Source organism: Bubalus kerabau, chromosome 1, assembly GCF_029407905.1.
Source record: "Bubalus kerabau isolate K-KA32 ecotype Philippines breed swamp buffalo chromosome 1, PCC_UOA_SB_1v2, whole genome shotgun sequence".
NCBI classification, from domain to species: domain Eukaryota; kingdom Metazoa; phylum Chordata; class Mammalia; order Artiodactyla; family Bovidae; genus Bubalus; species Bubalus kerabau.
The window spans coordinates 149,261,424-149,394,499 of record NC_073624.1 but is presented as its reverse complement, the minus strand read 5'-3'; the positions used below and the strand labels follow the sequence as shown (position 1 = coordinate 149,394,499).

The 133,076-nt window shown below is 51.8% G+C and overlaps 1 protein-coding gene across 1 annotated transcript; it reads right to left on the bottom strand.

The window, feature by feature from the left end:
- Nucleotides 1-11,768: 11,768 nt before the first annotated feature.
- On the bottom strand, nt 11,769-87,173 carry COL13A1 (collagen type XIII alpha 1 chain). The gene is made up of 32 exons (XM_055534900.1): nt 87,127-87,173; nt 79,870-79,905; nt 79,051-79,077; nt 78,414-78,440; nt 74,874-74,900; nt 74,068-74,094; nt 72,187-72,243; nt 67,126-67,233; nt 64,252-64,278; nt 63,510-63,545; nt 54,201-54,245; nt 52,670-52,696; nt 49,528-49,581; nt 48,452-48,538; nt 47,606-47,659; nt 46,450-46,494; nt 46,007-46,075; nt 44,435-44,458; nt 42,904-42,966; nt 41,782-41,826; nt 41,177-41,329; nt 40,540-40,638; nt 39,179-39,223; nt 35,343-35,384; nt 34,347-34,373; nt 33,343-33,423; nt 27,212-27,265; nt 25,853-25,906; nt 23,641-23,676; nt 17,878-17,964; nt 13,864-13,902; nt 11,769-12,170 (listed from the first exon to the last, which is right to left on the bottom strand). Exons 1-32 carry the CDS (start codon nt 87,154-87,156, stop codon nt 12,168-12,170), a joined length of 1,635 nt encoding a protein of 544 aa, XP_055390875.1. The 5' UTR covers nt 87,157-87,173; the 3' UTR covers nt 11,769-12,167.
- Between the last annotated feature and the right edge of the window lie 45,903 nt (nt 87,174-133,076).

Below are 133,076 nucleotides of genomic sequence, written 5' to 3'. Positions count from 1 at the left end.
AGAAAAAAAATTCAAAATTAAGAATGATAAAAGAATAATAGTGCTAGTGATCACAATTAAAAAAAAAGAGGCAATGCTTAAAATACCAAGATATACCAGAAGATATTTACATGTATAACGTTAGCAGCAGCACAAAATGTATCAATGGGTGTGTACAATGAAACACAAACTGAAGATTGTGAGAAGCAAAAGAAACTGTTCCATTATCAAGCTCATCATGGAAATAAGACATTGTGCATTTAAACATTGTACTCCAAATGCACCAAATAACAAGAAAAAAGCTTAAATGAAAGTGTAAAATTAACAAATGCATAAAATCCAATTGCTTCAATAAACAGGCTGGAAAGATCGGCCTGGGATTACAGTGGAAGTTTGCAAAGTCCAGCTGGGCAGAAAGCAAATGCTGGGAATAAGGGAATCAGGCATTTTGCCCTTTTTGCTTTTTTTCCTGGTAAAATGGCATTTTTTTTTGGCTGAATCGCTAGAATATAATAGGAGATTCTATACCGTTTCTTTCAAAGAAAATTATCAAAATAGATTAATTAAAATTCTTTGAAGGCCGTTTTTAGAATATGATTGGAAGAGGTCATGGTGCTTAGTGGAGTCTGGCTATTGAAGCAAAGTAGGGTCTGAGGCACAGGGATTCTGCCCTGAAGCGGTCTCTGTGGCCAGTAGAGAGAAGCGGAGGTTGAAGGTAGGGCCTTGGGCCGACATGCTCTGGAGTTCCCACCATCTGGTGAGTGTCTCTGTGTGGTTGGTAGCAGAGTCCACGAGGCCCCAGGTCTCCAGGGCCCCAGGAAGGCATCTTGTTCTGTGGTCAGCAGACTGGGGTAGACCAGCTGGGAAATGTGGGCACTGATGTTCAGAACTGGACTTGCTCTGAAGAGCCCGGTGTGAATGCCTCAGGACTAGATGAGGGACGTCCTCACCAATGGCTACTTCAGAAATGAAAACTTTAACTGGAGAAACCAGGCTTCTTTCAGGGTCTCCTTCCGAGTGGGAACCTGCTTGGTTTATGATTAGGTTAACATTTGGACTGGAGGACTGTGTCCCAGCAAAGAACCAGCCAGTTTCTCCAAGTCTGTGTGCCTGGGAAGTGTGTTTCTTGGCCAGTTGGTATCATTAAACGTTGCTCTCTCCTGCCCCTACTCCTTCTGGGCAGGGGCTTAGAAGACTGTCCACGCACTATCCTTTTCCCAGGGACATCACTTTGTCCTGCATGAACTTGCAGTAATGCCTTCTGATAGCACATAAAACACTGTTAATTTTCTCTTGGACACAGTTATACACCCTTTTGGCCACAGGACAGCAACAGAACTACTTAGAGATTGACTTTCTCACATTGATCATTCAGGAGCACACACTGCACTTTAATGGCCTGGTGGCAGGGACCCTGCAGACCCTTGCTCATTCATGGGAAATACTGAGGGTCTTTTGTGGCGGGTCTTGGATGGCCATGGAATTGACTTGTTTCATTTTGGCTAAGCTATAAACCAAAGATTCAGTTTTAAAGAAAATGATCAGCTATGTTTTTAGCCACAAATACTTGGCACTGGGTTTCTCTGAATGTCTTATCGTGTGTTAGAGACTATCCTGGATTCCAGCAATTCATGCATGGAAGGAAACCAAGTGAGTTCCCAAAGAAAAAGGAAAGAACCAGCAAGGGAGTTGTTGGTTCATTCAGGTTTCTCTGAATGTCTTATCGTGTGTTAGAGACTTTATCCCAGATTCCAGCAATTCATGCATGGAAGGAAACCAAGTGAGTTCCCAAAGAAAAAGGAAAGAACCAGCAAGGGAGTTGTTGGTTCATTCAGGTTTCTCTGAATGTCTTATCGTGTGTTAGAGACTTTATCCCAGATTCCAGCAATTCATGCATGGAAGGAAACCAAGTGAGTTCCCAAAGAAAAAGGAAAGAACCAGCAAGGGAGTTGTTGCCCCTCCTTGTCCAAAGCAGCTTTCTACCCAGGTTCGGTGGGGAGGGGGTGTTTCTCAACGCAGGCTTGAGCCAGACTCCCTCTTTAAACTAGAAAACATAGACATCTGGTTGAAAACCAAACCAAACAGATCCCTGATAGGCATAAGGAAAAACGCATTTGACCCACTGAAATCAGCAAAAAAGCTACTGAATTATAGAAGCACAAAATATTAAATCTAGTCTCAACCTTTTACTTTAAGGATGAGGAAAAGGAAACTCTCCGCACCATAGCCTCTAGGCTTCCTCTGGAGACAGAGCAAGTCACAGGTCTAGACGAAGAAATTTGCTGTGACTTATTGAACTTAAAACCAGTAAGAAAAAAAAACCCTGGAGACTTTACTTATGACCCTGAAGCCAGAAAACAAAGTATTTCTTCACTGGTAGGTCCTAATAACAATGTTTTATCAGATTCAGAATAGAAACCCCAAATAAAATCAAATAAAACAAAGGTGTGGATTTCTCTTCTTATGAGGAACATAACAGGATAAATGTTACATCTGTCAACAACTCTATGTAATTGAACGGCAGCAGGAGTGTTTGGTAGGAAAACAAAGCTGTCACACATGTTGACCAGATTGCAGATCTTTCTCCGCAGGGGTCTTGTTTTGCAGAGGTGGGCTACAATGATGCTCAGAGGGCTGAGCTGAGAGAAGTGTGGGGGACCTGAGGGGTGGGTGGGTGGGGGCTGAGGGTAGGGAGAGAGGCAAAAGGAGGTGAGGAGAGAGAGATGAGGGAGCCAAGTGGTCTGAGGGTGAGAGAGTGGAGGTGGTGGGTGGTCTGAGGGTGGTGTGAATGGAGAGAGAACTGAAAAAAATGAAGAAAATGGGTCAGGGGTGGAGGCAAGATAAGGAGGTGAGATCCTCAGGGGGAACCAAAAGGAAAGGCTGAGAAGACCATTCAGGCTGAAGGGCTGGGGCTTACCCCTTGCAGGGTCAGAGATTGGTAAGAGGCTTTGGGAACCATCTGGGAAAGTGACAAAGGCAGTAGGAAGGTAGAAACCTTCCAGGCTCCCGTCATCTGCTTGACAAGCGGAGGAGATGCAAGCCCAGGACACTGAGGGACGTGGTGAAGGGGTACCATGGAGACCAGTGACTGACCTGGAGCTACGAGAGGTCCTGCTCATTGAAAATTGATCTCTTTTTGGAAAAAAGCACTAGGATGTGACAGGGGTTCCTGCAGTGGTCAGGATAGGAGAGCCTGTTGTTGTTCAGTAGCTCAGTCGTGTCCAACTCTTTGTGATCCCATGGACTGCAGCATGCCAGGCTCCCATGTCCTTCACCATCTCCCGGAGCTTGTTCAAACTCATGTCCCTTGAGTTGATGATGCCATCCAACCATCTCATCCTCTGTCATCCCCTTCTCCTACTGACTTCAATCTTTTCCATCGTCAGGTTTTTTTTTTTTTTTTTCCCAATGAGTTGGCATCAAGTGGCCAAAGTATTGGAGCTTCAGCTTTAACATCAGTCCTTCCAATGAATATTCAGGACTGATTTCCTTTAGGATTGACTGGTTGGATCTCCTTGCATTCCAAGGGACACTCAAGAGTCTTCTCCAACACCACAGTTTGAAAGCATCAATTCTTTGGTGGTCCAAATCTCACATCTGTACATGACTACTGGAAAAACCATAGCTTTGACTAGACAGAACTTTGTTGGCAAAGTAATGTCTCTGCTTTTTAATACGCTGTCTAGGTTTGTCATAGTTATTCTTCCAAGGACCAAGTGTATTTTAATTTCATGGCTGCAGTCACCATCTGCAGTGATTTTGGAGCCCAGAAAAATAAAGCCTGTCGTTGGGGGCACCTAAGGTGGGGAATCTAGTATAGAATGCCTCACTCCAGGAAGTTAGCACCAGGTTGCCTTCACGGGAGGCGCTTTTGACCCAAAGGAGAGCTTGGAGGAAATAACTTTTTAAAAGTCATAGGAAAAATACAATTATTAAAAATAAAAAGAAGACATCTCACCTTAACATCAAAACAGAAATGCTAGAGAAACTTAAATCATCAGCAAACTCTATGCAGGTAAATTTTTTTTCTTCCATACAAGAGACCCACTGCCTGCAGTATGGATAGGTCCTTACAAAAATAATTACACAAGGAAAAAAAATGTAATTCACCAGTGCTTTTATCATCAAGGAATTACTCTTGAAAATCTTTTATTTTTCCTTACTCTCTAATCTATATAATCAGTCAGATAAGCTGTTGATCTTCATTATGCAATTCGGAAAATTAGGTTCTGACTCATTTAAAAAATACACCAAATGTTCAATTAACTGCACTGAAGTTTCCTGCAAGACGCAATGCAAGAGAAGTTTTTCTATTGAAATACCGAGGAAATGATTGTTAAACTTAAGACGACAGATTGATTGCATGGGGAATGTTGGCTTCAATGTCCAAGAGGCCACAGGCAGGGAGCAGAAGTGGGGAGTTGCTGCTGGGGAGATGGTAAAAGGCCTAGAATAAATAACACATCTTATTTTTGTTGTTGTTTTGTCTTTAGGACACACCACGAGGCTTGTGGGATCTTAGTTCCCTGACCAGGGATTGAACCCATGCCCTCAGCAGTGAAAGTGTGGAGTCCTAACCACTAGACCGCCAGGGAATTCCCAATAACACATCTTATATTGGAGCCAACAAAAGGGAAAAAAGTCCTCATTCAACTAGGAATATGGGTAACTGGAATTTTAAAGAAAGATTTTAAAAATGTGCTGATTTTTCTCTTTTTAGAGAAAATAAAATAAAAAGTATGAACATTTAGGACATTTAGTTTTAAAAAGCAACTTCCCTGGGGTGGGGAAGTCAGTTCACATCTATCCTGTCCCACATCAGGTTGGCCACCATTTCCACATCTCCATTTTTCAGTGTCCACGATGTCTGTCAAGCAGGTCCTCTGTGTGGACACAAGGGGGCCTGCTCTGAGCCGAATTTCTCCAGAAATCTTAATGAACAATTTCTCAAGTGACTCCAGTTAATGGAGGTTTGATTACAAAAAGCAAGGTTTTTCCCTGAACTGAATACTAACCATCTCCTTGTCTAACCTTTATACAGCTCTCTCCCATGTTCCACGTCCTTTCATGGAGATAGTCCTCCCATGGCCTGTGAGGCAGGGAGAACCTTCCCCAGGTTACAGAGGAGGCTTAGAGCACGGCAGGCACTTGTCCAAGGTGGCCCAGCCGGCACTGCGCAATCAGGCCCAGCTCACAGACCTCCTTCTTCCCAGGCCAGAGTGCCTCCCACTGGTGGGGGGAGTTGCAGGCTGGCTTATTTTGGCAGACTTTTGCAATAAAACACTTTGTCTTTGGAATGAGCAGAGTGCAAGAAAAATGTCTCATAGCAGGCGATTTCCCTGTATTTTTTTTTTTTTTAACAGTAAAATGAACCCAGGCGCCGGCAGTTTCCTCCTTAAAAGGTGGCCATGATGGATGTGTCTTCCTCCAGTGTTGTAGGTTCAGAGCTGGTGGTTTGCCAGCACGTGACACAGACCATTTTACTACTGATACATGCGCATGTCCAGGATCCTGTGAGTCAGTGAAAGTCCTCAAATCCCTTCACTCATCTGTTAATACCGTGTTCTAGAGGGTTGTATTCTATTTCTCCCGTGGGCCCAGGGATGGAAGGAGCATTGGATGGCTGGTTAATTTGGCTGTAAAAACCCAGTGGCACCCACTGAGCCTCTGCGTATGGTGACCAAGGAAGAAGAAAGGCAGTGGTGGGTACATCCCAGGCACTGTCCCTTCAACCTAAAGGAAGAAGGCTTATTCCAGATGCTCTTGGAAGCAGGTAGCTTGCTGCCTATCTCCATCATCCCAGGACTGTACACGAGAGACGTGAGGCCCTCGGCTCTGAGGGCCAGCCCAGATGTCCAAGCTCATCGCCCAGTCGTGCTCATGGGCTTCTCTCCTCTACGACACTGTTGTGCCATTCTCTTGAAGACACACGCGCTTTGCTTTTGCAGCTTGCTTGGTATGTTGATCAGCTTACAACATTTGAAAGAGCCCAGGAAGTTAAAAGGTTAATGGTGGCAGCACCAAAGGAAGTTAAAGGAAATCTGTTGAGAAGGAGCCGGGAAAGGTGACCAGTCTCTGGCCACAGCCTCCTGGGGAGGCTTTTAAGGTCAGAGGGTGACCATGCCGGCAGCCACTTTGCAGAGAGGTCCGCTCAAAGATCCACAGTTCTTCACCGCCTAAATGGCATCCCAGCGCCCTTGCAGCGCGGCAACGTCAGAGGGCGCTAGCTGCCAGCAGAGGGCGCTAGCTGCAGGGCCGCGGCAGAAAGCCCAGCAAAGAGCTGGAGAAGACAGGCAGGGTGAGGACAGGTGTCTCTCGGTCTCCTGCGGTCACCCTCTGATCACCCTCAAGCCAGACTCCCGGGAAGGGTTCGGCCCGCGACCCTCTGTCCAGAGGCAGCTCCCGTCTTCTCCCTCCTCCAGGGTAAAACGCTTTTCCCAAGGCTTGGGCTGCCTGGCCTCACTTCTTGGCGACTAACCATGGACTCTGGCCCTTGAGGAGGCAGAGAGAGGCGCGTGTTTGAGGAGGAGCCCCGCTGCTGATGGGCACGTAGGGATGCCTCCCTGAACCAGGGGTCCCACCGACCTGTGAACTTGGAAAGGGCCCTCCCAGTTTGGACCCACCCTCTTTATATTCCCTTCCTTCCCCCACAATCCTGTTTGCCCTCCTGTAATTCCAGAAGCTAGCATGACCCAGGATCCCGCTCACTGGAAGATTCTGTGAGGAGGACGAGACGGGGAAGGGGCCCCCGTCTGCAGTGGCCAGCTCCTTTTCGCTGCTGTTAATTCCTTCCTGGCCCCCGGGTCCTCTCTTCATTCTTGCCCCTTGGCACCATAGCATCCTCAGAAGTACCCTCACTTAGCTCTCGGCACAGTCCTTGCACAGCCTGGCACCGTATCAGCTCCCGGAGGGCAGGCTTACGGTCCTTAGTGGCCCCTCTTCCCTCCCACTGCCTGCACACAGTAGGTGCTTAATAAAGTATATTGAGAAGTCAGCAGTTCAGGGATGTTTATGAGTCCCAGCCATGGCAGGGAGAGACCTGAGCTAGGTCCCTGAGGAGCCCAGTGAAAGAGAAAGTCCTTTTCCTCTAAGAGCTCACTGTCTAGTATGGGAGACCTAATTTCCTCCTCTAATAGAAGGTGGAGGGGAAAAAAACCAAGACACAGTTCTTGGTCGTTTCGGAGAGGGAGACTCATCCAACAGAAGAACCCAGAAAGGCCTTCCTAGGGCCCTGGGGTTTGAGCTGGACCTTAGAAGGAGGTGGAATTTTGACAGGTGAGAAAGCAGGCATTCCAAGCCGAGGGCTCCCCACAGGCCAGGTGTGTGTGTGTGTGTGTGTGTGTGTGTGTGTGTGTGGAGGGGGAAGCAGAGGGTGTGTGCAGGAGCCGGTGAACAGACCTGGAAAAGGAGGCCCCATGGTGTGAGGCTTGCATCCCTGGCTCAGCCCTGCGTCCATCTATGTTTTCCTTCAACAGACACCCAGCTGCTTCTTGGAAGCAGGGCTGTCCCAGGAACTGAGGATCTCTGCGTGTGGAATTCTGCCTAGGTCTGTCAAATCCAGCTCCCTTCCCTGTGTCCTCCTCCCTGGCCCTCCTCCACTACTAATTCAAGGAAACTTCCCCCTTGAAAACTCCCCTCCTTGGAGCAATGAGCTGCTGGTTTTTCCCTGTCCCTTCCTTCCTTCTCTGCCCTCCGTCTCTGTGTGGATCTCCTCCTCTTTTCTGGACCCTCTTTCGGTGGTGTGGATGGGGTCTTAGGTGCTTGACATCTCAAGTTGCCTGAGAGTGTGTCCAGGTGCGGGGCTGGGGCTGGGGTCAGGCTGTAGGTGTGTGGGTGGGGCCCCGGGAAGGGCACAAGAGCCTGGAGTTAGAAAGGCAGCCATGTCTCTGTACATTCGTGGGGCTTTGGGACTTCAGCTGCATGCCGGGTGGTTAAAGGTGTGCTGTTGAGTCCCTGAAGAATGTGGCAACTTGGACACCATTGGGAGAGACCAGGTCTGCAGTCACCGCTGCCCCAGGAAAGCTGACCCCGCTCACCCACTCCCCAGGGCATGCCAGGAGTCTGGTCACTCAGGGTTACAAAGCACATGCATGCAGCACATGGACTTGCAATGCCAGCTCCATGCACAAAACTGTCACAGCTGAAAACGACTCTAGGTTGAGGGGCACGCCATGCTCCAGTGTCCCAGTCCTCCCAGGAGCCGACCAGTCAGTGGAATCTGGGTTTCAAGATGTCAGAGGTCACCTGTCATTGATACCTGGGGAAACTGACTGGTGGAGGAAGGGCTGGTAGCTGAGGCTCCTGACTCTTGGCCAGAGCCGGCCCCCTTCTCGGGCTGACGCTGACCCTCCCCACGTCTGTGGCTCTCCATTCTGCCAGGTGAAGCTGGGATTCTGGGAAGGGAGACCAGGTGGGGAGGAAGCACCAAGGGAGGCTGTGATGGGGTCATGGGGCGTGTGGGAGGCGGTGATGGGGCCATGGGGCGTGTGGGAGGCGGTGATGGGGCCACGGGGGGTGTGGGAGGCGGTGATGGGGCCACGGGGGGTGTGGGAGGCGGTGATGGGGCCACGGGGCGTGTGGGAGGCGGTGATGGGGCCACGGGGCGTGTGGGAGGCGGTGATGGGGCCACGGGGCGTGTGGGAGGCGGTGATGGGGCCACGGGGGGTGTGGGAGGCGGTGATGGGGCCACGGGGCGTGTGGGAGGCGGTGATGGGGCCACGGGGGGTGTGGGAGGCGGTGATGGGGCCACGGGGCGTGTGGGAGGCGGTGATGGGGCCACGGGGCGTGTGGGAGGCGGTGATGGGGCCACGGGGGGTGTGGGAGGCGGTGATGGGGCCACGGGGCGTGTGGGAGGCGGTGATGGGGCCACGGGGCGTGTGGGAGGCGGTGATGGGGCCACGGGGCGTGTGGGAGGCGGTGATGGGGCCATGGTGGGTGTGGGAGGCGGTGATGGGGCCATGGGGCGTGCGGGAGGTGGTGATGGGGCCATGGGGCGTGTGGGAGGCGGTGATGGGGCTGTGCGGCGTGTGGGAGGGGCTGTCTCCTTCTGAGGGAGATGCACAGGTACAAGTGGCCGACCTTGGTGAGACTCCTTCCTTGGACCTAGAGGACCTGTTATACCATCACTCAGGAGGGGGCTGACTCAGTCTTTCGTCTAGCTGGGTGTTTGCAAGTCTCCAGGCAGACAGTGCTTGCTACCAGGTGCATTTGGTGCCAGAGCAAATGGTACCAAATGAAACCAGGCTGATGATTTTTTTCCTCTTACCAACAAGCCCCTGGAGGTGAAACTAGAGAGGTTCTTCCCCACCTCTCCCGGGCTCTCCTGCCCCCGCCTCTGACTTGTTTTCCTTGACTCTGCCTTACAAACTTTTCTTTACACATCTCTCTATTTTATTATCTATATTCTTGCCAGTGACTCTGAATCCTTTGTGATATCAGCTGAGGAGTAAGAAGTAAATGAGGGCTTCCCTGGTGGCTCAGTCAGTAAAGAAACCACCTGCAAAGCAGGAGACCTGGGTTTGATCCCTGGGTTGGGAAGACCCCCTGGAGAAGGGCATGACAAACCACTCCAGTCTTCTTGCATGGAGAATTCCATGAACAGAGGGGCCTGGCAGGCTACAGACTATGGGGTTGCAAAGAGTCGCACACGACTGGGAGACTAAGCACAGCACCGCACAGCAAGAAGTAAATGAACAAAAGATGAGGATGGAAACAAAGTAAGGTTTGGGTTTGCCCAGAGTTTTTCAGGGTGTTCAGCTAACACAGTATTTCAACTTCTGGAACTTTCCAGGGCATGTTTGACCCTATTTCAAAATCACTAGTGGGTTCTGATTGCTCCAGTGAGACCCTGAAGTGGAATGAGGCAGTGAGTCTGGAAAAGCCAGGTTACACTCTGATTCCTTAGGACCTCGGGTGAGGGGTGAGGAAGCAAAAGAAACGGTGAAGAGGGTGGCATTTCAGGAAGCACAAGTCAGGAGAGCCAGGACAAGAGCATGTCTCCAGAAGGAGAGGATGGACAGACCTGTGCTGTGACTTACAGGCACCTTTGACTGTGCAGACGCTTTCCTTCAGAAAAATACAAAAAATGATCAAGGTGCTACTGCACAGCATAGGGACCTCTGCTCAGTGTTACATGGCAGCCCAGATGGGAGGGGAGTTTGGAGGAGAATGGATGCATGTGTATGTACGGCTGAGTCCCCTTGCTGTCTACCTGAAACTATCACAGCATTGTTAATTGGCTGTACTCCAAAACAAAACAAAATTTTTTTAAAATTACATTTTATGACTGCTCTGGTAGAAAGATAAATATAATCCTGGCTGGATGCATGGTTATATATTCAGTTTTTTTCTTTTGGATTTAAAAGAAATGAAAATATTAAGATATTGTCTTATCCTCTGAAAGCCCCCCAAAGGCCCAGGCTTGTGTTCACTGCGCCTGGTGGGGCAGCTGGCTCTGGGTGGGGTCTGGGGAGTGGGCTTAGGCATTATCAGAGAAGTGCGGCATCCTGGGATCCCCTCAGTAGGAAAAGTAACTTGTGCCAGCTGGCAGCTGGGGCCTGGGTCCTTCCTGCTTCTGCCACCTGGTGAGGGGACAGATGACCACAGAGAGCAGCTCTAATTCAACTGCTTCACTTTGCAAACAAGGAAGCCAAGACTCAGGGGAGGAAGGTGTCTGACGTCCAAATTATCTGAGTGGACATTTGGTAAGAACACCAGTAAGGTCCCTGGGGTTTGGGCAGCATGTGGACCCATGCAGACAAGAGTCTGTGAGTGCAACCTCACCCCACAACGCGGCAGGGGCCCCGCGAATGTGAAGCTCACTAACTTAGACTTCGTGTGACTACATGTGGACAGGGGCTGTGCTTCAGTGTGCTTTTGTGCTGTCTATGATGAAAGGATATATGTATATAAAGACAAAGTATGAACAAAACGGGGAAGGGTATTTAAATTAATCAAGTACTTTGGTATGTTCAAGCCCTTCAGAAGCACCAATTATGCTGTAATACCTAACAGTAAACCTGTGTGCTACCCCATAGGTAATATTCGCCTAGTCATTAAAACAGGTTTGTTTTACTTATGAGCAGTGAGACCTTTATAAACAGTGTGCTAAGAACAGTACAGAAAGCAGTAAAATTCTATTTCTTCAAAAAAAAACCCAGAATGCCAATATCTTAACCAGATTTGCTTCTGAATGTCCTTTGTTGGAGCGAAAAGACGGTTGGGGCAAACTTTTCAGCGGCTAGTTGCGAGTGGACCTTGCAAATCTATAGCAAATGAATGGCCATCATCAACATAGCTGCTGTTAATGATTGCAGCTCAAAAGGAAGGAAAACAAACCAAAAATCAAAAGTACTAGCACCTAGCCCTTTATAACCATGGGGGTTTGAAGGGTTTCAGCACAACTGAACCTTACCCGTGTACATGGAGCTGTCATGAACGTGGGGTGCATTACAAAAGACGTCGCCTAATACAGTCCTGGCCCTTCTCTGTTGGACTTAAAATGGTTCAAACCATTATATTTCTTTCTTTCTTTTTTTTTGGCCACACTGCAAGACATGTAGAACTTTTTGGACCAGGGATCAAACCCTTGTGCCCTGCAGTGGAAGTGCCGAGTCTCAACCCCTGGACCACCAGGGAAGTCCTCAAACCATTATATTTGTGAGGACCCCTGCTTCTGGGACTTCCTGATTTAACAAGACAAGAATGTAATTAATTTAGTGATGAATCAGGATCGAGAATTTCCATGTTTCACTTTTTTTAATAGTGAAAATCCATAAGCGTTTAAAATATTCTGAGACACACCTAGCTTAGCGAACACCATGGACCTTCTTGTATCTGTGACGTCACACACAAACCAGCCAGCACCTGAGTGCTGGTTGGCCCCCTTTGGCACTGGAACACAATAATTTATTAAGCTTCAATACTTAATAAGTGTGCACAAATATCATGCAAACGTACAGCCGTACTCACAAGTGAAAAGTGTATTAGAGTCTTAGACGTATGCAAAACATCTTGTAAACAAAAGGGAAGAGGTTGGTATTTTCTGTACAAAATATGCAGGTTTTCCTTTTTTAAAAAATAATCTGTAAGATGCATCATACTTCGGGCATTTTCAAAAAGTGAAAACTGTATAAAAATAAATATTCTATGTACAAACACACACACAGGCCAATCCCAGGTTAGAGGCATCACTGCAAAACAAAAACAAACACAGAACAACACGGGGTTAGTGTCTGATTGTTTATTTCCCTTGTGGAAAGTGAGGTAGATCTCGTTCTGGGTTGGATAGGAGAGCTTTGGGTAGGGGACCTGGGGGAGCCGGGAACCCCCTCCTCCAAGACCCTGGTGCTGACTGTCAGCATCCAGTGGGAAACTATTTAACACTTTTTCTTTCCAGTCATTCCCCTCATTGGTCACTAGAGGGCACTTTCTCTCTATGCAGCCTTTGGAGGCCTGGTTGTTGAATTACCGAATCTTCCCAGAATGAATTTATGATGTGAATCAATAGACATCAGGCTCTCTAGCTGCTTCTTGCTTCTCCAGCTGCTTCTTGCTTCTCCCAGACATTGTACCTCTTGAGAGTAGCTTTTCTTCCCCTGCTAAGCTCAATCATTTCTATCTCCTAACCATCCACAGCAACCCTGAAGAAGAAAATCTTTTTCTTAGGGGACACACCTCTTTCCTGCTTCTTGGAGCTTTAACTAGGTCTAGGGGAATTAACCAAGAGGATGAAGTGACAGACAGATTCCCGGGGAGGCATCTCCCTTGAAAGCAGAGCTTTTCCTCTCTCTGGCTAGGGGGTGTTTTAGGTACCTGGGTGAGTAGATGCTCAACCTACAGCTTGATGTCTTGGTGGTTTCACCGCTTTTACCGAATCTTGTGAGCTAATGAGATGGTGGACACCTAGCCAGAGGAGTAGATTCATCTCACTGTAAGTGAGTGCTGTCACTGGGCAGGACTGGATTAGTTAAGCACAAACTCTTGGGCAGGTAAGGATCTCCAGCTCTTTAATGAGAATGAACCAAGACCTTGAGACAGTGGTGGTGGAGGGCTGGTGAAAAGTCTCTGAACAGGAGGAAGGTGAAGGGAAGCCATAGGTGGGACTGCATGGCAGGTGCTGCCTTTTCCAAGACCAAGTTGGGTTTCTGGATTAGGAAACCAATGGCCCTGGTCATGCCAGGGAGCCTTGCACATTGGGGGCCCTGGATGAGTCAGGTGACTATGTTGAGGGCACAGCCCTTTGGTGTCAGGTGGCTTTAATGATGACAAATGCCAAAGGCAAGTGTGAACAAATGAAACCTCCCTGTTGGTAGGAACTGTGGAACTCCAAGAGAGGGTGGGCAGGTCTCAATGTGCAGAAGCATGAAACTCTGACTATTTAAGTTCAAGAGGAAGGGTTGAATGACGAGCTGGCAGGTCTCTGTGAGGAGGTATAGAATCCATATGACTTTATACTTAAAGCAACTGAGATTTCCTACATCTGGATAAACGTCATCATCTGGCTTAAATGGCCTCTTATGAACACTATGAGACTAGCTAATGATAACTGATTTTGAAACATGGTTTAGAATTCCTTGTAGAAGAAGTATGGTATAAATTAACCTCACGAAGCATAAAGATGTCATCTGTCCAGGAACATGGAAATTCCATACACTGGGTTTGCTGATGCCCTAAAAACCATTTTTAAATGTTCTCAAATGCATGCAGTGAGTGGAATGTTTAATGGGCACCCTGATTTTGGGACTGTTCCTTTTTGGACCCATGTCTTGCTGCCTCATCTGCAGGAAGGCCTGGAAGGGAAATCGTGCATGCTTTATCCCACGGCAGAAAATGGAGCCCACGTACAACTCTGCCCTGAGGCCCTGGAACCCCGGGAAAGCTTACCTTGTTCCAGCAGCCCTGGACTGGCAAGCCATCTTCACCCTGCAGTGAGGAAGAAAGGCAGACAGCTCAGACTCACCGAGATGGCCCAGCAAGCAGCAGGATAAGGGGAACAAGGGCCACAAATACCGTGTCAGCTGATCAGGGTGCGGCCCACCTGATATTGTTTGTTTCTCTTCTCTACCCTAGGGCCTCGGAAGGAGGCAGGAAGCAAGCCCGCCTGTCCGCTTGCAGCCCAAGCTCACATGTAGTGACAGTTCAAAGCTGAGATGGGCTGTCCTATCGCCTGTGGGCCCGTGAGCAGAGGCGACCTGAGCGTGGTGGAGAGGACAGTCCGGAGGCCTGCTGGTCTCCTCTCTGGCTGTACTGGGTGTGAGGTGCCCGTGGGCAAGCCACTCAGCACCTGGAGGCTTCAGTTTCCTCCTCCATAAAACCTGGGGAAGGTGCGGCTCTATGGAACGAACACACCCCACTCTCTCATTCTCTGATTTCTCTCTCTTCCTTAGCAGCTGGGGGCGGACATCCAGGCAGCTCCCATCTGTTGATCAATAAGGAGGAGGAGGGTTGATTTCGCAGGCTTTCACCGTGGGGCTGAGGTACCTTCAGCAAGGAGGCGGGGCTCCCGGCACAGCCTTTGCTGTCTCTGGGGACTGGGGGGGGGGAGGGGGGGGGATGTGCAGTGGTAGGATGAGAATCCACCAGGTGCCACTTGTCCCCTCTGCTGGTGCACCTGCTGAGCACCTGAAGCCTCAGGACATCCTGAGTCTCCTCCGCCCGGCTGTCCCGGCTGCTCTGGTGCACCCTGGGGGAAACTAGAAACCCCTGAGGAGCAGGCAGGGAGGGTGAGGCTGGACCAGGGCAGCGATCTGGTTCTCAGTCTGAGTCTATTAGAACTGCAGCCCAGGTTCTAGAACTCCAGGTTCCAGGGCAGAGAAGGAGATGCACACAGGGTTTCAGGAGACCCGAGGGGCTGGAATGGGAGCCCCCTATGCCTGAACCTACTCATCCACCCACGACAGGCGTGGAAATCACTCACCTGCAGCCCAGCAGACAGCTGGCCCTGCACGGGTGCTGAAGAAGTCTAGTTACCTTGTACTAAAAATCCTGATCAATAGCGCCGCTTCTCCTCCACCCCCGCCCCTGCCGCCCACTGCCCCACGCCTACAGAAACACAACGCAGGAGACAGCAAACAGCAACAACGCCAAACAAGAAAGGGAAGGTATGTAAACTTCCACAGCAAAATTAAAAGACAAATGATACATTATTGGAGAAAATGCCAGTTTGCATTAAAGGTCAAATCAAGGTGACTTTCACCGTCCCTTCTGGGTTGGGGAGGTTCTGCAGGGGAAGGTGGTGCATCCCAGGGTTCCATGAAGACCTGGGTCCCGTTTCCCAGCCCGCCACAGTGCAACACTTCCCATGGACTCTGGGAGGGACAGGCGCCTCCGCGGGCCACAGCGGCTTCCCATTGGCACGTGGACGGTGGCAGGGGGGACAGAGGAGGGCTGGGCAGGCAGGGAGGGGGTGCAGCGGCAGTGTGTGGGTGAAGAGCAGGGTGAGGAGCCAGGGCTGCAGCCGGCAGAACTCAGATTTCGGGATCCTGGAAAAGGCTGTGGTAGAAGGGATGACTGGTTGATGATCAGTGGAGGTGCTGTGGAGGGCGTGGGAGATTCCATGGCTGAGAAAGGTGCCTGTGAGGTGCATGCTGCATGCTGAGGATTCAGGAGACCGGGTGGGGGACAGGAAGCAGCCACTCTGTCAGCTTAATCTGCCTCTCCTGGTCCCTGAAAGTCCCTTCAAGGGGCTCTGTGGTCAATTGTCAGGGTCACATAGCATCTTTTCTTATAGCTTTTTCTCCTCTGTCCCAAGATAATTCCCATGTGACCCTGGAGTGGGGATGTGAGGCTGGGAAATTCTCATCTGACAATTACTGGTATGAAAATAGCTCCACGAGCTCCAAACCTCCTCGGGAAATTTATGGAGGGCAGGAAGCTTGTGAGCAAACTGCCGTGGAGTGAAGGGCCATCTTCTGCTTCCCCCATAGTGCGCTGAAAGGATTGCTGTAGAAGCCTAGAAGGTCCCTGCCTGGAGAGGGACTGGGCCTTGGGGAACCAGAACTGTAGCCACTTAAGCAGGTCTTATGCTTGGGAGTGGGTCCCCGATGTCTCCCTTCCTCCCTGTCTCCTCCCTTCCCTTCCTTAACCACATTCTCAACCTTTCCATGTTCTTTTAGACTTTTTGGTGGCAAACCACTGAAAGATGGGGAAAAAAAGAGGAAACCAAGGGAGGGTCTTGCAGCATCTTCTGGGATTCAAGCAAAAAAGGATGAACCCTCTAGGATCTAGAATCCTGATTTTGGACCATCCTTTGATACGGGGGTGTCACCTGGACAGTGATCCCAGATCTGTGCTGGAAGGTCAGGCAGAGTACCCCCTCCTCTAACTTTGGTTCTAGAACTCCTCATTCTGCCCTGTGTTTATAAGGGTGTCCATCTGTCCTCTGCTAAATAGTGAGATGTTGGTGTGGAGAGGGACATGGGGCCAACTTGGGCATCTTATTCAAATGTTCATCCAACTAACTGCAGTGTGTGAAGGCGGAGAAGTCACAGTCCTGAGAGCTAATGCAGAGACTCTACTTCCCTGGCTTCCTTTCTGGTGGCAGTTTTGTCTAGAAGCTGTTCTGAAAGGAGGGTCTGATGCAGCTAAAGCTGGCATTGGGTGGGCAGGACCAGCTCACATTAAGGTGATGGGCTTTTGAAGCGGCTGCAAGAGGAAGAAAAAGAAGCCTCCTGGCAGACTTTGCATGCAAGAGGGGGCCGTGCAGGAGCCCCTGAGGGCCAGCCAAGGCAGGGTGACCCTTGGTGTCCACAGAGTGAAGAGGTGGGAAGCGGAGGCCAGATGGAGGGAGCAGGAGTGTGTAGGGCAGTTGGAGAGGCACACAGGCACAAACCGCACACGTGGAGAAGGCCATACTGGCCATGCAGGCAAGGGAGGGTGATGCCATACCAATGGGCACGGGGCATCCAGTCCGTCCAGCCCTGGTAACCCCGGCTCCCCTTTCTCTCCTTTAAAACCTCGGTGTCCCTGTTCACAAAACCAACCACGATGATTATTTAGGTCAAGGCTGGCCAGCTCCGCCTGTGGCGTGGAGAGGCCCAGTCTTATCCTGGCCAGGATGCAGGACCATTAGGGCATCTACAGGTAAACCTCAAACCCCAGTTGATTCCCGCCTTCCCAATTCAACCTTTGTGCTCTCTCTGGCTCCAGGAACGCTGAGCTTGGCGACGTGTCCATCCAGCCCCCTCTCTATTTGGAGATGCACTTGGCGTCAACACACACGAGCTAATGCATCATAATTTCAGGACCTTCCAATGGGTTGAGGGACATTTGAGAAGCCCAGCAGATGTGCCATGAATCATTCCTCATCGGCTGTTTTGGGAAGGCTTCCTGGGGGTGTCTGTCTACTGACCTCGGTCTGCAGTTTTGCAGGTTTTGGCTGGATGGCTGGTGGGCATTGAGAGGCTGTATATAAAAGCCCCTCTCTGGCCTCATTCTGCCCCATTTGGGGCAAAGATGACCCTCAGGCGATGCTAGCCCTGGCGTCCTGCATCCTGACCAAGTGGGAATTCAGATGACTTGAACTGCTGGCCACAGAGGTGGCCCCAAAACAAAGAAGGCAAATGGGGGTGGTTCACAAATGCTACCCTGGCTTCCAAAGCCATCCCGGAGCTAAGAGCCGAGGCCTGCTCCCAAATCCCTTTCCATGTGGTGTCTGCATTTCCACACATCAATTGTTCAGCATCTTCAAAGGGAAGGGATTTAGTGGGAATTGCTTGCAGCTGTGGTTTTAAGGCAACACCAACAGCAGGCAGAATTTCACCGGCCACGTGAACAGACCGGTTTTGGTGGTGTCGATGGAGTCATTCGGTTTTCATCTTAGTTTATTTGCCTTCTTTGTTTCCAGCTTGCAAACCTCCAGGAAAAACCAGAAAAACCAAGTGATAGATAGAAACATACCAATGGACAGGGGGCATCTAATCCAGGCGCTCCTTGGTCTCCCTTATCCCCCTTAGGCCCTCTAGAGCCTTTCTTCCCCCTTTCCCCCTGTAAATAATGGTTTAGTCCAAGAAAAAAAAAACATCAAAACTTTAGGATCATTCATGTGTTAAGGTTAGAGACAGAAAAAAAAAAAAAGAGGGGAAAATAGATTCTCTCAATTAGGATAGTCTCCTCAACAGGATTAGGGATCAGTGTCCACCCCACCCCACAAAGAACCTGAGTATTTGGCTAAGGCAGGTGTGTGTATGGGTCAGTAGGGCTGAGAGCCAGAGGTGGGAGGAAGTGCAGATGGATGATACTAATTCTGAGCCCGGAATGCATCTATATAATGGACAGGGGGACCCATTTCCTTCTCTTTGAGGGTTCATTTTTTTAAGGGGTCTGGAACTTCCCTGGAGGTCGAGTGGTTAAGACTCCCATCTTCCAATGCGAGGGGTGTGGGTTCGATTCCTGGTTGGGGAACTAAGATCCAATGTGCCACACAGCCAAAAATAAATAAAGATCATCATAGATCACTCATATTAGAGAAAAAGGGTCTGCCCTGACAGCTTTTGTCCCAGTTGGGTCCATCCCTTTGACATTCTCTTAGGAGGCAGGGTGATTTTGTTCAGAGCCCTGGTGTGTGTGTGTGTGTGTGTGTGTGAACCTGGCATGCAGGCATGTGCGGCACACATGGTTGTACATGAGCTTGTGTGTGTGTACATAGTGTGTGCATGCACGTGTGTGTACAAGTGCATGTGTGTATGTTGTGTGTCTAGGTTCTCAGCTGGGTCCTCCTATTCTCTGGCCCATCCTGGTCTGAGGTCATGGGCAGCTACTTGTATATGGATATGTTATTGACTCAGGAATTCATTTGTTTCTGAAAAGCTTCAGCAAACATCATCTTTCTAAACTGAACCCTATTTTACATGTGTCAAGGTCACTCTCCATTTAAAGAAGGGCTGTGGGAAATTCTGTGTAATGAATTTGAGTTGGGGTTTTTATATGTGGGATTTCCTTATGAGGGACGGAGCATGCCCCTGGGAAGTCTCCCTGGAGCTCTCCTCTATTGAAGGCCAGGTGTCTCAGGCTTGGGGGCTTCCACTGTTTCTTGGGGTGGGTATCCTAATGGTCAGAGAGAAGGCTTGCAGCTGAACAGGATTTGCCTCCTATCAGCCGCTTTGGGAGCTTACTTAACCTCTCTGAGCCTCAGTTTCTTCATCTGTAAAGTGTGGATAATAGCACCTCCCTCAGAACATTGTTGCGAGGTCTTTGTGCACATTTAGTGCTTAATACTGGCATATAGGGATAAAGGGCTTACCTCATAGCTCAGTTGGTAAAGAATCTGCCTGCGATGCAGGAGACCCAGGTTCAATCCCTGTGTTGGGACGTTTCCCTGGAGGAGGAAATGGCAACCCACTCCAGTAGTCTTGCCTAGTGAATCCCATAGACAGAGGAGCCTAGCAGGCTACAGTCAATGGGGTCGCAAGAATCCAAGAGTTGGACACGACTTAGTGACTAAACCACCATAGTGATAAAGAACTCGCCTGCCAATGCAGGAGACGTAAGAGACTCAGGCTCAATCCCTGGGTCGGGAAGTTCCCCTCGAGGAGGAAATGGCAACCCGCTCCAGTATTCTTGCCTGGAGAATCCCATGGACAGAGGAGCATGGCAGACTACAGTCCATGGGGTTGCGAAGAGTTGGACACGACTGAGGCGACTTAGCACACACGCATGCACTGGCCTATGGTATGTGCTCAGTCATGACAGCAGCTTCATAATAAGAGCAGGAACAGTCGTCACTTCTCGTCAGCCGCTGTAGGAGCCAAGGCTGCCGTCAGAGGCTGGGCCTCCTGTCTACTGCGTTCCAGCAGTGGAAGGCTACAGGGTTCCTCAGAGGGAGGCAATGGATAAGAATACTTAAGACGTTTCTCCAGGCCTTTGAAAATTACCCACATTTCTTGATTTCAGAGGTTACCTGCAATTGCCAACACATCCTTCTAAGTGAGTTTTCTAAAATGCAAATGCCTACTTAGTGTGTTTAAGAAGAAACGTGTCTATGCATCTTAGGTGTCATGGCATTGGCTCTAAGATATGCCCACCAATGAGGAAATCATGGGACAGTTAACCTGCAGACAGTGGACAAGCGAAACCACTGGCTATTTGGATGAAGAAGCTCTGTGGGAAACTTTCTCAGGAAGGTGCCCCTTATACTCTGGGTGAGGCCAGCACAAAAGTGAGCACAGTTCCTTAAGTTCAGAGGGTGAGCACAGCTCCAGGGAGTGGGGCTCTGCAGGTCCTGATGATGGGCCTGTGGGGGGCAGAGGGTTAGCCGAGGTCCCTTCAGGATGGGAAACTTGCATTCTGGGCTGTCAGGTTCTAAGGGCACAGGAAGTGGCCTTGTTGGGTCATCAGAGTTGTAACTTCACCTACATCCTCGCTGCTCCCTTTCCCCAAAGAGGACCCCTCTGCCTTGGTGCAGAGGGGTGTCAAATTGGTATGGGAGGGGGGCAGGCAGAATCAAGTGGCAGGGCGTTCTTAAAAAATGAACAACACTGCTTTTAGAGGAAATAAACTGAAGCTGGAGGACTGGAAGGGAAAGGATGAGGCTATGGGATTATTATAATGGGTGAACCTGTCTAGAGGGAGAAATATTCAGGGAGTAAAGGGAGGAAGAAGCAGGCCCAGGCCAAGAGAGAGCAGATGGGGGAGAGGAAGGAGGCAAGGGGACCTGGGGAAGCAAGATGCAAAAACACATGTGCACACACATGCATGCACGCAAACATGTACATACATGCACACACATGCACTCTCCCCCCCACACACACCTGCACACACACACACACACACACACACATTGCAGACGGCACCTCTTGGAGAGTGACAGAAGCTGCATGAATGCTCCCAGACCTTTCAGTTGGCTCGTTCGCAGGAAGCTCCACAGTGAAACCCAATTTTCCTGATGCCCTGATTGCCAAATTCACACCACCCTTTACCCTGTGATGAATTTTTTCATCCTAAAAGTGGCTCTCAGGCTAAATTCATAGAGCTGTTAAGGGACAAGGAGAATGCCCCTAGTGACAAGGACAGACTCTTTCCCCTGGCATGTATGTATGTCCCCTAAGAAAACTGCCTGTCTTGGCCTCTGGGCCTTGCCCACCACTATGAGGACCGTCCTCCTTCCATGAGCAGGAAGGAGGCCCCAAGACCATTCTCTGGTGGGACTTGGAGTAGCATGTTCTTAAGGCTGTGTCTTGGGTCACTCGGAGATAGGATAACAGACCTGGGGCACCCATCCGAGCCTCTCTGATGGAGTGCCTCAGGTGTGACGTTAGGCAAAGTTTGGGAGCCCCCTTCCATAGCCAGTGGGCATGAAGGACTTTGAACATCTCCAGCTTCACCTCCACAAGCAGTAATGAAACTTCCAACCTGAACATCACCTAAGCACTTCTGGCCTTTTCCCTAGACCAAAGTGTCAGCCTTCTGAGTTTCCAGATGCCAGAAAAAACTGATCATGGCACAGAGCTGACTCTGCTTGGACCTTTCTTCATTTTGGAGGCTTTTTATCACCAAGCGCTCATCTCTCCCCTCAAAAGCCCCATTAAGGCCAGTGGTATAAAAAGGTCTGAAAGAGGAGGCGAGCTGTAGGGGGTACTCTTCTAGGACATTCTGGCGTCCTGAGAGTCAGATCTCTTGGATGGAAGAATTATCTGGCCCTTGATTTGGAAACCTGCCCTTTGGAAGAGTCTACTGGTTTTTTATGAGGCACTCCAAGGAAGGTTCATGTAACTTGCCTGTTTTCTGGACTTGATTTTTACTAAGTGACATATTACTAACTTATATGTGGGACAGGGGAGAAGTATATAAAACCTTAGAATAGGAACTGGAGAAGAAATATTTTCCCACTGAATCATGGGGCCTCAGTGGCTCATTCAATGACCTCAGTTCTTTAAGCATCAGAACCACCAGCCTCCCACCTTCTCTCCATCTGTGACAAGGGCATTGAAAAATTTTATTTATTTATCGGCTGCACTGCACGGTGTGTGGGATCTTAGCTCCCCGACTCGAGCTCCCTGCTTTGGAAGAGCAGAGTTTTAGCCACTGGACTCCCAGGGAAGTCCTGACAAGGGCATTTTCTTGCCTCGCTTCTGCCTCTAGAGCAACACAATCACCACCACTGGAAAGATTGGTTTTGTAGCTTTCAAATGGACCAGTGCCTCAAGCCAACTGAAAAGTCTTAAGAAAGAGGCTTAACAAGTATTAATTGAACATAACAAAGAAAACCAGAACACTCCAGAAATAAATTAGAAAGGAGGTTAGTATGCCAACTGAGAGGTGGAATGATCAATTATTTTAGTGGCCTGAACTCTGGGATGCCAGTGTTGGAGGTGGGCTTTCCAGGCCGCCGTAACTGGCTGGCCCATTTCTGGAAGTGGGTCTGTTTGTTCCAGTGGTTTATTCCGAGGCTCTCTGATGGGGTGCCCCAGGTATGATGTGAGGCAAAGTTTAGGAGCCCCCTTGCATAGCCAGTGGGCGTGAGGGGCTTTGAACATCTCCAGCTTCACCTCCACAAGCAACAGTGAAGCAACGATGGGCTTTTCATGGACAGTCTGAGAGGGCAGCTTTGCCTTTCCTTTCCTGTTCATAGAATATATGGGATAAGTGGATTGCTTCTGACCAGCTGCCAGAAAGGAAACTTTAGGAATATGGAACTGTTCAGTAAATCCATCTTAAATGGAAGAGACTGGTGCTGATGCCAGATATAAATGTACCGATTCTGGCATGTTCTATTCATGAACGCTCTATTATCAGTGTTCAAAGATCAGCCAGAAGACCGGGCTTCTGCAAGTCCCCTGCTCTGTGTCTAACTCTCGTGGGGATTCAGAACATGTTATCATAGTTTGGAGCATGTTTCTCCTTCTGTTCTTCCCACTCTTCTTCTACCTCTAAGATCCTTGAATATTATTCCCACTAGAAGATGCTCTTGGCCTTCTAGGGGATGTGCACCCCACTGAGAACCACCATGACGAGGCAGCCAACAAGACATTCTAGAAAGGAAGCCAAAGGCCAGCCCTTGGTCAGATGTTGTGAGATGATTGCTCCTGGGCACCAGTGTGCCATGTGGCCGTCAGGTGGCTGTGGGTGCCGTGGACGCTCAGAACTGTGTCCTGGTGAAGATGGCAGAAACCAAAGGGGGAGCAGGGTCCTTGAAAGCCGTGACTCATGTCATAGTCCTGCCGACTCTTTCCAAGAGAAACAATGGCTGGGATCCTTTTAAAAGGATTGCCTGTGTACAATAGTTGTCTGCTTGTTCTTGGAGCTGGGATTTATTTTCTCTCTCACCAGTGACCTGGGATGCCTAGTAAAACTGAGTGTCAGAAGACGAGGACTCGGCAATGATGGATGTAAAAATCTCGTATTTAGGGGCCCATTATCAGGGCAACCTAGAGAGAGCTGGGCTTGTGACTCCTGTCACTGAATGGCAATGCTAATCTGATGGCCGCCCTGGGACTCAGCCTCCCCTTTCCTCGTGGAAAAATACGTGCTACAATTTCAGGATTAGGTCCCTAGGCTCCCTGAGTGCCATGGATTAAGCCCCTCACTAGAAAGTCTTTTAATTTAGAATGATTTATCAGGAAAAACTGTATTTCCACGTTGAGTCAGGAATCCCCAGTTGGTCATTCCACCTCGCCCATGAAGACATTAGTGATCAGAGCCAAAGTGTGAGGACTCAGAACTGACCCGGTTTCCTTTGTCCCCGGGTGGTCCGTGTAAACCCTGCAATAAATCAGAGAAACAAAAACACGTTAAGGAGAAAACACAGGATGGCCACACAGTCCTTCCTTCCAGGCTCATAAAGCTCTTTGCTGCTGCTGCTAAGTCGCTTCAGTCGTGTCCAACTCTGTGCGACCCCATGGACTGCAGCCCACCAGGCTCCCCGTCCCTGGGATTCTCCAGGCAAGAGTACTGGAGTGGGTTGCCATTGCCTTCTCCAATGCATGAAAGTGAAAAGTGAAAGTGAAGTCACTCAGTCGTGTCCGACTCTTCGCGACCCCATGGACTGCAGCCTACCAGGCTCCTCCGCCCATGGGATTTTCCAGGAAAGAGTACTGGAGTGGGTTGCCATTGCCTTCTCCACATAAAGCTCTTTACTGGTGCCTGATTCATTAGAGACAGGTTTCATGAGCCCCATTTTATGGAAGGGGGACAAAGGAGAACACCTGCTCAAGGAACTTGACCTAGAGACAGATAATGAGTTATGGGTAAAGTCAGACACAGTTCTGGTTTCTCACTCTGCAGCCAACACCCTGGCCTGGGGTCGGGTTCGTCTAGATGGGAGCAAAGACTGCTCCTGGATAGGCAGGTGTTCGCATGGCTTTCCCACCTGCCGCTTCTTCTTTTTTTTAATTGGAGGATTACTTAACAATAATTGTGTTGGTTTCTGCCATCCATTAACATGAATCAGCCATAGGTATATATATGTCCCCTCCCTTTTGAACCTCCCTCCCACCTCCTACCCCATCCCATCCCTCTGGGTTGTCAGAGTACTGACCAGATTTGAGTTCCTAGATCCCACCTGCCTCTTGCTATAAAAATGACTCCAAAACTCCTGAACCCCTTTTTTCAAGATGCAAGTTGCTCTCTATTATTTTTTCCTTCAATTTTTTTTTATTGTGGTAAAATATGGTGCTATTGTTAAAGAACCTGGCTTTCAATGCAGGAGACATAAGAGATGTGGGTTCGATCCCTGGGTCGGGAAGATCCCCTGGAGGAGGGCATGGTAGCCCACTCCAGTATTCATGCCTGGAGAATCCCATGGACAGAGGAGCCTGGCACACTACAGTCCATGGGGTCGCACAGAGTTGGACATGACTGAAGTGACTTAGCACACAGCACAAAATTTACCTTCTTAACCATTTTTCAGCATTCAGTTCAATGGTATTAAGTACACTCATATTTTTGTGTAACTGCCACTACTTTCCATCTTCAAAACTCTTTTTACCTTGCAAAACTAAAACTCTATATCATTAGACAGTAACTACTCATTCCACCTTTCACTTAGCGTTCTACTTTCTGTCACTATGGTTTTGACTGCTATAAATACCTCATATAAGTGAAGTCATACAGTATTTGTCTTTCTGTGACTGGTTTATCTCACTTAAATGTCTCCAAGGGTCACTGTAGTGTAGAATGTCAGAGTTTCCTTCCTAAGACTGGAAAATACACTACTGCGCACATATACCACGTTTTGATTATTCATTCATGTATCTACAGACACTTTGGTTGCTTCACATTTTTAGCTATTGCAAACGATGCTGCTGTGACTAAACCTCTCTACAAGACTGCTTTCAATTCTTTTCCCCCTTGTCTTCTGCTGGAGAGGGATGTAAAGCAAAGACTGGCTGGAGGTGCCGAAGCACTGCCAAGCATGGAACCCAATTGGTGTACAACCTTCAAGTGGGTGGGAAACCAAAGTCCTGCCCCTCGCAGGCAGCCGACTTCTATAACCCAGCAAGGAGAAGTCCATTGCAAATGGGAAGCCTGTCCCTGGGAAGCTGCCTGTCTTGGGAGATGTCTTCCTGCTGTCTAGTGATCCGGACGTGGCTCTGTCCCTCTGTGAGGGCAGGGGCCATAGCACAGTCACCTGTTAGACCCTCACTGCATCGAACACAGAGGCCTTCAGGGAAGGGGCTCAGCCATGTGTGCCAGATGGTCCGCACTGGTGAGGACCTGGTTCCCTATCAGGGGCCATGGGTCCCAGGGTTTGCCTGGAGCAGAGCCCAGCAGGGGAGTGCTAGAGAGTGGGCAGTTGGCTGCTTCATCTGTCACAGAGATGAGACTTCTCTTCGCTTGGCCCTAGATTTTTTGCTCCAGGCCCTGGGTATTCTGTTTTAACAGTGCTTCTGTGGTGGGGGACCCGGGCGGGTGGAGCCTCTGATCCCACGAGACTTACAGGAAGCCCAGCTGCTCCCGTTGGTCCTGTCATCCCAGGGTCACCTTTGCTGCCCTGAAACCAGAGAAAGAACACATGAGCCTTCCCTGACATGGTAAGAACCTTCCGACAGCCACTTTCTGTTTTCATACGAGACCTGGGCAACCTCTCCAGTCTCTTCAAAGAGCCTCCCAGGAAGTAAGGGCTGGGTGGAAGGTGGGGTGACTGCATGGACTACATGCCCTGAGGAGGGGGCTTGGGAGCTCCTCTCACCCTTCTTCCACAGATCCTGGCCTCTGTGGACCATGTGTTTGTTAGGGCGGGGGTACTGGCTGGCCAGAGGCAGAAGCAGGGAAGGAGAGCAAGGAGCAGGAAATGGGCATGGCCAAGGCAGACAGGGAGAGAGAGGGAGGGGGCAATGGGGAGAGAAAGAGAGCTCCGATTTCTCTCCGAAGCTGCAGGCGTCACCCCTCAGAGCAGCCACCCTGGTTCTCCAAGTGGCTGCAGAGCTCGGGGGAGCCCACATCTCTCTCCAGAAGCTCGCTCCCCCACCCCACCCTCCCCCCGTTGTGTGGTCTGAGAACTAAAGAGACAAAGCCTCTCCCGTGGGCAGAGTCAGCAGGGTGGGCTTCCTGCTCTTACAGGTGGAGAGCCCAGCAGATGCCCACTCAGAGGTCCAGTGCCCATGCCAGCCCTCCAGTGATGCCAGGCCCTGAGAGTGTGGAAACCAGGCCTGGTTGGGAGGAGCTGGTGTGGGGAGCTTTCCTCCCCCAACCCCTGCACAAGCCCATTACACTGGTTGCGGGAGAGCGACCCACGAGAGCCGGTCTGATGCACAGGTCTCCTGGCTTCTTGACGTCCCCAGGATTTCTAACACCACCTGGCGCTATGTTCTGTGCTGTTTCCCTAAGTCACTGCAGAGCTCAGGCGTGTCTGGTGACAGCAGGGTCTGGGGCCTCGCCAGTCACCTGTGACCAAAGCCAGGTGACCAGAAACTGAGGGGAGGAAGCTCTCCAAGTCTCTGTCCACTTGTAGTTACAAAATGAGCACCCCTGGGACCTCCCTGGCAGGGGTAGTAGTTAGGACTCAGAGCTTCTACTGTAGAGGGCATGGGTTCGATCCCTGGCTGGGGAACTAAGAACCCACAAGCTGAGTGGCACGGCCAGAAAAAAAATGAGCACCCCAGGCCTGAACCCCCACAGGCTGGGAGGATCATCAAGAGAAGACGTGCATGAGGTGCTGGCTGGGTCTAGGAGGAACAGATTGGGGCTGAGACAGCTGGGCTGACACGGTGGCCCTGTGGGTCGCAGGAACCAGGACTGAGGGCCTGAGGCAGAGGAGGGGCTGAGGGACCCCTCGTCTACCTCGCTGGGCACTCACCCTCTCTCCCTTTGGTCCCGCTGGGCCTGGAACTCCGATTGGTCCTGGAGTACCCTGGGGAGGTGAGAAAACGCGGAGGTGAGGGCCCTGATGCTAAGGGGAGCCCGGGATCCCCGCCCGATGCCTGGAGATGAGCAAGGTCCAGAGGCCCAGTTTTCAGGGTTGGCGAGGCCCGGCTCGTGCAGGGTGGTCGTTGGACTGGACCGTGTTCCTGTTTGGTTTTGGGGGCCTCGGGGAGAGAGCTCTCCCCCCTGCCTCAGAGCCAGATTTGAGGAAGGAAACCCTTTCGCTTCACAACCAAGCTTGCCAAGGCTGAAAACGGCAGGAGAACGGTTGCTTAGTTTGCTCCCAGAAGCGCTCGGGAGGGAGTTGACGTCATCCCAGGGGTGGGGAGGCTGGGGGCTGGCACGCCTTTGCTGACGCAGCTCCACATGCAGCGGGAGGGTCTTCATGCCACAGAGACCGATACAGACGCACACACAGAGGCAGGCGTGGGAGGGTCATTCAGCCATCGTCCACCCCCACCCCGCCCCCACTGCGGGCCCTGGCCTGCAGCCTCTGGCTGGGCCTTCTGTCCCCATCCCAGGCCCTGAGGGGCAGGCTGGATTGGAGAGTAGATTAGTGGATGTCTGCTGACGCTGGCCTGGCGTGGAGGTGTGCCCTACGTGCCCCTGACTTGGGGCTGCAGCCCCACAGGCAGTGGGAGTGATCAGAGCCGTGCTGCTTAGAAACAGAGTGAGGCTTGCTAGGGCATAATTAAACATCTTCTTCAGGTTCCTGATTTACAGCACTGCTAGGCGAAACCTATAATTCAGAGCTTCCTATTGCTCAGCCTCAGTGATTGTATTTCTTGCTCAGGACATGAGAACTGGGCCTGGGCCTGTGGGCAGTTCCTGGTGGTGCTGGGATGTAGCTGTGACAGGTGGGGCGGGAGCAAGTGGGCAAAGGCTGATTTACTTTACGTGGAGAAAAGAGACAAGATGTTCGCAGTGGCCCCTTTGAGGGAGGAGGGAAAGCTGTGGACATCTGTGACAGAGTGTCAGAATATCACTCTGAAGTCACTGGTCAGCTTCAACTCCTCCCTCGAAGGCCTATAAACTGCGATATTGTGGAAGTTTCTTGGTTTCCTAAAGGGTCTGTTTTCCCACCTGTAAAATGGGAATGAGAACGGGAGTGTCTGCCTCCCAGGCTGCTGCCAGGTTAGAATGGATGAAAACGTGGCATGCGTTTGGTTCCGGGCCTGACACCTAGGAAGTGCCCAATAGATGTTAGTATTGGCAAGACAGGATCACTCTTCCCGTAAACATTTTCCTTTAACTTTCTGTTATTGATTTGATGAGGAAAAAACCTTCAGGTTCAAAGGGGACAGGAAATATAAATGTATACATTGCACTGCTCCCCTCTGTCCAATATGAATGGACTAAGTAGTTGAGAGGAAGTCATGGTTTCTCTGATTTCAGCCACAGATAATCCCTCTAGCTCAGACTGGCCACCTGGGAAAGGTGTGCTGGGTGCAAGGAGGACAGAGAGAGAGGGACTGTGGTGTGAGGCAGATGTGGTGAAAGGAGTGGATGTCAAAGGCTCTCAGGACACTAAGCTGGGACTTGCCTATGGCTCATCTATGCCCCACCCGCCCTTGCCCGTCAGTGCTGGCCTCACCCACATACATGTGGCTGCACAGGACTAGAAAGCCCTTGTGGGCAGACAGGAGATGGACAGAGCTCACAGGATGAAGACAACACAGCATGACGGGCACATACAGACACTGTTGTGTTTGGTGGGGATGAGTCACGGCCCAAACCCCTAGGGCTTGAGTCCCAGGCTGAGCTCAGCATTCCCTTAGGAACAGATTCTTTGTTACTGGAGCAGCCTCCCACCCCACATCCAGTGGTCTTGAAACTCAGATGTGAGGACCCTGTGTGCATACTATGAACAGGGAAATGGAGATGAAGGCCTATGGTCTTTGGTCAAGAGGCCTGAATAAGCACTTGTGAAGTGAGCACAGATGTCACTTTTTGGTGTCGGTGGTGGGATAAGCCATGATTTACTGAAAAAAAAAAAACCAACAACACACACACACACACACAAGGCCACAGCAGGACAGATGAAAGGGCTTATAGGCCAGGAGTGGGGTGGGGTGGGGGTGGATAGAGGGGTAATGGAGAAGTGACACTCACCGGTGGCCCAGGCCTGCCGTCCAAACCTGAAGCTCCCTGGACAAAGGGAACAGTTTGACCAGAAGAAGGGGAAGGGAGGAATGGGAGGGAGAAAAAGGGACCAGGGAGGGGAGAGGTGAGTGAAGCAGTGACTCTGGACAGACATAAATGCTGGTCATCAAACAAAATGGGAGAAATAAGCTTGGGAGGACAGGTAATGTATTCACATGAAAACCAACAAAAACATGGAGACACTGAGTGCAGTGTGGCCAACTGCTGAGCAAGCCGGATGGAGATCAGTGCCGACGGCCATCCCAATCCTCTGTACCCCCTGCTCCCCTCTCTCCTTTCATCCTCTCTCAGAAACCTCTCTCCCAAGAGGTTGCAGTGTTCCAAGGAAAGAGATACAGAAAGTACATTCATGGAGAGGTGTCTGAACCAGAGCGAGTGCATCCTTCTATGACCAGTCTTGCTTGGGGAAGACATGGCAGGTGGGGCCCCGGTAAGGATGGTCTTCCCAGCCTCCTCTGCATACCTGCTGATGTGAGTCCACACGAGGGGACCCCAGGAGGCTCAGCATTGGATTACAACATCCAGTAGATGCTGGCCTACTTCAGCTTCAACTAGGTGGGAGGAGCTGGGCCTTGAATGATAATACTAATGCTGCCTGACATTTCTCTGGCACTTTACAGTTGGCAAAGCTTAACACAAACTCAATCCATTCATGTTATCCCAGACAGGGCCTCTTTTATGGAAAAGAGGCTTTAGGAGCAGCTGACTGCTCCTAGGGCAGAGGTCTAAGGCCATTTACCCCTTGGAATTAAACTGGCTGGCAGGGGGGATGCTATTAAGACCCACTCACTAGGCAGCATCCAGTGATACTACAGTGGGAATTAGAGCTCTCGCTCCTGCGCTGGGCTATGATGCTGCTCCTTCAACCACCTAGGAGAGCTGATGATGCCAACATGACAGCCAGGGAGAGAGTAGCTAGGACACTCTAGGCTAGTGAAGACTGAGTTCTTGAGAATGGCTTCCAACTGAGCCTCAGAAATAAGCCTAGGCCTCAGGATTTTAAAGGTGGGGGAATACCCCCAGGAAAGAGGGGGGAAGGGAGCTTCCATCCTGGGGGAAGGATATCAGGTAATAGGATCCTTCAGGGCCTCACTTCTCAGTCAGGGGGCTTCCCTGGTGTCTCAGATGGTAAAGAATCTGCCTGCAGAGCGGGAGATTGGGTTCAAACCCTGGGTCGGGATGATCCCCTGGAGAATCGAATGGCTACCCACTCCAGCATTCTTGCCTGAAGAATTCCATGGACAGAAGAGCCTAGTGGGCTATAGTCCATGGGGTTGCAAAGAGTCGGACATGACCGAGCAACTAACACTTTCACTTTTTCACAGGGCCTTGCTTCTCAGTCCTAGGACCACAGAATCCTGGGACTGATCTTGCTTATGGCCTAGAAAGTTGTGGTTCTCAACCCCAGCTACCATCAGAATCTCCTGGGGGTGATGTTAAATATACAGATGCCTGGGCCCACCCCAGCCCAATTCAAACAGAGTCTCCAAGAGGGAGTCCTGGGGAATAGCACACTTGAAATCTCCAGGTGATTCCAGTGAACAGCCTGCATGGAGAATCTCTTCTGTAGGGTAAATAGGAAGAACTCAGTAGGATGTGCCTGGAAACACAGGTTGCTGCTGTGTGAACTAAAACACAGAGGTGAAGCCTAAAAATAGAACTTGAGCTAAGCATCCATATACTTTGTCTATGCAGTGTGTATATATATATGTATATAATTTATTTATTTATTTATTTTTTGCTGCATGTGAGCCTTCTCTAGTTGTGGTGAGCAGGGGTTATTCTTCATTATGCAGAATGAAGAACATGGTGCATGGGCTTCTCGTTGTGGCGGCTTCTTGTTGCAGAGCATGTGCTCTAAGCTCACAGGCTTCAGTAGTCGAAGCATGTGGGCTCAGCAGTTGCAGTTCCCAAGCTCTAGAGCACAGGCTCAATAGTTGTGGTACATGCTCCAGGGCATGTGGAAGTTTCTGAGACTAGGGATTGAACCTGTGTCCCCTGCACTGGCAGGCGGATTCTTACCCACTGTAAGACCAGGGAAATCCATCTATGCAGGATTAATACTGAGTTACCTTGAGCAGTCTGGAGCAGAGGGCATGATCTGGGGGTTTTAGAGCCATATGTGGACCACTGACATATTCTATATGGGTTGTAGTATTGCAAATAATTTTGACTTAATATTAGAAAATGAGATATTCCATCAAATGCCAGATGTCTGGCTTCCTTAGAAAAGTTAGAGTATGCGGAAATACTGGACCCTCACTCCCCTAAGGCAAGTCAGCTGAACTGAGCAGGGATTGGGCCTTTTAAGAAGAGACACACGGTTTCCAGGAACCATAGTCCCCACTGCTCCTTACTGTCCCTCTGTTAATTGTCCATGTTAATTGTCTTTCATGAATATTGTTTGTTCTGCTGTTTTACTAAGCCAGCAAAAGTACATCTCTGTTCCCTTGTCTCTATCAAAAGCTGAAAAATTAAAGACAGTTGGATCCTTTGTCTTCCCTCTGGTGCTTTCTTTGTTTATATTACCTGTTTGGTCTTCATGTCAACCTCTGACTGAATTCCCCAATGTTTACTAGGGTCGTTGGGGCCATGAAAGTGAACAAGGAGAGGTTTGTGGTTAAGTGGGGGACTGGAAGTCTCTCTAATAGTAAAAAACACTTAATCATTCTGGACACAGCTTAAGACATGGGAAAAGTATCTGCTAAAGTCATCAGTTGCTGTAGTCTGTCAGGCAAAATCAGCTCCTTAAATATTCCCACATTTGATGCAGTAATGAGGTGTAATCATACCTTTTGCTCTTGCTGTTTGGTCGCTGCGATTACATTAACCAGACCTTCTAGCCCTGCCAAGCTGGGGCAACTGGGCTTCCTATCGTTCCCTTGCTTTTTTACGGTTTCCCGGAGTGGGAGCTGGCCTTGTGCTCGGGAGAGAGGAAGCCCCAGTAGCTGGGAAAAGCTCTCTTTGCAAGGCTGTGGCCTCAGCAGAGGCTCAGCTTCTGGCCCAGCTGGGCCATTGACTTCATCTGTGAATTCAAGTGACTCACTTTTTTCTCTGGACCCATTAATCAAATGATTACAGGGAATCCTAAAGTTTCCTTCCAGATCTTGAAAAACAAACAAAGTGTGCCAACCTCACTGGGGTGTGAGGGAGGGTGGAGCCCAGGGCTCTGGGGAGGGCGGTGATGTGTGCTTCCCTGGAGACAGGTGAGGCAGTGACCAAGCCAGTGGGGTTCCCACTGGAGCTTGAGGCACAGGAATTCACTGATCCCAGGCCCCACATCTGGAGATGCAGAGGCCTGCCGAGCAGCCCCCGCCCTGACCTGTGGCCTTTAGCTGAGATTAGAGAGCTCAGGGAACCAAGACGTGAGTGATCTTAGCCTGCTGGGACAGGAAGATCTGACTTTTTGCAAGCTTTTTGCTGTGGCCAGTGCTTAAGAGCAGAGAGCAGGGGCTCTCTGGAGTCTGCCTGGGAAAGCAGGAGAGAGATGGAGCACACTCCACTGTCCCAGCGCTCTGAAGTCCTCTTAGCTTGGCCCCAGTAAAGGGAGATTTTTATTGCCTCAAATGAGCACAATTAGGACTGTGCACAATAAGGCTGTTCTTGGGCTCCCTCTGGTTCTCCAGCTGGGTACTCCTTGGGGTGGGGGTGGGGACTTATCTTATTCAAATCCACAATCCTCCAGAACCTAGGCCAGGCCCAGCCCAGAGGAGGCCCTCAGCAAGAGAATTCGAGCCCACAGTCTAGTCCAGGTGGGAAAGCAAAACCCCATGGAGCTCTGGGATGCTCACAAGTTTTGAACCTCGAGTTTTCCAGTGGTCTTTCCAGGGGCCCTGCTCAGCACCTCCTCAGGACCACCAGGCTGGGCTCCTCACACCAGTGCGTAGCGTCCGCGATACTTACGGGTAATCCCAGAGGACCTCGGTCTCCTTTTTCTCCCTGGACGCCCTTTTCTCCTTTTGCTCCGTCTAGTCCTGCTTCCCCCTGCAGGGAAGGGAGATGGGCGAGATCACAGAAGAGCATGGCCCAAACAACTCACCCTTGCATTCTAGGGTCCTGGAGACAGGGGTGGATGGTGGGGAGGGGGACAGACAGAGGAGGGAGGAGGTGGAGGTGGCTGATCCAGGGGTGGCTGGCTGGGGACTCCAGGAATCACTGAATTCTTAGCCTGGCTCCGCTCACGTTAGAATCCCTTGTGTCTCTGTAGTAACTTTGAGGTCCCCAAAGGGAAAGGGGATGGCAAGAGAGGAGACAAACCCACATCAGTTCCAGGCCAGGCATTGGCATAGATGACCATTTGCACAGCAGAAAAACTGGGACACTGGGGATCCTGGCTGGCAAATGCCTGAAATGCTGCCACTGGATCCCTGGGTCTCCCAGACTAATCAGGGAAAGAAACTGTCCCCCGAAGAATGTCAGTGCAGGAGACACAGGCTTCCCCATGCCAGCAGTTTGCAGCCTCTTGTATCCATTTGCAATGTTGGGGGAGGGGGTTGGGAGAATCCCAGGCCAGAGTCCAGTGGGCTTGGTTCCAGGAAGGGGTCCCATGTTCTGCCGCCCTCTGTCTCCCACCTATACTTCAGGGTAAGTGAAGGGTCTTGGATAGGTTACATGGAAAAAGGATCTCATCATTTGCTAAGAATCTAACCTGTCACTCTATAGGGTCAATTGATGGATGGGAAAATTCTAAATTCAAAGCCTGTCCAGCATCAGTGATGGATGTTAATGGGACCGCAGGACTTTATTCTGTCCTAATTCTACCCCACTGGCTAAAGTGTCACATAATTCCATCTAGGGAAGGGGTCAGCTGGTCTGCCTCTGAAGCACTTTCTCGCTTTTCTGTCTTCACTGACAGGGCTCCTTCCTCCACCCGCTCACCCAGCACCTGCCAGGTGACCTCCTCTTACCTTTGGTCCAGGAACGCCTTGGAGCCCCTGCATTTGGAATCAAAACAAGGCACCTGAGAACTGCATTTCTGGTTAAGTCAATCTCGTTGTCCACAAGTTGGACCGCAAAAGGGCAAGGGCATAGGGTATAAAGCCTGGCCTGGGATCCCCACCTCGGGGAGATAGAAGGGAATGCTAAAGGGGGTCTGCTGGGGCTTTCTGGAGTGAGGCCTGAGCCAGGCGTCCCCAGCCAGATACTAACTGAGAATTGCTCTGTGGCCCCCACAGCTTACTCATGAGCGAATACTCAGTGTCATGAAAGGAAGATTCAGAGGGAAACCAGCAAAAGTGAAATAAATTGATATGTGCAAAATGCTTAGCATAGTATCAGGCACATCGTAAGTTTCAATAAATGTTGGTGACTGCCATTATTGCTACTGCTACTACTTGTACCAGTGGCAATGGGGTGACCCATCTTCATGGGGACTGTGAACCCCACAGAGGCAGGGACCAGCATCTATTGGTAGAGGGGAGGCTTAGGGATCCTCTAGGTATAATGCAGAGGGGGTCCCTTTAAAGGTGCCTTATCATCTGTAACTATGGAAGGGCCAACCTAATGGAGTCAGTTTTAAATGGGTCACTTTCTATTTTAATCCTGCTGGCTGGTTAGTCAGAATAGAAGGAGAAGAACAGAAGTCTGATAGCAAAGGAACGGGGTGACTCTGACTTCTGCGAGGAAGGACCAGACCCCATGACCAGACCTCAGGGTTGTCAAGCCCGTCAACTCTTTCCAGGAAACCAGGCAACACCCAGGCTCCTTGGTGTCACAGAGATGATGCCTATTTAAGGTGGGAGGGAAGAGGAGCATGGAGGGGGCACATGGATGTGAAAATCCCTCCGTGGAAATAGATGATGGCTGACCTAAGGCTGAGGCTAAGCCCAGTGACTACCATGGAGAGGGGATGTTAGGGGCCTAGTGACAGTGGGCTGAAACACAGACAAGCCCTCCAAACTCACCGGAGGTCCAGGAGGCCCCTCTGGCCCTGGTGGCCCAGGAACCTGGAAGCCAAAGGGAAGCGGTTAGCCCAGCCCCTGTTATACTCTCAGTGGCCCTGCCTTTGCCATAGTCTGGGGTGCAGCTGGAGTTGCAAGGGGGAAGACAGAGCCTCCAGCACACGGCCTCCCAAACGAAGGCTTAGGACAGTCAGAAACTCACAACTCATTTCCCTACACACAAAAAACCTAATGCCTCAAAATGTCTATTCTTCTAGACGTTTTTGAAAAACCAGAAAATCTGGCAGCCCCAGGCTATTGTTCTTCAGTTCAGTTCAGTTCAGTCACTCAGTCATGTCCAATTCTTTGCTACCCCGTGGACTGCAGCACACCAGGCCTCCCTGTCCATCACCAACTCCCGAAGTTTACTCAAACTCATGTCCATTGAGTCAGTGATGCCATCTCATCCTCTGTTGTCCCCTTCTCCTCCTGCCTTCAATCTTTCCCAGCATCAGCGTCTTTTCCAATGAGTCAGTTCTTCACATCAGGTGGCCAAAGTATTGGAGTTTCAGCTTTAGCATCAGTCCTTCCAATGAATATTCAGGACTGATTTCCTTTAGGATGGACTGGTTGGATCTCCTTGCAGTCCAAGGGACTCTCAAGAGTCTTCTCCAACACCACAGTTCAAAAGCACCAATTCTTCGGTGCTCAGCTTTCTTTATAGTCCAACTCTCACATCCATACATGACCACTGGAAAAACCATAGCCTTGACTAGATGGACCTTTGTTGACAAAGTAATGTCTCTGCTTTTTAATATGCTAGGTTGGTCATAACTTTTCTTCCGAGAAGTAAGCGTCTTTTAATTTTATGGCTGCAGTCACCATCTGCAGTGATTTTGGAGCCCAAAAAAATAAAGTCTGACACTATTTCCCCATCTATCTGTCATGAAGTGATGGGACCAGATGCCATGATCTTAGTTTTCTGAATGTTGAGCTTTAAGCCAACTTTTTCACTCTCCTCTTTCACTTTCGTCAAGAGGCTCTTTAGTTCTTCTTCGCTTTCTGCTGTAAGGGTGGTGTCATCTGCATATCTGAGGTTATTGATATTTTTTCTGGCAATCTTGATTCCAGCTTGTGCTTCATCCAGCCCAGCGTTTCTCATGATGTACTCTGCATATAAGTTAAATAAGCAGGGTGACATCATACAGCCTTGATGTACTTCTTTCCTTATTTGGAAACAGTCTGTTGTTCCATGTCCAGTTCTAACTGTTGCTTCCTGACCTGCATACAGATTTCTCAAGAGGCAGGTCAGGTGGTCTGGTATTCCCATCTCTTTCAGAATTTTCCACAGTTTGTGGTGATCCACACAGTCAAAGGCTTTGGCATAGTCAATAAAGCAGAAATAGATGTTTTTATGGAACTCTCTTGTTTTTTCAATAATCTAACGGATGTTGGCAATTTGATCTCTGGTTCCTCTGCCTTTTCTAAAACCAGCTTGAACATCTGGAAGTTCACGGTTCACGTACTGTTGAACATGTTCTTGTTCTTGCCTGGCAACAATTACCTGAAGCTCAAGGAGCGCTTTCCCCACTGGGCGGGGCTTCAGTTCTTCGGTTTACCCTAGTCCTCACCACTCCCTACTGGTTTTGGCTATTGTTTTTTTTGGCTGTGCCACGCAGCATGCGCGATCTCCCTGACTAGGGAGCACACCTGTGCCCCCCGCACTGCAAGCGCAGAGTCTTAACCACTGCACCACCAGGGAAGTCCCTCTCTATTGTTTTGAACCCAGACCTTTTGCATTCATTTATTTCATGCTTGGTCCTGGCTGGGGTTTGAGTTTGAGACCTTTAGCTTAAAGAAACAGAGATTGGTTATCTGGAATGGAAGGAGACTGAGATGCTTCTCAAGAATATTCCTCAAGCTCCCCAGGTTGGTAACAGACAGGAGGGGGAATATGGGTCTCTATTTCCTTTGAAGGTAGGTTAAAGTAGAAGAGATTTGGACTGGAGAGTGAAGATGAAGGAATCCTGGGAGGTCTTCCTCTCAGAGGAGGATGCTGTGACGGGTAGATTCTGTCTCCGGTGAAGATGGACATCCATTTGTCCACCGTCAGTTACCCAAGAGGCTGGGAGGAGACCTGCCTGCTCTTTTCTGAGTGGGTCTTCCCACTTCAGCTTCTGGACTCTCCTTGAACACCTCACCTTTCCAGGGACAGAATCCCCTGGAGTGCGGCCAGCATGGGGACCCTCCGCCAGGTGACCACAAAGGGAGCCCCCGCACTTGGCAGAGAGGGAACTCCTGTTGTCCCTTGGCCATGTGGAGTTTTTAGCTTCACAATACTATAGTCACCTTGTAGGGAATGCAATCTTTGCAAACTCTACCTTCTTAAAAAAAAAGTTCACTACTTTTTTTTCTTAGTATAAACAAGTAAATCATATATCCTGATGGGAGTAGAGTTTATACAAATCATGCATATATTAAAATTCATAGACCTGTACACACATCCCTGAAAAGTCAATTTTACTATGTGATAATTTAAAATATTAAAAATTTTAAAGGAATACAAATTCATTAACACAGTAAATTAAAGAGAATGTATACGTATGGCTGATTCATGTTGAGGTTTGACAGAAAACAACAAAATTCTGTAAAGCCATTATCTTTCAGTTAAAAAATAAATTAAAAAAATAAATTAATTGAAAAAGAGAATTGAAAGAAGGAAAAAGCATAAATAGCTCTGAGTAATGCTAATATTTTGCTTTATTTTCTTCTACACTCTCTTGATACATAAAATGTATTTAAATGTGTATCTATACTTATGATGATATTATATATATATAATATATATGTGTGTATATATATATTTTTTCAGCTCTTCACTGAATGGAATAAAAATGAGTTCCTACTAGCCAGGGCTTGGAGCAGGGCTTGGCATAAGAAAAACTCTCCAACATGGGGACTATTATTACCATTAGTATTGTTGCGGTAAGTTATTTAATCATTTCCTCCTTGTTAGAAATGCAGGCTGTTTCCAATTTGTACTTTAAATACATCTGGAAGGAACATTTTTGCATATTATGTGTTTCCTGAATTTCAGAGCATTTCCTTAGGAGGCTATCCAAATAAATAACACACGTGTTCTATAATCAAGTCTGGGTTACTAAATACTGACGGGCTTGGTGACACTGAAGGGTGACTGAGGAGACTTCTCTGGGGACTGAGAAGGTTTGGGCGTCTCTCTCTGCAGTGGTGTTGGGGTGCCGCAGGCTCTCGCAACAAATAGCCTCTCCCTCATGCATCCTTGATTTCTTTTGCTTTCCTGGCTCTTTCCTTGAGCCTGATCCCCTCCTGTCTTATGAGAAGGTGGCTTCCATCCTGACTACCTCTCACTCCACAGTTCTCTCCTTTCCCCTTCACCACCACGCTTCTCATACGAATACTGTCTCTCTCTGGAAACCCTACCTCTGGAGCTTCTGGGCGAACTCCTACAGACGCTGCTCCAAAGACCCATCCTCCGGGGTGCTCACCCGACTCTCTGAGCTGCTGCCATTCTAGTGCCCACAGATGGAGATTGTTTGCTGCACAGGGGCGGTCTGTTTACTTCCTGTCTCCAGGCTCTAGCACTGGGAATGGAGCCTGGCAGGTGCCATGTGAATGCCACTGAGGGACTTGATCAGTGGAGCGAACTTCACAGTGATCCTGAAGTGCTCAGGAAATCTTGTTTCCTGCCCTCTTCCTGTGCCAGGCAGTTGTGGGTTTCATTCTAGAGCACGGCAATGCTGTGCCCACTGGAGGCTGTGGTGTGATGAGGTCCCTGTCACAATCCCCGTGACACAAGCCGCAGAGCAGGCACAACCTACCTCCGTTCCTGGGTCACCCTTCTCCCCTGGTTCTCCTTTCTCTCCCTGTGGACACAAAACAACACAGCATGGATGCCAGCACTCGGGGAGTCTGGGATAGTCACCCTCAAATCTTTGACAAACCAGACTGGGACTAGGCTGTGTCTAGGTGTCTGCAAGGATCGCCTGGGAAGCTATGGCAGGTAACTGGCCTGAGGATGAAGACCGGGACAGGGGGCCTGTGATCACCGGCTTCCTGAATCCAAGGTTCTATTAACAGCACATGGGAGGAGAGACTGATATTCTGCATGGATCCTATAGAGTAGAGACCTTGCATAGACCTGGGACTTGTTTCTAACCAACAGAATATGGCCTGTGGCAAAGGTGATGGTCTGTCTCTCTTGTGATTATGTTATAAGCTTAGGTACAAATTATACAGATGTTATACAACTGATAGGTTAAGACTGTGTTACAAGTATGTCACACACACACACACACACACCCCTCTGTCTTGCTTGCGTGCACTGAGACACTCCTGCTGGCCTTGGCCTTGAAGAAGCAAGCTACTGTAATGTGATCTGCCTGCTATGAGAAAGGCTGTGTGGTCGGGAACTGTAGGTGACCTGTAGGAGCTGGGGGACTCAGTCCTACTATAGAAGGGACTGAATTATGCCAACGGCAGTGAGCTCGGAAGAGGACCCCAGCGCTAAATGGAAATGCAGCTGATGGCAACCTGACTGCAGCCTCGAGAAGTGCTGGACGGAGACCCCATGCCTGGACTCCTGACCCATGGAAACTGCCATAACACATGTGTGTTGTTTTAAGCCACTGAATTTGTGGGGACTTGCTATGCAGCTACCGAAAGCAAATATGGCTCCAGAAGCAGAGCCAGGCCCACAGCGTGTTGATGGGGGACCCTCACACCACATAGGGAGCACTCCCTCCAGTTTGGAGGGGACATGGCAGGAGGCCACCAGCTGCCTGCCTGTCCTAGCTGAGTGGGCAGTCAGTGGCCTCCGAGGGCCCCTGCACGGGGTCAGAGGTGTGACTGGTTGACCTCTGAGGTTCTTTCTACTTCTAAGAGCAGAATTCCTCCAAGTCCAAGGTTCTGGCACCTTTGAAGTCTGTTGGCCCCTGGAGGGGGGCCATCATGTTGTGAGCGGAGGGAGCTGGAACCCCTGCTGACACCCATCTGCCCCTCAGGGAGCAGCTGCTCATCCAGAGGACCCTCCCGTCCCCAGGCTGGGATGGCAGATGAGGTCAGCGCAGCCTCATCACACCAGGCACCTGCTGGCAGGTGACCGCAGTCAGGACACCCCACTTGCTTGCCCGCATCAGCAGAGGTCCGCTGACAACCGTGATGCTCAGTCCCCTCGCCTTACTATAAATCCTGGGAGCCCGATTGGGCCAGGAAGTCCAGTCGCTCCGGGTCTCCCTTGGTCACCTGGTTCTCCTTTCTCCCCAGTTGGGCCGTCTAGACCCTACGGATTGACAAAGATCTCTGTTAATCAAGGGCTAGGTCATCACACTGAGGTCTGCGGACAAGCTGCGGCCTGCACGTGGGACCCCCTTCCCCCGAGAGCAGATGTCTAGGGTGCCGTCCATTTCTCAGATGGAAGCCGTGAGGCCCAAAGAAGGTTCCTAGGTCAAACCTAGCTGGCCTGCTCAAGGTCCCTTGTTTGTACCTCTCCTGGGTCTAGGGCTTCTGTATGCTGTCCCAAGAGACAGTTTTACGCCCACAACTTTATCTTCCCGGCAACCCAGTGAGGTATCCAGGGATGGCATTATCATCCCCATTTTACAGATGAGGAAACTGAGGCTCTGCCAGGCTCAGTGACTTTCCTGTGAATGGGAGGTGACAGAGCAGGACCCAGGTCTCTTGAGGCAGGAAACTAGCTTTCATAAAGTAAGGCTGGAGGAGAAAGCAGGTGAGCCCCTGTGCCTGGCTCCCAACCCTATTTCCAGCTGCACCTGGCACAGTACACAGCTGTATCATGCTAGGTGGGCCCTGGCGCTCACCGGTGGTCCCGGCTGCCCCGTCTCCCCTTTCTCCCCCTTCTCTCCTGGGCTCCCCGGGAGGCCGTCTTCTCCCTTCATTCCTGCAGGCCCAGGCTTTCCTGGGGGGCCTTGGGGACCAGGAGGGCCCACATCTCCTGGTTTGCCTCGAGGTCCCTCGAGAAAAGATCAACAACACGTATTAGATACACTCATGGCAGATCGAGGGGAAGAATGTGAAAGAATGGGGTGTAGGGGCCCCAGAGGACTTGGCTCTTTGGTGCTTTATACACTCATGGCAGATCGAGGGGAAGAATGTGAAAGAATGGGGTGTAGGGGCCCCAGAGGACTTGGCTCTTTGGTGCTTTATTGGACCAGGCAGAGAGTCTGTGCAGCTGCCTGTGGGAATCTGAGGGGCCTTGGCCACCAGCCCTGGCCCATCCCAGCGTGGGTCTGCCTGGCTCCTCCTGGGGCCAGCAGTGGGCATCGGGGGGCTTCTGCAGGGGGGTCCCCCCTCCCCTCTCCTCCCTTCCTCACAAGGTGTGCACCCAGGCTCCCTCCAGAGCCTTCTGCACCCTCACCAGCAGGGCAAAGACTATCTTTAGAGGTTTGTCTGGGCATGTCCTTACCTTTTCCCCATCGAGTCCGGGAGGGCCTGGCAGTCCAATCTCCCCCTGCAGCCAGAACAACCCAAGGTCACTCTCGGACCAGAGGAGAGCAGTAACTCTTATTTACATAGCACTTGCTGTGTCAGGTGTCCTCAGCACTCAGGTGGAAGGTATGCACTTTCACTGACTCTGTTTTACAGGCGAGGACCCCAGTGCAGAGTTGTGAGCCCAAGGCCTGTGGTTAATAAACAGTGGATCCCAGTTTGATTCCTAGGTAGGGAAGATCCCCTGGAGAAGGATAGTTTACCCACTCCAGTATTCTTGGGCTTCCCTCATGGCTCAGATGGTAAAGAATCCACCTGCTATGTGGAAGACCTGGGTTCAATCCCTGGTTTGGGAAGATCCCCTGGAGAAGGGCATGGCAACCCACTCCAGGATTCTTGCCTGGAGAATCCCCATGGACAGAGGAGCCTGGCCGGCTATAGTCCATGGGATCGCAAAGAGTCGGACATGACTGAGTGACTAAGCACAGCACAGCAAATAACCAGCTGCACCACCAAAGCAAGCTGAGAGGAAAGAGCAGCGAATTCCTCCTGGTAGATCAGGTAAGGCTTCAGGGAAGAGGTGGCAGCCTTCGAGCTGGGATTGAAATATGAGGAGTTTGAAAGGTACGGGAGACAAGAAGGGACTTTAGAGCAGAAGGCCTCATGAGTAGAAGACAGAAGGACAAATGAGCATGGCTTTCTGAGAAAACCCACAGGGATGAGGGCAGAGGATAAAAGGACGCAGGAATGGAGGGAGGTGTGAGACTGGGGAGGGGCCAGAGACTGATGGAGGGTTGGGTCCCTGCTGTGGGTCCAGCTAGGGTGGGAGCTCGTCTGGACCCAGGCCTCACCAAAACAGAGGGGCCTGTGAATTACAGGAGCCTGAGACAGACAGTGAGGGGAGAATGGCAGAGTTGAGGGTGTGGGAGGGATGGCGGGCAGGCAGCACCTTGGAGCTTGGGGAGAATTACAGGCTGGAGTGGGTGGTGGCCCTGGGAACATGAGAAAGACACAGATGGGGGCAGCCGGGGGTCCTGTGCTCAGAGTCGCACGCGGGGCTTCTGCAGGGTCTGCATCTGCCTTGTCAAGACAGTGTTACCTTCTCGCCTGGGATCCCTGGAGCTCCGGGTGGGCCGATCTGCCCAGGAAGACCAGGGGGCCCCTAGGAAAGGAAAGAGAGACCCGTGGGAGCACGTTACTACTGAGGAGGGATGGCCTGTCTCCAGGGAGCTGTATGTGGAGGCTGATTATTTCCAAACATTTCATCAGCAGTAGGAACACTTTTTTTTTTGCAAAGAAAATAACAAGGAGACTCCACAGTGTAAGGCAGGTAAGCTCTGAGTGTGTTTAGGCTAAAGACAGGGGTGGGGAATCCTACAGCCACACCTATCAGCCTCTTCCTCCCCTTCCCTCTACACCCTGGGGGATCCTTGGGTTCCTAGAAGACAAATCTGACCTTCCCTGACAGTGATTTTAAAATGTCTCTGGGAAACAACCCAAATGTCCATCAGCAGGTGAAGGTCTGGTACATTCATACAGTGGAATACTATACAGCAGTGAAAAAGAACCAAGCACCGCCCAGGCCATGCCAGAAAAGAAACTCTGGCACGTGATGCGGAGCAAAAGAAGCCAGATGCAGATGCTGACATACTTATTGACTCCATTCACAAGAAACTCCAGAACTGAAGACAGATCTAAGCTGTGGTGACAGAAAGCAGATCAGTGGGGTAAGTGTGGGATTGGCCCTTGAGTCTCATGAAGGAATTTTCTGGAGTGATTGAGGTGGTGGATACAAGGCTATATACATTTGTCAAAAACTCAACAAATTCTACACCTAAAGTGGGTACATTTTATTGTATGTACAGTTAATTCAAGATTGATTTTAAAAATTAAAAAAAATTTTTCCATGAAAGTTTTGTTTCAAATAGCTATTTCAAATAATATATTTTGATGTTTCCAAATGTAGCTCACTGATTCCAGAACCATTTGGTTAATATCAATCTCTGGGATTGAGGCATCATCTGACTGGTGCTTAATTCTGGATTTGTATCATCTCTAAATGTGTTCTCTGGCATATGGCCACTAAAAAATATTGAATGACATAAAATATGAGTAGTTTAAGAACTTCTTGATGTCTCCTCTTTTCTCTAACTTGGAAGTTAAAGCAGGTGGTGATCATTTTAACTGCAGATATTCACTGAGGGCCTATCACTGGTGGGCACCCATGCGGGATCCAGGCTTAGAATACACCGGTTTTCCAGATGCAAATAATGAAGTTGATTTCCAGGAAAGGTGGAGGATTGCTACTTATTTCTTAGGATTATACTTTATTAGTGAAAGGTTGGGTAAAAGGAGAAACATAGAAATATCTTCCTCCATACCACTATTTTTTCGATGCCGCTGCAGAGAGAACCCAGCATTTATCTTTTGACAAGAGCGCCCTGCTGAGTTGGTGAAGAGCCACTCCAGATGGCAGCTATGATCCTGCTCAGGCTCAGGCCAGTCCCTGCCCCAGCACAGCAGGGTCTACCCTAACCTTCTGGAGGGGAGACCTCCAGGCTTGGCTTTCAGGTTGCCCACTCCCAGCCCTCAGCCCAGCACCCGGGGGGAATCAAGGGACGAGGACTCACCATCAAGGCCAGTGTCCGGATCTCCTAAAAGTCAACACCACATGATCAGTTGAAGAGCAAATCAAGAGCCACCTGGAAGGTCCCTCAAAACAGTCCTTGAAGTGTGGGCGCTGGGCCCCTTGAAGGAGCACCACAGAGGTAGACCCTCTCGGGGACTCTGTGCCTCCCAGACTCACCCCACCCTCACCTCTCCCAGAGGGTCGTAATCACTGGACAGAGAACACCCCACGAGCACCAAATGCTGTCTACAACAGAGTCAGACATGCCTTAAAGGGGACTGCAAACTGTCCCTTTACCAGAGAGGGAAGAAAGAAACACGTCTTCTTTCTAATCACTGACTGGACCCTCCCTCCATCTCCCCCTTCTTCTAAGACCCAGATTTAAGGCTCTGATGTACCTCCCTTTAAAAAGATGTACCTCCCTTTAAACACAGTAGAGAAAAACACGGAGCTACTTGAAAATAAATTAGAGGGACAGTTGTTGGCATTAAAAAAAATCTGTACACCTTGAAAATGGATTCACATAGGTACAAGGATTCCTTTAAAGGAGCAGTTCTCAATCTGGGGTGATTTTGTCCCCCTGGGGACATTCGGCAGTGTGCAGAGACATACTTTGTTTTTTTATAGCTGGGAGGCAATGACATAGGTGCCATCTATTGGAATCTAGCGGGTTGAGACCCGGAATGCTGCTGAACATCCTCCGGCACACGGGACAGCCTTCCCACAACCAAGATTGCTGCTGCTGCTAAGTCGCTTCAGTCGTGTCCGACCCTGTGCGACCCCGTAGACGGCAGCCCACCAGGCTCCCCCATCCCTGGGATTCTCCAGGCAAGAACACTGGAGTGGGTTGCCATTTCCTTCTCCAATGCATGAAAGTGAAAAGTGAAAGTGAAGTCGCTTAGTCGTGTCTGACTCTTCACGACCCCATGGACTGCAGCCTACCAGGCTCCTCCATCCATGAGATTTTCCAGGCAAGCGTACTGGAGTAGGGTGCCATTGCCTTCTCTGATAAGCAAGATTAACCAGCCCCAAATGTCAGTAACACCCCACTTAAAAAAAAAATTTATGGCATGAGGGATCTTAGTTCCCCAACCAAGGATTGAACCCAGGCTCCCTACAGTAGAAGCATGGAGTCTCAACCACTGGACCACCAGGGAAGTCCCAAGAACCCCACTTTTAAAGCAGGGTACCGTATGAACCTGAGCTATTACATTGACACAAAGGTAGATGGGTTCCAGGAAGACAAGTTCTACCAAGTGAAGGGGGGAGTTTGTGTGCCAAAGAAATGGGAGTCCCAGAACCCCAAGTGGGCCAGCACCCCACAGGGCCAGGATGCTCCACTTACGACTCTCAGTGACCCAGAGCTGGGCCACTTGGATTTCAAATGAGGGGGCTGTGTGTCTGGGAGATAATGGGGGCTGCCGAAGGAGAGAAGACAAGGGAGCTCCCTGGAAGCTCTGCCTAGTGGCCAGGCCTTGGAGTGTTAGAGGCTCAGATCTCCCAGCAGGCCTGGGGCCCAGCCTCAAGGCCCACAAGTAACCCCAGATCTCTGTCTCTGGGTGGCCCCACTTACCTGGAGAGCCTCGTTGATGTTGCCGTTGTAGTCCACCATCTCTCCTTTCCCAGTTTCGCCCTTGGAGCCCTAGGAAACAAATGACACCTGTACCCAGAGCCTGGACCAGCGGGGACCTCAGGACAGGCACCTCCTCTTCCTGCCAAATGGGATCAGAGCCGACACTGGCCGCACAGGTGGATCCAGAGCTGCTGGCGGTGGCTCCCGGGGCTCCAGACACGCCCAGAGGATGCTCCGGGAATCCAGAACTAGTGGAGAACCCTAGACTAGACAGACCTGGGGGACGCTGAGTCTGATTGTGGCTGCAATGTCAGGCATCCTAGCCAGAAAACCCAGCCGGCCAGACTGCTCTTCCCGGAGAGCCCCAGACGAGCCATTTCACACCATGACCCCAGGGAGCGGGGATGGGGTGCCCTGATTCTCTGGATGACAGATGCACGTACCTTGGGGCCAGTAGGTCCCTGTTCTCCAGCTGGTCCAGGCTCCCCCTGTTGCAGGACAAAATTAAAGTGAAATAGGCATAAAGTGGGCACAGAGAATCTGATGTCCCCAGATAGTCTGTGTGTTGGGGCCCTGGAGGGGCCGGGAGGCTCAGCTCAGCCCAGGCCAGAAGGGCGCAGGGCTCCAGCTCATGCAGGGTGCACCCTTTGGAAGTGCCTCCACCAGCCCGCATGCTTCTCTCCCTCTGAGCTCCCTTCAGCTTCACACTGGAAGGTCTTATTTCTGTCCTGCATTAGCTGTTGGTGATTCTATCCTTGTTTTCCTGGGCACCTCTCTTTAGTCCCCTAAGTCAGCCACCTCCTTGGGAGCAGAGACCAGACCCTCTGCCCCTCTGTTCCCATCCTGCTCAAGGAGCAAGGGTTCAGAAACTTTGTGCCGATTGCCTGGGTGGTCGCCAATTGCCGTGGAGAGCCCCGGCGGTTCCTGTCTGCTGGTGGAAGACCCAAACTGTGGGAGGAAACGTGGGGGGCCAGGGTGAGGGATTAGAAACACCCTGCCTCCTGGAGCAGGTTGGGTGGGGGAGGATTTGTACTTGTTGGAAACAGGACAGAACCGTGGGGAATAAACGAAAAGTGGTGTAAGTTGTGAAAAGCGAAGCACAGTTCCATACTTGAGCTGGGAAAATGTGAACACTGAACACAGCTTTAAAAAGGAAGACAGAAAGTAAAAACAAAGGGAAAACAAACCCTTTAATATAATTCAACTTCTGCTGACCCTTCAGTTGGTCAGCTCAGGGAGCGTCACCTCCAGATAGCAGCCAGCACCTCCCCGCACCCACAGTCTTGCAGTGCCCACAGCAACACCATGCTGACCTGTGCCCAGAAGGAGCTGGAGAGAATGGAGCCCGCCTTTACCAGCGGTTGGAAAATAGTAGATGCGGGGACTCTGGGTCACTGCATTCCCCAGGCCTCCCTGTGCCTGGCCGCCATCTCAGAGGAAGTTCCCCAAAGCCCAAGGTGACCACAAGAGATGGCAGGCAGGAGTCATGGCCGTCAGCCCTGTGTCTGGGGGCCCAGTGGCAGGGACGGCCAAGACTCTCTCTCCCTCTGAGCTCCCAAGCTGACCCTCATCCTGCTCTTAGATCGAGGCCCTCTGTACCTTGTCTCCTTGCTGTCCTGGGGGGCCTGGCTGGCCATCTGCTCCAGTTTCCCCCTGGGCAACAGGAGAGAGATGGGATGAGGACACGCAGGGGGCAAGAGATGGTCCAGCCATTCATGTTGTAGCAAGTGTCTCTGGGCTCTATCTCTTTGTCTGCTCGTATCTACTAACTCCCCCTATTCCACCTGTCTGACTTCCCCACCCTTGGGTCCTGCCCAGGCCCACCTCCTCCAAGCAGCCCTCCTGATCTATTCCTTTCTCCCTCTAAGTTCTGTGCTGCCAGGCCCTCCTCGGTTCTTAGTCAACACACATGTGTCCAGCTTGTTGAGGCCCCTAACTATGGACCCTCATGAACTTCCGGCTGTAGGAGGCAGGTCATTTTGGAGCCTGGAACACTTACTCACCTCACCAGGTTCTGCCTGGGAGGCAGAGGCGAGTGGGAAGGGCCTAGGTATGTGGGGAGGGGGCCCCAGGAGGCCTAGGACCGGAGGAGCAGGGAGAGGCAGGAGTCTCTGTGGCTGATTCAGTGTCCAGGCTACGGGCCTTTCTGATTATCCAAAGACCTGGCAGCCATTGGTCCTTGACTCAGTTACATCACAGCCATTTGAGTCAATGGCTCCTACTTCCATCTGCCCCAGAGAGGGCATCTCTTTTGGAGGGTCAAGGTCACTGCTTGGAAGTAGGAGCTCAGTCCCAGGAGCTCGGACCTTCTAGAATCCACTGGAACAACCACACATTTAGGGGAGGAGAGAAGGCAAGGTGCCCAGGATACAGAGTGCTCCAAATGGACTAGGGATAAGGACCACAGGCACTTGAATTGAGCACTGATCCCAGGGAAATACTCACCTTTGGCCCTGGGGGTCCAGGAGGCCCTGGGAGACCGGGCTCCCCTCTGCCTCCTTCAATGGAGTTGCCAGCATCGCCTTTTTCTCCCTGGGGGTGGAAGGTAGAGTTACCATCACTAACTTTGAGGGAGGTGGTTGGTCTCTGTCCTTTTTCTCCTCATAGTTCAAAGGACTGAAGACAGCAGCCTGCCCCTTGGTCTGTGCTGAATGTTGGGGAACTGTGGGCTCCAGCATGGCTGGGGACCAGAGGCTTTCAGAAGCCTGGCTATGGGATGTGAGGAGAGAATGGAACTGGTTACTAAAGTGGAACAGGTGTAAGCTAGAACAAGAACCCCATCAGGACCAGAATCGAGGTTTCTCAAAGTGTGTTTCAGGGAGCACTCCTTCAGCAGGTTGGGAATCTTCAGAATGTAACAAAAAGGGGTCTGGTGGCCAAGCAATGTTGGAAAGGCAAAATGAAATGAAGCTTTCCAGGCTCCTTCACCACGGGGTGCCGGAAGCCTCTCGGACAGGCCAAGGTGCTTATGACTCTCTGAGGAGTCTGCTTTATGTATTTAAAGTTTTTTATTGGCATATGGCTGACTTGTATCAGTTCAGGTATACAGTAAAGTGACTCAGTTATATATACATACATATGTACTTATGTACATATATCCACTCTTTTTCAGATTCTTTCCCCATATAGGCCAGTACAGAGTACTGAGTAGAATTCTGAGGGTGCTGTTGTATAGAGCCAAACTTCTTTGATTTCTTTTTTTTTTTTTTAATGGAATGTCTATGGAGCTCACGTACTGTAGACTACATTTTCAGACCTGGTGGAGAGAAATCAGACCAAGTCATAGCTAGTAAATTATTTGAATTTGGGGGTTTCTGGGGACAGTCAGGACCTCCCATGTGGTTTCCCGTGCTTCTGTCCCCCAAGACTGAACCCAGCTGTGTTCCAACCGCTTTTCCCCAATCTGGGAGGGACCCCTGTAATGCTGGGGCCCGTGTGAATGTGCAGGGTGGGAAATGTGGGTGGGGATGGATGCTGGACCTCTACACAGAACCCACCATTCAGAGCTGGTTGCTACCCACCTTCTGCCCCAAGAGGCCGAGTGGCCCGGGGGACCCCGCAGCCCCCTTCTCACCCTGTGGAGGAAATGCAGACAGTTTGGGTTAGGAACTGTTTCTCTAGTATGTTGGCGAAGACACCAGCCCTCCAACGTAGGGTCTTGACTTTTTTCTCTCCTGCCTCCCTGCCCTTACCTGGGCTGTTCTCTGAAGGACTCACTTCCTGCTGGACCCTATCAGGGACCTGATTCCTTCCTTGGGACACTTCCCACTGGTATCATTGTCCTCCCAGTCCTGTGTGGGCGGGGCCCTTGGCACTTATGGAGGGAGAGGAGCCAAGAGCATTGAGTCCCTTTAGGGGGTCTCCTAGGGAGATGTGAGCCATTCAGAATGCCAATATTTGGCATTATTTTTTAAAAACTGCTTTGTTGTTTCTCATGTTTGTAATGTCTAGCAATTAGATGCTCCTGGTCTTTAGGGAGAACTTTCTGCCCACCTCCCTGCCTCTAGGGAGGACAAAACCCATCATACCAGAACTTCTCCTTTGGAGGAATATTTTGAGAAATGTACCTCAGGTTGAATTGTGTCTCATGAAATTCATATGCTGGAGTCCTAACTCCAAGTATCTCAGAATGTGACCTTACTTGGCAATTGGACCACTAGAGATGTAATTAGCTAAATTATGAGGTCACCCTGGAATCGGGTGGGCCCCTAATCCAGTATGATCGGTGCCCTTATAAAGAAAAGGGAACTTTGAACACAGACATGCATATGGGGAGAACACCATGTGAAGACAAAGGCAGAGACTGGGGTGATGCTTCAACAAGCCGAGGAAGACCAGGAATGCCAGCAAACTACTGGGAACTAGGAGAGAGGCACGGGACACCCCGCAGAAGGGTGTCCAACCCTGCTGACACCTGATCTCAGACTTCCGGCCTCAGCACCGTGGGCCAATCAATGTTCGCTGTTGAAGTTACCCAGTCAGCGGTCCTGTGTTAGGGCAGCCCTAGTAAACAAGCAAAAGTCGCTCAGTTGTGTCCGACTCTTTGTGACCCCATGGACTATACAGTCCACGGAATTCTCCAGGCCAAAATATTGGAGTGGGTAGCCATTCCCTTCTCTGGGGGATCTTCCCAACCCAGGGATCGAACCCAGGTCTCCCACATTGCAGGTGGATTCTTGACCATCTTTATCATCTAAGCCACCAGGCAAGACCAAGAATACTGGAGTGCGTAGCCTATCCCTTCTCCAGTGGATCTTCCTGACCCAGGGATCGAACCGGGGTTTCCTGTATTGCAGGTGGATTCTTTATCAGCTGAGCTACCAGGGAAGCCCAGTAAACAAGTACCCTTCTCTATTCTACTGCCAAAGAATACTTTTTCTTGCCCGTCACTTAGGTCCCACAGCCCCGCTCTCATTGCAGAGATGAAGGGTCTGGGTCTCTGTGACTGTGGACAACCCCCTCAGGGCAGCACCCAGCTCTCCCGATGTTCCTCCTTCTGTGTCACAAAGACTTCACTTGGATTCACAGCGTCCTGTTTCAGGAGGGCCCCTCGAGAGTGCCCCTCCAGGCCAGCATGAGAAGCTCCACTTGCTATAGTCCCATGATGGTTCTCATATGTAATAATATACACTGAGGGCCCTGGGCTCATAATTCACTCGGCTGTCTCAACGAACTTTTCAGCGGTCGACACGAAGGATGTCGCATCAGGTCTTTAGGTGTCATCCCCTTGCCACCTGCCCTGGGGTAGAAAATGTGAAAAACAAGAGGAGGGCACAGCAACCCACTCCAGGCTTCTTGCCTGGAGAATCCCCATGGACAGAGGAGCCTGGCGGGCTGCAATCCATGGGGTTGCAAAGAGCTGGGCACGACTGAGCTACTAGGCGCACACACAGGGAGGGGAGGAGGGCCAGGTAAAAGCCCCAGTGATGAGGGGGACATGAATCCTAAGGCCCCAGCTCGCCCGGCAGTGCCTTCGGCTTTAGTGGGGGCATATCCCTGTCTGAGGTGGGGGTGGTCTAAGGGGAAGGATGTGGGACTGCCCTGCTGAGATCCTGGGTGATGGGAGCAGGGGCAGGGAGGACCTTCCTTCCTTCTGCTAGGCTTTCCTCTTGGGCACCCAATGGCTTTCAGGGAGAAAGGCTGTGCCCTAGAGTGTGAATTTCCGAAGATCTGCAGGCCATCCTGGCCAGCACTCCCTTCTTCCTGGGGACACGTGCACCCACCGCACACTGCAAGCAGCATGACAGCCATGGGGGCGGGGGGTGGGAACGGTGGGGGGACCAGGAGAGGCCAGGATGGAGGGAGCACACACTCAGAGACACAGTATCCTACCCTCTGCCCCCTCTTTCCCGGCAAACCTGGGGGCCCCGGCTTCCCTGTTGCTCCTGGGTCTCCCTTTGGGGTAAGAAGAAAAAGTCACTGATAAGAGGGTGGGGTGGGAGTGGTGAGGGGTACGAGGGGCAGTAATCATAGATGAGTGTTTCCAGAATACCTGCCCCCTAAGACACACCTCTTAAAAAAAGATTGTCCTCGTCAGAAAGTTTGAAAATGCTGCAGAAGTTCCTTTGGTTTTGTTTAGTCGCTCAATCCTGTCCGACTCTTTGTGACCGCATGGACTGCTGCATGCCAGACTACCCTATCCTTCACTATCTCTCGGAATTTGCTCAAATTCATGTCCATTGAGTCAGTGATGCTATCTAATCAGCTCATTCTCTGCAGCCCCCAAAAAGGTTTCCCAATGTATATTTAGCATAGTAAAGGCTCTGAGAAGGCCTGCAGGAACGAAGTCTTTGTAACAGTTTCAAACTCCATTATTTCTCAAATGTCTTTGGCCATGGAAACTTTTCTCACGTTACACCTCTTATTGGACTGGATGAGAGACAGAGCCCTGCAGGTGTAGGGGACCATGTCGCCGCCCGCTGCAGCTGGTGGGAATGTAAACCAGACAGTTGCCGGGGCCAGGATCCAGGGAGGGGGACGCGAGGCATCTACAGCACATTCTTGACCAGCAAGCCCCTCCGTGGTGGGTTCTCCTCTGGTCAGTCATGTCCCCAGCTCTGGACCAGCCTCGGGGGACCAGGAGCAAAACAACAGCAGCCCCTCCCACCTCCACCCCATGCCTGATGCTCTGGGCTGCCCGGAACATTTCCTCTGTATCAGTACCTTGGCTCCTGGGATCCCAGGTTCACCCTGTGTGGGAGAAAAGAAGACTCTGGTAAAGAATGTGAGAGAGCCAGATGAGTGAGGCCAGGAGCAGAGAAGTGAAGGCATTTGGGGGCAGAAGTGCCCGGTCAGCTCAGGTCTTTCTTCTGCCTCGGACTCAGGCCCCTCCTGGACTGTTCCTTATTCTTCCCCGAGGTGAGACGGTGGCAGGTGAGAGGCAGGCAGCCCAGGAGGAGGGAGAGGAAGGAAGGGGCATTTGCTTTGGATGCTGTGTCCCTGTAAATGACCTGGAGGAGATCCACATAGAGAATTTCTGCTTTGGAAGTGTTCCTGCCCACCGGCTGAATTCTGGAGAGTAAATCAAAGCACTAGACTCCTTTCACATTGGCAGGCTGGTGGGACCTTCAGCTGAGACTGGTAAACCTTTGCCAGTCACTTGCACGGCTTAGTTAAACATCTGTTGTTCAAGCTGAGCATCTGGCATACATATTGCTTTAAGGGTAACGGTTCTGAATTCTGTCTGCTCCTGCCTTGGTCCAATGGCCACCCACTGAGCCCCTGAAACCCCAACTCTGTCCTCTCTCCACCCCTCCCATCATGCCCCCTCAGGTCTTGAGTTACAAGGTCCATTGACCTTCATCCTGGCCACAGTGGTTCCAGGAGCCCCCTGGCAAGAGAAGGAAAGGCATGGGGATGTTCTCACCTGGCGGGGGGAGGGGGGGCGGTGCACAGAAGAGGTGGCCAGACATGAGACGTGGAGACGTTGGGCTGCCACCCAGGTACACCGGGAAGGGGGTGCTGAGCTCGGCTCAGAGAGAGTGGCCTGAGAAAGACCCTCTGTGCTCAGCCAGGCTCCCTGGGCTTCTAGACCCTCCTGGGAGACTCAGAGGGCACCATGGCAGGCAGCCCCAGCTGGGCTAGATGAGGGGCGTCCCTGGGTGGAATGGGTGGGATACGAAGGAGGAGGAGATGGAGGAGAAAGAGGGGGAAGGAGAGCCACGGGGAAGTGAACAGCAGCAGGTGGCTGAATTTACTAAGCTCACTGGCCCCTGAGGCTGCCTGTGGGACTCTCCCTAAGGGAGCCCTCTAGTTCTAAGTCCCAGTGGACTGGGGAGCAGCTGGGAGTGAACCCTACTTCCTTATCAGCTCCAGATCACCAACTTTGAGGTAAATAAGCTGCCAAGCACAGCACTTAGTAAATTTCAAGTGAATGCCATTTTTAGGGAATCCTGATTCCCACATGGGTCTCAGGACTGCAGCCAGAGCTGAGGGTACCTGAGAAATTCTTTTTATGACCCACTGATGCCCAGGAGGAGGCCTGGGCAGGCTGGGAGGCTGCTGGTGAGTGATGGTTCATGGGCCGAAAAGGAACATGCCTGCCTGAACAATAGGCCAGGCAGCAAGGGGAGAGGATGAGAAGAAATGTGCACCCCATCTCTGTTTTCATGGGAGGACAGGATGCAGAAGGAGGAGGTGGTAGGGGAGAGCACTGAGGCTGGGGAGCTGCTGCGGAGTTGGGAGAGCTGCGTACCTTTGCTCCGTGTTTGCCCGGCATCCCTGGCATGCCCCGTTCTCCCTGCAGGAAGAAACAAGAGAAACGATGAGAAGAGGACCAGACTCAGGGCCCAAGGGCTCGGCCCTGAAGCATGGCCTTCGAGGGTGTCAGCGAGAGGGGTTGCTCTGGAAGCTTGGAATAGCCGTTCAAATCACGTCTGCCAGGGATGCCTGCATCCCTTCCTCTCTGGGCCAGGTCTCTAAATTCTGCAAAAGGCCCAGAAATTTTAGCTTCCAATGCAGGAGCCCTCCCTCACCCTGACCCCACCAGGACCCCTGACCCACAGTCAGGGGTGGTGGAGCTGGACTCAGAAGCGACTGCAACAGACAAGATTGCATCCCAGACACTAAATTCTGGAAAATCCCTCTTGTGGGAAAGAGCAAAGAAAGGCTCAGCCATTTACTGCGTTTGTGTCTGGCACTGAGTGAAGCCGTCACACCCATCCTCTGTTCAATCTCTAGGAATTCCCTCCAGTCAGTGTGGGAATGGATGTTATTCCTGTCCCACAGGTGAGCTCTGGAAGGCCAGGTACGATAGTCAAGGTCATGCAGAGCAGAGATTTGAACACAGGTCTTTTGTCTGCCAAAGCCTAGGTACCCATTTCTCTCAGCCAACCCCAAGATCAGATGCTTTTATTGCTTGGCAACCCCAAGCATCCGTTGCTTCCATTAAACACCTTGGAGAAGGCAATGCAACCCACTCCAGTACTCTTGCCTGGAAAATCCCATGGACAGAGGAGACTGGTAGGCTGCAGTCCATGGGGTCGCAAAGAGTCGGACACGACTGAGCGACTTCACTTTCACTTTTCACTTTCATGCATTGGAGAAGGCAATGGCAACCCACTCCAGCGTTCTTGCCTGGAGAATCCCAGGGATGGGGGAGCCTGGTGGGCTGCCGCTATGGGGTCCCACAGAATCGGACACGACTGAAGTGACTTAGCAGCAGGCCAAAAGCAGGGCAAAGCCCTCTATTCTGGAGGGCCCTCAGGTCTGTGCCCCAGAGGGGTGAGGGGTCAGTGCTCAGTCCAGGGCTGTCTTCAACCACTGACACCAGAGAAAAAGGCTGAGCCCGGCTGGCCTGTGACCACAGTTCTGCTCTATGGCCAGCAGAGGGCGCCATAGGACTTCGTCAGAATTCTGGTAACTGAAGTCCCCAGTTTCCATTCCAAACAACTCAACTGGATTGACTCAGCCCAGAGGGACACCAGACAGAGTCCCTTGGGGGTGGTGGTGGGTACAGGTGGGAGGTCAGCTTGCGCAGCCCTGGCTACTCAGGGATCTCCCGTTTGAAGCCCGTTCTTTCTCTTCCCATCTTTCTGTCAGCTTTCCTTCCGTGCTTCTGCCCTCACCTTTCCCACCTCCAGTGAGAGAGCTGAGCTGGGTGTCCGTGTGACCTTAGATAAGTTACTTTCTCTCTCTGGCTTCAGGATCCTGCAAAGTGAGGACTAGACACCTCCTACTCACTCCTGCTCCTGGGAGGACCAAGCCGAGGAGCTGACGCTGGGTGTGTTGGCAGCCCCAGAGCAAGGTTCCGTGGGGCAGGGGATGTTAGCTCTGAGTAAAACTGTGGTTCTACAGGGGGCTGGGGGGCCTCCTCCTGCCCCAGAGCACAGCCTGGGGTGCCTCAGCAGGGGAGGAGGCTGGGGTCTGCCCACGCTCCATCGCTGGGTTTCTGTCCCCAATCTCCGCACACGCCGTGCAGATCAAAACCTGAGTGAGGGTGTCTGATGTCACCGGGGTTGTCTTCAGACCCTGAAGGTTTGTCTGTGAAGATACAACCGCACTCTCCAGGGAAATCTGGGCCCCTCGGAGGAGGCAGTCTCCTCGTTAGGATGGCTGACCTTTTGCCCCTCCCCTCCCTCTGGGTCAAGTCTCTTAATTCTGCAAGTGACCCAGACTCCCTTGATCCCCATCTCAGGGCCTCCCGCACCCCCACCCCTCTGCTAGGCAGGAAGCCTGGGTGCCCCTGGCTGACCCCACCCCGCGGGCTCATTCCACTCTCATCAGTCTCCTTCTCCAGAGTTTGTCTCTGGGGGCTCACCCCAGCCTGACCTCTGAACCAGGGTCTGGACTCAGCTTGCACCAGAAAACACTGATTCTGGACGATGGGAGAGGTGAGAGCGGGCTGAGAGTCATTATCAAGGACTCCAGGGTGGCTGTGAGCAAGGGCATCCGTCTGCAGGGTGATGGGGGTGTGGAGTGGGGAGTGTTTCCGGGGCCATTGTTAAAGGGAGGACAGTGACACGTGTGTGTTCGCAGAGCTTTTCCTCTTGGCGTGTCTTTGTAAGAGCACACCTAGAGGCTCCTTCGTTCCCATTTTCCTACATGAAAGTTTTTTGTTTGTTTGTTTAAAAGGTTTAAGTTTGGAATTGTGCTGAATTTAGATCCACTAACTCACTAACATCTTAGCTGGGTAGAGAGCTCTCATAGTTTGCCAAAACCCAAGGGCCCCAATTTATCTCCTGCACCTCTTGTCCTCTGAGCAGGGAGCCTGGAGGCTCCCCCAGGGGGGCTGGGGAAGTGGGTGCTCCAAGCATTACAAAGGGTCTTGCCCCAGATGCCCGGAGCAAGAGTGGTGGCTGATGCTGTGGAGCCAGGCCTGGGAAAGGCTGGATCTTCTAACCTTGGTTCCCAGAATCAAGGATGCTGGATGGCTGGCCTGCAAGGGGTGGATTCTGGTCTTGGTGACTAAGAAAGTGCTGGGTGAGCTCACGTGGGTAGACAGGGGGCTGCCCTGAATGACCCTGAAGGCCGTCCCAGCCCCCACTTTTAGGATGCCACTGACTCCTGCTGCCCCTGCCTGGAGCACCTGCCAAGCATCAGTAGGTTCTGTATTCTGGTTCTGTTTCCAGGTGGGAGGACCCATCCTTTGCCCAGATGATGGGATGGAAGCAAGCTCCTTGGAGCACAAACCAGTCGTGTTCTGCTCTCTTAATTGGTGATTTACTGTTTGTTGAACAAACAGGGCAGGGACTTGGCAAAGGAGGCAAGAGGTAGGGGGCTTCCAGGTCAGTTCCCCAGCCGAGCAAAGGTCAGGCCAGAGAAGCAGGGGGAAACGAACAGACCTCCCTAACGTGAGGCTCCTGCTGCGGGTTGGGGCGGGGGGGCGGCCTGGGCCAGAGCAGCTCCACACAGACGCTTTGTTCTCTGCAGGGGAGAAGTGTGGGGAGGACTTGGGGGAGGCCAGCAGGTGACTCAGGCCTTAAGTCTGGACCAGGGCCCTTTCCTGGGCTGGAAAAGCCGGGTGAGGAGAGCTAATGTCCTTCTCTCCCCTAAAGAGTTCCCAGGGCTCCCTTCCGGGAGAAGGGCAGCTCGGCTCCCTCTTCTTGCCGCCACCAGAGCCAGCTCCAGACTGGAGAGGCCTGGGGCCACGGAAACGCCAGGTCGTCCGGTAATTAGGGCCGGCAGGAAGTGATCCAGGGAATTACCGGGGTCAGGCGCCCCATCGAAGGCCAGGGCTTTGGAAGGGCGGCTGGGTTGTAATCTCGATTTGAGATCGGTTGATTTTGTAGTTAGTTCCAAAAAGAAAAGTCAGCTCTAATTAATCTGGGGACTTGGGAGTGCAGGAGAAACAGGGGGCAGAGAGCACAGGCTGGGGGCTGAAGGCAGGCGGAGCAGGAGGGCTGTCAGCCCCCACGAGGCCTCAGATGTGGGGCCCATGTCTCAGCTCCCTGATCTGCTTTAACTGAAATGGCCTGGATGCCCCCCCCCCCCAAGAATTCCTGGCTTTGAAAGCAAGTGCTGTCCCCCGTCTGCCTCTACAGCTTCCATCTGCAGGGCATGCTCTGCTGCACGTCAGCATGGCATGGAGCCTAGGGTTGCCCAGGTCCTCTGGGAGTCAGGGGATGCAGGGAAGTTTTAGGAGTTTTCTCCGCTGGGGTGCACAGCTCAGACGGCCTTCTTCTGGCTTTATTGGAGGTCGCAGGACCAGGTCAGCTCTCTGGGGAAGCATTCGGGTAGAATCAGTGCCAATGGGCAAAGCACTCCCCTCTTTGGTTCTTTGAATAAAATACACCAAGTACCCCCAAGTTCTCTGCTTTAGATGTTCACAGAGAGCCTGGGAGACTTGGAGGAGGGCCTGAATCCAGCCACAACCTTCTCACAAGAAGGAAAACAGGCCAGCTCCCTCCTTCTTTCCTTCTAGTGGAGGAGATGGGAGTAGGCAGTGGTGGTGGGATATTGGAAATTATAGGTCCCCTGGGCTCATAAAATCCAGGTAGTACAGTCATCCAGAACAAGACTTTGGGGCCAGAAAGACCTGGCTTCACTGCTTTGTAGCTGTGGCTCTAGGGGGATTCACCTCTGTGAACCTCGGTTTGCTCAACTGTAAATTGGGGATAAAAATAAAACCTACCTGAAAGGGCGGTTATGAGGATCTGATGAGATGATGCAAGCAAAATGCCCCTATACAGCCTGGCACGAAAAGGCCCAGAAAGGTAGATATAATAATTCTAGTTATCATTCTTCAGAAGTGTGTCCACCCACGTGATGCTTTGCTCTGACTGGCAGGTCAGAATGATTCTGCCCTTTTGTAGAAGGACTGAGGTAGGGTGAGCAGATGGGCTGGGTGGGTGCCCTTCTGCTCCTCACACCCTCACTCCAGCGCCCTAGCCAGCCGACCACAGGGCCCATCAGATCTCCTTCCCTGGGAGTCCCTCTTTCCCTGGAGCCCCACAGCCTCCAGGAGGTGCGACCTCAGTTATAAGCTGACTAAACACGAGGTTCTCACATCCTGCCTGCACTGGTCTGAAGACACACAGCCCGGAGCTGGCAGGATGGGAATGTGTGCTCAGCTGTGGTCCTTCATGCAAACCCCAAGGCTTAACACCCAGACCGCCACATGTGTCAAAGGCACCCCGCTACTGCCAAGATGGACGGGCCAGTTCTGACGTGCTTGGAGATAAGCTCTCACCAGGTTCTGTGATCCATACACGGTCTGACAATACTCATCAATCCTCTTGAAAGAGAGCCAAGGTTGTGATGCTTTAAACACACATTTTGCGTCTTGCAACACATTTAAAGGAGATTGGTGCCATAAATTTGGATCAAATAGGTACCACATGGGCGCACAACAATGCCCACAGTGTCTAGGCCACGGGGCTGGGTGTGAGTGGGGCTGCGGCGGCACCCAGCCTGCTGGCTACACTGGGCTGTGATCCCCGGGAGCCGGTGGAGATGCTGTCCTGCCAGCCTTGGCCGGCCTTTGAGAGGATGCCAGGCTGGGACGAGCTGCTGGGGCGGGTGGTGGTGGTAGCTGTGGTGGATGGAACTAATCAACAGCAAACTTCACAGGACCAGAAGCCTTTGCTGAGAGTTAAATTCCCTTACTGAAAGGCCTCCCCGCGTATGTGTCAAGTCGCCAGGACAGAGTAATGGAAGCAGATGTGGAGGGTCCATTGTTACCCTGTGGGGCCCCCTCACACCCTGAACACACGGGGCATCCCGTGGCCTCTGTCCCAGCTCGATGTCCCCATTGGGTGGCACAGGGTGCTGGGTGGGAGCAAACTCTCGTCTTCCCAGCATCTGTGACCAAGCTGCCCTTCGTGTGGGTCCCTCCTTCTAGGCCTCTTTCTAGGCAGAGAGCAGAGAGGGGAAGAGAGAAAAGAGATTTGGTGGACAAAAGAAAAGAGCCAGAGGGTTACCCCTCCACATCCCAGAGAAACCACAGGGGAGGGTGGTCTGCACAGTTGGCTTAGCCTGGGGTGACACCCCGCCTCCCCCTAGCAGACATTTCCTTCTGCACTAGGGCAAGAAGACTGGTTCCTGGGTTCAGACTCATGAGACCTAGATTCCAATCCCAGCATGATTATCACTAGCTGTGCAATGTTGGGGCTTCCCTGGTAGCTCAGACAGTAAAGAATCTGCCTGCAATGCAGGAGACCTGGGTTCAATCCCTGGGTCAGGAAGATCCCCCTGGAGAAGGGAATGGCTACCCACTCCAGTATTCTTGCCTGGAGAATTCCATGGACAGTGGAGCCTGGCAGACTACAGTCCACGGGGTTGCAAAGAGTTGGACACGACTGAGTGACGAACACTTGACTTGTGCAACGCTGGGCAGAGTATTGACCTCTCTGAGCTTCTCATCTCTTGACAGTGGGGATAATGCATCAAATTACTGGGCCAAGGTGAGATGAGATGAGTGAGAGACAGAGCAAAAGGACTTTGGCTGAACCAGTGATGTGAAGTAACTGCTGCCCTTGTCCTTGGGCAAGATTCTTCATCCAAGAATTGAAAAATGGGATGAAACACTTTAAGGAGAAAAGTAATATCTCATGGAAAAGGGACTCTTCATCTAAGAATTCTGATGGGAAGAATACTTCTGCCTGGGCATGGTGATCACTGGGGCTCAGGCAGTGGGAACAGGCACTCGTAGCCTCCTGAGTATCACCTGACCTTGAGGAATGACCCCTAAGCTCTTGGGGGTGGGCTCTGCTGCTGGCCATCAGTCTCCAGTGCACACCCTCTGGCCTCTGTTGGACTAGGAGGCTGTGGCTTCAGTGATGAAAGGACAAGGGTCCCAGCAGAGTGAGGGCCAGCACAGAGCCGAGAGTTCTAGGGCCACCTGGTGGCTCCGGAGCGCCTACTGAGAAGTCTCAAGGACAGGCTGGGAGAAAAGGAGGTGGCAGGAGCCTTCCAGAAACGCAGAGAAGCCGGCAGCCTCACAGCTCCCCCTGGATTCCATGAGAAGAGGCTGTTGTGAAAGGGCAGGGGCAGGTCAACAGAGAAAGAAAGCGTGGGGAACATGAGCTGAGCATGAAGGAGAAGGGCCTTCTCGGAACCCCAGGAGACCTAAGAGCGGTGATGCTTCTGACAAGCCCTGGATGTGGATGAAGAAAGGCCTGGACATAGACTCGAGGGGTCTGACTCATAAAGCCAGGGTGGGGTGGGAGGCTGCTCCTCTCGAGGGGGGATGGAGCCAGCTCTGTTCTTAGGAAGCTGCTGCTTCCCTGAGCAGGAAGGGATTTCAATCCAGTCTCCCATCGGCTATAGAAGCTTCTCTTAACACATGACAGACCCATAGTTTTCCAGCCTCTCCTTAAATGCCTCTGGTGACGGGGAGCTCCCTCCTTCTCAAGGTACCCATCAGCACTTGCTTTATCCTTAGTCAGGCAAAAGAAGTGCATCTGTGCTTTCTCCAGCAGCCCTGAGCCTCCTCTAGCAGCCCCGAGCCTTCTCTCTCCAGAGCAGGCTTCCCCGGGTTCAGAGGCTGCCCCTCTGTCAGTAGGACCACGCTAATTTCCTCTGCAAATTCCACACAGTCAGGGCTGAACGATTCCTCCCACAAACTTCACCCAGAATGGCCACAGTCATGGAACCAGGCCCTGTACCATCATGACACCCTAGCCCCAAGCTGACGCCTCTCTATCCTCAGGGCAACAGACTGCCCCCGCCAACCTCCTTTCTGAATGAACCAGACTTCCAGTTGGCAGGGGAATGCAGATGCCTGCCATGGTAGGGATGCCAGCTGTGAGCATCCCCATGACCCCAGGGGAAACTGCTGCCCTGAAGTTTCTTCACAGCTTGAAAGAGCTGGTCTGGCTGCTAATGGGAAAGCCGACCCTGTGCTGCAGCGGGAGGCAGTAAATTTTGCAAGTCTGCATAAGGGGATGGAAGCAACCTCGGGGGCTGTAATTTCCACTTCCTGACACAGTACAAACTTCACAGTTTATGCAGAACTAATGAAAGATCTCTCGGGTCTTGCCATTTCACCCACCAAGCACCCATAAAACAACGCGGTGAAGGCCCCTGTCGGATTACAGAGCTACAGAGCCTGTGGAATGTGCTTCTCCAGAGCTGATTCTTCCCTTTCCAGAATCCTCCCCTTCCTCGTCCTGCCTTTCTCTCCTGTCTCTTTTCTTCCCCTGGAAGGCGCCAGAGCCTCCCAGCTGGGGCCTGGAGGGTGGGATGGGCTCCTTATGATGCATGGCATCATGGGAAGGGCCGTGACCTGGACTTGAATTCCTGCTTTGCCGCTTATGAGCCACTTAGGTTGTACCTCAGTTTCCTCATCTGTTAAATAGGAGAAGAAGCGTACCAGCCTCCTAGGATTAGATATAATGCAGGTCCCATTGAAGGCCAGCCTGGCACACAGGAGACATTCAGTAAGTGGTGCATAGTGTTAAAATTATTTTCACATTATTAAAGTTATTGTAATGACCATCTCTGGGCCTTGGCTCAATTGTTTCCCTGTCTAAAATGCCATTTCCCTTGAAATCTGCTGCTTGAAGGAGCACAGTGGTAGATTAAAGATGGTCACAAAGGCTTTGCCACCCTCCCACAAGAAGAACAAGGGGCTGAGTCCTCCCGCCCCACTGACTTGAATGCTGCGTTACTTGCTTTGACCAACAGGACCTCAGAAAATGTGATGCAAGAGATGCTTTTTGAAAAGCACTTGTGCATTAGGACTCGCCTGTTTTGAAGGCTGACCTGGGCCTGCCATGCTGTGAGGAAATCCATCCGCCCTACACTAGGGGCTGGGAGGCCACGTGGAGGAGAACAGAGGAGCCCAGGCCGCAGCTAGCACCAGCCCCAGGCGTGCGGACGAGGCTGTCTTGGCCTCCTGGCCTCTCCAGCCATCATCCCATGTGACTGCGTGAGTGAGCCCCCAGGAGACAGCTGGCCAAGCCACAGAATCCTGAGAAAGAATTGTTTTAAGACAGTAAGTTTGGGATGGTTCGTTACACTGCAATAGATAACTGATACACTTACCCATTCACTAGGATTGAACTCAGAGGCCGTCCTCTCTCAGACGACTTCCCGAGATCCTCCCAACCTAGAATGAATTTCCCTGAACCCCCTGCCCCAATACTGACACGGCGCTTTGGGATGGTAGTGGTTAATGCAATTGCCTTCACTAGGGTTATTTGTGTAGGAATCCTGTCTCTTTGGCCTGTGAGTGGCCAGACAGCAGAGTTGGGACTGTCCATATCCCCTACCATACTCAGGAGCTCTGCCTGGTCCCCACTTACTAGGCCCTCAGGGGGCGGGTGAGAACCTGGTCTGCCTCTGTGCAGACACGGCCAGTCAGGTTGGCAGGGGACACATTCCTGGCCTGAGGTCCAGCAGGGCCACTGACTTGCCCAAGGCCCTTCCTTCTCTGAGTCTTCTGCTTCCTCAGTGGAGACACAAAGCCCCTGATCACTTAAATTCAAGAGTTTTGAGGCCCCTGCTGATGTGTGTGCAAAAGCATGTACGGACCAAGTCCAGACCCTGTGTACACTGTGGCGAAGCCCTACATGGATTGTCACCTGGTGGGGAGCGGGTCCTCCCTTCCCCTCCTTCTTACCTTCCGGCCGTGGTAGCCCTGGATCCCTGGGTCTCCCTGAGGGGAACCAAGATAAGGCCATTAGAGGAGTTTTCTTACTGCACCCCCTCCTCCACATTACCATCCCTCTTCTTTCCAATGACTCCAAATCCTCTGACCTCCACCTCCAGCCAACCTTGGAACAATAGCAGGGACTGTTTGACTTTTCAGAACCAGTCCTTGTCTTGCAGAGGCTGAGAGAGGAGGGACGTGTTGACTCGGCAGGGGCACAGGACCCCTGAGGGTCAGTTCTGGTTCCACCACAGGCTCTCTGTGGCACCTGGACAAGTCATGTGCCCCAGGACTCCAGCTTCTGCATTTGTGAAATGACTGGCTGGATCAGTGCTTTGCAACTTCTCTTTCCTAGAGCCACAGGGACTCCAGCTTCAAAGGGAGACTCGACACTGTGGGCTTCCAGATAAGGTTTCGAAAGGAACTGGATGGCCTCTAAGGTCCTTTCCAGTTCTGGCCCCTTAGGAGCCACTGTTTTACTGGGATATTGTGATAATGTCCTGGGACTTGGACCATGATCTGTTTGGAGAGCAGGGCCGTGTCTTCCATACCAGCCACAGCACTTGCTTGGCCTGAGCCCACGAAAGTGCAATCCTTGTGGAAGCCGATCAATTCCCTCTCAGCCCCTTACTCAGTACCTGTCAGCGTGCCACCCCCTACCCACCAGGGAACTTTCCCACCCACTCGATGCATCACCCAGAAGGACCCTCACCTTTGGTCCAGGAGGCCCAGGTAAGCCCTGCAGAAGCAATAAGAAAGGTGAGTGGAGATGGATTCCACTGGCAAATGGTGAGGGCTAAACACACTTAGATGGTGCAGTTGGTAAAGAATCTTCCTGCCAGTGCAGGAGATGTAAGAGACACGGGTTCGATCCCTGGGTCGGGAAGATCCCCTGGAGTAGGAAATGGCAACCATTCAAGTATTCTTGCCTGGGAAATCCCATGGACTGAGGAATCTGGCAGCTACAGTCCATGGGGTTGCAAAGAGTCGGGCACGACTGAGCAGGACGCACACACTGTTTACAGTGGAGGTTGTAACGGGTTCTGGATGCGCTGGAGAACAGATTAAGAGGGTCCTCAAAGGGCATCTGAAACCTGCTCAGGGCACGTGGGGACAACAAGCTCATGTCCCTCTGTGGAGCCACATGGGCGCCTCGGGCATCTCTGCTGTGCTGGCCCGCTGTAAAATAGGTCAATGGCATCATGCGAAATTGATAGTGTGTTTGGTCCAGGTCCCCACCCACCCACCTCCTAACTAGAGCCGCTCCCTGGAAAGCTGACCTTGCCCAGCAGAGCTTGGGTTTTGCCTCTGGCCCTGCCAGCTTGCAGGGGAGCCCTCTGTCTCCATTCCCCACCCCGGGGCGCTGTGACCACAGGAGCCAGCTGGGGGAAGTGGTGCAAGCCCTGCAGGAGCCCGAGGGAGAGGAAAGGGAAGGCAGGCTCCAGCGTGGTCTCGGGCGTGGGTCTGCCTGGCAAACACTGGCTGGAGAAAACCATGATGCCTGAGTCTGGCCTATTTCAATTGGTTTCAAAACATGCATTCTGGTTTTTTTTCTTTATAAACAACCTAACAAAGAAAACAGCCTGGCTTGGGTTCAGTGATCGGGAGCCCAGTGTGTATGGGTGAGGGCCGTCAGGAAAGAAGTGGATTTTGAGCACTTTTTAAAATTTTGGTTTATTTTCTTGGCTTGGTTTGTTTGGTTCAGTTCTCTAAATTCTACTTCCTTTTAGGTTTTCTGCTTTTCCACCCATCAATCCATGGAAGTGAGACTAACTTCCCTCCCCAGGGTTATGGGGAGAAATCATGGAAATATTTAAAATCCGTTATAGGGATCAAGCTGAGCAGGAGAGCTGGCTCTCCCAGAAAGGTAGGTTTTCACGCTGCTATGCTGCCTTCTGGTCAAGCTGGCTGCTGGACCCAGCCTAGGGGGACTCTACATGGAACCTTAGCCTTAGAAGCCGGGGTAACCGAGGGCCCAGGTGTGAAGCCAAGTGACCTGGAATGTGGTCATACTCATTGTGGGCTACTTGACAGGGGCACCCCTGACCCAGTAATTCCACTTTTGGGAATCTATTGCAATGAAAGCATCGGAGATGTGCACACACATTTATGTTTAAGGATGTATATTACAGAAGGCAATGGCACCCCACTCCAGTACTCTTGCCTGGAGAATCCCATGGATGGAGGAGCCTGGTAGGCTGTAGTCCATGGGGTCGCGAAGAGTCGGACACGACTGAGCTACTTCATTTTCACTTTTTGCTTTCATGCATTGGAGAAGGAAATGGCAACCCACTCCAGTGTTCTTGCCTGGAGAATCCCAGGGACGGCAGAGCCTGGTGGGCTGCCATCTATGGGGTCGCACAGAGTTGGACACGACTGAAACAACTTAGCAGCAGTAGCAGCATTACAGAAGGGAACCCATTAACTACATTGTAAAGAGACCCAGCAGTCCTAAAATCTGTATCATGGGAGACTCCTGACATAAGAAAGGGCACGGTGTATGAGATTAAGTGAAAAGAATAACAGGATACAAAGTGTTATGTTATTCAAAACATCACCAACCTGAAAAACGTTTATGTGCCAAGAAGTCTAAGGAGAAAAATGGAAAGGACTCTCCCCAGCGTTAATGATGGGGAACCCTGGATATGGGAAAGCAGACAGTTTAAAACTTTTTCTTCGTCTATGTTCCAAATTTTTCACAATGGATATATGATGCTTTTGTCATAAGAAAGAAAAACACTTAAAAAAAAAAAAGCCAAGTGGAAAAAACATTATCAAACAGACTGTGTCCTTAATCCCTCTGCCTCTAATAACTGCTGACGTTGGTCTTAGCTCTGGGTAGAGATGCATTTTCTCTAAAGAAGAAGTCCAGGGTTTTCTGAGTTACTCTGCCTTGGTGCTTTCTTGCATGAAATAGGGCTGAGAAAGAGTTGGGGCTTGGCTAGAGCTTGTAAGCAGATGACCCGGTGGACACTGGGACTGACCTATTGCCTGAGTGTGGTCTTGCCCAGAGGGGTGTCTGTTGGCTTCCCTGGGCCCCTCCTGGCAGTGGTCCAATCCCCAGGCTCGAGGCAGGGTCCTTTTGCCCGACTGGGTGTGTAACTTGGTTGGAAGGTGGCCTGGGAGTGGGAAATCCACACACACCAGCAAAGGCGTGTCTGTTAGGCCATCAGATGCCCCCTTGCTATCTCCTTTAGGACACATTGTCCCAACTCGAGTTTTCCTAAGCCCAGGGGGCAGGGGACATCCATCAGAGTGGTCCCGGGAACTTTCTCTCCAAGCTCCTCTCTCCTGAGGCTGGGAGAGACAGGCCTGCTCATGGTTTCCCCCCTGGGAGGCAGTGGCTGAAGTGAAACACATGGTCCCATTACATGTTTTCAGAACCAGAGAGCAACTGCTGAGCGTGACGGGATGGGCAGCTCCCACAGGCACAGGGCCAGCCACGTCCCGCAGCCTTGCCAATGTGCTTCTGCCCTTTCAGCGGGGGCCCAGAGTCCCATCGGTTACCCAGTTCCCAAACTTCCAGAGAATTCAGGGGATGAATCTTGAAGGAGAGGAGCTGGTGGGAAGCAGGAGGGGTACTTACTGGTGGCCCCATGGGCCCTGGCAGTCCTGGGTGCCCCAGAGGTCCACTCGGTCCGGGAGGGCCTGGTGGCCCTGGTGGGCCTTGGATGCCAGCCTGGCCCTGTTCACCCTGAGGTTGGTGGAAACAAGTGTCAGAGAGAGAGCCCTGGGCTGCGGAACCGTCCCGCCCCAGTGCCATGCACCCGGTGAGGCCCTGCCGTGGGCTCTGGGGGAGGCGGCAGTGGCGTGGCGTGACGGTGCGGTGGTGGTGACGCATGCAGAGGCCGGTGGCGGTGAGGAGGTGGCCAAGACCTTAGGCCTCCAGAGGAGAGGCTTCCAGAGAGGATTTGCTGCATGAGCTGTTGGTCCCCAGGGCACAGCCCCACTGTGGTGGCAGAGGCAGAGGAACGGGTGAGTGCCCCCCGGCCCAGCCGAAGTCCTGTTCCCAGGTTGCTCGGATGACCAGGGTCCAGCCGAGGTGGCCGGCGGCCACGGCCTGCCTCGACGCCTCCCTGCATGTGACGAGCCCACCATCTCCGTGCCCTGGCCTCCCAGCCGTCAGATGAGAACAGCCTTTCCTTGTTTCCTGTCACATTTTGCCGTCTTTGATTATCTGGCCCAGAGGATCAACGGAGTCCTTAGGTCAGAGGCCACAGAATTTTGCTTAGCTCACCAAACAATTGGGCAAGAGATTTTATGTAAAAAAAAAAAAAAAAAAAAAAAATACATATATATATATATATATATATATATATATATATATATATATGGCTTGGTAGCTTCTGCTGAAAAAATGGAGCCTGGGCCAGCTAGACCCACATTCCTCGGGGGCCCCATCAGCTGGGCTCTCCGGGTCCCTCAGGCCGCACCTGTCCAAACCATTCTGTGTGCAGCCTGCTTTATCACTTGTGTGATCTGTGCCTGACCTCAGAGGACAGTTGAGTTTGCAGCCCTTTGTTTGGTTGAGTTTTGAAGGTGTAATGTGCTTCGTGCCTTTCTGGAGTCGCTATTACTATTCTTTTTCCTTATCCTGAAGCCTTTGTCACCCCACCCCATGCAGGTGCCCAGGGTGGACCCAGAGCCCAGGGAGGTAGGGGTGGGATCACGAGGAGGAGGAGACAGCCTGGTCCACGTGACCCAGCTCTCGGGGTTGGGGGCCAGCCCGTGTCATCCTCAATCTATGCAGACCAGTGTCGTTAGGTTGCTTTCTCCGTGACCTCTCCGGGGAGGTTCTGGGTTCAGCTCTTGCTGAGGGGTCCAGCCCTGCAGACAGACTCGAGTAGGACAGTCTGGCAGGTGTGAGTGCTCCAGGCTGGGATGCAGGAGACTCAGGTGGCCAGACTGCAGGCCAGCCCGCCCTTCTCCGTGTGATCTCAGTAATCCTTTATGACACTGTACATAGAAAAGGGGCCTGATGATGCTTGCTGCAAACCCCATATTATAAATAGGAGTGCGCGACCTCAGAACGGGAACTCAGATTTTAGCAGCATCCGCTTGAACCGTCTCTCCAATGGGATATCCTACGACAGAGGCCACCAGCAATGCCACTCTTGGCCTGAGCTACATCCTGCCACACCCTCTAAGAATCCACTTAAGGGCTCGGAGAGTCCGTGGTGGAGAAGGCAGCTGCAGAGATGGGTCACAAGTCCCATTTTACAGAAGAGAAAATGGAGGCTCAGAGAAGTTGCACACCCTGACTAAGGTCACACGGAGAATTTGGGGGGAACTGCAATCAAAACCCAGAACTCTAGACTTTTCTATTCATTCCAAATAAGCCCCCAGCAAAAACTGCTCACCATCCAAATTTCTGCACTTTGGCAATGACCTTCAATGCCATCTGCTAAACACATCATTTTTTTCAACTAATGTTAAACCCAATGTTTAAGCATCTTGCAGAGCCTGTGAAATCAATATTGGTTTATTGATTGGAAATGGACAAGGCTTTTTGTGTCCCACGGTGGCCGACAGAATAAAAACCTTATTCTCAAGGCAGAATCTGCAGCAGGAAAGACAGGGGTCCCTATTCTCTCTCTACTTTAGAAATCAGGTCGGGGCAGCACAGAAAGCTCTGGCGTATCCTCCTCCTGCTCTTGAAAAGGGAGGCAGTAGCATGCCTCGGCCCTGCTCAGTTTCTTCTGTAGGGTGGAGATGAGGATGCCAGTTCCACTCCTGGTGGCCGGTGTGGGATTACATGGGATAAGCCGTGTAGAATTCTCCCAGCAGAGCCTGGAGCCCAGCAAGGGCTCAACACACAGCACTCAGTGCAACTAGGGCCAGGAGGTGGGTGAGGGGCCGAGGCAAATGGCCACTCTGGGAGCAAGGACTCAGCTCTCCTGAAACGGAGTCCGACATGGGTAGGGGTGGCCGAGAGTGGGGTGGGCCTGGTGCTTCTCTGAGCTGCCAGTGAGCCCCCTGAATAACCAGGCGTTGGGTAAGCGCTCGGAGCACGTGGAGGCTCTCGAGGATTTGGCTGGTGTAACGGGATATGGAGGCTTGGGTAGCATACGTGTCACGTGTCCCTCTGTATTTTTAGCCATTAAGTGGAGTGATTTTTCAGCCTTGTTCAATCAGATGCCTGAACATTCAGGCTCCTGGGCTCCTAAGTCAGGCCAGATGGTGGCTCCAGGCCCTGCTATCAGGCTTTCAGAGAGCATCTTAGAGCCCTGCCACTTCCAGCACTCCTGCGACCTTGGGGGTCACCTCTGACCCCCAGTGTGAGCAAGGCTAGGGGTGCGGGTAGCAGCCATGGAATTCCTGGCCTGGCATCAAGCTGCAATGCCTTTGCCTAGATCCCTGGGTCTGTGGTCTCTTGCTCTTTGTTCTTTGAGATCTGGTCCTATCCCAGCCTCCTTGGCTTAGTAAGGCAGGAAGAAGGAAGCAGTTGCTCACAATGATTACACCTGTCGGTTGTGGGCTACATTTCCTCTGCAAATTCCCTCGCTTCTCAAACTCAGGTTACAAGTGATAGGATGCTAAGCAATCTGTATTTCTAAATATAAAGGGTGTAGGTCCAACTGAGAGAGCCCTGGGTGTGGGGTCTGAAGACCCGACTGCCAGTTCTGTCTCTGGCTGTTTGGGCCACCTTGGGTACAAATTCACCTCTCTGAGCCTCAATTTAACTTCAGCGCTTAAACTCTGCCAGGAAGTATTCCCAGTGCTCTGCATACACAATAACCCTATACAGTAGGAACCATTATTATTTTCATTTTACAGATGAGAAAACGGAGGCACAGAAAGGTGAAGTAACTTGCCCCAAATTGCATAACTAGTGAGAGTCGGAGAATGTGCGTGCTCTGCAGTTTACAGGCTGTGTGACCTCAGGCAACTTACTTAACGTTTCTGAGCCTGATTTGCTCATCTGTGAAACAAGGATGATCATGCCTAACTCATACAACCATTGTGAGAATGTAAATGAAAGCAGGCTGGAAAACGCATAGCCTGGTGCCTGGCACACAGTGGCGGCTGCTTTGCTGGCTGTTGTGAGCAGTAACAGTGAGATGGTGGTTGAAGCTGCTGGGCCTGGGTGTTGTGCATTTCCACGTGTATGGCATTTGTAGGTCCAGCTTTGTCTAATTTAATGTAACGGGAGTGCAGTGAGATTCTGCTTTTGCCAACAGCCCCGGTGGCTAAGATGGTAAAGAATCTGCCTGTAATGCAGGAGACCCAGGTTCGATCCCTAGGTCAGGAAGATCCCCTGGAGAAGGGAATGGCCACCCTCTCTAGTATTCTTGCCTGGGAAATCCCATGGGCAGAGGAGCCTGGTGGGCTACAGTCCATGGCGTCGCACAGAGTCAGACACGACTGAGCGACCTTCGCTGTCACTGCCCCAGCTGGCTCGTCAGGGCCCAGAGACTCGCCAGCCCCTGGGAAGCCCCGTGTGGTCTGGCCAAGGGAGGTGTCTACCTGGAAGGTCCGCCTTTTAATGACTGGGGGTGGAGCCAGCCGCACTGAATTGAGGAGAGGCAGCAGCTGAGGAGAAAGATGAGTTGGAAGGCCAGAGGGCAGAGGCCAAAGATCGCAGGTGTTCAGGAGGGTCGAAAGTCCGCCAGGAAGGCAGGGTGGCCGAGAAGGAGGGAGGAAAGGAAGAGAGAAGAGAGATTAGCGGGCGTAAGGCATTGAAGGGAGGGCATGGACGGGCCGCTCGAGGCTTGTGGGTGCAGTGCTGAGCTTGCCCTTGGAAGGCACCCCATCCCTGGAAGGAGGCAAGCCCTCGGGGTGTTGGCAGCAGCAATCCCCAGTGGGGAGGGGCCTCCCCGGCCAGGCCTGCCCTCCATAGCCAAGCCGGGCCGCAGAGGCCCCCTGACACACGGCCCAGCGTTGCACTGCCAGGCCCACGGGTCCCTGGTCGTGGACAGAGGCTGCAGGGCTGAGGGGTACAGACTCTGAGGCTCTGATTTGGGAGCCACAGGATCAGCCTAAATTGGTACTTGAAGCCAGGCTGGTGGGCGGCCACCCCTGGGTTCTTTTTTCAGCTGGACGAGAAGGGCTGGTGTCAGTGAATCTGCGGAAGATGGTCAAGGGCAGAGCCGAGCCTGGCTCCCGGGGGCTGAGCAGGAGGGTGTGACCAGTGTGGGCACCAGCTAAGTGCTACTGAGGTCTCACCTGGGGGCTTGGAACATCGAGGCTGGACAAAGACGTCTCTGGCATGTTCAAGCACTCTTTTGGGGGGATGGGGCGGGGAGAGGCAATCATGTTAGCTAATGCAATTTTCATTTCTGGAAATTCTGGCTGTTTCCAGTCTCTCTATCCAGTGAAGTTGAGCACCCACAGCTTTAGGAAGAGGTTAGAACCCATGTGAAAACAGAGGGCATATAATCCACCTCTTGTTTCTGAAAGCATTGTAGCTCGCACAAGGTGGCTGGGAGGAGCATTAGGAAGCAAGGGCTGTTTGGGCTGAGGATGCACCCAGCCAGGGACCTGGGGGCCCAGTCACGGCCTTTCTGGGTCATTGCCACCTTCGTGGGTAGCTGCTTCGCGAGGAGCCCCAGCCTTCTCACTGGGGCCTGGGGATGTGCAACGTTGGGCTCTGTGTCCATGGAGCCTCTCACCAGAGGGGCCCAGAGACCTTCCAGAACCTACAAACCTTCAGAATAATTATCTGGTTGGAGCGCAGAGCTGCTAGAGAGCCACTTAGGTGCTCCTGGGGTGGGGTAAGGGGTAGGGGGTTGAGGGGAGACAGGGCAATGGGAAGAGTGAGTGCCAGGATCAGATACCAGCTCCCACTCCCAGGGCACCCCAGACACCCCCTGTCCACCTGGCCTACCCCTCTCTCCCTGGGGATGCTGCAGGCTGGCACAGAGGCTCAGACCACCTGGATCATGTATCTCATGGGCTGGGAGGCCTGCCACCCGCCTCAGGCCTGCAGACCCCTCAGAAAGACAACAGCCCCCCTACCCGAGAAACACCCTGCTTTCCTACCCACTTCCAGATGAATGGAAGGTGCCAGCTGCCTTGCCCTGCCCATCAGCTGGATCCAACTCCACTCTCACCCAGCCTGACTTGTTATACCCTGGCGCAGTCATAACCCTGGGTTTCTCTGCAGCCTGTGGCCAAGGTGTGCTGGAGCCTTCCATCCCTGCTGGCTCCCTCTTCCTGGGTTGGACTCAAGGGCAGAGCCCCTCCCTTCTCCCTGCCCCACGCTCAGAGCTAACGGCACACTGTCAAAGCGGCTGCAGTTGTGTTGTCTTTGCTGCTGGGGGATGCTGTCTTTCTTTCGGGTAACATAACAATCCTGTGAGCCCATCGTTTCAAATAAACACAGCTGACCTTCTATTATTGTATCGGGATCAGGCTGGCCGGAACACCAGGGCCCCTGACTCCCTGGAGCACATGCCGCCGCCAAGCTGGCTCTGTCTGCACTGCCGCCGGCCTGCCTGAGCCCCCTACTCAGCCTTGGCCTCACTCCTACCCCAGCCACTCACATTCAAGGCTGTACCCTGCCCCTGGGCTCTCTCTGGCCTGGGAACCAGAGGTCAGCACCTAGCGAGGCCCTCCCAGGGCCTTTTGGAGCCAGGTTGGTTGACTCTGAGTCTGGCTAGTCTTTCTCTCCACTCCCTCAAGCCCCCTGCCTGGCAGGGGTGGACGGCCAGGGTGGCCACACTGTGTGTGTTGGGGGCACAAGGCTGCCTGCGACAGGGGGATGGACACCTAAAGATGTCTGTCAGCCCTGAGAGTGGCGAGGGCGATCCACAAAATGAGGGGTGTCCCAGCTCACTGGGGTTCTTGCACCTTCACTCCCCCCGGCCCCTCCTCAGCCCTGCCCTCAAGAGTGGCTCTCAACGTTAGTGCACACATCTGAGGGCCCTCAACAGGACTACAGCAGGCTTTGGGCTCCGTATCCTGGCGTGCAGCAAGGGAACAGAGGAACTGGATCGGGGATGGGGAAGACCAGGACACTAGCCCTGAGAGCCCCACCCTACTTGGAGGGGCTGCCTTGACTCTTAGGCAAAACAAAGACTTCACTCTTGCACTGACAGTCAGCTTCCAACTATCTCCCAGCACTCAGGTCTGGGTCATCTGAAACAATGACTAACCCAAAAGTCCCTGTGATTTGGCCAGGGCAGGCAGACAGCTGGGCAGCCGGCCAGACAGACAGACACACAGAAACTCCGGGTAGGGAGCCAGACCCAGACTCACACAAGTTGCACAGCCTTATGTTGAAGGCCACTTGCAGAGGAGCGCACAGCCAGGCACTTGGAGCTCCAGATACACGCATGCTGGAGGCTCCCAGCCCCGGCCAGCGCGGGGGTAGATACACAGAGACTCATAGCTCTGCACAAACACACACACGCTGATCACCAGGCACAACCCTGGGGCCGGCCAGACGCACTGCCCCCATCACAGCGCTGCTCTGTCTGCTGAGTGCAGAGGGTCTGTGTGCGCCCGGCCCCAAGCATTGTAGGGAAGAGGAGGCTAAGCTGGGGGCTGTGCCCCAGGGATGGGTCAGTTTTCGGGGTTCACTTACCCGGTGTGGGTACTCGCCACACTGACCCTGGGGAAGAGAGGGAAGGAGAGGAGGTATTAGACACTTGTTGGGAGGTGGACCCCAGGGGGACACACCACGCACACGCACACACGCCACCCGCCTCCGGGCTCTGTCTGACTCCCTCCCTCATGCCTGCTTGGCAGCGGGGAAGAAACCCCCAGGGCCTGCCTTCATGTGGCCCCACGGAGCCAAGGGCAGGACTCTGCCACCATACATCGTGTGCCGCGACAGTGGAGTCAGGGGTTGTGCTCCATGCCTGGCTGGGAGTATCTTCCGGCAAGGTCCATCCTCTGGGTGGGCCCTAAACAGGAGTCCCTGGATGGGAATAGTGGACACCGAGGCAAGGGCAATGGAGCCCTCAGACATGCTTTCTTTGAGCTGGGGTGCCAGGTCCCTGCACCATTCATTTGGGGGCAAGCCCAGCAGAGCCCCCATCAGAAACTCAAGGAGACAGAGCACATAGAAGGCTGGGAAGAGGGCCAAGCCAGGAGTTTACAAAACGGACCCCCTGAAATCCTAGAGGCTCATGGGAGGTGGTCAGAAATACTATGCAGGTGGCAGGTGGGATGCGTAGAGAAAGGCTGAGAAGGGCCAGGCTCCAGGCTGTCCCCTTCCCTCAAGAAAAGACCCCTACCCAGGGCAGCCTCCCTTCTCTCTCATACACTGAGTGCCACAGCGGGTTCCCTGCTTCTGTTGATAAAAACTGAAGCTTGAAAATAACCCTTTCTACCTGTTGGAAGACTGCTTCTTGAGATGAAAATTCTAGAAAACCCCCATCGGCTTACCTTTTCTCCCTTTTGTCCTTGAGGTCCCTACAAAGAGATGGAAATGCAAGAGTCAGAAACCGAGGCTCAGGACTCAGGGCCCGAAGCCTCTCTGCTGGAAAGCCCTGGGGTGAGATACCAACCGGCTGTCCCCAGGGACCCACCAGACCCTGAGGGACGGAAACACGCACAGGTGAGTGGAACAAAGAAGACGGGCGGAATCAGTCATGCGGGCCTGCATGGGGTTGCGCAAGAAACTTTTTGGAAGGCTTGAGTCCCGAAGGCCGGGCTTAGCCACCCATGTCTGGTCTTCCTGTGCCCGAGACAGTCCAGCTGTTGTGGCCCAGCTTCTTCATCCACCCGCAGACGTGACTAGGTGTGCCCTGCTCCCCGCACTTGACTACGATGAAGGACAGGTGTCATCTTTCATTTATCCCTGCACCTGCCAGCATCTTGTGGGCCGGCACAGAGGGGGCTGCGTGGACGTGCGGGACAGGGCTCTGCTACTGCCAGACACCCTGCACTCTCAGGCCATCTCCTCTCAGAACCGAAAGCACATTCTAACTCCTACCCTCCGCAGCCTCAGCATCAAACCCACTGAGCCAGAAGGGCTTCTGGGGACACGGGGGCTGGGGCAGTGTTCCAGACATCAGGAACTTTGGAGGAAATTTTGGCCAAAGAGATGAAGCAGGAATTTCATCTCTGTGTTCTGGGTTCCTTGGAGGAATGTAAGGGCCTCAGAGCTCCCCTCCAGGGGGTCTGGTCAAAGCTCACAGGGCTGAGAAAGGAGCCTGGGTTCAGGGTGGACCCCAGTTCTCTGAGGGGAATGCAGCGTCCGGCTGGCTCTCTCAGGCGCCTGACCTGAGGCCGGGGCTGAGGAGGCCTCACGCTTGGCTGGTGTGGAGCAGAGAGGGAGAGGGAAGGCGCCCCTTGTTTTGAGGATCCCCTCGGGGGCAGGCTTTGGGACACGCTGAGCTCATGCCCACGCTGGCCCGAGAGGAAGGCGCTGGCGCCACTCCTTCTCCCGGATGAGGTGATGGAGGCGAGGCCCTGTGGCTCAGTGAGCAGCGGCAGCACTGGAACCATGAAGGTCCAGCTGCGTCCACTCTGCTGCATGCTCTGAACTGAGCTGGAACCCCGGGGGGCAGGGCTTCCAAACTTGGCTGGAGTCACAGGCAGTGCCCCAGCCCCTGGGGCTCTGAGGTCCCTTCCAGCCACCATCCTGAGGGCCTGTGAGGGCCGGTCTGCCAGGCCAGTCTCTGTAGGGCTTGGAGACCTCAGGATGGGGGACAGATCCCTCTGGGTGGATGAAAGGCCTCCTTTTGTCCCTGACTTGCTAACTGGGCCAATTACAAAACTGGGAGATTCCCAGGAGGTTGTGGGAAGGGACAAGTGGTCTTTGGGACAAACCATGTGGCCTCCCAGCCCATGCGGTCGACTAGGTGTTTAGTATCAAGTTCAACAGACTATGATGCATCTGGAAGGGGACTGAATGCAGGGGACCAGGCCACCTTCCCTGAGGACAGAGAGAGGAGTACGATGAGAGAGGGAGGTCCAGGGACCCAGCAAAATAACCCGAAGGTTTGGGACTGCAGAGACATGGAGGATTGAGTCTGGACATCCCAAATGGTGGCCCATGGGACAATCACGGTCCCCGGGGATATTCTGCTGAACCCACACACTTTTATTTCAATTAACTGCCAATACTGAAGAGCAGGGAGAGTACAACAAAAATCTGAGTTTTGAGTTTCTTTTAAGTATTTCAAGGTCCAGCAACACCTGGCACCAATGAGCTCTTGAGGCTGCCCCTTTAGGCCGGGTCGGGGTTAGGCCACTGGTGGTGTTTCCTCTGGGCCAGGCACTATTTGAAACGCTTGATGTGAATTAACTCCTCCCACTTTACGACAGCCCTGTGAGTGGTGGGACAAGACATGAATTCGGAGTCCTGGTTCTCCTTTACATCACTGGTGGGACCCTGATCCTGCCTACACCTTACATCAGGTTCTCAGGGCTACTGGGAGGTGGGTGGGGCAGAGATGACCCCCTTTGACAGGTGAGGACACAGGTTAAGCGGGGCGGGGGGCGGGGGGTAAGCCCTAGCCCTCAAGTTAGACGCCAGACAGATGGTAAACCTTCCGGCAAGGGAGGAGAATGGGAGATGGACAGCTGATAAGCAGGCCAAGATAATGACACTAGATGGCATGTGGAATTAATAGCTTGGGGTCCCTGTGCCAAGCCAAACAGGAGCCTAATGGCTCTGTGGCCTGTTGGATGTTGATGGATGACCATGAGGCAGATGGGGGATCTATCACACTGATGTGGGTTCGTGGTAGAAGGGATGGCCTCACCCTTCCCCCTCACACTCAAATTTGTTCTGACTCCAGAACAGACGGGGAAGATTCATTGGTGGTTAACTGGGGTGGGGCAGAGGGAGGGCAGGAGGAGGAACCCCTTAGAAGGGTCCTTTTCTTTCTAAACAAAGGGCCCTGGCAGCAAAAGGAGGCGTGGTGGAGGGTAAGATCCTACCATGTGGGTCTCAATCCCATTCTATAACTTATGAGCTGTGTAGCTTTGAGCACTATACTCAACCACCCTGAACCTCTATCTCCCCTTCTATAGAGTGGAGGATGATAAGCTGTTATTATGAGGATTAGGGCACAGTGCCCAGCTGATGACCATCATCATTACTTCTGGGGTTGCATGGACCGTGTTAAGGCTCTGCAGAAGGTGGGAAGGAGCAGGAGGAAGGTGGGGACAGTGGTGTGTTTCCCCAGGTCTGCTGTCTGCCTGGCTGGGGCAGGAGCGCCTGGAGCCCTGGGCAGCCTGGAGCAGGGAACACTAGAATGTCAGGCTCAGGGCTTCCCTGGTGGCTCAGCAGTAAAAAATCTGCCTGTCCATGCAGGAGACATGGGTTTGATCCCTGATCCTGGAGGATCTCACGTGCTGTGGAGCAACTAAGCCCGTGAGCTACAACTATTAAGCCTGTGCTCTAGAGCCCAGGAGCTGCATCTACTGAGCTCACACACAGCAACTGCAGAAGCCCGTGAGCCCTAGAGCCCATGTGTGGCAACAGGAGAAGCCACCGCATGGAGAAGCCCGCACACTGCAACTAGAGGGTAGTCCCAGCTCGCCACAACTAGAGAAAAGCCTGTTCAGCAACGAAGACTCAGCACAGCCAAAAACAAATAAATAAAATTATTTTTTAAAAAAGAAAATCAGGCACAGGACATAGTGCTGGATGGACACCCCTCACTCCCAGTGTGAGTGCTGAGCATGAGTGATGGTTTGGGGACACTAGCTGCCAGTTCTGTGTTACACTGGCCAAGCAAGGATGCTCTCTGGACCTCTCTTTCCTCATTCCTCAGGTGGAGAAGCCCCCTGCCCACCTCTCCTCCCTGTCCCGAATAAGTGGGATGCGTGGTACCCAGCTGGGGAGTGACCCTGGGGCAGACCCTCCCTCGGCTGGGTAGGGTTTATTAGCCCAGGAGGGCCAGTCCGACCACAACCACCCCACCCCCTGCCCTTGAGAGAAAGCTTAGGGTTAGGGTGAGCTGGTCTTACCATCTCCCCCTTTGGTCCCGGCCGGCCCTGGAAGGAGAAGAGCAAGTGAGCTGTTTGCAATCAGGACCCCCTCCCCCACAGCTGCCCCTCTCATGAACATCTGTGTCTGCGGCCATGTAAAAAGGGTTGAAATGAACAGAGAGGCACTCTGGATGGGCAGCAGCCTCCCCATGGACTTGGGCATGTGTTGGGGCTCAACCAGGATGGGAGACCCTGAGGAGAACACAGGAGGCACCCTAAGGTGATGGGGTAAGGGTTCGGGGGGCGAGGGTGTGAGCTAGAGCCCGGGCTCCTTTCAGAATAGTAGGTTGAGCTCTCCAGCCCTCTTCTCTCCCCGCCTCACTCCTTTCCAGCTCCTTCAGGAGGCCCGGAATCAGCAAATTCTAGGATGGCTGTTGCTCCAGATGCTGAGGGTACAGTTTGGCAATGGACTTGTACCCATGGGGGTTGGGGCAACTCGTTCTAATGGCCCCTCTTCCCCTTCTCACTGGCAATGACTGTATACCCCAAGAACATTCATTTTTATCTAAAGCGCCTTCTAAGGAGTCAGGGTCTTGTAGAAGGACTAAAAGACCCCAGGTTAGTGATCTGGACTAAGTGAGGGGGAGGAGCCCACAGTGTGAAAGGGGCCACTCACCGGTTTGCCGTCGAGCCCAATGGGACCCTGAAAGATAAACAGACCAGATGTGAAGACTGAGCATCACAGGCGTTCTGGCATACAGGCAGCCTGGGGGTGGTTAAGGACACAGGTTCTGGACTCTTAACAAGGTAGGGTTCATGTCTCTGCTTCACCACTGGTTGTTATGAAACAGGTAAGCCTTGGCTTCCCATTCTAAAATGGGGAATAAAATAATCTCCCACATGGGGTTTTTGTGAGGAATGAATGAAATGCCACCTGCCCCCTGCCTGGCACCTGATGGGTGGCAGTCACCTTGGTACCAAAATCCTTATCACCCCAGAGGAGAGTGGACGGCGTGTTCCTGGATAGCAGGGCCAGCCAGTCCTGAGGCCTACGGGAAAGGCCTGCCTCCTATCCTACTCTCAGAATCTCTCATAGGCCTTAGGAGGGGCTCCCCGGACATTCAGATGGCCAGCCGACTGCCCCACACCCCAGGCGGATTAACCCTCAAAGCCAGGTTGGAGGTGGCTTCCCCGAGACGCATCATCTTCCCCAGAGTCCACGGGCCAGCCGGGCTTCCTAGCCTGGGACCTTGCAGCCTGTCTGGCCTGCCATGCCTCTAGTTCCATGTTGATGTCCCTGTCCTTTTCTGCACTGTGAGTCGAGCACCAGGCTACTCTCCTTGGCAGCTTTCTGTGAAAGCCAGCGGGAGGGGGTCCTTGCTGACAAGGGTTTAGAAGCGCATAGGCAGCTTGAGGGCCAGCCCTGCCTGAAGTTCATCACCCAGCCAGGACCGGGGGTCTCCGCAGACACAACTCACCAGTCCTCTCCACTTACCGGAAATCCTGGAAAACCTCGGGTGCCCGGCTGACCCTGAAAAGAGTGGGAGAGGAGTGAGGATGGGCAAGGAGGTGAGGAAGCCAAACCTTAGTCCCTGGTTCACCTGGGCTCCCAGAGGGTCCACAGTTTCCCTCCCATTACACTGTGATTGTCCCTGGGAGACACAGCCTTGGAGGCAGGATGGGGAAAGATGGACATGGGCCATCATAGGAAATCTCCTCCAGGGACTGGGGGTGGGAAAGGGGACAGCAGGTGGTCAGCCTCCTTTGGGTCTTTCTGGGAAGCAGCTCCCTGAGCTCCTCATTGCCCGCCTGGATGCTCTGAACCCCTATGTGGGAACAGGGTGGGGAGCAAGGATACTGGGGATCAGCCTACAGCACACTGAACTCCTTGACTGTGATTGTCCAAGTCCTCTTCATTTACAGTTAGTGCTCATGGCCGCCTATCTAAGGATGGTTTGGATATCAGAACTGACCTTCGGAATGTGTTTTCAGGCCAGAACAGGTCAGATTGTCCACTGTCCAGTGTCCCTTCACCCTGGCTAATGGGGCTCTCCTGGTTGGACAATGTCTGGATACCCCCCATCTTTGTGGGATACAGAGCCATCATGCCCATTTTCCCCAGGGGGCAAAGTACACAGATCGGTATTCAGGTTAGAAATTTGAGGCAGGTTCATTGGCCACAGTCCAGTGGTTTATGATCCAGATTCAGGACAAAGGAGAAGAGTGGAGGTGAGAAGAAGCCTGAGGCTGTGCAGATCCAGGGCTGGGGTGGGGTGACCAGGAGGTCCAAGGTGATAGAGAGTTGAGAAACCTGGATCCCATCACTCCCCATCTGAAGAACTAGCCAGGGTTCTCTTTTGCTCACATATCTTCCAAGGTCAGCCTCGATCTCATCCCGATGCACCACTTTAGCTCCTTTTGTGCCTCACCTTCTCACCTACTCTCTGCCTGGGCACCCTGGCTGACTTGCCTGTCCCTGGACACACCACATCCTTCACATGACTAGCTCTAAGCTTGGAGTCTCCTGTTGGCTGAGATGGCCTCAGTCTCTTCCCAAGTCTGGGGTTTTGAGTCAAGCAGACTGAGTTCTAATCCTGTCTCCACCACCGAGGGCTGTGTGACTTGGAGCAAGCCGCTTATCTTCCTCATGCCTCAGTTTCCTCATCTATAGAATGGGACTAGCTATATAAACTCACAGGGTCATTCAATTACATCTTCAGAGCCTATTGAGATGGTAGCTGCCATCATCACGGTAAACTGAACTGAAATTTGTTAAACTGAACTGAGCCTAAGGCCTCCGCAACACAGTAAGGTTGCTTTTGATCTGATACGTCTCAGAGTCAATGGAGGTTTGTCCTTGACAAGCAGTAGATTCAAATCAGACCCTATATCTAGAGGAGGATTTCTCTGGGTCCATCTGCTGTAAACATGAAACCTCTCCAGGCTGCTTGGGTCCTCCTTGAAGCTGTGGACTTGAGTGTCCAGAGGCCTCTGCTCAGGGGACATGCCCAGGGGACAAGGCTGGGTGGTCCCTGAGGGCAGAATCCACGCACTGGTCAGGCGGGTAGCACACTGGAGCATGCCCCGGGCCTGGGATGGGCTTGTGGAAAGCATCCAAAAGCACAAGAGGGTGGAGATGCCACTCATGTAGCAGAAGGGCCCAGGCTTCTCTCCTCTCAAGGATAAGTGATGCTAAGAATAGCACAAAGGAGAAAACCCGGAAACCTCCCCGTGTAAACTTTCAGTTACGCTGAACACTGAGAGGCCCGAAGAAAAGGTCAGGAGGAAAGGATTCCAAGAAACATCTTCAGTCCCACTCTGGATAATATTTACATGGTGGGGATAATCACATGGTTTGCTAATTACAGAGCCATCCCTGGTAGCAGGGTGCGTCTCTCCAAACCAGAGCCAAGTTTGGGGCTAACCAAGGCTTTTTCAGGAGATCTTGGGAAGGATGTTGTCATTGACCAACTGGAAACTGGGACTCCACTTCCTTGAGAGGTAGGGTATTGGGGAGGCACATGGAGAGGCTTGAAACTGGACTTTAATTTCTATCTCTTCACATCTATGCCAAAGGTGGACATCTCTTCCAATGGTTATTGACTGGCTGTATTTATTTGGGAACTGCCCATGTGCATTCTTTACCAATAACTCCTACTGCATGGTTTATCTTTTTCCTACTGATCTGAGTAAAGCTCTTTGACAAGAATAATAACTGAGAGTCATATGTGTTGCAAATATTCTTTCCAATTTGGTATTTGTCTTTTTTATGGTATACTTTCTGCCATATGGAAACTCTACATCTATGTCAACAAATGTATCAATATTTTCCTATGGCTTCTGGGTTTTAGGTCAAGTTTTGAAAGACCTTCCTCAGCTCAGAAATATAAATGTTTGCTCATGTTTTGTCCTCTAATTTTATGGCTGTGTATTTTATACCTAAGTATTTTGTTCATTTGAAATTTATTCTGATTTCTAAGCTGTTAGTAGTTGTCTCAGCATCATTTCCTGAACAATCTATCTTCTTTTTCTATTGGGAAGTGAAGTCTTTATCATGAACCAAATTTCAAGACGCATTTAGCTTTATTTCTGTTCTGTCTGTTGTTTTAATTGCTGTTTCTACAATATGCTTTACTATCTAGTAGAAGAACTACACCTCTCCTTCCTATGCCCCTTTCTCTATTTTTCAAAAAGTTTCTGAAATTCATACAAGATTTTTTTCCAAATGAAATTGAATATTGTTTCATCGAACTTCTAACCAACCCCCAAATTCACTGGTATTAAAATCATGTTAAAATTATGGATGATAGATTTATTTGTAGATTAATTTGCTGATTAATATTATGTCCTTCTATACAAGAACAAGGGCTTCCCTGGTGGATCAGATAGTAAAGAATCTGCCTGCAAAGCTGGAGACCTGGGTTCGATCCCTGGATCAGGAAGATCCCCTGGAGAAGGAAATGGCGACCCGCTCTAGTATTCTTGCCTGGGAAATCCTAGAGGAGGCTTGCAGGCTACAGTCCATGGGGTTGCAAAAGAGCTGGACATGACTTTAATTTCTATCTCTTAGGGACTAAACAACACCAATATAAGAACAAGGGAAATAAGCTTTACGTTGCTTTCTAAAATCTCTTCCCTTAATTCAAGGCCAGGGAAGAGAGGGAGCCAGGTGGATCCCTATGTCTACTTCTCCCTTCCTTTCTCCTGCCTGTATGTGCGTAGGGTAAAGCAACATAGACAAACCAAAGTTTCTGGATGGAGAGAAACATCCCTCCTGGCTGACCTCTCAAACAGGGCCAGTCATGAATCTGTCCAGAGCCTGCCTCATTCCACCTCCCTCACCCCAAGTCAGTGCTGACTATCTTTTCAACAGGACTCTGTGCTAGTAAACACTTACTCACGCTGGGGAGAGTAGGGAAGAGAGCCCTGCTTTGTGCAGCATTCGCCGATTTCTGGAAATCTGTGATTCTGTAAATACTCTCATCACAGCACATTTTAAGCCTTCCAGCCAGCCCCGCACCTGCAGCCTCTTCTAAACATGCTCAGTGCTGGAGCAGGAAGGATCAGGGGAGCTCTGTAAACTGCAAGTCTGGTCATGTCCCCCCTTAGCAGAACATAACCCAAGGGATAAAGTCCCAACTCCTGGTCATCACGTCCTTCACAATTGGATCCTCGCTCACCTCGACAACCTTCTTCTCACCATCCTTGCTCTTGCTTTGTTCTAGAAGAAACTTTCCTGGGACTTCCCTGGTGGTCCAGTGGTTAAGAATCCACCTTACAATGCAGGGGACTTGGTTCCAATCCTTTGTTGGGGAACTAAGATTCCATATGCCACGGAGCAACCAAGCCTACGTGCTACAACTACTGAGCCCACGTGCCCCGATTAGAGTTTGTGTGCTGCAATGAAAGACTCTGCGTGGCGCAACTAAAACTCAACACAGCCAAATAAATAATTTTTTAAAAAGAACTTTGCCCGTTTCTCCAGTAGTGTACAGGAATTGCACCTGCCTTGGAAGTTCTGCTCCTCCTTGATCACAGTTTAGTTACCTCTTCCTCCTGGAAGTCCTCCCTGCCTGCCTTCACCCCAGGTCAGGTGCCTCTCTCCGTGTCCCTAATTGTTCCCAGCTAAGCACTGACCATCTGGACTATAATCACTATAGGGTGGTTTCTCTCTGCAAAAGGGTAAGCAGGCTGCAGTCAGGTTTTCATTGTCAACACAGGATCTAGGATGCAGTTGGTGCCTGACAAATATTAATGGAATGAATAAATGAAGACACATCCAGCAGGTGTCTCAACCTGGCTGTCACCTTGTGAGTGAGGGCTGGAACTTTAGATAGCTCTTCCTTGCCTCTGAAGAAAAGCTAGGGGCTCTGGGAAGGAACAAGCTCCCTTGGAGGTGGTGGGCTTTCCTAACCTGACTGATGACCTTTCCAGTGCCTGCAGGGCCAGCCAGCGTCTTGGGGTCCCAGCCTCCAGCTCAGCTTAATGGGGTCTGTTGTTCTGGCATCTTGAACCATCCTTCACCAAAGTGCGTGGAGGTCCCCTCTTTGTAAAAACCATTTTTAAAGCTCCAAGAGAGGAGGCAGGTGGCCCCTAGAGCAGCAAGACTGGTTCTCATTAGCAGCGTATATTCAAGGCCCTTCCTGGCTGAGTGGAAAGCCATATGTTCCCCATCATCGCCGGTCACAGAGGGCTTGCCCACTTGACCTCTGGCCCTTGACTGCATTGGTCCCTTGGTCTTCTGGGGTCCCCTACTCTCACTAGCTCCAGGGGGCTTGCTGGGAGGAGCTGCAGGGGCTGCCCTGGTGTCTAGTGAGGACTCAGTGGGGGTGGGCCCAGCCATCTCTGTGGTGGTCACACACACAGGCCAAAGTCAGAGGGCCCTGGGCTTGGTCAAGCCTTCTGGTCCCATAAAGCCTCTCCTAACACCAACCCAGCACTCAAAGGGAGGGCTTTTCCCTCAAGGTAAATATCCTTTTTAAACAGTTGAATTTAAAACATGAAAGAGGGTGTTGGGGAAACAACGTTGGCATTGGAATGAGGCTGACTGGGCCCAAACCAAGCTCCAGCGCTGAGAAGCCAGGTGACCACAGGCCAACTCTGCACCTTTCTCTCCCTCTCTGGGAAACGGGCTGGCAGGGCTGCCTCACAGCTTTCCTGGGAGCTGAAGGCGACCAGCACATGCATGGTCTTTCAGTTTAGGACCCAGCATGTCTCCAGGTGTCCATGAAAGGGAAGCAGTCACTATTACCAGAAATAGAAAGTACTTCTCACCGCTGGAACCAAGTCCAGCATGGTGGTTATATTTATGCACGCGGAGCCAGAAGCAGGGCGGAAAGTGGGGGGTGAGGGGGGGGTGGCTAAAGCAGGCCCTGCCCTCTGACAGTATTCTCTAAATGTGGGGTCTTTTCAACCACCTCTATGTTGCCTGCTGAAAGCTGCAGCTAAGAGGGTGTGAGAGGACCAGCCTGATCCACACAAATGGAGCTTTGTGTCACATGGGGAGGCAGGCAGAGATGGTGGCCAAGGGGTACGGCCCGTATTCTGTGTTACTCCCCTGTCCTCCTAACAGGCCCACCCCAGGCTTGGTCCTTGCCTTTGGAGCCTAGGGCACTGTCTTTCTCTGTGACTTTCCCCTCTCCTGACCTGCCCTCCAGCTGCATACCACCTTTGTCAGGAATACCCGATACCTGAGGGGGCTTACAGTCCATTGTGGCAGCAGCCACGTGAGCCCAGAAACACAGGTGATGGGAACTCTGTGGCCGAGTGGTCTGCTACAGCAGCAGAGGTCAGAGCGCAGACTCGGAGCACACAGCCTGGCTGAGTGTCATATCCTAGCAAGGCCCCACTCACGTGTATGACCTTCCGCAAGTCACTCAACTTCTCTGGGCCTCGATTTTCTCATCTATAAAATGGGTGTGCTCATAGTACCTCCCTGTGAGGTTCTCGTAAGGGTTAAGTGAGCTGCTATGTGTAACGGTCTCAGGATACTGCCATAGAGTAAGTGCAAAGTGTCAGTCTTCAGCACTGTTGTGTGGTCTGAGTCATGGAAACCTTGTTGAAGCCTGTCTGTGCAGCCCAGGACCCTTCAATCCCTGCTTCCAGCCCAGGCCCCTGACCGGCCAGCCCTGCCAGCCCCATTCTATCTTTTGGCTTCCCCTGCTAAAATTCCTGGGCTCTCCCCCTCTGCTCCCAGCTCTCACCATAGCCCCTCCCTGACTGTCCAAGGGTCCCCTCCCTTGGACAGAGCTTCGCAATTTGCTCTCTGACCCCTCTCCTTAGTCTGTGGGTAGAAGATTCCTGCTTGCCATTGAACACAGGGGGATAAATTAGAGGGCTTCATCCACCCACTGGGTGAGGCTCTGGGAGTCTGAGGCTAGGCCTCCGCATCCCTTCCTCCCTCCCATGCATGGTCAGTCAGCAAAAGAGCCCAGGAGAGCATGGAGACAGCAGCCCATTGCTATGGGGGGAGCCTTGGGGCCAGGGGTCCTGGGTTCTAATCCTTCTCTATCTGTGGGATCCCGGTCAAGCCCCTTCCCCTGCCTGTGCCTCAGTTTCCCCTTCTGGGAGGTCCCTTCTGCTCTGACAATTGGAGATTTGGTTGAAGCTCCGTGGGTTGGACACTGTTTGAGAAAAACAGTCAGTCCTCCTTCCCACAGTTGCGGTATCTTCCTGCAGCATCACCCGAGCCCCCCTTTTGGTCCCTAAGGAACTGTACTGGAGGGGAAGCTTCTCTTGATTTTCCCAAGCCCCCGGCCGCTGGGCAGAGGGTACTGGGACCCGGCACCGAGCACAAAAAAAGAGCCTTTGTGGGCAAGTGGTGGGCAGGCTTTGCCAAGACCAGGAGTGGGAGCTTGGGTCAGGGAACCAGGCCTCTGGGGTAGCTGCTCCCTGGGCATCTGGAAACAAGGCTTGTCCCCTGGAAAGCTGGAGCACTGGGCCTCCCCACCCCAAGAAGAGCCAGCACTTCTTCCCTCTGCCTGTAAACATCAGGGCTGCCTCACAGCGGCTGTCATTTCGTGGCTAGAGGGTCGGCTCTCAGGAACCTTCCCAAGAGGGTGTAACTGAGGCAGATTTAGGCTACTTTCTTTGACATCGACAGCAGCACTGAGGCCTGGCCGGGCTGACCGCATCCCATGTGGTGGGCATCACACCAGAGGCACAGCCAGGACTTGTGTACCCCCCTCCGCACCCAGCCCTTCTCAGTAACTCACCCATCCATCCATCCCAAAGAAGGGCAAAAACCACTTACAGGGGGGCCGCGGGGACCAATGATGGACATGCCGGCATCTCCTGGGGCGCCCTGTGTGGGAGAGAAAGAGGCAGGAGGGGGAGAGGGAGGGGAGGGGAGAGGGGAAGAACAGAAAGGAGAAGCTGGCAGGTGGGGAAGGCAGAGAGGGCGAGGGGGGACCCCAAGACCCAGAGACCGTAGGACAAGGAGGCAGAGGATGTGGAGGAAGACGAAGGACTCACAGGAGAGGAGATGAAAAGAGGATGCATGGAACATTCCAGAAGGATCAAGAAGGGCAGTGGGGAAGCAGGAGGAATGGAGAGAAGAGATATGAGTGAGAGCACATGATTGTGGACCAGAGAAAGAGGGCGGTGGGCCCCCAGGCCGGGAAGTGGGGAGAAGAGGATGTCGTGTGGTGATGGGGAAGACGGAGGTGCAGGGGGTGGGGGGAGAGAGGGAAGGAGGGAGACTCAGCTCAGCCATGGCTGCTCAGGCCCTAGAGACGTCCCCACAGGGCCCTGCTCAGGATGCTCCCCAGCCTGCCCCAGCCCCAGCCAAATTTCACACCCCCTGAGCCTTCTTCCCCAGTCCCCAATGCCCACGTGGCTGCACACCTGTAACTGCCAGAAAGCAGCCCACCCCCAGATGGAGCTGCTGTAAACAGAGGTGGGGACAAGACACACACTTGCTGTGTGGGCCCAGCAGGCCTGAGCCTGGAGGTTAGAGCTGCTTTGGCCTCCTAGTCCTGGTGTGGAATGACACAGAGGGTTAAGTCTGCGGCAGAGTTTTCAGCCCGGAGAGGATGGTGGATGCTGGGCTGGGGGCTCAAAATGCCATGTGTTCCAGCTGCCTGGATAAGCGTGTGTGTGTGTGTGTGTGTGTGTTGGAGCTTGGGGAAGTGTGACAGAAGGAGGATGAAGGGTATATGAACACAGGTGGGGATGAGAGGCGATGTTCTGGCAGAAGGATTCTGACGGTGCCCGGCTGGAGGATGGCAGGATGCTACTTCCCTCCAGGAGTCCAGGAAATGCCCAGGCCTCACCTGCAGGTCTTGCTCTGCCTCACGGAACCTCTCTGAGCCCACATATCTCCTCTGTGAACAGGATGCTGAGAGAAACTCTGCTGCCCTTACAGGGTAAGCGACGGAAATGCATTTGTAAAATGTCATGCCTCACACGCAGGTGAAGAGTGAATTCAAACTAAGTAGCTGTTTATTCCATTGCAATTATATCATAATTTTTATACAAGGCAACATAGTGTGATGGGTAGGAGCCAAAACGCTTGGGTTTGAAGCCCAGCTCTGCTCCGTGCTGGCTGACCTTGGGCTACTTAACTTCTCTCTGCCTCAGTTTCCTTACCTGTAATGCAGAGATAATAGCGCCTGTCTCATAGGGTGGATGTGAAAATTTCATGAGATAATGGTGTAAAATGCTTAAAAGAATGCCTGGTCTCCGAAGGGGCTAACAAGTGTCTGCTATTATCCTTATACTGTGATTGTGTCCCTGTCTTTCTCCTGGGTGGTTTAACCGCCCGTGAGGGTGAGACCCAGTGTTTGTTATACTTGGAGGATGGCATAGCACAGTGGTTAGGGACCCGAGTCCGACCTGGAGTCAGGCACCCTGGGAATCCTCTCCAGCCCTGTCACTTAAAAAAGTTTTTTTTTTTTAATTTTTAAATTGTTCGGCCATGCCATGAGGCATGTGGGATCTTAGTTCCCAGACTAGGGATTGACCCTGGACCCCTGCAGTGGAAGCGCCAAGTCTTAACTGCCAGGGAAGTCCCCAGCTCTGCCACTTTCTGCAGTGTGACTTCAGGTATGTGACCCTGCCTCTCTGTGCTTCAGTTCCCTCTCATGTAAATGAGACGACCAAGCCTCCCTGAAAGGGCTACCTCTCTGCTACCTGGGATGTTACTGTTACAGAGTAAACCGCTTAGAACAGCGCCTGACACAGTTTGCGCTTAATATATGGTTGTTGCTGTCGTTACTGTTGTCATTTTTATTTCGGAGCTGGGGAGACTTGCAGAAATACACACGGTGGTGTCCAAGCGAGGAAGTGTGGAGCTGGGACCAGGAGTCCGCTTCTAGCCCTCTGCCATCTCTAATCCTGTGGGACCTCGGGCAAGCCTCACACCCACTCTGGGCCTCATCTGGAGAGCCAGCTGGTTAGCTACACTGCTCTATAATCCCTCAGAGCCCACCCAGTTCCAGGACAGGACTGTTGCTTCGGCGTCTAGCTTCCTGGGAGACTCCACTCTATCACCCCGGGAGTCTGTCTGGGCATTTGCTGGGGGACTGTCTTGGGGGGCAGCACAAAGAGAGTGTCTCGGTCTGAGGGGGCAGTGGTGGGCTGCAGGTGGGGATAGGACCAGCCGCATACAATGGCAGCTGGTGCTCTCTTCACCTCTGGGAAGGGTGACTATCTAAGGCCAAAATCAGTGCCAGGAGGCCACGTGCAGCCCCCACGGGCAGCAGAGACCCCTCAGCCATGGGAGTGGGACCTCAATCAGGGAAGTGGGACCTCAGCCCATGACTCCTGCCTGATGGGGTGGAGGCTATTAGGAGACCCGGCCATGAGAGGCTGCGAGGGCAGAGCAGGCTGGGCTGGCATCCTCCACTGGGGCCTGTGCACCAGGAGGAGGGCTGGAATGGGGGGCTTCCAAAAGCACCCCCATGAGTCCAGGGGGTGGAGGCTCTGGTGCGGAGGGGAAAGCGTGGACTCACCTTCTCGCCTGGTTGGCCCTTTCCTCCCTGGGGCGATCACATGCAACATGGGGTGCAGGGAAGAGAGAGGGCGGGAGGGAGAGAAAAAAGAAAGGATGAGAGAGAGACACACGCACAAGAATTCGTGTTAATGGCACGATGACCAAACACAAGAAATCACTGTGAAATAAGAAACAAAACAAAACACAGATGCTGACACTCGACAGGTCCCGAGTCTGACAAGCCTAGCCCGTGGACGGCTGTTGTCTCAGCCCAAAGGCTGGCCCCAGCCAGATAACTAAGAAGGAAATAGTGGCAGGGACCTTAAGAAGCCCTCCTGACATCTGTGTGTGTGTGTTTATGTGACAGACAGAGAGAGACAGAAAGATGGAAAGCCCACCCAGGCCAGAAACATGTCTGGGGAGCCGTGGCCCCAGCAGCCTGGGTCTTTTGGGGAGGGAGTGGGCATGGGAGACACTTTTTCAAGGACTGTGAGGTGAGGTGGAGTCCAGTCCTTTTGAAGGTCTAGCCGAACACCAAGCATGAAACTGCCAAGCTAGATGCGACAGGAGTCGTTAGGAGTGGCCAGGCAAGATGCAAAGAGGAACACAGACAGAAGGACACACATCTGGGAGGATGCATCCGGGATGCAGAGGGAAGTGGGTCATGGCCAAGGACCCCTGGACCCACGGTGACCAATCCACCCTCATTCATAGCAGCCAGGGGCGCCACCTCTGGTGAATCACGAGAACATCTCAGGCATTTCACACGCATTGTCCACCCCAGTACTTCTCAGGTGGCCCATGCCAGGATGCCTACTGGGCAGCCAAATGGGTCCATTGTCACATTTAAAACAGCACAAGCAGCATAAAAGCACCAAGATGGTTTGAAAATAGCTTTGTGTAGACGGAAATGGGGAGACCTCCTGTCGCTCTTTCTCCTGCCCCACCCCCTCCCCCCCTGTGGTCAGATCAAGGCTTGGATGGACACTTCCTGGGGGGACACATGCATAGGGCCCAAGAAGGATGGCTTGAGGGGGCAGGCCTGGAGGGGCTGCTTTGCACTCTGCAGGCTTCCCGGCAGGCTGGTGGCTGCACACAGGGTAGAGACTCCTGACGCTTACCTGTCAGGAGGAAGGACTTGGGTGTCTTGGGTACCAGACCCAACTCCACCCCAATCCTGGGTAAACTGAGTCTCAACGTGCTCATAGACAAACAGGATCTCAGAGGGCTGCAGGGGAGAATGAACCTGGCCCAGGCTTTCCCAAAGTGAGCCCCTGAGGAGGCCGGCTGAATGTCATCCCCCTACTCTACACAGGATACACTGACAGCTTGGGGGACTCAGGGTTTGGGCTTAGAGAGCTGGAGCCTAGACAAAGGGCGAGGCAGGAATGCCACAGTGCCGTGATCTGGGAAGTGGTGGAAGAACCGCCCAACGGGGTGGCCCATGGCTCCCAGTCTCCCTGTCTTGACAGTTCTTGGGTGGCCCAAGGGAGCTCAAAGCTCTGCGACATGGAACCCTTGTCCTGAACCTCTGAAATGTCCCAGAACCTAGGCCTAGAACTGTGGCTTCACCCTAAGGATCAGACCCTCTTAGACTGTGATGCCCATGGAGGGGATTTGGGAGGTAGGAGGCAGGATTCCATTATTAGGGTTAGGAGCACAGATCTAGAGTCAGGCTGCCTGGATTAAAATAAGCCGGTTCCTGGACCTGTGACCTTGGGACAGACACTTAACATCCGAGCCTCGGTTTTCTCATCTGAACGATGGGGGTGGACATCGTGCCTGCCTCATGCAGTTCTGGGGAGGACTGAATGAGTTGACGCGTGGAAGGCCCTGAGCAAGAGACAGCACTCTCAAGTGTTAGCTGTGATCTGGTGCCTCTGTGCACTGGGCTCACACCAGGCCAGCCCATGCACACAGGATGCCAAACCCAGGCCTAAGGCCAACCCAGGCCAAGAGGTGATGTAAACAAGACAAAGCATGTGAGTGACATGGAGAGATGGCATGGGGTTGGTAGGGGGCACTGGAAACCAGGGTGGAGGTTGAGGCTGGCAGCTGGTGGGGACTCAGAGGTCAGACGGGGAGAGGAGCTGGGGCCATGTCCTAGACTTGGGGGGCGGGGAGGCCGGTGTGTGGTCCTCACTGCCTTAGGCGGCCACCAGGTGCTGCCTTTCCAAGCACCAGGAAAAACCCTGGTGCTGGGCCCTCAAAGCCTAGTGCTAACCTTCCCATTTGTGACGCAAGCTCCCTATCATGTCTTCCGTTTCACCATCTTATTTTTTCAGCAGGAAATGAAGGTTTTAACTCCCACCTTCCTGGTGAGGATTGGAGGCACTGCCTGGAAGGAAGCCCTGTCTTCATCACTAGCCTCTGTCTAGGGAAGATGCCTCCAGACACTGGGTACACTGTAGTTTCTGTAGGGCACTTTCCGTTTGCGTTTCCTGCCATCTTTCACTGCTCTTGCTGGAGGATGGTTGCAGGAACAGCTATAAATCTGAGGGTGTGCTGCCTGTCTCGGCGGGGGAGGGGTTAGGGCATAGAGTGATGGGAGTTCTTAGTAGTGATTGGCAAAGAGACTTTATTCATGCCATTTTTGGATTTTTCCTTTGCCATGGCAGTTCTCTGGAGAGTTAAAGCCATTTTGCAAGATCTGAAGGGTTGGAATAAACCATTCCCCTCTTCCTCGAGTGTCCTTTCTGCAGCAGCCTTGGGTGGGGAGAAGCGAGAGGTCCGACTGCCTCCTAGGGGGTGGGGTGGTCTGTAGGCCAGGCCAGCACAGGGAAGCAAGCAACGGCTGCCCCATCGGGCAGAGATGCTCCAACTCACCACACGTCCAGGCATCCCAATGGCACCTTTGTCCCCCTGATGAAGGAGGCAGAAACAATTAGAGGTGGCCAGAGCCAGGCCAGCATGTGAGGGGCCCCATGGCTAGCTACACACCCAAGATCTGGTTTGCCTGGGTGCTTGGGACGATTCCCAGGCATCGTGGGTGAACTTTCCCCTTGAGCCCCACAGACTGTTTGGTCGCATCCTTATCACGCTCAGCTTCAAGGCAGGGAGAGTGAATGGCAGCTCCCATCTGACAGAAGGGTGAATCATTACCCTTGCTCTGTCTCTGCCAGAGCTGGGGAACAGTGCTCATGGTCCCCAGTTCCTCCCCAAGCCCTGTGTCTGCAAAGACTACCATTACAGTCCTGCCCCTCCTCGCCACCAACCCGGAACCAACAGTGCGCCATGCGGCTTCAGCCGCATCACGAGTTTCAGCTGCTCGGACGGAACTGCTTTGTTTTGCAGCCAGGGGTTATATCTCCTCATTCTGGAAATCTGCTTTTAAGTTTTATTCTTCCCTCTTTTGGTAGAGAATATTTTTTTGCAATCATATATGTGCAGACTCATAAAATCTGGGGTAGGGCTTGGGGTTTGCTGGGAGCCTGGAAGGATGGAAAGCCACAGGAGCTGAAATTCAGATGGTGTTTGTCCCGGTATGAAAGAGCTGGGTTTGTGGGTTCATCTGAAGGGTGGGCACTTCTGGAGTGATTCTGTGTCTGCTGACGCCACTTAGGCAAATGCCGTGAGGGATAATTAGCATCCTAAGATGTACATGGACACACCAGGGAGTAGCAACGAGCTCTGAATTAGGCTCCTGTTACAGGCACACTGTCAAGACTGAAGGTGTCTTCAGTAAACTGTTCAGACTTTGGGAAAGAGTGGCAGGGTTGCAGCAAGTGTTATGAGCATGGATCATAACCACGATCCATGAGCTCCCTGAAGCTCCCTGAGCATCCGGGTCTCTCTCCTGGGGCTGCTGAGAGGATGTCAAGAGACGAATGCTCTGGGAATCTAACTCTGGGTGCCTGTCACCTGGTGAGTGCCTTGCAGACTTCGTCTACAGGTACTGAGCCCAGCAAGGTTCCGGGGAAGCGACTGTTATAAACATGTGTGTACTTCACACTTTTGCACTTCACAACAAGCATCAGCAGATCTTTTTGTTGGTCACTCCCAGGTCCCTTCATGGGGAGGCCTGAGTAGGGCTGTGACCCTTCCCACTGAGGACGCCAGGCCCACTGGTCATCGCTTGTGACATCCCAATGGCTCACTTGCTCTTGTGCTTTTGAATGATCTTGCAGGATGTGTGTTTTGGTTTTATTTCTTTTTTTTTTTTTTTTTTAAACTAATGGTCTTTGCAGTCCTGGCCATAAAATGCTTGGTTTAGGGACGGGCATGGAGTGGCCGGAGACTGGAAATTCTTGTGTGGCGGCCCCTGCTCTGTGAATTGTCCCCAAATGCTTTTTAAAGGTGGGTGTTGTCAGAAAAAAAAACAAAGTCTGCCCACGTTCCCCCAGTCATCTGACTTTTCCCCCTCCTTGGATTTCATGGGACAGATTGCCCTGTCCTTCTTTGCTCCAGGGTTCATACTTGCTGGGACAGTTTTCATTTTCAAAGCTAAACATTCTCCCACATGTATTTCATTAAGAGAGTCCTTGCTAGATTTGAATTCTAGAAGTTACTGGTGTAGTCAAGAGGTTATAGTACAATTTATATTGAAAAGAGGAGTAACTGGGATAGAAAGATGCATAGGAGGCTCTGGAATCCAGTTGATGTGGCCTTCGGGGCAGGGAGAGAGGGCAGCCTGGTGCCAGCCCTGGCTCCCCCTAAATGCCCACCTTGGCCCTCTGGCTGGCTAGAGCATCTCTCCTGAGCCAACAGCCATCTGAGGGCCCATGGTATCCAGTACTCCATGCGTCGATGCCCCAGGCTACACTCCACAGGGCCATGTCTTTGAAGACTTTAAAGATGGGTCTCAGATGCCCAGTATGGATCACAGAAAACAGCAGTATGGGATGCTATGTGATAACATGGGGCCTTCAACAGGTCTACAACTGAGGCTTGGACAATCGGACCAGCTATTTTCCCTCTCTATTTCCTCATCTATAAAATGGGCATAATAGTACCCCTTTGAGTTGGTGAACAAATCAAATGTATAAAGAGCATTTAGCTTGGTGCCTGGCATGTATTAAGGTCTCAGTGAGAGATGGCTATGAGTACTATTTCTACTTTTGTCCCAAAGCCCCCGTGGTTACTGGACCCAGTTTCTCTAGCACTCAGAAATGGTAACTTGGGCGGGGGGTGGGGGGGATAAAGTATTTGAGTCTACTCTTAGCAGGCGACAAAGCAGGGACGGTGGCCTTTAATGACGCTGATATGCAGGATAACCAGTAAGCCAGGGGGCTGCCTTCCCATCCAGCCCCCCACTACGGGGCCACCAGTCTGAAGTCAGGTGCAGCCCTGCAGGGGCCTGCATGCTGTCATTGGCCTGCCTGGGGCCCCAGGAAAGATACCCAGGTGCTTCACCCTCAGCTGTAGGTTAGAGATGCTGAAGAGAGACCTCCCATCCAGACACACCTGGTGGAAAGTGGCCACCCACCCTCTCCTGTCCTTGAAGTGAGGAACAGCCTGTGAGAGAAAGGCAAAGGGAAAAAGAAATGAAAGGTACTTACCGGGAGGCCGGGTCTTCCAGCAGGACCCTGAAATTAAGGAGGAAGAGTGAAGTTTAGGAAGGTCAGGGTATTGAAATATCTGATAGTTCCAACTAGCTGTGTGACCTTGGAGTCCCTTGTGCTCTATGAGCCTCTGTTATCTTATAAACAAAACGAAGACTGGGCCTTAATCACTAAGCTTCCTTTCAGTTGTAGCATGCTTTCAGTCACTCATTCATTCGTTCAGGAAAGCCGTTAGCAGAGGCCTTCTGTATGCCAGGCCCAGGGACTGTGCAGGGGACAGAAGATAAGAATGCCTCTTCATAACTATCCCTCAAGGGCATCAGAGCTCTGGGCCTCACCAGCATGTCCCCTCTCTCTGAGCCTCTGTGCCTCAGGGTTCCCACTCATGTGTTCTGGCCCTGGCCTGGGAAAGGGCCTGAGGGCCTGGGGCTTGGCCCTCCCTGTCCTACCACACAGGAGAAGCCAGACACCATCTCTGATGGAGCCAGTCTGCCTGGGACACTTCTGGTGGACCTGCCCCACCTGCGCCAATGGACCATGACCAGGAAACAGAGGGTGGGAGCCTCCCTGGGGGGACCTCTTCCCCTCTGTTGGGATGGTGAGGGCAGCAGTGGGACTTCCTTCCTTTGATGCCTCTAACTGGCTTCAGGCCACTCTCTCTACAGTGAGTTGGTGCTGAGGGTGAGCAGGCGGCTGGACCCCACCCCATGTGGCTCTGGGAGCCTGTCTTCACTGACCACAGTCATGTCTGTCTCAAACCCTTTACATGAATAACTCTAGGACTCTTGCCTAGCACAATTCTGGGTGTAGACTAAAGACTCCCTATGATGGATCTAAAATCCCATTGAAGAGAGGAAAACATTCAACAAAGTATTGATCATAATAGTTATTCTCAGAGTAATATGCACAGGAGTGGGCACAGGAACAAAGGAGCTTCTGAAAAACTCATATATTTTTCCTTCTGGCCTCCAACTTCCAGATAGATCCGATACAAGAGGGTGGTGGAGAAACTGCTCTAGGAGCTGCCTGGTGGGATGTCATGGGGCGCCCTGCAGAAGGTGGGGAGGACCACCTGGAGAGAGCTTCTGGAGCCGAGCCCCCACCCTGGCATGGCTGAGGCCTGGGGTCAGGAGAGACAGGGTTGTGGTAAGGGAGAAGCAAGCTTCAGTTAAGAGCAGGGCTCTGGTGTCGGCCGGCCTGGCTGTCACTTACTAGTCAGTGACTTCAGACAGGTCGCTTGGCCTCCCTGTACCTCAGTTTCCTCATCTTGTAAATGGAGAACAATCTCTACCTCTTGGGATCGAATGGGCTGATGTATGTAGAGCACGTGGCACAGGGCTGGCAGGGAGCCAGCGTTGAGGCCCACAGTCATTAGAGGAGAAGAGGACTGGCTGGCAGGCGTGTGCAGCTGGGCCCACTCTGCTTTCAGAGGCACAGCAATCAGGTCTGTTTCTCTCCTTCCAGGCATCCCACTCTTCCCAGAAACCCACAGCAACACCAGGAGTAGGTCTCAGGGTGTCCATCTGGAGACAAGTCCCTCTGCCCCAGGGCTGCTGAGCAAATGCAGGCAGTGCCAGAAATAAGGCCCCCTTCCTGGGGCCTTGTTTCTGAGGATGTCCAGGAGGCGGGGTGGGGAGCAGTGACGCCCACACAGAGAACCAAGCTCAGGGGATGCTGGTTAGCGGCTCCAGAGGTAGAGGGTCAGTGTCCACTCCTTCTCTGTGCTGAGTTTTACTCCCGGGGCACTAAAAGGTAAGCTCCCAGGGCAGGCAGGGCACTTTCTGTTTTGCTCATGGTTGTGTCCCCATTGCCTCAAAGAGTGCTGAGTTTTTAGTAGGTCCTTAATTCATGCTTGTGAACAAATGAACCTGGAAACGCAGCCGCCTTCTTTCCCAGCCCCACAAAGACAGCCTGGGGTCCCCCGGTGTCCTCCTTGATCCAGAGCTGTAGCGCTGAGCCAGTCCCTCTTCACGCCACTTCTAAATGCCATCAGGGAGTGCGCCCACAAGGGGCGGCCACCTCCCTCCGTCCCAAGAGGCAGGCGCATCTGTGGAGGGTTCCCAGACTCACACAGGGGCTCTGACCCAAAGACAGACAGAGGGGCTCTGTCCAACTGCTCTGTGTGCTGACCACCGACATCACCTGCACTCGGGGAAGTTCTCTAGGGTCTTGGCACCAGGTAAAGAAGTGCTTCACCTAACTCTCCCTGCTCCCTGACTCTCGCAACAGCTCTGCTTTCCCGTTTGCTCTGTCCACCAGGAAGCTCCAAGCTGAACCTGTGACTTGGCTGCACAGGATGCTGTGGGGTCATCAGCTTGGATGCCCCTTGTTTTCTTGCCTCTGCTCTCCACACCCACTGTTTCTTTATCTAGTTTGAGTCACTCCCAAATGTTGCTTGGATTAATGTGGGATAGAAATAAAATGAAGTAGTAAACTAATGAATAAAAATGCAAAGACTAATAATTTCCTCCTGAAAATCTTTGGGGATCATCTAGGGAGGCCTTCTGTTTCTAGAGTTTAAATGAGTTAATATATTTTACATGGAAAAATATATACATAATTATACACACATATAGGTATGTATAATATGTATACATATACACACATATGTATGTATAATATGTATACATATACACCATACATATAAGAAAGAAAGATGGCACTAAGTCGTGTCCAACTCTTGTGACCCTATAAATTGTAGCCTGCCAGGCTCCTCTGTCCATGGGATTCTCCAGGCAAGAATATTGGAGTGGGTTGCCATTTCCTTCTCCAGGCCATACATATAATTATGTATATATTCCTTACATCTGGATGAGGCAGGTACTATTACTATTCTCATCCTATAGATGAGGAAACTGAGGCACAGAGAGGTAAAGTAATTTGCCCAAGGTCACACAGCTAGAAGTGGCAGAAGCAGGATTCAGACCCAGGCAGCTTGGCTCCAGAGTCCATGCTTGTAATCACTTTATTACACTGCTTCCATAAAAATACAACAGTGTCTAACACATAGTTAAGTGTTAGCTAGTATTCCAGCAAGCATCACTTTCAACCAAGGCTAGCAGCTGAACATCCTGTATTTCCTCAAGTAAGAGACACATATACTTCCCTTGGTCATCTGTTTCAGTCTCACAGTAGGCATCATTAAGACACTCTCTCTTAAACCTAGAGCCGGAATGGCCAACATCTGTCAGCTAGAGTGGACTCCAGTAGACTGGTAGTGACTGAGTAAAGCACTCTGTTAAGATGCCTCCTAATTCATTAGCAATGTCTGTCATGGGCAGCGGGGGTGCAGCAGTGGTGGGCACCTATTTTCGACTGCCCAGATGATCCCCGCTGCTCCTTAAATCCATCCTCCACGGTTGAGTTCTCTAGATGCTGACTGTCCGTGTGTCCACAGGAACCGGAGTTACCCCAGGAGGTGCCCTGAGAAACACCCAGAGGGCGGCAGACCAGCCTTGTGATCAACTGCCATCTCCCTCTCCCTGCCCCTGGCTGGTAGCATTCTTCCTTTGTGGGAAGCAGAGAGAGCAGGCAAAGGGGTGATTTCCACCCTGGTAGGCTTCCAATTTCCTCTTCATCTTGTGGTTTCAGGCAGGGTTGGGTGAAGACTCAGGCCTCTTCTGTGTCAGGTTGAGAATTCAGGAGAGCTACCTGGGCCCCTGTCCCTCACTCCATGGGGCTGGGGGCTGGGTGGGCAGGCATTGGGAGGAGAGGATCATATCCACCCATGCATGCATACGAGCTAAGTCACTTCAGTTGTGTCCGACTCCTTGAGATCCCATGGACTGTAGCCCACTACGCTCTGTGCATGGAATTCTCCAGGCAAGAATACTGGAGTGGGTTGCCATGTCCTCCTCCAGGGGATCTTCCTGACCCAGGGATCGAACCCATGTTTCTTATGTCTCTTGCACTGGCAGGCGGGTTCTTTACCACTAGTGCCTCCTGGGAAGCCCACCCAACCCCCTCCCAATTTGCTCCCACCCTGCAGAGCCCCCAGCAGTGACAGCACCTCCCCGGCTGGGGACCATTGTGGGATAAGGCCTGCAGAAGCTCTCAGGACACTGCATTCCTGGGGAGTACAGCCCCCAAGTCAGGCAGGGACCCAGCGCTGATTCGGGTTAGCTGGGGAGCCTGGCTGTGGGGACCAGGTATAATGGGGGAGGTCCCTGGAGTGGGGGAGGTGAGGACTCTTTCTGGCTTTGTCAGAAAAGAAAGGGAAAAGCAGCCCATTTCCAGCAGGCGGTCCGTCGAAGTTTCCTCTGCAGAGTTTATTTTGGAAGATTGATGACAGGAATTGAGGTCTGACATCCAAAACACGCATGATAAATCAACCCTCCTCCTCTCAGGGAATGACAAGATTTTCCTCTCTCTCTAAGTGAGCAACGAGCAAGCTGAGCGGTATCGTCAGCCTGGGTCCAGTGTGCCTTTCAGAACACGGATGGAACGGAACATCATGGTCTCATTACAAACAGGGTGGCTGCTCTCCACAGTTCAGATCAAGACAACGGCTATGGAAATGACTTCTCCGAGGAAGGGCTGGTGATAGGCTTTCAGGATCCTTGAGAAAGATCTGATGTGGAGGGCTCGGCCCTTTCAACTCCAATCCCCAGCTCCCTGGGGCGTGACCTCTGGGTCTTTTGTTGGGGTATCAAATGCTGTCCTCAGAAGACACGCTCCTGTTCTCTGGATCCATTACTTCGGAGAGACAGTCTCCTTGGGCTCTTCTCAGGTTCTCTGGAAATGGCTCGGCTCCCCCGCCCTGCCCTGGACTCTAGGGCAGGCAATGCCAGGGGAAGGAGACCGACTGGCTGCCTCGACATTGTGTTGTTTCCCAGTCTAACCCACTGGCATCACCCTCTTACATAAAAATACCACCACCAACAGCCACCACCTGCCTGAAGTGACTTGGCCAGATGGAGCTGCCCACACAGTGGGGCGAAGACCACGTCCTAGCAGCGGTCCACACTCACCGACCTGTTTACTGAAAGGGCAGGAGATCTTTCAAGGACCCGGACCTGAGTAGAGATGACCTCTTTCTTCTTATACCTGGTGCTCCTTTGACTCCACTTGCTTCTTGGGAGGACAAAGGAGCAGGCTAACAATGGGGCAAGCTAGCCTTTCAGATTATATTCGGGGACAGGCTCTCCCGGGCACAACCTCTGTTTGGCCCTGGGGGGTGCAGAGGTGGATGGGAAGCAAAGTGACGGCCAAGTCAACCCTCTGGGGGACCCTGCAGACTTCAGTGCAGCGTATAAGGGGCTCAGAACCCCCACCCCGGGCCCGGTTACCAGCAGAGAGCAAGGCCTCTTGGACATTGGAGACCAGACTTCACAGGAGTACTTACAGGAGGCCCTGAAAGAGAGAGAGAAGGCCAGGGTCAGTGCCACTGCCCTAAGGGCTGCCTTAGAAGGCGCGTCCAAGAATTCTTCAGCCGTGGGGTTTCCAGCTGGTCTCCGAAGTTTGCATTTTCCTGGCCCACTTTCACCCATCTAATCTCTTCCCCCTTTATTTCACCTCTGTATTTTTATCGCTGGATGAGAAATCCAGAGGTCTGGGCCCCAGGTGCAGCTGGGCTGTGGCCCTAACTTCCAGTCCATACCTCAGCTGCCCACCCTAGAAAACAGGCTCTGAGGGATCCACTCCAGTTTGGGCTCTTGGTGGCACTGCTAAATGTGGGGTGCTGGGCACCAAGGCACTTTGACAAGGGTCAGAGGGTTACAGAACCTGGAGATGGCGCTCATCAGCACGCCCCCTGTCTCTCCATGCTCCCACGGAAAACAGGCAGGAGCAGCAGGAGCCAAAGGAGGTTTTTCCCTGAGTTCCCCCCGATGGCTATCAGGCCTGCCTTGGTTTCTGGTAAGCTCTGAGTCAGGCTTTCTGCCCTCCCGGGTCCACTGCCCACTCCCTCTTTCTCACCGCACACCTCCCTGCCCCGGCCCCACCGTCCCTTCAGCCTCCCTCCTTTCTTTCCTCCTCCTTGTGGCCACCTCCCGCCTCCTCCCTCCCACAGGCCTCAGCAAGAGCCCTATCTCATTACCAAGAGCCGAGAATTACAAATTCAAATGTTCCTTACACATTCAAATGTTACGCAAAAGGGGCAGGAGGATGGGTAGGGAGGTAAGGGAGAGAAAAAAGCAGCAGCCGAGAGATAGCGAACTAAAAGGCATCTCTGCAAACACGATTCACCAAAGCCCAGGGCCCGTGGGATTCCCAGGGCGTCTGCCTAGCCCCTGGTGACCTGGCCACGTTAACACAGCTGCGACTCCTGTCGCTTCTTTTATGCTTGGCCAATAAAGACTCCTTATATTTCCCCTGGCTCCTCGTGTTCCCAAAGCCAGCTTCCTTCTCTCCGCCTTCATCTGCCTGCTTCTCCATCCTCAGAGGAAACAGCCTCTTTCATGCTGGTCTCTGTCAAGCCATCACATTAAGGGGAACAGAGAGGGGGTAGTTCCCAGGTGAGGAGGCCCCAGGCAGGCCGGTAGTGAGGCTTTCGAACAGCAAGAAGGAGGGAGGTCGAGGGAGGAGGGGGACATCTGGGACCTATTAGATGGAGGGGCAGGGGAACGTCACCCAGAATCTGAAAATATCCCGAGTGCACTAGCAAGAGGGGCCCAGCCCAGCTGGGAAGCCCGTGCCTCCTGGCCCGGGGAAGTGTCCTCGTGAGAAACAGGCTGGTGACAAAGTTAGCCCACGGCAATGTGGGGGTGGTTTTAGCCACATGGAGAGCAGATGCCCTGCGCCCGCTCCCAGTGCACAGGCTTCGGGGGCGACATCCCTGGTGACACAGCAGAGCCCCGGTGATGGCCCTGTCTGCTGTTAGCGGCCTCAGCCATGCATCTGTCACCAGATGAGCTGGTGAGCCAACCTGAGACTTGGCAGTTAGGTCCCACCCAGAGGAGAGGCTTGCCGGGTCCTCCTGAGTAATATAAATTCTACTGCTCATTTCACTGGTGGCTCAGATGGTAAAGCGTCCGCCTGCAATGCTGGAGACCTGGGTTCGATCCCTGGGTCAGGAAGATCCCCTGGAGAAGGAAATGGCAACCCACTCCAGTACTCTTGCCTGGAAAATTCCATGGATGGAGGAGCCTGGTGGGCTACAGTCCATGGGGTGGCAAAGAGTCGGACACGACTGAGCTACTTCACTTCACTGCTGATTTCAAGGATTTTTATATCACCACCACCACCGCCGCACCTACTGCTATGGTCCTTACGACAGGCTGGGCACAATTCTAAGTGTTTTCCACTACACAGTAGATTCTGTTATACCTTTCTTGTAGATAAGAAAACTGAGGCACAGCACAAACCCCCCAGGGTCAAGCTGCTAGTAACTGGTGGAGCTCCTGTCTCCTCCCACGCCTCTCACTCAAAAAACAACCCATATATACCTATGGCCCATTCGTGTTGATGTATGGCAGAAACCAACACACTATTGTAAAGCAATTACCCTTCAAGTAAAGTCAAAAGAAAAAAGCAATCCACCTCACCTCCAAATCGCCCACAGACCTCTTCAGTCCTCTCCCACGGATGCCACTGTATCCAGCCTCTGGCTCCTGTCTCTGGACCCCACCCTCTCATCTCTCTTTTATGGGTCGCTTTTCTGATGCAAGGGAATGTGGTTCTGTCAAGCTCTACCAGGCTAGCGTTCCCCCACTTGCCACTCACACAGACTTCAGGATGGAAAAAGCCTGTGTTTTTCAGTTGATTCTGTGCCTTAGGAAGGGGAAGAGGGACAGCTACTGCTGCTAAGTTGCTTCAGTCGTGTCTGATTCTGTGCGACCCCATAGACGGCAGCCCACCAGGCTCCCCCGTCCCTGGGATTCTCCAGGCAAGAACACTGGAGTGGGTTGCCATTGCCTTCTCCAATGCATGAAAGTGAAAAGTGAAAGTGAAGTCGCTCAGTCGTGTCCGACTCTTTGCCACCCCATGGACTGCAGCCCACCAGGCTCCTCCATCCATGGGATTTTCCAGGCAAGAGTACTGGAGTGGGGTGCCATTGCCTTCTCCAGAAGAGGGATAGAGGACTTACCACAAAAGACCCTATCATTAACAGTTTTTTCCTTGTTAAGGATAATCCTCCAGGGTCCCCCTGGAAAATCTGTAGGCCCTTTGGAAAATCTAACTGCAGTCCTACCCCTGCTAGCTTCCATCAGAGCTCTGGATTTCAGAGAGCACGCTTCAACTAGCACCATGCTCAATGCCCAGCAGCTCCCAAGCAGTTTGGGAGCTGATGGCTTTATGAAATCGGCCATGCCTCGATGTCCTGGTGGCTTTCCCATGCGGGTCACTTGGCCATGCTCAGTTACATGGCCATTAGTGGACTGGTCACCCTGGCCAAGCACCAGAAGAGTCACCCCAAGGCATGGCCAAGTCCCCATTGTACAAATGAAGAAACAGAACCCAGGGAGGGGAGTGGTCATGCAGGGTCACCACGTAGATGGGTGTCAGGGATGGGTCCAGAACCCAGGTCTCCTGACTCCCCAGCCGGGAGTCTTCCTAACAGGCCACACCGCCTCTCATGGCCTGTGTAGTCGATTTTCTCACCCACCACCTCAGTGAGGCCACACTTGCCCTTCCTAGGGATTGGCTGATCTCCTCCAACCAAGACAGTCATGTTCCTCCTGAAGGGACACGTAGGGATGGACTCCAGTAAAGAATCCCGGGTCGTGTTCTGTGTCACACCTTTATTTCAACCATTTTTAGCATGCTCATTTATTCACTCAGCAAACATTTAACAAAAGCCTGCAGTGTATCCTAAGCTGTGCTTGGCTATGGCTCTACAAAGATGAATAAGGCACAGTCCTTGCCTGTGAGGAAGGAAAACTTCATTTTTTAATCACCTAATATCTACCAGGCCTGATGTGCTAGTGACACAGAGATGAATAACTCATTTCCTCCTGTTGAGAAATCAAGAGTTTCCTATGTTAGAGAGCTGGAGAGATTCCAGAGAAGAGAACTAAAATGAACAAAAGGATTTAAGGGAGACAGGCTGCAGGAGGATTCACTCACTCACTCAATCAACATTTACTGAGTGGCTATTATGTGGCAGACATACTGCTAAACACAGCCCTTATAACAACCACATGAGTTTGGCATTATCCCCATTTCACAGATGAAGAACCTGAGGCTTCGAGGTTAAGCAACCTGCCTAAGGTGGTCTCCCTGTCTTAAATGGCAGCATCTGTTATTTTTTAGGCTTAATTTCCATGTAGCAGAGCCTGGATTTGAACCTAGTCTCTCTTTCCTGGAAGCCTGTGCTTTCCAGACTGGAGGTCATGAAGGTCATCAGGGCTGGAAGGGGCAGCCTTCTAATTTGGGCAGGTAAGGCCCCTCCCCCTCCCTTCCTCACTAGCCCTCCCCACCAACCCCCGCCCCCAGCCAAAACATAGAGGGCTCTGTCCCATCCAGACCTTGGATCCAATCCTGATCCTGAATAGAGAAGAAAAGGGCCACAGAGTGTGCCCGAGTTCAACATCATATGAGCTGTGATCTGACCCTGTTTGACTGCTGGGCTCCTAGCAGCTGGGGTCCTAGCCCCAACCCATGCCGCCTGGTGCTTGGTGCCAGGCTGCCTGCAGCTGACCACCTGCCACTTGTCTCCGCCACGTGCTGACTCACCCATCCTGCCAGGACAGATGCTCTGCATCCCAGGCTCTCCTAGGACCTGGGTGACTAACTACAGTGCCTGTCTTGCTCTGTCTGCTAGAACAGGGATTCTTAATTGGGGTGGATCTTGTCCCTTAGGGAACAGATGGCAATATCTGAAGACGTTTTTGACTGTTACTACTGGGAGGCCACTTCTGGTTTCTAATGGATAGAGGCCAGGGCTACCATTAAACACCCTACAATGTACAGGGAAGTTTCCTATGATAAACCGTTATCTGACTCCGAATCTCAAAAGTGTCAAGAGTGAGGAATCCAGCATGGACTAACAGAAGAAGTCCTGTCTCCAGGTTTCCCACATGCCTGTAGTCCTGCCTGTGCTCCTAGGTTGAGGCCCTGGTCCTCACTCTACCTATGGTTTGCCAACTTTGAGGATCTGCTCTATGTTAGCCCATTCTCCCTCCACTCAAGACTTTGCTAGGACAAATGACAAGTCATTTATTGAGCAATTATTCTGTGCCTGACACTATGCAAACAATTTTACATACCTCCCAATGAATGAGCAAAGTAGCTACTATTATTATTATTCCCATTCCACAGATAGAAAAGCTGAGGCCCTGAGGGTATGTATTCATGGTCACAGAGTCATGTATTCCTGAGCTGGTCCTCAACATGCTGGCATGCAGAACACTACTGTGGCATGAACACAGCCTGGCTCGGCCTCTTAGGACCATGAGGCTCCCAAGAAGCCACACACATGGAGCAGAAATGACGGAGCAGCCTCAGCATTAAGGAGTGCTGAAAGACAGAAACACGAGTAGCTCAAAAACTACTGAGAGAACTTGGTCAGTGACAGGTGTGATGGCCTATTAAGGGAAACTGAAATGAGGCAGCCTCTGCCCTTGGAGACTGATGTCAGAGAAAACAGGAAGCCCTTCTCCCGTGCAACCCCACAGTGGAGATACTGGCTTTACAGGGATGGTCACTGCAAATTTCTGAGCAAAGCATCTGGATTTGGTGCCCTGGAAGCATGTCTGACGAACCATGCTTAGTGAACTGATGCTAAGATTCCTGTATCTTAGCTCACTGAGCTTCATCACAACCCAGCTCTCATTTTACAGATCTGGAAACTGAGGCTTAGAAAGGATGTAAGTTACCTATGGTTCACGGCTGGCAAGGGATCCTGAGTTCCTGTCTAGTGCCCTTCCTGGAGCAGCCACCACTGGCAGAGCTTTGGAAGGCGGCAGGCTTTACAGTTTTTAGAAAAAAATATATAAGTACTCAGATGGTGTCTTGTGAGGGCCGGTCATGCTCATCTCATCCCAGCTCTGCATTCAGTGACGTCACATTGGCAGCTAGAAATCAATTACAGTAGGAGTATTCACACCACAGAAATTGGCAAAAGCTACAAAGCAGCCTCACCCTGACCCAAGAGCCAACTGTTAACCATGTTCCAGCACACTGTGCCTCTGATCTGTCCCATGATGATGTCAGCTACAAGGCATCTCCAGACCTTTCCAGCTCAGGCTGATGATGAGCAACAGGTCCTGAGAGGAGTGAGCTAAAATCACACATACCACACTCTCTATTCCTGCACTCGTGACAGACATTGCTAATCAATCACAGCAAGTCTTCCCCCAGCGAGCCTTGACAAGGCTTCATAATTTTTTCCAATGTGGCTACTATCAATCAGCAGAAGCTGGCACGTGAGATGAAATCCATTAGTCATCTTGGAACTAGAGCCATCTGGCGGGTGAGACACAGGAAATCAAGTAGGGAAACATGGGGATTATTTTCTGAATAATCAGGGAGGGCTGGGCTAGCCTTGAGGGGCAGCAGAGTAGAGAGGCTGGGTACCCTGGACTCCCCAGCCATACCTCATGCCAGGGGTAGGAACTAACATCAATTGCAGCCCTTTCTCCATCCAATTATCAAGACTGGCAGAGGGACTGGGAGATGTGAGCAGAAAAGGGACAGGAGCCAGTAAGATCCCCTCCAGTTTGGTTCATGTCCTGGTCCCAGGAGGTCCCCAGATGACCTACTGCTGCTACATCTGGAGCCACCGGAGGGCAACTTGAGTGGCCATCTTCCTGCAGACACCATGACGGGGCCTGGGGCCAGCTCTGATGGCTCCTGGACACTTCTGCCCTTGGCAACAGCCCCCCTTCACCACGGAGGTTGTCCCCCTTTCTTGACCTTGCTCCCCATCTTCTTTGTGAAGGGCCTGGGGACAGGCGGAGGTGGTGGGATGGGGGAGGCACATACTTCTGGATGTGTGTGGGAGGGGTGCCTGGGTAGCAGAGTCTCTCCTTGTCTCCCTAGCATTCGTTCTCCCTTCCTCCTTCCTACAGAACCCCGATTTTATTCTAGTCTCCATCCACTCTTCACACAGCCCCGTGTCTCCAGGGAGACCAATCCCTGGACTGGCTGGGAATGGGTGAGGGTAAGTGTCTGGGGTCAAGAACCCTCCAGAAGATGGCTCTGGTTGCGGGGTTGGTCAGTCTGTACAGTCAAAGAGGAAGCCCACAGCCAAGGATGCTGAGGGGTGGGACATCTTCTTCCACTACTGCAGCTCCCACCCCCACATACCCAGTAATGGGGAAGCAGCCCTGGGACTCCAGGAAGTGGCCCCGAGGGCTGCGGGCTGGCAGGAGGCCACAGACAAGGAGGAGGAGGCTGGGTGTGGGGACCTGGCTTCAGGGGCTCTACCCAGGGGACAGAGGGCAGCATCAGCCCCTGCAGAATGGACAATGGCTCCGACCAAAGATGTCCACAGGCCACATCTGCGTCCTCTCCCCAGCACCGTGACAGCTGTAATCCTGGGAGGATGAGAGAGCAAGGGCTGGTGTCCTGAACTGACCAAGCGATGAGCCTCAAGGGCTAAGTATTAAGCAGGACATGGCTGAGTTTCTCTGGGTTATTTCTCTCACCCTCAGCAAAGGAAGGGGCTTGAGAGCAAAACTGAGTGCAGTATGAGGAGGGGGAAGACAACTGCATCTGTGTATACATGAGGGGTGTCCCCTGCATGCTCACAGGATGAGTGTTTATCATTATAAATACCTGCTCAGCACCGGCTGCCTGTGAGCTGCTGTGCTGGACACCATGAAAGTCCCTGGGGGCTCCTCTAGCTCAGGAGGTGCCCCCCCACTCCCAAGTGACACCTGGACACTCTGTCTCTCCGCTTGAGCATCTGACAACTCCTTCCTGCAGACAGAAACCAGGGACCCCCCAGAGTCAGACTGCGGCTCTCCCCCTGATTTCAGGTGCTGGACCCTGACTTTCATCCAGATTAGAACCAGATATGCTTCAGGTCTTGGAGGGATGCTGTCCTCTCTCCCTTGAGGCCCCCACCTACCTGGGTCCCTACTCCCCAGTGAGCTCCTGCCTGGGGTGCCATGTGCCTGGACTTGGCTGTCCATAGACACATAGCCCTCTGTTCGCTCAAGGCTCCTGTTTTACCTTTCCTTATTGGACCCACAAAACAGCCCTGAAAGGTTGCAGCAGGTACCAGCGGCCCCATTTTATGGGCGGGGGTCTGGGGTTCAGGCAGGAGAAGTGTTGCCCAACGAACTTGGGTCTCCCCCTCTGGCTCCAGCCCCTGGGCAGCCCGCTCACCTGCAGACTTGAGCCAATGACCACTGACTGTCCGGGGAGGGGCAGTGATCTTAACAAGACCCTTGACTGCCTCTCTCCTCCTATCCCCCTGCAGTGGAGCCCTGAACTGGGGCTTTCTTTGTCCCTTTGCTTGTCATGTTGGTCCTGCAGGAGGACAAGCCTCCGATGCATCACCCCTCTGACCCCAGACCTTCTTCCTGTCGCCGGATCTGGCCACAGTATCCCATGTTCCTGTGACAGGCCCTGCTCTGGGCAGCTCAAACATCACAGCTCTGCTGGCCAGGCCCCACCAGGCAACTGCTGGAGGAGGGGAGGATTGGGTCGGTGAGGATTCGAGACCCTGGTCAGACCCACAATGGGACATTACCCGCTCCCCTCCCCGGAGGCCCAGGAGAGGCCATAGGTTTCTTGGGTTTTGTCTTTACAACAAGGCCTGTAGCTTCCAAGGATGAACTTTTTTTATATTAAAGTCACAGTTATTGACAACCCTTTATGGGGCTGGTATCCTGAGTTTTGTCTCACCATGGTTATAAATACTAATATTTTAGTAAGGACTCAGCAACCTCCATCAAGAGCCAAGCATGTTTTACATCATCTCATCTACTCTTCACGACAGCCCTGCAAAGTGACGCTACTATTATCCATACCCATCAGAGGAGGAAACTGAGGCAGAGAGGTCACATCAGTGGCTTATGGTCATAGAGCCAGAGCCAGGGCAGCTCTGCCATGTCCTTAGTGGCAGAGCTGTGCATTACATCACAGATTAGCCTCCACAACCCTGACAAGCAGTTTCAGCTCTCATTGCTCCATTTTACAGATGGGTCTCTTGAGGCACAGAGAAGTTAAGTAATTTATCTCAGGTCACACAGCTGTTAAGAGGCTGGCATTTGGAATCAGTTATACCCTAAAGCTCTCCTTTTTGACCCCTATATTTATTGCTTAAGTGAAAGCAAATAAAAGTCAGTAAGACTTTGGTGGTGGGGCGAGAAAGATAGACTGCTGAGAATGAAAATCTGTAATAAGTCCTTTCTAGTCCCTTTGATGGAGAAGGAAATGGCTACCCACTCCAGTATTCTTGGCTGGGAAATCCCATGGACAGAGAAATCTGGCGGGCTACAGTCCACGGGGTCTCAAAAGAGTTGGACACGACTGAGAGACTAAACAACAGTCCCTCTGAGGATTGCATGGTCATTCAGACCACTCTCATCTCTCTTAAAGTTGGGTCCTCAAGCACCCCCACTCAAGGCTGATTGTTAACCTCACCGAGACACTGCCTGTCTGAGCAGCAACCACAGGCAGCCACACACACACTCGGTCTCATAAGTTCATTGTCACTTTATTTAGAAGCAGAGGGACAGAACCTTGACAACTTGCACTTTCCACTTATCCAACTGGGCTCCTGCCCAGAATCATGGGTAAGAGCATGGGCTTTGGAGCCAAACGGTCACAGGTTCAAATTCCAACTTTGCTACTTGCTAGCTGTGTGACCTTCAGCAAGTTGCGTAACCTCTCTGAGTCCCAGTGTCTTTTCCTATAAAATGGGGGTAATGATATTATCTGTGTGCCTAGTTGCTCAGTTGTGTCTGACTCTTTGTGACTCCATGGACTGTAGTTTGCCACGCTCCTCTATCCATGGGATTCTCCATGCAAGAGTATTGGAATGGGTAGCCATTCCATTCTCCAGGGGATCTTCCTGACTCAGAAATGCAGACTCAGGTCTCCTTCATTGGCAGGTGGATTCTTTACCGTCTAAGCTACCAGGGAAGCCCCATCATATTATCTACATTGTTGGATTTCAAGGAGTAAATGAAAGAATACAGATAAAAAGTTTAACACTATTCCTGGCTTAGAGTAAGCATATATAGTAAATGATAGCTAGATAATTACTATGGTTATGAACTTGGAAAAAATGACCTCCTATCCCAGAAGGGTATGATGCCTTCCTCCATTCCAACCACAAGTATGGCTAACACAGAGAACTCTTCCCATGTTCCAGGCACTGTTCTTTTGTTTTATGGACATGACCGTATTCAGCCCTTAAAGGCATTATAAGATGGATACCTTTGTGAGCCTCATTTTGCAGATGAGAACACTGAGGCATAGAGAGGTAGTATCTCCTGTGTGGGGTCACGGCTGGTGACCCAGGACCCAGGCTGTTAATTTCCATGCTGCCCTGCCTCCCACATGAGCCCCTGAAGCCCTGGAAACTGCAAAGAACAAACAGGCAGGGGTCAGGGTAAGCTGAGATAAGCAGAGCAGGATGGATGGGGCTGGGCCACCATGTGAATGAAATAGTATGAAGTCACCAGTGTTGAACCCTCGGGACGAATTACGCATTTTCTTGCTTCCTTGGACACTTCCAGGTTGGGGTCAGAAGAAGAAGTCCTGAGTGAGGAAATCTCAGTATAGGTCTTGCTGATGGAGATTGCAGGCCCAACTCTGCAGACTGAGGCCAAGGGCAGGCATTGTTCTCTGGCCGCCAGTTTCCTGAGTGGCCTCCGGCACAGGGCAGAGGGGCTGGGCTGCTGGAGCACAGATGAGGGCAGCGAGGCCAGGGAACCGGGAGAGGTTTTCTATCAAGACATTCCCTGCGGTGTCAGGGTGGCAATCAGTCAGGGCTGGGGTGTCCATCAGATTCTGCTGGCTCTGACCTGTATTTTGGTAAGGATCGAGAGTCCCACTTGAACTTATCACCCTTGTCTGACTCTGGCAAGAAGCCATGAGATCCTCCCACGAGCTCTGGACAGCTCTCCCGAGGAGAGTTACTTCCTGCCCCGCCCCCATCCCTCACCTTGGGTCTTTCCCAAGAAGTCAGCAGCTGTGCAAGCAATGGTCCTTCGTCACATCCAAAGGCACACAGAGTTCTCCAGCAGAGGTCACCGCATGTACACTGCAGCTCCACGGCACCTCCTCCAGGCAGTTGGCTTAGATTTACTACAACCCCAGAGTCCTACGCACAATTCTCTCAAAGTTCTTAAAACATTTAGTTAGCTATTGTTCTCATTTCTATGCGAGGATGCCAATTCCATGTTTTTCTTTTTTGTCTTTTCTGTTAGACTCTAAGATTTCTGATGGGTGCAACCTTCAATCATTAGTCACTATTCTAAGAGAAGTTGAGGAAGATTCGATGCTGCCAACTCCAGAGCCTACGAGAAGCCAGACAGGTAATGAATGAATGAAGAAAGCCAGGTGTGGCTCAACAGGGAGTGGTAGAGACTGTGGCAAAGTGCCAAAGGCTTGCTTGTGCGCCTAAGATAGAGTCACTGCCTATCAGTTCCAACCAAGTACTGCCAGGAACGGATGCAGACACACTACTGTCAGATCTTGAAAATAAGCAAGAAAAGCTCCAATTGGATAATTCATGTAAAATCTTCTGATTTCTAAATGCTGATACTAATTAAAAAAAATTTTTTTTTAAACTACTACTCTGCAAGCTAAACAAAGCTGCATTTGGTCTTCAAGCTGCTAATTCACAATTCATAACCTCTGGAAACCTTCCAGACTTGATGTGTTCCAATTCCACAGCCCAGAATATGTGCTTATATTGCTGAGGACATGAATGGGTGGATGGGTGAATCGATTGGCTGTCACTGAGCTAGGAGTCTGTGAAGAAACAGTGTCCTAATAGTATTTGCAAACCGAGCTTATGTTTGAGAGTCAGCTTTCATCAAGTGTGGAATTGTCTAGCTATGCCAACTTCAAGCATGTTTACTCATCCACCTTTGCCTCCCTTCTCTTGCTGGGTGTGGAAGCCCAGAACTGGAGACTAGCACTGAACAAGTCCTAAGCCTCAGGGTGCCAGGTGAGTTAGAAAGCTGAGCTTTACTCAGGTTTGGAGGTAAAGCAGGGTTGTGTTGAACAGTGATTGAGATTAATTAACAATTAGTGAGATGCTTAATTGCCCTGTGTATCTACTTTTCTTAAATCTTACTTTAAATTGAACAGAATTAAAAATATACACTGTGATGAATAATTAATAAATGTTAATGTTTGGTCAAAATTCAGAGTGTTTAACTTATAAAAATAGCATAACCAAGTGAAAAATCTGCTTGTCTCTATCTCTCAATTAACCATGTCTCAAGCACCTGTGCTATCTGCCTACGAGGTCATGGTTAAGGTGAGCATGTTTAATTGTGGGTCATTTGTTGTTAGTTGGTAAGTCATGCCCAACTCTTTGCAACCCATGGACTGTAGCTCACCAGGCTCCTCTCTCCATGAGATTTTCTAGGCAAGAACACTGGAGTGGGTTGCCATTTCCTCCTCCAGGGGATCTCCCTGACCCAGGGATCGAACCCTTGTCTCTTCCATCTCCTGCATTGGCAGGCAGATTCTTTACCACTAAACCACCAGGGAAGTCCCTGTGGGCCATTTAGCTATAACAAAATATATAGTCTCAGGGGCAGCAGACTGGCATTCTGGCATGGGCCTTCTTCCATGCCACCTGCCTGGACGGTACCAACAAACCTTCTGAACAGGATAACAGCTAGTGGGTGGCAGGTAGTAGACTGGGCACTTCCTACTCACTATCTCTAATCCCCATAACAACAGTATATCTGCACACATTCTAATTTACCAGATGAAAATTCCAGGGCTCAGTAAGGTTAAATAGATTTTCCAAGGTCAAATAGCTAATAAATGATGGAGGTAGGATTCTCTCCTGGGCCCATCAGACTGCAGAGTCCATTCTCTTTCCACACCAGCACACTCCCTAAGGAACTGGGCACACCCACTTTTCCTTACATGGAACAAAGTTGTTTAGTACCCAAGATTCTGCAGGGATGCACTGGCAGGGTTGAGGTGAAAGTCCAGATGTCAAACTCCTATTTGTAGTACCAGACTACTCTGGGATAGAAAAGACCTGGCATACAGACCACTACTGATCTATCCAGGGCCCAGGGCAGACATAACTAATCTATCTCTATGCTGCTTCTCATACTTTTGGCAGCCACAACCAATCAATCACAGCTGGCTCCCGTGAACAAACATATTTGCCATCCTTGGTTGGGAAAGAACTGTCATAAATGGAGGATGTAGAAGCTCTAACCAGAGTCTGGTGGCAAGCAGAGATAGATGGAAACCACCATCTTTTGAACTGAAAGAGCCTAAACATGTGATAGGAGAAGAGGCAGAAGGAAGGAGAAAGGATGAAGCTGGGCTCTGTCTGTGGTCTTATATCCCAACCCAGACAGGCTGGGGGGCCAGCCTGGTTTGCACAGGGAGCTGGGTGACCTCATGGGTCTGTGTTGGGGCCACGGGGTGGCTGTGGTGAAGAGGGGCCGAGGAACTGGATACATCTGAGCTGAGAAGAGAGAAAACACTTTGGATCTTGCATTTGGCTTTGCTTTCTAAAAAGAGTTTGGTTTGTTTTTCTGGCATTTATTTATTGTTAAAACAGCTCTTCAGGAACATTAAAGGACATTTTGTGAAAGAAAAGCATCACCCCCCCGAGCCCCCTGCTCGCACACAACTGTTTCCATTTTCCCTTTTTCCCTCTGATCCTCCTTCACATGCATACCTAGGCAGGGCTGAAACCAGTCAGCACGCAATAGGGAATGCCTGCTTCTTTCACTCAACACGACAAGGTAATCACATTCCCACATTCATGCTGCCTTCCAAATGACATCTTTTAAATGACTACACAATATACCGTGATTGGCCTAGAGTTGCTGGCTACTAGATCTGGAAATCTCTGTTTTTTATATTTTATGTTACAACGAATATCTTTGTGCATTTAGCATTTTTGATAACTTTTCTTAGGCTAAGGAAGCAAGACTACTGGGTTGATACGAAGCCTTGTGTGAATACCACTCTGACTTTCTGCCCTTGCTTTCGACCTCACATGTGTATAAACTCTTGAGAGTTTTCCAAGTGCTGTCCCTCAGCTGGGAGGTGGGGACGCCTACTCCAGGCCCCCCAGTGGAAAAGAGGCCTCTATGGAGTTCCTGCATGTCTATAAGCCCTGCCTGCAGGGTTGGGGGTTGCACGTGGAGTGGGGGTGAGATGCGGAGCCCACAGGAAATGGGGACATGGCATCAAGGGGAGGGTGAAGCCTCTCTGGTGGCCACCAGTGTCCCCTCCTTATGGAATGTCGCTTCCCGACAGGAGGCCCTGCCTGAATTTTTAATTAAGAGAAGATGCTGTTTAGAGGGGGCGGCGGGGAGGGGGGGCGGTTGTGGGGGGGAGGCGGGGCCTGGGAGCCCAGGCCATCTTATCAGGTGCTGATTCCCAGGAAAAAACAGCAGAGAAGTCTTTACCCACCATACACAGCCCCTCCACCCCGCCCCTGCAGCTGGGCAGCCTGAGGCCAGGGTTTCCATGGGGTGGGGTAGGGGGGCAGGCGGGCGTGAGAGCTCTCTTGGAAGGAAAGGCTGGGTGGTCTCCAAAGCTCTGGTCCCCTTCTGCCTGAGGCACCAGGAAAGCACAATAAACACAGGCTAAGCAGCTTCAGCCCCAGCTCAGCCCCGTTCCCTGGCCCAGCCTCAGCCTGGCCCCAGCCTGGCCCTGTCCAGCTTCAGCTGCTGAGTCCACATTGGCTGAGAGCATCACTTCATTCCCCGGGAGAAGTCTGCCAGTTTCACCCATCTAGTCCTCACTCCTCTCCCACTCAGCCCACTGGGGGCTCCAGGATTGGGTGGGTATGACTGTAGGCCACGACCTCACCTCCAGTCCTCTGTTTTGGCCTGTGGTTCCACAGAGATGCAGGGCTGCTGCCCCACACCCAGGGCTGGAGACCACCCTGGGCTCACACCAGCCCAGGAGAGTCCTAGCCAGCCCATAGTCAATGGTTACTTATGGAGCCCTCGCTTTCTGTGTCAGGCACTGTCCTGAGCTGATGCTGGGGGTACAGAGGTGAACAAGACAAGAGTCGTGGGATGAGACCTTGGGCAAGTCAACTTCTGACTTCAGTGTCCTCCTGGATGCATGGGGGCACTGTGAGAATTAAGTGAGATCATATATGTGAAGTGCTTAAACCAGTACCCAATATACAGCAAGTGGTATGTAAATGTTAGATTTTTACATTGTTATTATTCTTTCTAGTTGCAAGCGATAAGCAAACAAAAATCAGAAATAAATGAGAAAAATCCAGGCATTGGTAACTGCTGTAAAGAAGTTAAAATATGGTAACATAATGAAGAGAGGATGGAATTCGAGAAAATGTGAAAATGCTTTAGCTTAGGTGGTGGAGGAAGGCCTTTCTGAGGAGATGAAACTGAAGTTGGAACTTCAAAAATGGGAAGGAGCCAGTGTGAGAGGGTCCAAATGATGATTATTCTATATAAGCCACATAGCAAGTGCAAAGGCCCTGAGGTAGGAACAAACTTGGGTATCTGGGAAACAGAAAAAAAGACCTTTGTAGCTAGGGCTGCCATGTCTAATTTGGTAGCCTTTAGTCATCTGTGGCCATTAAAATTAAATTAAATAAAGAACTCAGTTCTCAGTCTCACTAACCACATTTCAAGTATTCTATAGTCACGTGTAGCTGATGGCTACTGTATTGGATAGCACAGGTGTAAAATGTTTTCATCATTGTGGAAAATTCTATTAAGCATCTCTGCCCTAGAACTTTGGGAGGGAAAAAAAAAAAGAGATGTTGACATGAGATAAGTCAGGAAAGGCAAGCAGGGGCCAGACCCCAGAGGACCTTGGAGGTCAGAGGGAGGTGCTTGGTGTTTGTCCTAAGTGCGCTGGGAAATCCTTAAGGTGTCCAGATTTTGGATTAGGGGTAGGGAGGTGCACCTGCTGATTCTCCCACTTCTGTGAACCTGAGGAATCCTCCAAGTCAGAGCTGAAGGGGAGCAGACATGCTTGCTGAATCTGCCCAACGTCCAAGTTCTACACAGGAACAGTGCAGAGACTCCCTGGGAACTGGCCTTCCCCCGGCGGGATGCGTGGCTCCCCCAGTGAAGGCAGAGGTGCTGCCGGCACGCAGCCCTCACCGTCAGTGCTTTGCATGAACTGCCTTGGCTGAACAGAATCCCTTTGTCCAAGGCCCCTCACGGTGGCCCTGCCCCCGAGCCCACTGAAGGGCCGTCCCAGAGCCAGAGCTCCCTGGGGTGGGCTGGGCCTTCCTTGAGACTGCACTGCAGCTCAGCTTCTCCCTTTGCCCACTCCTGCTTCCTCCCTTTCCCTTCCCCTGTTTCAAAGTCGGCTTCCCAGGGCACCCCATTGGCCTCAGCCCCTGAGCATCACAGGAGCACAGCTGGTCCTTTCGCCTATTGGTGGGAGACAGTGGAGGAGTCAGCGCACAGTCGCTATGAGGACAGCACTAAGTCAAGTACAGCCTTGATCAGAAGGCAGCCACCTCCGAGTGAGGGTGGCCACCGGAGGGTCCCCAAAGGGTCCCCAGATGGGACATGTCCTGAAGGGTGAGGGATCATATTCATTGAGCGCCCTCCTGTGCCATGCAGTTTACACGCGTGGCCCTAGGGCCCCTCCGCAGGCCTCTAAGAGCGGCACTATAGCTCATCCTTCTGGGAGTAAAGCCCGGCCTTTGTGACACTCAGTGAGCCAGGTTTCCCACGGCTTCCAGATGCAGGACTGGGATGTGAACTCCGATCTTGCTGATTCTGGAATCTACTCTTTTTGCTGTACTGTGCCGGGCAATGCAAACTTAGAAAGTCCTGAACTCAAGGATGTCATGAGTAAAGCACAGATTCATGTTAGGCAATGTGGACACTTGGGGTTCATCTCGCCTTTGCTGTACTCAAGAACAAACGTGATCCTCTTCCCTCTACCTCCACTTCACCCAGAGAGACTTTACGGTATAGCTGCAGCTACCCTCTAATGTCTGTCTTTGTCACTACTTTCCCAGGCTCTACAAATACTCCTTTGATGTGCTAACAGCCCCTAATGGAGACAGTGGTTAATAAATTATTCAGTGGAGGCCAGGATGGTCAATCCAGCTACTCTCCTGACCTCTGAGCTCCCTTGGGAGCTGGCTGGGGGACGAAGGCCTATCCCAGGCACCGGGGCAGAACAATTTGGGGAAGCTGAAATCCCCTGAAGGCAGCGCACAGTGGGCAAGGCCTGGAAAGAGTCCAGGAACACTGTGACTTCGGCAGATGGAAAAAAAAAAAACCAGCCACCCGTAAAAGAGTCACTTGGGGATGAGAGTGGTGACTGACCCTGGGGACCGGTTGAGGCTGCCTGGGAAGATGTCAGAAGACACCATCCCTATCACCAGGCCCTGGACATGACACCAGGCCACACAGTTGGCTTCTGAAGAAACAGGCCCTCCCATACAGTCAGAATGGCTGCAGGACTGGGGCCAGGGTTGCTGGGAGGGGGGCTAGGGCTAAGCCAGGATCAAAAAGAGATGTGCAAAAAAGAGAAACAATATCCTCTCCTCTTATTCGAAAAAAAATTAGAATAGAAACCTGCCATCGTGAGGCAATAATCCCACAACCCTTCCCAAAGATGGGGCAGAAGGGCTGCCTAGCTCAGTCCCACCCATGGTCTCCATGGGGGGATGGAGAGAAATGGTGAGTTAGCATTGTGACCCCAGTCCTTTTGAGCACCTGGTCAGGCGGCCAGGGCATCTCTGCCAGCCCCCAGCTGCCCTCCTGGAGAAAGCAGGAAAGAGATTCAAGGGGAGCAAACATCCTTCTTCTCTCTGGTGGGACCAGGAACAGTGCTAAAGCCTGCATATGACTTTCTGCATGCTTAGGGTCAGCAAACTGTTCCTCGTAGGCACTGCAATTTAAGAACCTTTTAACATCTGAAACTCCAGTACTTTGGCCACCTCATGCGAAGAGTTGACTCATTGGAAAAGACCCTGATGCTGGGAGGGATTGGGGGCAGGAGGAGAAAGGGACGACAGAGGATGAGATGGCTGGATGGCATCACCAACTCGATGAACATGAGTTTGAGTGAACTCCGGGAGTTGGTGATGGACAGGGAGGCCTGGCCTGCTGCAATTCATGGGCTCGCAAAGAGTTGGACACAACTGAGCGACTGAACTGAACTGAATATTCTAAGACATTTTAAAATTGGTGTGGGGACTTCCCTGATGGTCCAGTAGTTAAGAATCTGCGCTCCCAATGCAGAGGGCATGGGTTCGATCCCTGGTTGGGGAACTAAGATCCCATATGCCGCATGGCACAACAAAAGAAAAAATAATAATAATAATTGGTTTTAACATTTCTCTTTTGGTTTTTTTTTTTTGGCGGGGGAGGGGGGGGTCCGGAAATCTTAGTTCCCCAACCTGAGATCGAACCTAGGCTGTTGACAGTGAAACACAGAATCCTAACCACTGGACTGCCAGCCAGGAAACGTCTCTTTGTTTTTGGTAAAGTTGCTGAGGCAGTTTGAGTCCATCTGAGCTGGAGGAGAATAAGGAGAAGATCTGTCGGCATGGCTCAGGCAGAGGAGGGTAAGGAGACCTTGGGTGGTTGGGGACAAAGGCAATACAGGGTACCCCTTGGGGACGGTGTTGCAGGAGCAAATGCCATCTGGATGTGGTAGCCCTTGACTGGACAAATGTCAGCACTGTCCATGATGTGTAGCGACAAGGTGAGCTGTAGAGGAGGACATTGGAGGTGATAGAGGAGCCTTTCTTGCCTTAAGCTCCCCCTTGGTGCTGGCTGTTTCTTCTAAGGGAGATGCTTCATTCAGTTTTTATAAGAAGAGGAGGATTCCCTTCTGCTCCAATGAAACACCCTTGTCCATCTGCCTCCAGAAAGATACAACGGGAGTTTGGGGCAGGGGAGACAGGTGAGTCAGATGCCAGCCAAGTGAAACAGAAAATCAGCTCACAACTGGTGGGCTTTTCCTTCTTTCTCTGAGGGGTTTTGCTTACACTCCCAGTGTTTTTTTTTTTTTTTTTTTTGGCTGCACTGCATTCCTGTTGCTGTGCAAAGGCTTTCCCTAGTTGCGGAGCATGGGCTCTAGAGCACACAGGCTCAGGAGCTGCAGGGCATGGGCCTCTCTAGTTGTGACTGGCATGTGGGATCTTAGTTCCCTGACTAGGAATTGAATCAGTGTCCTCTGCATTGGAAGGCTGGACCACCAGAGAAGTCCCTCCAGCATTTCCTATAACACTGGGAGCCATTGTATATGAGATTTGGTAAAACAGACCAGGGTTCAAATGCCAGTGACTGTCAGTAGCTAGGGAGCCCCCACAAGTTTCTTTGAATTGCTCGGAGCCTCAGTCTCCTTATTTACAAGTGGAGCTGATAGTAGCGATTTGCAATAGTTGGGACGGCAGGACATATGGAGGCAAGTGTCTTGCTGAATAAGCATTTGCTAAACGGCAGCTTTGTTTCTTGTTGCTCGGCCATCACATGCATTCAGGATGTCTGTTACAGGGTGGTTTTAGTTCAGTTCAGGCCACAGTTCGCTCACATGTTGTCAGCAACCTCAGCTGTACAGCTTCGCGATACTCTTTTGCCATCTATCCATCTTCTTGGCAACCTCTGCATTTGTCCTGCCCCCTCCCCCAGAGCCCCTTGCTTCAGCTGTTCCCAAGGGCTCCCTCACCTCCTGACTTACAGAATTTGAGCAAATGATCCTAGAATCCACTGGGCCTACTCTTAGAACCCAGACAGGCTAGAAGGGGGAAAGAGGGTGGAGCCAGGGGGCTAGAAGGGCTGTGCTTCTCGTCTGAGTTCCAAACACACTGGTGCTCAGAAGGTACTCCCATTCCTGTGGGTCAGGATGCAGCCCCTGCAGGGGGAGGACCCCCTCCCCAGCAACAACCCCCACCCCCACCCCCACCCCCATTGGGGACTTTGAACTTTCTTTAAGTTCTTGGCTAGTTTTGTGGGGCCTGCCTGGTTGCTTTTACAGGTCACAGATGGGGAGGGTGGAGAGTGATTCGGGGCCTCTCCCCCGCCTTGGCTGGAGCACCCATCCCTCCCTCTCAGGTCTCCTAATCCCCTGCCTGCAAACGCCTGTCCTCCAGGGCTGAGATGCTGCAGAGCCTGAGGCTTATACACAGACCCATTATTTATTGGGAGGCTTAGGGCCAGGATGAAGTCGGAGCCACATTCTCTGCTGTCCTGGCTCTTCTCACCTGGGTTGTAAGCAGGGAGAGGAGGAGAGAGAGGGAGGCACAGGCACAGTATGGAGGAAGGGGCACTTGTGTGTTGGGGACCTACTGTGTTCCTGGTCCTGGGCGACTTCATTGAACAGATCATAGTAGGTCACTTTTACCTGAAATTTGTGCATGTGTGAGCAATGCAGACGTGCGTGTTTGGAGATAGGATGGTCAACAGCACAGCTCTTGAGTCAGGCCTGGGTCCAGTCTCCAGCCCTGACTCTCTTGGGATGATTTCATACACACACATTCCTCCACCTCTCTGAGCCTTAGTTTTCTCATTTGTAAAATGGGGATAAGACCATCTACTCCCTGGCGTTCTGAAGGAGCTGGAGTCAAGCCCCAAGCATGGGTCATTGTACACTGTTTGGCATACAGGTGATGGTAGCTGTTAGGAGGAGGAGGGAGAGGCTAGGATATAGTGTCGAGAGAGAGAGTGGAGACAATAGGAAAGGGGTGAGGAGGAGTGTCTGAGCAAGAGAATCCATCTGCTCGCCTGGGATTTGCCTGGCTTCAGTCTTCAGGTAGCTCCCTGTGGGTGAGCCCCTAAGGAGACCAGCAACTCCCTCTGAGAAGCCCCAGCTAAGACTGATGGAGCAGGAATCAGGGTTCCAGGCAGCAGAGCTGCAGCCACTGCTCCCACCCCAAATGACTACACACCCGCTCTTACCAGCAGCCACTACACAGAGGAGGGACATCTGGGGGTGGGGGTGGGGAATTTGGTCCCTCCTGGGGCTCCTTGGTGAGATTCAAAAAAAACACCCTGTGTCTTTAAGGAGGCGCCTGTTGGGAGCGCAGAAGGGAGGAAGGTTAAGATGATTAGCTGGTGCTAACAAATTTAGGATGTGGAAGGAGTCTTTTTTTGGCTGTCCATCAAAGGAAGGATTGAATGTCCCTGAGGTTGGAGAGAGCAGAGGGAGGGGAGGAGAGGGCTGGGGGAGGGGAGCAAGAGGGTGTTGTGCTGACCGGCTGAGCCTTCTCCCTGGACAGGCTTTTCCCCCAGCAACTGGGGGTGTGCAGGAGTTGGGCAGGCTTGCAGGGCCATGCGCTGTCTGTCCAGACGCTGGCCTTCCCATCCGCCTGTCTGTCATTGCCCCTCCCCCACAGCCCCAACCCCAGCTCAGGTTATGTCCAAGCAGCTGGGCTGAAAAGTGATCCTGGAGGAAGAAGGCCCTTCCTGTTGATTAGGAACCAGGACACTCTTCCCCAACCCCCCTCAAACATGACCAGACCCCCACCTCATTGAGGCTCCTTGTCCCGGGGCCACCCCAGCCCCTTGTCATCAAGGGCTGGACCACCCTTCATCTCAGTTCCCCTGTAACCAAAGGAAACCTGCACGGCCTCCCAGAGAGATCACAAGCCACTCACAAAAGCCTTCATAAAAGGTTATTTCCGGCACGAGCTGGAAGGAGGAGGGTATGGGAAGCATGCCACGTCCAGGAATGCTTCATTCAGAACCGACTGGGCATGGGCTCTGGGCCAGGTCCTGTGGCGGGGACTGGGGAAACAGATAGCAAGGCTCCGTTCCTGTCCCTGGCTTAGCTCCTGTCCCCAGGAACGTGCGGTCCAGCAGGGGAAAGAGAGGAGAACAAAACAGCGCGCCAAAGGACACTTACAGACCCACAGTCCCCAACCCTTTTGGTACCAGGGACCGATTTCATGGAAGACAATTCTTCCAGAGACTGGAAGCAGGGAGATTGTTTGGGGATGATTCAGGTACATTACATTTATTGTCCACTTTATTTCTAATCTAATGCTGCCACTGATCTGACAGCAGGTATTGGTCCATGGCCCAGAGGTTGGGGACCCCTAGTGTAGAGAGCAGCGGTGTTCAGAAGTCAGTGGATAGAAGGATGACCTGGAATCCCTATCTAAACCCTCAGAGGTCCTAATGCTGTAGGTCTGGTGTGGGCTCTGGGCACCTATCTGCATATTGAAGCAGAGTGGGTGATAATTGTGGAGGTGGATGTCAGAGTCAACGTGGAGGATGGCTGAAATGGAAGGAGCAGGGGTAACACTGAGAAAGCAAGTGGGTGCAGGAAGCAAAAAAAGTTTTCCAGACTAAGTGGCCTGAAGCTGATTCCTGCTGGGGAGGGTGGGCAAGGCTGAGGGACAGGAAGGGGTGAAGGAGGCTTGCAGGTTGGGGAATGCCTTGGTTAGTGTGGCTGGAACATAGAAAAAGACCAGGCTGAGCAAGAAGCAAAATCTTGGGAGCATCTCAGGGGGATTTAATGTCTTCAGCAATGGAGATGCCGATTGGGTTTGCAGTTTTGAGAAACTGCTGCGAGGTGGAGAGGAGGGAGAAGGGACCAAAATGGAAGAGAGGCAATTGGTAGCAGGCTTCGGCAAGGATCCGGAGGAAAACTAATGGGGAGAGTAAGTCCTCCCCCCATGGAGTCGGGTGGGGGCAGACAATGCCAAGGAGACTGAGTCCCAGGTGTACGTCAAGATGCCTGCTGCCTCGGGGGCCAGGAGGTGTGGGGGTGGGTGAGGGACAGAGTGGAAGCAGTGATGATGATCAAGTTTCTGGTCTTGGTAGTCAGGGGTGAGATTTGCTTCTCCCTGAGGCTTGAGGACACAAGAGAAATGAGCTGGTTCAAGAGGAAAATGGGGAATGTCATTCTGGACCCAGTAACTCCAGGTAGAGAAGGAGGTGTACTTGAAACAGAAGTGAGGCCCAGGCAGGCAGGACACAGTTACAAGCTTCCCTCGGATCACCGACCTCACAACTCCAGAGTCTCTGGCATTTGAGTACAGGGCCTGTGACCCATGCCCTCTGCACCAGCCATGCTGAGTTGTCCATCACTTCCGTTGCACACACAGCTTTTCATACCCCACGTGTTAGCATGTGCTGCTCCCGGCCTGGGCTGTCCTCTTCCCCTCCCTAAATCAAGCCCTACATCTCCTTTAAGACTGAGATCCAATGACACCCTCAGGGTTTGCTAGTCCCCCCGTTTTTTTGCTCCTAACTCTCCTTGGGTGCATTTTACATCCTACACTTCATTTGTAGGCATCTCTCCTGGAGGATGGGGCTTACCTAGTGTCTCATACAGTAAAGAATCTGCCTGCAATGCAGGAGACTCAGGTTCAACCCGTGGGTCGGGAAGATCCTCTGGAGAAGGGAATGGCTACCCACTCCGGTGTTCTTGCCTAGAAAATCACATGGACAGAGGAACCTGGCAGGCTACATGGGGTCACAAAGAGTCAGACACGACTGAGTGACTAACACATAAAGACAACTCCTGGAGGATGAGGACCATTTCTGGTTCCAGTCTGTGACCCACTGAAAACCAGTCACAGAGCCTGGCCTAGAGCAAAGGATCAGCACCCTGTACTGATAAATAAACCCAGGTTTCTTGATGCTAGCTACTAGAGTTCACTCTAGTACCTTTTTAGTGGGTGGCAGCTCCTCTCTGGTAGATGCAGAAGGATGGTGAGAAAGTGCATGGAAATGAACAGACCGTCACCAACCCTGTCTCCACTTTCACCATCACAGTGAACCCTGGTTGACATTTACTCTGCCCGAGGTGCTGTGTCAGGTTGCTCAACATTCATTATTTCATTTAATCCTCATCAAAATCCACAGGGTAAGTCTCCTCATCATCCTCACTTTATAGATCAAAGCTGTCCAGCAGGGCATTCGGCAATGATGGAAATGATTCTGTGACGTGCAACACAGTTGCCACATAAGCACTTGAAATAAGGTTGGGCCTAGGAGATGGATTTTAAACTTTATTTAATTTTAATTAATGGAAGTGTAATTGGAAGAAAAGGTATGACAAACCTAGACAGCATATTAAAAAGCAGAGACATTACTTTGCTGACAAAGGTCCATAGAGTCAAAGCCATGGTTTTTCCAGAAGTCATGTACAGATGTGAGAGTTGGACCGTAAAGAAGGTTGAGTGTCAAAGAATTGATGCTTTTGAACTATGGTGTTAGAGAAGACTCTCAAGAGTCCCTTGGACTGCAAGGAGATCAAACCAGTCAATTCTAAAGGAAATCAGTCCTGAATATTCATTGGAAGGACTGATGCTGAAGCTGAAACTCCAATACTTTGGCCACCTGATGTGAAGAGCTGACTCATTAGAAAAGACCCTAATGCTGGGAAGATTGAGGACAGGAGGAGAAGGAGCCAACAGAGGATGAGATGGTTGGATGGCATCACTGACTCAATGGACTTAAGTTTGAGCAAACTCAGGGAGATAGTGGAAGACAGGGAAGCCTGGCAGTCCATGGGGTCGCAAAGAGTCCGACACAACTGATTGGCTGAACGACAAATCACACGTGGCTACTGGCAGTCGTAATCGACATTTCAGTGTAAATGAAGACAGACTGAAGAGATTATGAAACTTGCCCAAGTGACAAAGGCAAGGAGGGATAAAGGCAAGACTTACAACTAGAGTTGTCTGGCCCCAAACCCATGCTTTGAGCCACCAGGCTTTAACTCCATTTCCTTTTCTCACCCCCAGACTGTGGGTGTGATGGGGAGGAGTTTAGCATCATCACATGAGCCCCCATGCAGGCTGGTGACCTCTGTGACCACCGGTTGAATCCCCTGACAGTTTGTGCAGCGTGACTGCCCTGTGTGAGACCCAGGGTTTCCCCGGGCCCCTCCTCTCCTGATGTGACAGTGAGTGCTAGAGGAGATGATCCCACATCCTCCCACATCCTACGAGCCACGATTTCTTTGCAGGAGGCCTTTGGTCTCAGGCTCTGCAGCTGGAGAATATAAACAGTTTACTCTCACTGCGTTTCTGCAGCCCAGGCAACGGGGAAGATTTAACCTAGATTGTATCTGGCACTGACTTCCAACGTTTGCAGACCTGGGGCCTGTGAGGGCCACTGCTCTGGTGTAAATGCCGCTGGCCAATCACTGTGGGCTTTGTCTGAACCCCCAGCATCTGGGTACCCTCTGCCTGCTGTGGCTGCTGAAGACAAGGGTGTAGAGACTGTGGGGCCAGCATTCGGCGTAGGGATAAAAGAGTGCCCAAAGGAGCATGGGCAGATGAGTACTCAGGAGGTGGGGGAGAGGGAGAGATGCCTTAGAGATGCAGTGACCTCAGGGGGCAGGTGTACAGAATACGAATGTCACGTGGGGGCTGGGTGTGAGAACACCGGGTTCTTGTCCCTGCTCTGTACAGAAGTCAATCTGAACTTTTCAAAGAACCAGTATGATTAGGTCACAGCTCTGCTCAATACCCTTCTGTGGCTCCCCATTGCTCTCAAGATAAAGGCAAAAATCTTAATATGAACTTCGTCTCATGTCACTCTCTCCCTACAAGCTCCCTGCTCTAGCCACACAGCTCCTCCTGTTCCTCATTCCCGCCCCTCTCCTTCCCATCTCAGGATCCTTGCACATGCTGGTTCCCTTGCCCGGAATGAAATGTTCTCCCTCCCCTCTTTGCTTGGTTAATTTCTACTCCTCAAGGGTCACTTCCTCAGGGGAACCTTCCTGGACCTTCTTACCCAGAGAACTCTTCCCAGTTTGTCATGGAAGCCTATACTCTGTTTGGTAGGAGTGGTCACCCCTGCAATTGCACATCTGCTAGTGGGATTCATGGAGGTGCTTCCCTCACTAGACTGTAATTTCTGGGACTTGCTTTGCACACCCTGGGGTCCCCAGCACCTTGCTAGGTCCTAGCGTGGAACAGGTGCTCTGTGACACGAGTTGAATGCATGCATGCATGAATGAACAAAAGGATGCTACTGTGATTGTGTGCAAGGCAATTCTGTTCTCTGGGCTTGACACCTTAAAAATGATGGTTTGCAGAGTATGGACTCCATGCCAGGTGCTGGGAAGGGCACAGAGCTGGCTGTGCAGAGGGGAGATGGATATTTTAAAAGGCCATGATGACACAGTGGGATAAGGGTATGCTTGGAAGACCAGCAGGCTGTGAGGAAGCTTTTAGCAGAGGCATTTGGTGGGAGAGGGGCTGGGAACCAGGGAGGACTCCCTGGATCAGAATTACAACTAAGGTCCAATCCGAAGGGTAAGAGAGAGTTAACAGGCAAAGATGAAGAAACAGTGTTCTCAGCAGAGGGCAGAGGAAGGGATGGGGGAGAACCCTCATGAGACTGCAAGGCGGGCAGGGGGACGAGATGGACTCAGGTGGGGCCAAGTTGGACTCTGACATGAAGGCAGTGGTGCCACTGGGGTTTCTGGCAGGGACGACAGAGGACTGTCCTCCTGGGTAAAAGGAGAGGGCTGAATGGGGCAGAGCGTGGGGTCCCTCCAGCTCTGGGGCCTGGGGGGTTCGGAGCTAGATGAGGAAGGTTCCCGAATGCATTGCCAGCACAAGCCTCGCGGGACTGGTTTCCTCCGTGACGTCAACTTAAAGGTCACTCAGATCCCAGGTTTCCTCTCCAGAGCCATTTAGGGCTCTGTATTTTGTCCTTTCCCCTGGATCCCTTTGGGATCCTGTGACATTCCCAGCCTGGAGCACCTCGAGGGGTAACCGGTCCCTGAGCTCCCAAGTTACTGTGAGAAGCAGGACTTCCTGAATTTGTCCTAAATTTACCTCGCTCAAGTTTCAAAGGGGGCCCCCTCATCCTAGCCAGGCGGGAGTCAGTGGAGAAGGAAGTGCGCCGGGAGCCGTGTGGTGGGAAGGGGAACTCAGGACATCTTTACTCTGGGGGCCCTTTGCATCACACCAGCCAACAAGCTGTGTTCCACAACTATACAGACAGGCCCGTCTCTCCCTCGTCCCAAACCCAGCCCCTCTCTGCACCTGATAAACCCGGGCATGAACTGATGAACTGGAAGTGAAACCAGGCCATTTAACCAACTCCTCACTCCAGTCAACAGATGCCACAGCTGGGGGTGTGTAAATGATAAGATCCTTAAGTAGCCGGCGCCTTCAACGCCACTGACTGTCCCTCCAGTCTCTTCTTCCAGGTCTGCTGCCGTGCCTCCAGGAACCCGGCACTTAGGGCTTCAGCCATGCTCCAGCCCCATGCCCCGCACAACCCAGTGCTCCAGCTGAAAAGCTGTGAGTCCTGCCTTGCTTCTTCGTCTCCCCTCAGTGCAGACAGCCCAGCAGCAAGGCCTGCCAATGTCAACTCCAAAACACAGCCCAGGCCTCTCCTCTTCTCCTATATCCTCTGTTACCACCACCTCTCACCTGGACACCCACAGTAGGCTCTTCTCTCCCTACCTGAATACTACATGAAGTGTGTGGCTTCATGAATAGTACATGAAGTGTGCGGGTCCCCCTTTAAAACTTTTGGTTCACCATTGATGAAATTTACAAACCCCACAGGCCAGAGCTGTGCCCTTCTGGAGGCATGACCTCTCTCCTTTTCACTCAGTCCACCAGGTGGCTCCACCCTTTCTCTTCTTCAGACACACTGAGCTCATTTTTACCTCAGGGCCTTTGCACGTGCTATTCCTACTGGCTGGAATGCTCACACCCCATCCTCTGAACTAATTAATCAGTCAATTGGGGATCTTCCTGATCCAGGGTTCTAACCTGGCTCTCCTGCATTGCAGGCAGATTCTTTACCATAAGAGCCACCAGCGAAGCCCAGTTAATTTAATAGACACTTTTATGGTGCTCTGTTCTTTGCCAGGTTTAGTCTAAGCAGTTCTCAAGTTCTGAATCATGTTAACTCTTCACAAGACTGGGTCCCTTTTGCCAGTTCATATGTCACCTTCTCATGGAAACCTTCCCTGGCCACCATCAAACACAGATACCACTGCTCCACCACTACCAGGCTCCATAGAATATATGCTTTTGATTCATTTTCATCATAATGATCAATGGACTTTTTTTCTCATTTATTTCTTAAAAAAAAAATAAAGATTTTCTTTGGCTATATCTCAAGGCATGTGGGATCTTAGTTCCCCAACCAGGGATCAAACCTGCACTCCCTGCATTGGAAGTGCAGAGTCTCAACCACTAGACCATCAGGGGAGCGCTCTCATTTATTTCTTTATATGCTTACATTCTCTGCTAGACTGGAAGCCCCAGGAGGGCAAGGCTGGTCAGTTATTTTGACCTTTATACCCCTAGAGTCTAACACAGTACCTGCCCCTAAAAATGAATGAGTGAAGGGGTCACCTACCCAGGAGAGGCTTCTAAGCCCACCACACTCTCTAAATCCCACAGCTGGCATGTACACACTGCAACATATAAATAGTGAAATGTTTCCTGTGGATACTGCTAGGGTCCCAATCAGGACAGGAGCTTCTAGAAGGCAGGGATAAGGAAAGTCTTCTTCATCTTTGTGTAAATTACAAAGTAACAACTGGTACCTTTGCAGCAAATGGCAATTCGCTTTAGAGCTTTCAAAGGGGCTGCATACACAGGAACTCACTGAGAGATGCAGTGAGACTGTCATAGCTGCATTTCACAGATTCAGGAACCGAGAACCAGAGAGCCAGGGCCACATCATTGCACAAAAGCTAGGACTCAGTGCAGTCCTAGCTTCAGGGTCCTAGGACTCTGAAGCCTTTAGAAGGTTGTATCTACCTAAGTGCCTGGTGCTCTGCATATAGCAGGGCCTCAGTGGAGATTGCTGTATTTGCTGCGGCTAACAGACAGATGTTCAAACATAGTCCTCTGGGAGGACTGGTCTCAGGGCAGTGGTGTTTCAGAAACTCAGGAGGAGGGGCAATGTGGGCAGTCAAAAGAGTCCCAGGTGGGGCTTCAGGAGAGCTGAAGAGCAGCATGTAGTAGGCACCTCCCGGTGCCAGGCACTGTGCCAAAAGATTTACCTACATCTCCTTAGTGCCCACAACAGTACAATGAGACAGATGCTGTCATTATCCCCATTTTACAGATGAGAAAGCTGAGGCTCAGAGAGGTTAAGTCACTTGCCCGTTGTAACACAGTCAAATCCTGGAACTCAGCCAGCACACAATCCTGCCAGATGCCTCCACACACGGCTGAAGAAGCCTCTTGCTCTGTGTTTTAGACTCTGTCTATAAAGCCAAAGGTCAAACTAAAACCTGTCTTGGTCTGTCCAGCTCTGACACAAGTCGGGGAGGGACAAGAGCAAGACATGTGGCCCTGGCAACATGAGGAAGGGGCTGATTGGATGCCCTGGAGTAGGAACACACCCTGCCTGCCCAGGACTTAGTGGGTGGAGTGCCTAAGTGTAGCCAGTCCTCAGGGCCCTGGTCTCCTGTGCTGGTGGATGACGAAGACCAGATCGTGTGGGCATACAGAAGGGCTGGGGGACCTTGGAGCTTCACAAGACTAAGAGAGTGACTTGTATCACAGGGGATGTTATGGTGGGCAAATGCTGTGAGTAAGCTAGCCCTACTACACCTGTTAGAATGAGCATCAGAAATGGGCCCAAGCCTGAGCTTCCTTTGGACAATAAAAATAACATTCCTTCTCTGTATCTTCCTTTTCTTTCTTCAGAATCTTTGAGTCTGTTGTTCTACAGAAACATGATCCTACTGCCCTGGGTGTCCACCCTACAGGGGGCTGGGCAGACAGGATGCGGAAGAAGTGAGAGTCAAGGCTGATGTCTAACTCTCAAAGGACTTACCGCCCACCACAGAAGCAAGAAGGGTGAGTGAGACATGCCCAGGGGAGGAGTCGAGAAGACTGGAGCTGACTTCATCCTTGGAAATAGTTGTGTGGGGGGTGGTGGCTTCAGGGGCCAATCAGCTTTAGGGACATGACATCATCGTTTATTCTGGCAGGAAGGACAGACTGTCAAATGGACAGATGAATCCGGAACTAGCTGCCCATCTTGGTGGGAGCTCCTGGCCTCAGGATGCATCACAGTGTTGGCCAACACTGGCCACTGGGCTATTTTACATTCCTCTGTCTTGCCTCAGTTTCTGTAAAAGTCCACCCTTCCTGTGGCCCCAGGAGTACCTCTGGGGACTCATTTGGAGGACAAGACACTGAGAACCTGGCCATGCCCATCTAACTGTGCAGGTTGAGGCAAGTTCCTTTTTTCCTCTTCAGTTCCGTTCAGTCGCTCAGTCGTGTCCGACTCTTTGCGACCCCATGACCCACAGCACGCCAGGCCTCGCTGTCCATCACCAACTCCCAGAGTTCACTCAAACTCATGTTCATCGAGTCGGTGATGCCATCCAGCCATCTCATCCTCTGTCGTCCCCTTTTCTTCCTGCCCCCAATCCCTCCCAGCATCAGAGTCTTTTCCAATGAGTCAATTCTTCGCATGAGGTGGCCAAAGTACTGGAGTTATTTTTCCCAATTATAAAAATAAGCAGATTGGAGGACAGTGGTGTATTCTGTATCCTGCTTCTAGAGCATCCAGGTATCTGGAGGGGTCACCAGTGGGACACCCCAATCCCACATGCGGGGCTCTGCTCCTGTGTTTAGTTCAGTTCAGTTGCTCAGTCGTGTCCGACTCTGTGACCCCATGACCCACAGCACGCCAGGCCTCCCTGTCCATCACCATCTCCTGGAGTTCACCCAGACTCATGTCCATCGAGTCAGTGATGCCATCCAGCCATCTCATCCTCTGTCATTCCCTTCTCCTCCTGCCCCCAATCCCTCCCAGCATCAGAGTCTTTTCCAATGGGTCAACTCTTCACATGAGGTGGCCAAAGTACTGGAGTTTCAGCTTCAGCATCATTCCTTCCAAAGAAATCCCAGGGCTGATCTCCTTCAGAATGGACTGGTTGGATCTCCTTGCAGTCCAAGGGACTCTCAAGAGTCTTCTCCAACACCACAGTTCAAAAGCATCAGTTCTTCGGTGCTCAGCCTTCTTCACATCCAACTCTCACATCCATACATGACCACAGGAAAAACCATAGCCTTGACTAGACGAACCTTTGTTAGCAAAGTAATGTCTCTGCTTTTGAATATGCTATCTAGGTTGGTCATAACTTTCCTTCCAAGGAGTAAGCGTCTTTTAATTTCATGGCTGCAGTCACCATCTGCAGTGATTTTGGAGCCCAGAAAAATAAAGTCTGACACTGTTTCCACTGTTTCCCCATGTATTTCCCATGAAGTGATGGGACCAGATGCCATGATCTTCGTTTTCTGAATGTTGAGCTTTAAGCCAACTTTTTCACTCTCCTCTTTTACTTTCATCAAGAGGCTTTTAAGTTCCTCTTCACTTTTTGCCATAAGGGTGGTGTCATCTGCATATCTGAGATTATTGCTATTTCTCCCGGCAATCTTGATTCCAGCTTATGTTTCTTCCAGTTCAGCGTTTCTCATGATGTACTCTGCATATAAGTTAAATAAACAGGGTGACAATATACAGCCTTGATGAACTCCTTTTCCTATTTGGAACCAGTCTGTTGTTCCATGTCCAGTTCTAACTGTTGCTTCCTGACTGGCATACAGATTTCACAAGAGGCAGGTCAGGTGGTCTGGTATTCCCATCTCTTTCAGAATTTTCCACAGTTTATTGTGATCCACACAATCAAAGGCTTTGGCATAGTCAATAAGGCAGAAATAGATGCTTTTTCCATGATCCAGCGGATGTTGGCAATTTGATCTCTGGTTCCTCTGCCTTTTCTAAAACCAGCTTGTACATCAGGAAGTTCAAGGTTCACGTATTGCTGAAGCCTGGCTTGGAGAATTTTGAGCATTACTTTACTAGAATGTGAGATGAGTGCAATTGTGCGGTAGTTTGAGCACTCTTTGGCATTGCCTTTCTTTGGGATTGGAATGAAAACTGACCTTTTCCAGTCCTGTGGACACTGCTGAGTTTTCCAAATTGGCTGGCATATTGAGTGCAGCACTTTCACAGCATCATCTTTCAGGATTTGGAATAGCCCAACTGGAATTCTATCACCTCCACTAACTTTGTTCGTAGTGATGCTTCCTAAGGCCCACTTGACTTCACATTCCAGAATGTCTGGCTCTAGGTGAGTGATCACACCATCGTGATTATCTGGGTCATGAAGATCTTTTTTGTACAGTTCTTCTGTGTATTCTTGCCACCTCTTCTTAATATCTTCTGCTTCTGTTAGGCCCATACCCTTTCTGTCCTTTATTGAGCCCATCTTTGCATGAAATGTTCCCTTGGTATCTCTAATTTTCTTGAAGAGATCTCTAGTCTTTCCCATTCTGTTTACGTGACAGGTAAAATTTGCATCTGGGCTTCCCAGGTGGCTCAGTGGTAAAAGACCTGCCTGCCAATGCAGGAGATGCAAGAGACGCAGGTTCGACCTCTGGGTTGGAAAGATCCCCTGGAGGAGGGCATGGCAACCCACTCCAGTATTTTTGCTGAGATAATCGTATGGACAGAGGAACTTGCTGGGCTAGAATCCATGGGGTTGCACAGAGCACTCATGACTGAGAGTGCACACAAAGTTTGCATTGCTTGGAAGCTTGCCTTCAAAGAAAGGGTTGGACCCTGCCTCCCCCTCAAGGTAGCCTCTGATGTCCATTTGGCGTTGCGGTCTGGATCTGGCCACTGTAAGGAGGAGACGTGCCCCCTTCCATCCCTCCGCATCTGGTCAGGATCCAGGGTTAAGGCTGATCTCTCCCCACACCTTAAAGGCTCCTCACTCTCCTCTCTGCATGCACAGCTTGCCTTCCTGCTCCTTCCTCAGCCAAGCTGGGGAGCA

What these genes read in the sequence shown, in the direction of transcription:
- COL13A1 (XM_055534900.1), bottom strand. Translation starts at nt 87,156, where the DNA reads ATGTCCATCATTGGTCCCCGCGGCCCCCCT. An exon ending in CGGGACCAAAGGGGGAGATG is followed by an intron (nt 74,901 to 78,413) that starts GTAAGACCAGCT and finishes ATCTCTTTGTAG; the next exon opens with GGACCTCAAGGACAAAAGGG. An exon ending in CGGGCAAACACGGAGCAAAG is followed by an intron (nt 52,697 to 54,200) that starts GTACGCAGCTCT and finishes TCTCCCACACAG; the next exon opens with GGTGAACCTGGGATCCCAGG.